The sequence below is a fragment of the Pecten maximus genome, chromosome 1, assembly GCF_902652985.1.
Source record: "Pecten maximus chromosome 1, xPecMax1.1, whole genome shotgun sequence".
Taxonomy (NCBI): Eukaryota; Metazoa; Mollusca; class Bivalvia; order Pectinida; family Pectinidae; genus Pecten; species Pecten maximus.
The window spans coordinates 10,061,003-10,205,181 of NC_047015.1; the positions used below are offsets into that span (position 1 = coordinate 10,061,003).

The window sequence follows — 144,179 nt, forward strand, 5'->3', positions numbered from 1 at the left end:
CCATCTGTACCACAGTATGTCATGCTCCATCTGTATCAGTTTGTCATACTCCATCTGAATCACAGTATGTCATACTCCATCTGTATCACAGTATGTCATACTCTATCTATACCATAGTGTGTCATACTCCATCTATACCACAGTATGTCATACTCAATATAGATCACAGTATGTCATACTCCATATAGAACACAGTATGTCATATCCATCTGTACCACAGTATGCCATACTCCATCTGTACCACAGTATGTCATACTCCATATAGATCACAGCATGTCATACTCCATATAGAAAACAGTATGTCATATCCATCTGTACCACAGTATGCCATACTCCATCTATACCACAGTATGTCATACTCCATCTATACCACAGTATGCCATACTCCATCTGTATCACAGTATGTCATACTCCATCTATACCACAGTATGTCATACTCCATCTGAATCACAGTATGTCATACTCCATCTATACCACAGTATGTCATACTCCATCTATACCACAATATGTCATACTCTATCTATACTACAGTATGTCATACTCCATCTATACCACAGTATGTCATACTCCATCTGTATCACAGTATGTCATACTCCATCTGTACCACAGTATGTCATACTCCATCTGTATCACAGTATGTCATACTCCATCTGTATCACAGTATGTCATACTTCATCTATACCACAGTATGTCATACTCCATCTGTATCACACTATGTCATACTCCATCTGTACCACAGTATGTCATACTCCATATAGATCTCAACATGTCATACTCCATCTGTACCATATTATGTCATACTCCATATAGAACACAGTATGTCATACTCCATCTGTACCACAGTATGTCATACTCCATATAGAACACAGTATGTCATACTCCATCTGTATCACAGTATGTCATACTCCATCTATATCACAGTATGCCATACTCCATTTATATCACAGTATGCCATACTCCATCTGTATCACAGTATGTCATACTCCATCTATACCACAGTATGTCATACTCCATCTATACCACAGTATGTCATACTCCATCTGTATCACAGTATGCCATACTCCATCTATATCACAGTATGTCATACTCCATCTATACCACAGTATGTCATACTCCATCTATAACACAGTATGTCATACTCCATCTGTACCAGAGTATGTCATACTCCATCTGTACTACAGTATGTCATACTCCATCTATACCACAGTATGTCATACTCCATCTGTACCACAGTATGTCATACTCCATCTGTACTACAGTATGTCATACTCCATCTATACCACAGTATGTCATACTCCATCTGTACCATATTATGTCATAATCCATTTGTATCACAGTATGTCATATCCATCTGTACCACAGTATGTCGTACTCCATCTGTATCACAGTATGTCATACTCTATCTATACTACAGTATGTCATACTCCATCTGTACCACAGTATGTCATACTCCATCTGTACCACAGTATGTCATAATCTATTTGTATCACAGTATGTCATACTCCATCTGTACCACAGTATGCTCTACTCCATCTGTATCACAGTATGTCATACTCCATCTGAATCACAGTATGTCATACTCCATATAGATCGCAGTATGTCATATCCATCTATACCACAGTATGTCATACTCCATCTATACAACAGTATGTCATACTCCATCTATACCACAGTATGTCATACTCCATCTATACAACAGTATGTCATACTCCATCTGTACCACAGTATGTCATACTCCATCTATACCACAGTATGTCATACTCTATCTATACTACAGTATGTCATACACCATCTGTATCACAGTATGTCATACTCCATATAGAACACAGTATGTCATACTCAATCTATACCAACTTTTGTCATACTCCATATATAGCACAGTATGTCATACTCCATCTATATCACCGTATGTCATACTCCATCTGTACCACAGTATGTCATACTCGATCTGTATCACAGTATGCCATACTCCATCTGTACCACAGTATGGCATACTCCATCTATACCACAGTATGTCATACTCCATATGTATCACAGTATGTCATACTCCATATAGAACACAGTATGTCATACTCCATCTGTATCACAGTATGCCATATTCCATCTGTACCACAGTATGTCATACTCCATCTGTATCACAGTATGTCATACTCCATCTGTATCACAGTATGCCATACTCCATCTGTACCACAGTATGTCATACTCCATCTATACCACAGTATGTCATACTCCATCTATACATCAGTATGTCACACTCCATCTGTACCACAGTATGTCATGCTCCATCTGTATCAGTTTGTCATACTCCATCTGAATCACAGTATGTCATAATCCATCTGTATCACAGTATGTCATACTCTATCTATACCATAGTGTGTCATACTCCATCTATACCACAGTATGTCATACTCAATATAGATCACAGTATGTCATACTCCATATAGAACACAGTATGTCATATCCATCTGTACCACAGTATGCCATACTCCATCTGTACCACAGTATGTCATACTCCATATAGATCACAGCATGTCATACTCCATATAGAAAACAGTATGTCATATCCATCTGTACCACAGTATGCCATACTCCATCTATACCACAGTATGTCATACTCCATCTGTACCACAGTATGCCATACTCCATCTATACCACAGTATGTCATACTCCATCTGTATCACAGTATGTCATACTCCATCTATACCACAGTATGTCATACTCCATCTGAATCACAGTATGTCATACTCCATCTATACCACAGTATGTCATACTCCATCTATACCACAGTATGTCATACTCCATCTGTATCACAGTATGTCATACTCCATTTATACCACAGTATGTCATACTCCATCTGTATCACAGTATGTCATACTCCATCTGTACCACAGTATGTCATACTCCATCTGTACCACAATATGTCATACTCCATATAGATCTCAACATGTCATACTCCATCTGTACCATATTATGTCATACTCCATATAGAACACAGTATGTCATACTCCATCTGTATCACAGTATGTCATACTCCATCTATATCACAGTATGCCATACTCCATTTATATCACAGTATGCCATACTCCATCTGTATCACAGTATGTCATACTCCATCTATACCACAGTATGTCATACTCCATCTATACCACAGTATGTCATACTCCATCTATACCACAGTATGTCATACTCCATCTATACCACAGTATGTCACACTCCATCTGTACCACAGTATGTCATGCTCCATCTGTATCAGTTTGTCATACTCCATCTGAATCACAGTATGTCATACTCCATCTGTATCACAGTATGTCATACTCTATCTATACCACAGTATGTCATACTCAATCTATACCACAGTATGTCATACTCCATCTGTATCACAGTATGTCATACTCCATCTGTACCACAGTATGTCATGCTCCATCTGTATCAGTTTGTCATACTCCATCTGAATCACAGTATGTCATACTCCATCTGTATCACAGTATGTCATACTCTATCTATACCATAGTGTGTCATACTCCATCTATACCACAGTATGTCATACTCAATATAGATCACAGTATGTCATACTCCATATAGAACACAGTATGTCATATCCATCTGTACCACAGTATGCCATACTCCATCTGTACCACAGTATGTCATACTCTATATAGATCACAGCATGTCATACTCCATATAGAAAACAGTATGTCATATCCATCTGTACCACAGTATGCCATACTCCATCTATACCACAGTATGTCATACTCCATCTATACCACAGTATGTCATACTCCATCTGAATCACAGTATGTCATACTCCATCTATACCACAGTATGTCATACTCCATCTATACCACAGTATGTCATACTCCATCTGAATCACAGTATGTCATACTCCATCTGTACCACAGTATGTCATACTCCATATAGATCTCAACATGTCATACTCCATCTGTACCATATTATGTCATACTCCATATAGAACACAGTATGTCATACTCCATCTGTACCACAGTATGTCATACTCCATATAGAACACAGTATGTCATACTCCATCTGTATCACAGTATGTCATACTCCATCTATATCACAGTATGCCATACTCCATTTATATCACAGTATGCCATACTCCATCTGTATCACAGTATGTCATACTCCATCTATACCACAGTATGTCATACTCCATCTATACCACAGTATGTCATACTCCATCTGTATCACAGTATGCCATACTCCATTTATATCACAGTATGTCATACTCCATCTATACCACAGTATGTCATACTCCATCTATAACACAGTATGTCATACTCCATCTGTACCAGAGTATGTCATACCCCATCTATACTACAGTATGTCATACTCCATCTATATCACAGTTTATTATACCTCAGACTTGTATCACAGCTTCTGATTAGTGAAAACCATGTCACGTGATTAAAAACATTCGTTATGTCACCCTCTCGTGAGCCCTCCAAAATCGTTATGTCACCCTCTCGTGAGCCCCAACTCGGAACTCTCTTCCGTAACGTCTTCAAAAGTAGTCGAATCAGAGAAGTTCCGAGTATTCTGCTTGACAACAACAATGGCTGCCGGCGGACGCTATCGTCTGCCAACAGAGGAGGAATTGGCGAAATTATTGCAAGAAAAGGATTCTAAAAACACCAAAAGGGTCATCAATGTGGCCGTGGATTCCTTTAGACATTTCCTATCTGCAACAGGTAGGCCTAGACCAAAGGATTGTGAAAACTTCGACGTCCATACATTGAAAGTTCAACTGGGAGAATTTTATACCGGGTCCAGAAAGACGATGGGGTACCTCTTAAAAACTTTTCTTAAAAACTGTTGATAGTAATAAATAAACTTATTGATACCAAAATTAATTCACTTATGTTTTTTTCGGTATAATAAAACAATTACTGCCCTTGTTCCGAGTTGACATGAATATTTGCCCACATGACATGACACCTCTCGGGTGGTCAAATATTCATGTCAACCCGGAACAAGGGCAATAATTGTATAATGTCATACTCCATCTATACCACAGTATGTCATACTCTATCTGTACCACAGTACATCATACTCCATCTGTATCACAGTATGCCATACTCCATTTATATCACAGTATGTCATACTCCATCTGTAACACAGTATGTCATACTCCATCTATATCACAGTATGTCATACTCCATCTGTACCACAGTATGTCATACTCCATCTATATCACAGTATGTCATACTCTATCTATATCACAGTATGTCAAACTCCATCTATACCACAATATGTCATACTCCATCTATACCACAGTATGTCATACTCCATCTATACCACAGTATGTCATACTCCATCTGTATCACAGTATGCCATACTCCATTTATATCACAGTATGTCATACTCAATCTATATCACTGTATGTCATACTTCATCTATACCACAGTATGTCATACTCCATCTGTATCACAGTATGTTACACTCCATCTGTATCACAGTATGCCATACTCCATTTATATCACAGTATGTCATACTCCATCTGTAACACAGTATGTCATACTACATCTGTACCACAGTATGTCATACTCCATCTGTATCACAGTATATCATACTCCATCTGTACCACAGTATGTCATACTCCATCTATATCACGGTATGTCATACTCCATCTGTACCACAGTATGTCATACTCCATCTGTACCACAGTGTGTCATACTCCATATAGATCACAGCATGTAATACTCCATCTGTATCATAGTATGTCATACTCCATCTATACCACAGTATGTCATATTCCATCTGTACCACAGTATCTCATACTCCATCTATACCACCGTATGTCATACTCCATATAGTTCACAGTATGTCATACTCCATCTATACCACAGTATGTCATACTTCATCTATACCACAGTATGTCATATTCCATCTGTATCACAGTATGTCATACTCCATATAGATCTCAGCATGTCATACTCCATATAGAACACAGTATATCATACTCTATCTGTACCACAGTATGTCATGCTCCATATAGAACACAGTATTTCATTCTCCATCTATACCACAGTACGTCATACTCCATCTATACCAAATTATGTCATACTACATCTGTACCACAGTATGTTACACTCCATCTGTACCACAGTATGTCATACTCCATCTGTACCACAGTATGTCATACTCCATCTGTATCACAGTATGCCATACTCCATCTATACCACAGTATGTCGTACTCCATCTATACCACAGTATGTCGTACTCCATCTGTACCACAGTATGTCGTACTCCATCTATACCACAGTATGTAATACTCCATCTGTATCACAGTATGTCATACTTCATCTATACCACAGTATGTCATACTCCATCTGTATCACAGTATGTTACACTCCATCTGTATCACAGTATGCCATACTCCATTTATATCACAGTATGTCATACTCCATCTGTAACACAGTATGTCATACTACATCTGTACCACAGTATGTCATACTCCATCTGTATCACAGTATATCATACTCCATCTGTACCACAGTATGTCATACTCCATCTATATCACGGTATGTCATACTCCATCTGTACCACAGTATGTCATACTCCATCTGTACCACAGTGTGTCATACTCCATATAGATCACAGCATGTAATACTCCATCTGTATCATTGTATGTCATACTCCATCTATACCACAGTATGTCATATTCCATCTGTACCACAGTATCTCATACTCCATCTATACCACCGTATGTCATACTCCATATAGTTCACAGTATGTCATACTCCATCTATACCACAGTATGTCATACTTCATCTATACCACAGTATGTCATATTCCATCTGTATCACAGTATGTCATACTCCATATAGATCTCAGCATGTCATGCTCCATATAGAACACAGTATATCATACTCTATCTGTACCATAGTATGTCATGCTCCATATAGAACACAGTATTTCATTCTCCATCTATACCACAGTACGTCATACTCCATCTATACCAAATTATGTCATACTACATCTGTACCACAGTATGTTACACTCCATCTGTACCACAGTATGTCATACTCCATCTGTACCACAGTATGTCATACTCCATCTGTACCACAGTATGTCATGCTCCATCTGTATCACAGTATGTTATACTCCATATATACAACAGTATGTCATACTCCATATATACCACAGTACGTAATACTCCATCTGTATCACAGTATGTCATACTCCATCTATACCACAGTATGTAATACTCCATCTGTATCACAGTATGTTACACTCCATCTGTACCACAGTATGTCATACTCCATCTGTACCACAGTATGCCATACTCCATCTATACCACAGTATGTCGTACTCCATCTATACCACAGTATGTCGTACTCCATCTGTACCACAGTATGTCGTACTCCATCTATACCACAGTATGTCGTACTCCATCTGTAACACAGTATGTCATACTTCAGCTGTACCACAGTATGTCATACTCCATCTGTAACACAGTATGTCATACTTCAGCTGTACTACAGTATGTCATACTCCATCTGTATCACAGTATGTCATACTCCATCTGTACCACAGTGTGTCATACTCCATCTATACCACAGTATGTCACACTCCATCTGTACCACAGTATGTCATGCTCCATCTGTATCACAGTATGTCATACTCCATATATATCACCTATAGAGGTTATTGAATGCTTTCCCCTTTAGTATAACACTTGGGTTGTATTGTCTCTTGATGAAAGTAGCGAAACCCAATGTATGTAACTATCGGTGGTTATGCCAGGTGATTAAGCTTGGGGAAGAATACCACCGAAAATGTAAACGGAACTAAATCATTTTGCTTACAATTATGAGCGATCGGAAAAATAATTAAAAAGAAAGGTCATTTTAAAATCTAAAAGAGCTTAAAGGTTTAAGTGAAATAGTAATAAACAATTTTGTCAGTAATGAAAATAAAAGTAATTTAAAAGAAAAAATGAAAATTACCTTATTCCAATCATAATATTATGGGTAACCATGTTGTTTATTCTTTGGTTAAACGCTATAACTGGTGAGGTATAATGTTAATTAAAGACGAAGAAATCCAATACACAAAAAGCAAAGAATTAAATATATCCTTTTGTCGATGAAAAAAGATTTGACGTATCGGTTTTTAAATTACTTCTGGCAAACAATATTCAAAATGACGCATGTTGCCTTAGCGGAAGTAATGTCTCCATGATGACGTAATGTACAATAATGATGCGCACATCCTGGAGAAGGAATTCCTACTCAATTGGTTACTCGCTACCGGTCCACTGTGTGGTGTACGCGAGGATGTTACCAGTCTTTGCTTCAGGGTATAGCGCCGGTACGCAGTTGTGACTACGATGTATGTACTATCCGCAAAAAAATGAAATAAGTCATTTCTTCAATTGTTTTCTCTTCATTATCCCATTTACTGTTTTGGTTATTGAGAACCCCAGCAGCGTCACCTAGTACTGTAATTTCCTTTGAAATGTTTGATGAAGTTAACAAATAATTGTTTTCATTTACCTGCATCAAAGTTACTTTGGGATAACTTAAGCCCACCAAGCAATTTGACGTTACCCCAATGCAAATAAAAAAAAATCTTGAAACATCCGTTTAAACATAATGTTAGCATCCATATATCTACATTCTGAGTTTTGATCGTTTACTCATTTGACCAGGAAAACACTTTGAATGCAGTCTGAAAACTTCGTTTCAAGTGCTGATTTTCCACAAAGTACATTAGTTAAATATTAATACGCCTGAAAAGTAGCCCCGTTTCTTTTCCGTAAATTGTGTTGTTCTAGCCATCTATTCACATAAAATAAGTCTGATTTAATATTGATGATTGACGTAAACATCCGTATAAACACAACGTAAATATCCCTATAGACATAATGTAAATACTCGTATAAACATAACGTGAATACCCCTATTGACATAACGTAAATACCCATATTGACATAACGTAAATATCCGTATAGACATAACGTAAATATCCGTATAGACATAACGTAAATAGAGAATAATACATACCTTTTTCCATATCGGACCCAATATTGGCCCCGAGACCCCAATATTGGCCCAAGGGCTTCGGCCCTTGGGCCAATATTGGGGTCTCGGGGCCAATATTGGGTCCGATATGGAAAAAGGTATGTTTTATTCAATTTATTGTATTCTTAGTAATAAATCACAGAACATTAATCAAAACAACAATTATAACTTGACAAGAAAAATCAGATTCAAATTTTTAATGTATTGAATTATAAACACTTTATAATATTGACAAACTGAGTTTTTTTTACGGTGTTATTGTTTCTCATCCGAGCCACAAACTCACGTGTTCCGTCGGTATCGATCTTGTCCTGGGGCTGGGGTTCCACTGTTTCCGTGTCAAATATGAATTCCGTGATGTCGTCTGCCAGTCCCGCTTCATCATGGAACGATTGGTTAACATCGGCTTGTACGACCTCTCCTATTGTAAAGTTTAAGTTATCAATTTCCTCGGTTACCATGTGTTCCTTCTCGGCGAGATATTCTAGCTCTGCAATTCGTGCTGCAAGCGAATTTAAAATCTTCTCTCCCATGTCCTCATTCCTTCGTCTACTCGACGCCATGTTGATTGTTTTGGTTTCGCTGACAACACAGCACCTACGTCAAAACCCGAGAGACCCGAATAGTTTGATGAGACGCAAAATTTAGAGGTGTTCCGCGAAGAGGGCCAATACAGGGATTGGGGTGCATTACTGAATCAATAATGCATGGGTAAGGATTACGGATCGGGAGATTTGGCGCCATAATGCATATGCAAAAAAAACTGTATTTATTACTAAGTATACAATAAATACCCATATTGACATAACGTAAATATCCGTATTGACATAACGTAAATATCCGTATAGACATAACGTAAATATCCGTATAGACATAACGTAAATACCCATATTGACATAACGTAAATATCCGTATAGACATAACGTAAATATCCGTATAGAGATAACGTAAATATCCCTATAGACATAACGTAAATACCCGTATAGACATAACGTTAATATCCACATAGACATAACGTAAATACCCGTATAGACATAACGTAAATACCCCTATAGACATAACGTAAATACCCGTATAGACATAACGTAAATACCCCTATAGACATAACGTAAATACCGTATAGACATAACGTAAATATCCGTATAGACATAACGTAAATACCCCTATAGACATAACGTAAATACCCCTATAGACATAACGTAAATACCCCTATAGACATAACGTAAATATCCACATAGACATAACGTAAATATCCGTATAGACATAACGTAAATATCCGTATAGACATAACGTAAATACCAGTATAGACATAACGTAAATACCCCTATAGACATAACGTAAATATCCGTATAGACATAACGTAAATACCAGTATAGACATAACGTAAATACCCCTATAGACATAACGTAAATACCAGTATAGACATAACGTAATACCCGTATAGACATTACGTAAATACCCGTATAGACATAACGTGAATACCCCTATAGACATAACGTAAATATCTGTATAGACATAACGTAATTACCCCTATAGACATAACGTAAATATCCACATAGACATAACGTAAATATCCGTATATACATAACGTAAATACCAGTATAGACATAACGTAAATACCAGTATAGACATAACGTAAATACCCCTATAGACATAACGTAAATACCCCTATAGACATAACGTAAATACCCCTATAGACATAACGTAAATACCAGTATAGACATAACGTAATACCCGTATAGACATAACGTAAATATCCGTATAGACATAACATAAATTCCCCTATAGACATAACGTAAATACCCGTATAGACATAACGTAAATACCAGTATAGACATAACGTAAATATCCGTATAGACATAACGTAAATACCAGTATAGACATAACGTAAATACCCCTATAGACATAACGTAAATATCCGTATAGACATAACGTAAATACACCTATAGACATAACGTAAATATGCAAGACAACACTCGTTTATTGCGCGGACGTATATATTCACTCGTGCGCTCCGCGCACTCGTGAATATATTCGTCCGCGCAATAAACTCACAAGTGTGTGGTCTTGCTTTTATCACATACCTTTAGTATTTTGTAGAGGTCAAACTTTAAAATTGATTAACACTTGTGGTTTTCACAAATATCGGGAACTTTTCAGTTCGCCTCGTCTTTCAGAAACCGGTTTGAACTTGTTTTAGCAACACCCGTCACCGGTACTTCACCCGCAAGTCATGTAGAGAGAAAAAACAGAGCAGATTTTTGTCATATACTTTCTCTGTGATATTTAACTGGTAAAACATATAATCCACAAGATACACACACATTTCTAATACATTTTGTGGTAACAATTACTATTTTAAACGATTGGCAACAATAAATGGTTAAATAAGAAACGTTCACAAAAGTATAAGTAAATTCTCCCAACTCGCGATATCGCTGCATTACGTCACTGACACACAAAAACTCAAAATTTCCCACGGTGTAACTTCAGTCATCAGAATCGGAGTCGGGCAGCTGTGCTATGCGTCTGTACTTACGAGGAAGTGACATGCTGTGCAATGTGGTATTTTTTGACTGGGATGATATTTGAAAGGAGATATTGAAAGTTCCTCCACGGATATTTGCACCAGCAAACATTCCCGTCGCAAGATTTTGCACCTCTTTCTCACGGGGGCAAGTTGTGACGGCTGGTAGGTTTTGACTGTGTGATGTTTCCGCCATTGGCCTACGTGATACTATGGATGTTACACTGGAAGATAAAGCAGACTTCTTCACGTTTTGAAGAGTTTCGCACATTTCACGTTGTTGGTTAAAGGAAGCTACAGCATAGTTATTTACACTATTTACGTTTTTGTGACCAGACAATTGCATAATAGTCGTAGGAGCAACGCCGGAATGGAGGAGTTTTGTACACAGTGTTTTTCTCAAGGATTGGTTTGTTTTTTTCCCAGTAAGACCGGCGTTACTTGCCATTGTTTTCATCATTACACCGAGTTTGTTTCTTCCAACTGGCTGGTTTTTGAACCACTTTCCACCAGTGCTGTTCTGATTGACAGCGATATAAAATGGAGACTCCGGTGTATTCATGGCCTGAGGACGGTGCTTGGCGTACAATTTGTAGCCTTCGATTGGACCACAGGTGCCTGACTCGTTTTATAAAATAACAAGTTGCTGTCCTTCAAAAAAGGACAACAATACGTGAACTGACAAATTTTGCATAGCTTCATAATGAATTTGTTATGATGTACAAAATAATTCTTTACTGAGTGTTGTTAGATGAAGGAATATATATATAAAAAAAAAACACTGTCTGAATACAAAAGATACATGTTAATGGTTATTTCATACATGTAAGTAGTTATATTGATAGCATGATGTTCAAGTTTGATAGATGTTCAAATCTGCCTTTATATCTTCTTAAAAGATATTATACATTTTCTGAAATCATTGATGTATAATAAAGCTACTTTATTTTTCTTACCCCGTTTTACCAGTGCTGTATGAAATGATTTGATGTAAGTGACATTCAGAACATGTAATGTCACCATTCTAACAAAACTACATGTTATAGAATGTATTTGCCATTTAAGTCAATCACTACTTCCAACGTTAAAAACAAAGAAATTGCATTGGGCTATATTGTAAAAATACAATTAAATGTTCAGTCTGCCAGTAGACTTTAAAAGACTTGATGCAGAAAATTATAGGTTTTCCACATCCTTGGTTTCAGATGAAAATTGTATCATCGCTTAGTTACTCCTTGCGATTTCTACACAGACCAAGGCTGAATTTTATAGTCTTTCTTTAGTAGAGTTATCAAAGGTAGTATAATTTATGACACTTAAGCTGTTTTACAATTCCTACAAATGTGTATAAAGTGAATAAGAGACTACTACTGAATTGAAAACTTCAACAATATTTAATGTATACTGAGCATCAAGTACAAAACTAAGGCACCTAATGAAGAATTAACTTCAACACTAAATCAAATGCCCAGAAGGGAAGAATTTGCATTTTGAATATGTGATTATGCATGAATCTCCAAACTAGTTGGGATTCATTCGGAAATTACCCTTTTGCACACAATGTTTTTGACTGTGTTGTTCATAATGGTGCAGCGAATTTCCTTTAGTAAAATGTTAACAATTGTTTCTATCAACACTTTTTTTTATAATTTGGTTCGGTTGTAATGCCATTGGCAATCAGAATCTTGTCCAGTTCAGGTTTGAATAATGTGACTTTCGTTGCAGTTGGGAAAGATGATGCTCCTTGGACTGATTCAAACATGCATGGTTACTCGTAAATAATGATTGCAACTGCTGGCTGTGTATGTAACTTTGCATGAGCAACAGAACATTTTGTATTGGTCATCACATTTTACTGTGGATTGTTTCTTGTTGTTGCACCCTGGGTAGGGGCAAGAAAGATAAGGATCAATATCGTATACAGCACAGAGGGATCCGTTTTACAATTTGCCACCAGAACTGCTCAGATTCGCATCATCATTGTCATCTTCGGATGAGATATTTCTGCAGGGTTCCATAATGGTTGTATTTCTGTGGTGAAAAGGATAACATTACATTTATGCATGCTTTGTGTGTTTTATATGTTATCGTCCATCATTATTGGTATTTCTATCCATTAATTTATGGCGCAACTGATGGTTATTTAATTTTATAGACAGGACAATTTATGTATTAATATCTGCAAGTACATAAACAGAATAAATATATTTCAAACCAGTTGAAAAAAGGATATATTGTAAAGTTTACCCAAAGCGTTTGTATTCTTTACCTCACAAAGTGATCCACGAGTAGTAGTCAGGCGCTTCTCGTCATTAAACAGTCGAACTTTACACTTGGTTAACTGCAAAATTTGCCCCTTTTCTATGGTGTTTACCATGTCTTCCCATATTGCCAGTTGTTTTGTCATCCTTGTCCTTGAGGACCATTCCTTGAAAGGCCACCATATTTCCATCTACTGACTTTGTTGTAGCTGGTGAAAGCTGAAATGTATGAATATCATGTATTAGTAATTTAATTTCTATTTCAGCTACGATTGTTAGTAAATCAGAAGATGAATCCATAACATTATATAATTTACATGATTAACTAACTGATCTTAGTTAACTTATTAAATAATGCTTAGTATTAAGATATATATCATCTTAACAGCTAGGCCTACAAACATCGCACCTGGAACTTGGAAGCTATTGTTTAAATGCTTTTAGCGTAAGTTTACTTGAAAACGTACAAATCAACACCATGAAAAATTGATTCAAATAACATAAATGGAAAATTTAAACATATTTGTTAATTGTGTCACGTTAAATCAACTCACCTTGCACTTGATATCACCTGTCTGTCAGCAGACGTTCTCAGCAGACGATCGACCACGAGGAGTCAGGACAGGATGCTGGAGAGTGGGTTGAGTAAACCGCTAACGTTATGATGCGCTGTTAAGTCCCGAGAGCAACCGAACGTAATTGATAACGACTTCTAGCTGGTTAAACAATAGACACTATTGAAGCCCGAGGAGAACCGAGCAGACTCAAATTAATCATTGACCGGCGCGGTATCTCGTAGGTAAACAGTCAGCAGTCTCCATTATTAAAAGATAATAACAGGGTTTGTGGCTGCTGTTGATAGTGACTAACGCAGGCAAGCGTCACATGAATATACGTAAACCATTTGCCTAACCAGCGGTCCCCTCGCCAATTAAAAGATAACGTTTCTATACAGTAACATCAATTAGTAATCACAGACACACTGTAACGTAATGCTGCTGATGATAGCGACTGGGCTGTCAGGCGGTCAAGCAAGCAAGTACGTAAACCATTCACATGAATGTCACATGCGCAAACAACATCTTCCCCATAGCATCCGGAATCTTGCATCTGATATTGTTACTGCGTCAGGGTCCACGCAATAACATATAAGAGTACATATAAATGAGAAAGGTTCTGAACTCCCCCAGGCTTGAAATCTCATGTATTTATTTCTAAGTACCGTAGCTTCGGTTGTATTGGATTGATTTTTTCGAAGTAGGCCTTAAATTGAAGAGAAATGGTCAATCTTTAAAATAAACCATAAGATGTTGTCGATTTCTCGACATTAGTTAACGAAATCTGGCGTGAAACTTCAAAATTCTCTCGATTTTGTTTACTCGGACAAGTTGACGTATCGGGGTCACCACACTTTGACTCTATTGGACATAGCTTTAAATACGAAGTCCACGGGTTAGTCAAGAGGTACGCTGCATCAGATCACCGAATACAACTATTACATACACTTACTTTATATATTCGAGCACCCTATCGACGGCCCGGGACTTTTTATGCATACTGATAGCAGATTTCCCCCTTGAGTAGCCATGTTGTGCCAGCCGCGGTAAATTTAAACAAGCATTCTGATTGGTTATAGAAATGTGTTTAACCAATCAGAATCTACCCAATACAACAGAAGCTACGGTACTTAGAAATAAATACATCAGATTTCAAGCCTGGGGGAGTTCAGAACCTTTCTCATTTATATGTACTCTTATATGTTATTATTTTATAAAACGAGTCAGGCGCCTGTGATTGGACATCGCCACTTAATTTCAGGATTTTGAAACTGTTTCGGATTAAATGATCTTACGTGAGTACTGTTTCCGCCTCTTGTTTTGGTTGTTCTTTCGTTAAATTCTAGGTATTCTGACCCATTTTCATCTCTTTTTTATTCGATGTCTCCCCATTTCAATTGTCTGTTCTCATCACATCCCCTGAACACCAAAGGTTTAGTGTTGTTGAACCATACTGTGTTCAGCAAAGCATGTGGGTTGTCGTGACCAAGCTGACCGCATTCCCACAACATTTCCTCCTCATTTTCACTGACAGGTTGCGCTTTATTGGGTCGGTTCCCAAGCCCTTTCTGTTTTAACTCTTTCCGTCGAGATTGAAGTACCTGTCGACTTGTGCTGAATAAATCTGAGGTTAGAATGTTGACAAGATAACCATTTTCCCTCAGATAGCGGTCGATGCCCCTGTGAAAGCTGGTTAGGGTATCAGGTTCATAATAAGAACCATCATTCTTCTGAAGAGAAAGGAAAAAACCACCAATGTATGTATCTAGTTCAAATGGCAGAATCTGAAGAACGTCACTGCTGTCATACCTAGGAGCATCTTCGCTAGCCAAGGCTTCTGATTACGTTACACTCCACGAACCCTTGGCAGATATAGGCGTCAGTTCTGGCCCTCTAGCGGTGATTCGAAATTACCACCCTTCACGCATGAAATTTTCGACCAATCAAAACAAGCGTTACCGATTTACTTCATCGGTGATGTTTACAAACACACATCGAGGTTTGGTGTCATTTCGATGAGATATGTGATCAATGACTTATATGAATTGATCAAACACTGCGAATGTTCCCCCAAAGATTGTGATTTTTGTATTTAGGTAAAATGCCATGACATAGTCGGCAATGTAGCTCTGTACTGAGTGCCGCATTTTTTGTTTACTGCGAAACCAAGCCAGAATGTAAAACGCGATTTGATTGGATGCCCTGGGATTCCAGGGCGCGACGGTTTGAACACGACTATATCCGCCAAGGGTTCGTGGAGTGTAACGTAATCAGAAGCCTTGGCTAGCGAAGATGACCTAGGAGGAGACTGAATCCACTCTTGAAATCTTTTAATGCATCCCTCAGTTTTCTTAACAGTATTTTCATTTCTTTTATTCATTATAAAATTTCTCAAACGGAGACACCGGAAGTATACGTACAGGATGGAATCACGTCCGCGTCGTCTATTTCAGATGAAACATGGGGTTCAGCCACAGGGATGGGGTCAGAGGGAGGGGGAGCGCACGGTGCGATGGTTGATGAATGTGAAATGGGCCCCATTCCATTCCCGGATATTGCCATTTCATTACACATACCTCCAGCTTCATGAATACTGGATTCATCACTTATGTCTGAATCCATCAGCAGATCATGCAAGATGTCATAATTGCCAGCAAATGCTATTGTAAATTAACCCTCTCAGGCTTCCGTAGCAGACGACAACTTGCTTCAATATTTACTGCCAACTTTATTTCTCTTTCTCAAATGTTTATTTAGAAAGCCTAAGTAACGTCCATAACTCCGGAATTTTAATTAAACAATATTTTTATGCTTCATATTTTTTTTTAAATCTCAAACTTTAAAAACTATCCAAAAATATTAACCAATGCAATACCCGGATATGTGATAAATCTCCGTATAGACATAACGTAAATATCCGTATAGACATAACGTAAATACCAGTATAGACATAACGTAAATACCCCTATAGACATAACGTAAATACCCCTATAGACATAACGTAAATATCCGTATAGACATAACGTAAATACCAGTATAGACATAACGTAAATACCCCTATAGACATAACGTAAATACCCCTATAGACATAACGTAAATATCCATATAGACATAACGTAAATACCCCTATAGACATAACGTAAATACCCGTATAGACATAACATAAATTCCCCTATAGACATAACGTAAATACCCCTATAGACATAACGTAAATACCAGTATAGACATAACGTAAATATCCGTATAGACATAACGTAAATACCCCTATAGACATAACGTAAATATCCCTATAGACATAACGTAAATATCCATATAGACATAACGTAAATACCCCTATAGACATAACGTAAATACCCGTATAAACAAAATGTTAACATCCACAGAGACATAACGTTATTATCCTAATAAAACATGACGTTAAGATACAAAGTATGAATAACTCTGTATGATCATTATGTTCGACCTTCATTACAATAACTATTGCTAGGTTGTACGGTTTTATTATCTGAATTTTTCATAAAAGGTTGATGTGATGTGAAGTTACATTACAATAATAACCACAGTAGTCAAGAGCCGCAACATGTATATTTGAGAGATAGTAACTCTCGCCATGTCAATTACCACAATGATAAATATATATTGCATATAATGAAAATGTCTTCCAAATTAACTTGGCGCAAGATAAATGGATTTTATAGGAAAGTTACGCGGAAGTCGGAGATAATGCCGATATTGCGCAAGGCAGACCTCACGAAATGACCAATAAATATGTTCCCTTGCGCAGCTTTTCAATGCATTGTACAGCACGTGATGCACGTGCGTAACGTGTGATATTAACCAGAACACCGAAGTTTGGCCACAGATTTGTATGTGATATCCCTACGCACCGACAGATCCAGCCGTATCTGATATGAACCACTAAGAATTATGAATGACTTTTATAATTTAAAGAGACGTAGGTTTCATATGTACCGTTTTTCCTGACTGTGTTGAGTAGTAAATGTGCTCTAGAAACGGTAATAAACTTAATTTACGTACATTTCTTCACGGACAGGCGTTCCAAGACTATGAATGGGAGATGATCTCGATATAATCGGACGTGAAATTGACCCCCCCCCCCAAAGGCAAATATAAAACAAATGATCTAATGCTACCTATACATTTTCATTGATTACGAATATTTGCACATTCTATTTAAAACATCATTATGATTTTTCTGATATCTTTATATAGATTTTGTCGCCGTTTACAAAACCCGCCCATTCAAAACATTTTTATCAAGAAACAGATTATAATTATAGTGTTAGACAAAAACAAAAAGTTCACATGGAATATCACGACATGCCATACACTTAATGCAGTTCGTTTTATCGAAATATAAAACGAATTATTATGTCGATATAACGAGGTAGAATAAGTGTGTGGCATGTTAAAGGGCTCCGTACATTACAAGTGAAGCAACACTTATCTTAATGTTTTAACTAAATATTCTGAAGATCACTCTAGGATATTTTTCTTTAAGATTTTTTATGTATTTTTCCGAGTCGTATTAAAGCTATCCAACAAATTTTGTTCAGTAAGGAACATGTGACCTTTAGGAAAATCTCGACCACATAAAGCTTAGCAGAAATTATCTTCTGTATAAGGGTCACTAAAGCTCAATACATGTATGTGTTTGTACGTGAATAAGTTGATAGACATCAGACGTGTGGTTATATTGTTGAAAGCGAAAAATAATTAGATATTTTCCGTCTTTATTGATGCACAAAGACAGTAAGCTGCTAGACAGGGAAAAAAGCCAAAAAACAAAAAACAAAAACAAAAACAAAAAAACAAAACAAACAAACAAACGCGGCAGCGACAGAAACCGTCTGGATAATGGAGGCGTGGTGGTCTAGTGGTACATATGTTTTATTCCTGGAATAATAACGTTAATATTTTTCCTTTTTGATTTTGTTACTCAATACTCTCAACTTCTGTATCAAAGATTTATTATTAAATATACAATATACTTAATATATTAACGTATATTTTTATCAATACAGCAATATACAAAATTGATATTGAAATATTGTCAGTGAGTATACTTGATTATGCAATTCTAAAACTGAACACGTACTGAATACAGACGAAAACACTATTTACTTTTTATGTATCCTTTCTCTAAATACGAAATGGAAACATTTTTTTTAAAAGCAGTTAGTGCCGAAATGGCAGCTCCGCCTGCATGCTTCTATGTACAGTATGAATAGTATGTACAGTATGTTCGGTATGACAGTATGTACAGTATGACTGTACAGTCAGGATTATAATGTCTTCATTGTCATCACAATATAACATATATCACATTATGTAAAACTATCGACAGAATTATAGTATCTCTATTGTCATCACAATATAACATATATCACATTATGTAAAACTATCGTCAGAATTATAGTATCTCTATTGTCATCACAATATAACATATATCACATTATGTAAAACTATCATCAGAATTATAGTATCTCTATTGTCATCACAATATAACATATATCACATTATGTAAAACTATCGTCAGAATTATAGTATCTCTATTGTCATCACAATATAACATATATCACATTATGTAAAACTATCATCAGAATTATAGTATCTCTATTGTCATCACAATATAACATATATCACATTATGTAAAACTATCGTCAGAACTATAGTATCTCTATTGTCATCACTTTATAATGTGATTATGTAAAACTATCGGCAGTACTATATTGTCTCCACTGTCACCACTATATATCGTATATTATGTAAAACCACAGTCAGAAGGGGATCTATCGGACATTTCGAGTAAATACAAATATAATATAACATATTTTTATCATCACATAATTAATAGTTGAGTAATATTCACATACCACATGATGGCATGCTAATACACTGGCATACACATTAAGTCCTAAAGTCCTAAATGTTCACACAACCATTTAGCATGTTCAAAAATCTGGCTAAAAATTCACAACATTTTGGCATACAACCTTACTATTTTTAGTATAGTATGATAAAGTTAAAATGGAACTAATAGACTATAAGCAGTTGCAGTCTTCTTTCTATGTTCAGTGTTCTTAATAGTATTTGATAAGAGCATTATTGATAATAGAAATACAATGTATATCTATATGTTCTGTGTTTGTGCGATATTATTCACAACGACCATTGCATTTCAAGGTCAAAATAGAATCAATTTTCGTATACTTTTTAGTTATATCCGGTCCAATAAATGCCCTATTGTATCTTATAGACACTTGTGAGCATAATGGAATGGCTGTTTTGTGCAACATATGTGATCTACATTCGCTGCAAAGGTTTCTCAGAAAACGTGATTTTGTTTGCATGTCTTGCCCAAATTGACAAACAGCTTAGCAGATAACATGTCAAAAAAGGCAGATTGTTAGCCTGATACATACAAACAATTGATCAAAATACTTTTCAAATTGTTAAATTACACCAGAGGACTGATATTCATTGTAAATACTTGTCAGAATATCACTGGAGTAGCAACTGTGAGGTTACTGAGGATATAGATAACAGTATCATCTTCACATAGCAAGAAAGAAATCTGCTTAAAACAACATTAAGAAGTAGACAAAATCTGCTTAGTAAAAACTAATTGAACTCTGTTTGTGTTATTTAAAGGAAACTCGAATGAAATAGCATTATACTAGGTTTTGTACATGAAGTTTTTGCCAGTAATTATCACACATGTTTTTTGTTAGTGTTCTGGACAAAACAAACATATGTTAATTCAATACAGCCTGGCATTAAGATAGCTGACATCACCTCTATTGTCTCAAACCTATCGCATGTAATAATTAGATTGACAAGATAAAGGGAACGTTAACACACTTTACCAAAGGAAACTAAGAAGAGAACTTGAATATTGTTGGTTTTCATTGATTAGTGTCACTGATCGACAATCGAAGTCAGGAGGTGTGTGGATGAATATTAACTAAATAAAACTGAGAAAGATCCTACTGTGTGGCCATACTAACTTACTATGACGGTATAGTGACGTGCATGGTCTGATTCATCGTCTTATCTTATAATGAAGTTTTTAATCAACACTTAACGTTTGAAGACTTTACCATTCATTTGCATTATATTCCTTGTTTACTTCTCGTTGATAAAAATTCAGGATATATAACTCGCTTCTACTGTATCACAATATGTTAGCTTACTGAGAGGGTAAGGTAGTGCCAATCACAAATTACATCATTATGATTTATATCAACACATTCTGGGAAGGTAAATACATGATTATGTTTTATGTTAACACATTCTGGGAAGGTAAATACATGATTATGTTTTATATTAACACATTCTGGGAAGGTAAATACATGATTATGTTTTATGTTAACACATTCTGGGAAGGTAAATACATGATTATGTTTTATATTAACACATTCTGGGAAGGTAAATACATGATTATGATTTATATCAACAAATTCTGGGAAGGTAAATACATGATTATGTTTTATGTTAACACATTCTGGGGAGGTAAATACATGAGTATGTTTTATATCAACACATTCTGGGAAGGTAAATACATGATTATGATTTATATCAACAAATTCTGGGAAGGTAAATACATGATTATGTTTTATACTAACACATTCTGGGAAGGTAAATACATGATTATGTTTTATGTTAACACATTCTGGGAAGGTAAATACATGATTATGATTTATATCAACAAATTCTGGGAAGGTAAATACATGATTATGTTTTATATCAACACATTCTGGGAAGGTAAATACATGATTATGTTTTATGTTAACACATTCTGGGAAGGTAAATACATGATTATGTTTTATGTTAACAAACGCCAGGACAGTAAAATGTCACAAAAGACATTATCTTATGTTGTGTTAAAAAGGAAATCGTTAGGCACTGCGGTTCTTTTTCTGGATGTCGCTACCATCGCTAGCAGGGTTATTTCTGCATCAGCACTTTGTATAGGGTTATTGACATGAATTCGTCATTATTAAGGAATAATTCATCATGTTAATACACGGGATTTAAATGTCATATAAGTAATGTATCTATAATATATAATCAACACCGTTATTCTATAATTATGTCCTGTTGTAGAACTGATATTTCAATAGAATATGATACAACAATTGTAGATATAAACTCGGACGGAGTGAGGGCGTCAGAACTGACATAGATATAAACTCGGACGGAGTGATGGAGTCAGAACTGTCAAAGATATAAACTCGGACGGAGTGAGGGCGTCAGAACTGACATAGATATAAACTCGGACGGAGTGACGGAGTCAGAACTGTCATAGATATAAACTCGGACGGAGAGGGGCGTCAGAACTGTCATAGATATAAACTCGGACGGTGGTGCGGCGTCAGAACTGTCATAGATATTAACTCGGACGGAGTGAGGGCGTCAGAACTGACATAGATATAAACTCGGACGGAGTGAGGGCGTCAGAACTGACATAGATATAAACTCGGACAGAGTGAGGGCGTCAGAACTGACATAGACATTAACTCGGACGGAGGGTGGCGTCAGAACTGACATAGAAATAAACTCGGACGGAGTGAGGGCGTCAGAACTGTCATAGATATTAACTCGGACGGAGGGGTGGCGTCAGAACTGACATAGATATAAACTCGGACGGAGTGAGGGCGTCAGAACTGACATAGATATAAACTCGGACGGAGTGACGGAGTCAGAACTGTCAAAGATATAAACTCGGACAGAGAGGCGGCGTCAGAACTGTCATAGATATAAACTCGAACGGAGGGGTGGCGTCAGAACTGTCATAGATATAAACTCAGACGGAGGGTCGGCGTCAGAACTGTCATAGATATAAACTCGGACGGAGTGACGGCGTCAGAACTTATAGATATAAACTCGGACGGAGGGGCGGCATCAGAACTGTCATAGATATAAACTCGGACGGAGTGACGGCGTCTGAACTGTTATAGATATAAACTCGGACGGAGGGGCGGCGTCAGAACTGTTATAGATATAAACGCGGACGGAGGGGCGGCATCAGAACTGTCATAGATATAAACTCGGACGGAGGGGCGGCATCAGAACTGTCATAGATATAAACTCGGACGGAGTGACGGCGTCAGAACTGTCATAGATATAAACTCGAACGGAGGGCGGCGTCAGAACTGTCATATATATAAACTCGAACGGAGGGGTGGCGTCAGAACTGTCATAGATATAAACTCAGACGGAGGGGCGGCGTCAGAACTGTCATAGATATAAACTCGGACGGAGTGACGGCGTCAGAACTTATAGATATAAACTCGGACGGAGGGGCGGCATCAGAACTGTCATAGATATAAACTCGGACGGAGTGACGGCGTCAGAACTTATAGATATAAACTCGGACAGAGGGGCGGCGTCAGAACTGTCATATATATAAACTCGGACGGAGAGGTGGCGTCAGAACTGTCATAGATGTAAACTCGGACGGAGGGCGGCGTCAGAACTGTCATAGATATAAACTCGGACGGAGTGACGGCGTCAGAACTGTCATAGATATAAACTCGGACGGAGGGCGGCGTCAGAACTGTCATAGTTATAAACTCGGACGGAGTGACGGCGTCAGAACTGTCATAGATATAAACTCGGACGGAGTGACGGCGTCTGAACTGTTATAGATATAAACTCGAACGGGGAGGGGGAGGGTGTCATTATAACTATATTTATGAATTCGGACGGGGAGGGGGATTTAGGTGTTAGAACTAACATATACTTGAATTCGGACGGGGAGTCAAAACGTCAAAACTATCTAGCGGACAAAAGTAACATAGAAATGACAAACAACAATTTTTTTGTAAAAAAAAATGTTTAATTCCTCAATATCTGCACATTTATCTGTAGCATTTGAATAATACATGATGATTGTAAAGGTACACATGTAAAAAATCTCAATATTGTACTGTAGCATATGTATCTATTCTTTGCACTATTACATATACATTATACTTGAACATTGTACTGTTAAATATGTATATCATCTAAACATTGTATTGTTACATATATGTATTATCACAACATTGTATTGTTACATATGTATTTTATCTGAAAATTGAATAATCTCAACATAATATTGTTACAAATGTATATTATCTAAACATTGTATTGTTACATATATATATTATCTAAACATTGTATAGCTACATATGTATATTATCTTAACATTTTATTGTTACATATGTATGTCATCTAGAAATGTTATTGTTAAATATGTATATTATCCCAACATTGATTTGTTACATACGTACATTGTATCACCATTGTTTTGTTACATATGTATATTATATCAGGATTGTATTGTTACAAATAAATATCTCTACATTGTATTGTTACTCATCTGTTATGTACCTTTGGTGAGATCAATATGTCCCGATGTCAATATTTGATTATATTAGGTTGGTAAAACACCATATTAACCGAATCAATAGTCCTGAATTTTTTTATGTTAGATATAAAACTTGTTAGCAACAGGATGGAATTGCAGTATATTAACATTAAGGTATTGTAACATCACAATGGTTATGATGTCATAAATGCAATATTGACTCGTTTTTTTAAAGAATCAACGTATTGACCTCTGTGTGACCATGTTTCAGCCAATGGGCATTAAGGCAAATCGGAAAATATCTAATAATATACAATTTTAGCCTTTCTATAAGGCCGATACATCGTCCTCGGTCGATATGTTTTCCAGGTTATTAAAAATCATGTTATGACCGAAATCAGAAGGCTACAATAGTTTTATTACAAAAGTACTGTTTTGATTTTTGCGAGTAGTACTTGTACATGAAATGATAGACTGGTGTACGAAGCATTTATAAATATTTCATTATATCTCTTAAACACCAGACAATCAAAAGTTCACTAATGCGTTAAGATGCATTCAGTATTTATGTTAGATGATTTAACATTTTAACAATCTATTTTTAGAAACACCAAGTCAATCAGCATGCATTACTATTTTTTCACTGCTGGTTAATATGACTTTTTCATCGGGAATCATATTACACAATTTTAGCGAATCAGAAAATGTGAAAAATATCATTGTATGATAAATAGTTTATGTATATTATCTCAACATCACTACCTTTACTATTTGAACAGTGTAGTACTACAAATACCCCACAAAATACACCGACATGTCATTCAATGATGCTTACAACTTTAATCCAAATATACATGTACAGATAATCCTACAAGTGATGAACGGTGTTTAAACAAGTTACCGTAGAACCGTGTATCACAATATAAACGAATATCACAACGAAGCACTATGCTACACAATCATAAGATTGTTCTTCGGGCACTGTAAATGTGAAATTAATGTGTAAGCATAACATGATCGTAACAAAAAAAACTAAATGCATGTTTATCTTTTGTCATCTTCTATCATATTAACGCCACACCACGTGTAGTTTATGAAACTAAACGATAAAAGCGTGTACCAAAATAATCTCAGACGGATATGGTGACCTGAAACATTACCCTGATCAAAACAGGAAAGTAATGTCCGGGATATATCAATCATACTCCTACTGCTAAGTATGCACGTAATAGTACCGGCCATCCATGTAGGATAGGAAACAAAAGCTATTTCTCTTCATCAAAATATGATAGGTTTGTAACGCTATGCTAGCGGAATGTGTTCCGGTTAATTTGCCCCTGCCTTGTGATCCTCTGCACGCTACCAGGTGGCCCGCCTAACCTCTGAGTTGGGACCGTCAGTGCTATTCCAGCAAAGCAAGGGCGTTCAAACTTACAAAAAAGTTGGCATTTTTCTAAAAATTCAAAGTGACATATCTAGTTGGTATCTAGGGAAGGTATGATTATCTGGAGGCCGATAGTCAATGTTGGGTGGGTCGCCTGATAACGATTCCTGTGGACGGCCTGTGTGCGGACTACACCCCCTAGAGCTTTGGTTATTTGTGGCAGTAAACGCCTTGCGCGTGTTGCTACAGGTGCGTGTGACGAAAATTGTCCTGCACTAGAGCACTTCTGAACAATTACATAAGGTCAATGGTAGTGTTAAAGCGAAGATGAATGTGCACAGCTTCTACACATCAGTCAGTTGCGATAACTGTCCGTGTTTTTTGCAAGAGTAATCGGTTTGGATTTATCACAAATGCTTCTTACGTGCAATTTAGCGCGTGTGTAATGGCAGAATAACAATTGATGAATGGAGATACCTGTCCGTAGTTACAATACTTTGCTTGTTTTTATGTCTCTTATCTCAGACTCCGAATCTATTTCTGCTGATCAACTGCCTTAGTTTCATACAAACAATACCAACATCTCTTTGTGTTTGCTGCAGTTTCATGAATAAAATGTTTCTAAACGTTTGTATTCAGCTACGAGGATGGTTACTGTGTTCAAAACACATTTCTGGATAATGCAGCAATGTAATACATCAATTCTATCCCTGTAAAAGTAGTAAATATGTTTGTTTGTTTGTTTGTCACAGACTTATCGGTAACAAACATCCAGGAAATAACCCTTACTCTTTTAAATCATTTGGTATCAATGGAAAACATACATTTATGTACTTAAAAGAGTAGCATGTTAATATTTGAAATGACACTTTCTCATGTAATCCTTTCATTTTCATACTTAATTTATCGTTTTGGGATTTTTTGATTTTCTGATATCGATTATATCATGGTAGAAAATTCTGACACGGCAAAATTGTTCGGTCATGCTTGGACATTCTGCAATTGTTTACGTATGTGATCTACAAACTATAGAACCAAGGATAATGTTAATATAAGTTCATCCGTTTGACGGGAAATTAGAATGAAATTATTTCCTTCTTATGTTTACGCCAATACGTAGCGATGTGTACATTTGCACGTGCAAAAACAGGTGAGCCTGTAGCGAGATACATGGCCTCGTCACAGGTAAAATTATTTTAGTTATTGATACATTTCTTTTGTGAGTGTTTATTGGTTTGGGAGAGATACATTAAATGGGATCAATCGATAATATAATTTTGAAATTTGAATGCTTTTATAGTTCACTCTGCTGGTAAAATGTAAAAATTATGAAATATTCATATAATGTCTATGTTAAATCGCTGACATTTTTTGCGGCAATTTGAATACATAATGCCGTGCTTCTATCGTGGTTTAAACATATTAATGTTTTGTCTATTTTTCCTATTGGATAATGTAAATGAGAAGTTACCTTATTTTGTTGGGTGTTGTGATGGTGATGACCCATTTAACTCCACTTAGCCATTATCTAGAGTACAAAACACGGTTGAGGCACGAGCGTATAGATACAGTAGACACAATACGTTAAATGTACGTTAAGATATAGCAGACACAATACGTTAATGTACGTTAAGATATAGCAGACACAATAAGTTAATGTCATGACCCAATGGTATAAATGTAATAACAGAACATTCTATCGACAACCATAGACACAAAAATCACAATTAAATATAATAATTCATCAGATTTACCATCTAGAAATCGTCGTTTTGTATCGCCTTGTAGCCGCCGAAAGGGGGTGGTTTAATCTTAATATTTTTTCTATATACATATATTCATATTTTGATCAGTATTTCAATCTACTGTTATTTGATTATATTTCATTTCGTTGAAAATGAAAGGCCGGCTAGTTAACTGTCGTTTGATGTTATAATATTTTCCCTATCAGGTATGCCTTGAGAAAGCGACCTCTGCATTGACCCAATTGTAAATTATCATTTAATCAGCATAAGAATTTGACTGTGCTGAAATGAAAATTTACCATCACGCCAGAAAATTGCGAAATCTAGATGGTTTAAAATGATACCTTGGTATGAAAGAGTAAAACAAGTATTAATTCCGTAAACAAGTATTAATTCCGTAAACAAGTATTAATTCCGTAAACAAGTATTAGATCTGAAGTATTGACGATAAACAACCTATTTCATTCAACAATTATATCAAATCGAGCGCATGCTAGGAATGCTGTTCCCGCATGATATAAATACGTCTCGTAGTAGCACTATCAGCTGTCAGGATAAAATACGTCATCGATAGCCATACACAAAATAAGGAATTATTAGTAATAAATAAACACGAATCACGTACGTCGAGGATATTTCCGTTGAAAATTTCCAGAAACTAATACAAACTAATATACAGATATGGACGGACGAGGTGAAGTTTACTAGGCACGAAACAATTCATCAGATATGTGTGAACAACATTAAAACACAAAATCAAGATTAAAATGATAAAAATATTTAAACGATTGTAGTGAGGTAGAATACATCTTCTGCAATATGCCAACCATCCTCTAAAAGTTACTATAGATGACAGCATTTAGTGGTATATTTACGTGTAAAGTACCATAAATAAGACAACATTGAGGTGGCCAGGCAGGATACAACCTACGAGGCTTATTTTAGTGCTAACGATATTCATCATTTTTGTTCTGTAAGATCCTTAGTTCAGGCGTTCTCTATTGAATATTGTACTTCTTAACAAAAGGTATAGATAATGACCTCTTTTTCAATACAAAAAATATACGAAAGACGCACGGATAATGCACGTGATTGCTCAGTTATGCAACATCTAAATATAAATACACTTTATTCGAACACCTGTGGTTTTTGCCTTCTAAAATAGCATCGCAATTTGTATACAACTTAAACCTATTAGAAAGATGTGTTTTGTAAATAAAATGATTTTATGGATAAAACCAATTGATAAGATAACCACGTGCACTTTCCCGTCTCCCAACACTACATGGATATATAACGAAACTGGTCTGTTCGTTGTAATTTAAGTGTGATTGTTAGTTTTAGCCGCTATTGTGTGGAGCTAAGTGATACTTCCTGTCGCAAAAAAAAGTGATAAAATAAAACAAAAGGTCGAGGAACTTAATATTGTAGAATGTCATGAAGGCACAAACGAGACAAACAAGGATATATAGGGCTGTACACATTGATTATCTTTAATAAGTGTTCACTTTATATGAACCTGGCCTAAGCCACGTACAGCGAAAGTCTGAAAATACAGGTGAAATATCACGGGACCCAAGTGAATACCACAGTACCAAAATATATCGTCATGGTCCATTAGCGCTGTGCGTCGTGAACGGATATAAAGTCTATCAATACCATTTGATTTAAAGTAGAATCGACAAAAAATAGGAATTTTACACTACCATCCATGTATGTCTGCTGTCGACGCTGCAGTTAATTTACATTTAACTTTGAATGAATACAGTGTATATCGGTTATTTTACTATTTATTTTTGTCCATGTGAAAATTGTCGATCTCAACTCTTTTATCGTTATTCTAAATGCTTTATATTAAATACGCTTCTGATGTTGAAAATATATTACAAAGACGATCAGGAAAAATTAATGGTTTAAACAAACATAACAAAATATGAAAAAATACATTTTGGTGATTCCAACTCCGAACCTGCGGATGGCTTGGCAGTGGTTCTACTATCGGGGCTATGTGGACTTATAGAAATGGAACATTTTAGTTATATTTATTAACTTCCTTTTTCTTCAATTTTTCGATACAAGCACATCGGAGGATCACCTTTTAAGAACAGATTTTAGTTTTAGTCTTTCGGTACATAGAATAAAATTAGACATTGTATCAGTTGGGTCTTCCTTCCGAGGCGCTCTGTGGCAAAAACATCATTTGAACGCGAGAAAACACCTCTCAAAAGTTGCCAATAGCCCGATGATTCAACTTTACGGTTCTTTAATGAAATATCCATTTCAAACACATATTTCGCAAATTAGCATATTTATATGTTATATATTTAGGTTTCTTTTCAAATACTTAGTTTTTTTACATTGATTCATGATTCTTGAAAACGCTCACCGTTGGATCAAAACAGGCCAATGTGTGCCATACCTTTATGGAACGAGTCGTAGGAGGAGTAGTTGTTTTTACGAGCCATAGCGAGTAAAAATATTACTTTAAGACGTGTTTCATAAAGTCGCATATAAAGTGAAAACAATAGATACCTTTTATGATTTACATGTTACGCAGAAAACAGACATTTTGACAGTTTCTAAAGTCAAAATTATGAAGACAAAACTAAACGATGGTAGCCATTTTGTCAATTCCACAATGGATTTCTGACTGGCTAAACTAATTAACAATGCTCCATGGTATATTACACTAGATACACATAACAAATGTTACAAGGGGGAATTCAAGGATAACAGCCCGATTATGTGGTAAAACATGATAATTTACAATGATGGAGAACAACGTCTGGCCTGGGCTGTAGGCACAGTGTCTATACACACAATAAAGGCATTGTCAGCACAGAGCGCTTTATAACATCTTATACAGACCCGCTTTCCTCATGATTAACACACAGTTTCACCAATATTAAGAATCTGTATCCTTTACTAGTTTATTTGTTAAGATCGAAGAAGTAGTTCGCAGTTTCTCATGTACACACTTCTTTAAATATATTGATTGGAAAATAATAAACTTGCTTTTTATTTGTTATGATTTGTACTAAATTGTTATAATACTTTTTCTATACATTTCCGAAATTGCCAGATTTCAATATTGATTAGCAGCATTTCAATTTAAGTCATATCCAAAAAAACACGTCTGATATTGTTAACAGAATACACGTCGACACGAAACAGGTCAATTTATCCTCAGAATAGATTTTCGATTTGGATAGAAACAGGTCACAGACTCGTGGTTGTTGTCGATGGTATTTCTTTCACTCTCGTTGTTTTTTTTCTCAAAATTACAAAAAAAGCTCCTGTGGCTTTTTTTTTAACTTTTGAAAAATGAATAACTCTAGTGGAAGAAATACCATAAACAACAACCAATCGTTGTGTGACCTCTATTTATCCATCTTCATTATCTCGTTTGTACATCATCATTTTTTTTTTATTTCCTATAAAACTGACACTGATAAGCTGCTGTAAAAACGTATTGAGATGACCAAAACTGATTAAAACTTTATTTTTTAATCTAGGATATGCCTCTGAGGAACCATATACCCTTTACAACCACAATACAAAACTATCTTGAGCTATCTACAGATATCTACAATTGGTTTAACGGTTGTTAATTAACGACCTGAACCTGAGAGCGGAAGTTACTATCTAAACACGTGTTGTTTGGTACTATCTGCGATCGCACTACCTGTTCTTGTGTTACTTACAAACACACTCTTTGATAACATCTGCAGTCGGTCATACTCCTTAAGCTTCCTTAATATTCATTATTGAAACTTGTCATCATTTCTTGTTGCTACTTCTGGCCACACTTATTATTAACTGCTACGACACTCAAGCACTACCGTTTGATGCTGTTACTTGCAGCCACACTCCATCACTACCGTTTGGTAATGTTACCTGCAGCCACACTCCATCACTACCGTTTGGTAATGTTACCTGCGGCCACACTCCATCACTACCGTTTGATGATGTTACCTGCGGCCACACTCCATCACTACCGTTTGATGATTTTACCTGCAGCCACACTCCATCACTACCGTTTGATGATTTTACCTGCAGCCACATTCCATCACTACCGTTTGATGATTTTACCTGCAGCCACACTCCATCACTACCGTTTGGTAATGTTACCTGCGGCCACACTCCATCACTACCGTTTGATGATGTTACCTGCGGCCACACTCCATCACTACCGTTTGATTATTTTACCTGCAGTCACACTCCATCACTACCGTTTGATGATTTTACCTGCAGCCACACTCCATCACTACCGTTTGATGATTTTACCTGCGGCCACACTCCATCACTACCGTTTGATGCTGTTACCTGCAGCCACACTCCATCACAACCGTTTGATGATGTTACCTGCAGCCAAATTGCTGTACTACCGTTTGATGATGTTACCTGCAACCACACTCCTTTACTACCATTCCATCATATTTGTATTTAAAGGTAACAATTCCAAGTTCGTCCACGTAAAGGATAGATATAGGGTCCAGTTTTGTTGGTACACAACACGCTCTACTGGCCTTTTTAGGACTTTTAGAGCTGAGGAGGGTCTGTATTATAGAGTGCTTTGTAGGTGATAAGTAGTCGCTGAAGGGGAAATAGCACTTGCCGACACACTGGTAGGCCTACAACAAAATATATCATCATTTAAAATAACGACACACTGGTAGGCCTACAACAAAAAATATCATTTAAAGTAACGACACACTGGTAGGCCTACAATAAAAAATATAATTTAAAGTAACGACACACTGGTAGGCATACAACAAAAAATATCATCATTTAAAGTAACGACACAGTGGTAGGCCTACAACAAAAATTATCATCATTTAAAGTAACGACACACTGGTAGGCCTACAACAAAAAATATCATTTAAAGTAACGACACACCGGTAGGCATACAACAAAAATATCATCATTTAAAGTAACGTAACGACACAGTGGTAGAACTTGAATGGAAAATGATATTATTTAAGATAACGACACACAGACAAGGTCTGAAACAAAACTGTCATCACTTATCGTAATGAATCGAAAACAAGTAATGGGTTAGTTTCAATTGATTAAACTATTTTGTTTTTACTGCGAATGAAAATATTGAAAAAAGTATTATTATAACGGTCTGTGCCATGCGCAGACAAATTTTCATTAGTTATAAGGCCATTTTATTTTTCATTATATCTATTTAATTTTTGATACTTTGTTTATTTGTTTGTTTTTTTGTTTTTTGTTTTTTGTTTTTTGCTATAGTAATTGTAAAATACAACTTATTTGTTACAATAGCTACATAAGCAGTATGTGTTATCGTATGTCATTGTAACACAGATGGATTTTTTTAGCAGGACTAGAAAAATTACCATAACACTTTTGGAAACAGTCAAAGAACTTCCCATGAATTAACCAGAATTAGCTGTACAGGGAAGGTTGTGTCTCAGTGGGAAATAACGTGAATCTACACTTATCCATATCCCAGTAAACTTTGACATGTTATTATGCTATTGGTACTGCGGCAACTCGATAATGACCAGTTAAGTTGTATGACTTTTTCATACGTTATTACATGTATGATACATATTGGAGTAAAACCCTTAACTTCAAACTCATATCTGCCGCCATTAAATGTTTCATGTCAATGCTAATTGAGGGTCGTCACTTTTTTTGATACCCCCAAGATAGGTAAAGCTATCTATTTTACTACATTTCTGTATAAGGGTTCAATTGGCTGTATTAAGAATAATAGCAAGTAGTTGCCAGCTTAGAACTGGCTTTTTAACAGTTCCCAGGAAAACGACTCTCAACTCGAATAAACAAATGAATAATTACCTTGTTTTTTGTGTTGAGTTGTAATCGTAATTGAGGAAATGTTAAAGATTGTATTTGGAATAAATACTACCCAGGTATGTGTAAAAAATACTACCCAGGTATGTGTAATAAATACTACCCGGGTATGTAGAATAGACAATACCCCGTTATGTAGATTAGATAATACCCCGTTATGTAGAATAGATAATACCCCGTTATGTAGATTAGATAATACCCCGTTATGTAGAATAGATAATACCCCGTTATGTAGATTAGATAATACCCCGTTATGTAGAATAGATAATACCCCGTTATGTAGATTAGATAATACCCCGTTATGTAGATTAGATAATACCCCGTTATGTAGAATAGATAATACCCCGTTATGTAGATTAGATAATACCCCGTTATGTAGATTAGATAATACCCCGTTATGTAGATTAGATAATACCCCGTTATGTAGATTAGATAATACCCATGTTTGTAGAATAGATAATACCCCGTTATGTAGAATAGATAATACCCCGTTATGTAGATTAGATAATACCCATGTGTGTAGTATAGATAATATTGAAGAAATGATACCCCGGTATTTGGGATAGACAATACCCCGGTATGTAGAATGAATAATTCTCGTTCATATTTACCATCTAAAATACCGTTGATGTAGTACTATATTTTTCGTGTGTGATTCATTAGAACAAAGTTTGTTTAGGTCGTTACTTTAATATGACATACGTGTTTGTATCGGAAAGAGATAAGTAACGTGTGTATACAAAGCTATAACCGTGAAACCAGGATCCCAGAGCGTATATCAAATACAAAATCTGTGCTAGTGAAATGGATAATTCTCTAAGAATTATTAATTACTTGTGATACGTTTCCCTTTTCCTGTAACTTTTAAATATAAAACGATAACTACCGCCGCTTGGTCCTTGGGAACGCAACATTTAATGTTGATTCTAATCATTTTAAACTCGTTTGGTATTATCCAGACGTAAAAAATAATATTTTTGGGGGGGAATTGCTCCTAGCAATGGAATTGATTTGGAATACATAAGCAACTATCAGAGCAATCAAGTCATTGTTGCGACAGACGAATGAAAAAGAAAGATGCATAGGTATTTAGAGGTCCATAACGAATAAACTGGGTGAAAATGCAGTACGAGAGATTCAATACTGCGGTGGTGTCGTGAGATGATTTGGGTAGGTGGAAACTCAATGTACACCAGAACATCAGGGGTAAAATACTAACATAATAATCATTGTAGAATCACCGAGATTTATTACGGAGAAGTTTGGTGGTAACAGTTGCAACAGTGCTTGGAGACAAGAGGCAGGGCTCGTTAGTTAAACCACCAGCTTCGGTCATTATTGATAAATACAAATATCTTAGCCCTTCCTGCGGGGAAAAGAAATATGTTTTCTATAGGAAGATAATGTTGAATATTTATTTCCTAGAGATATGGAAATTGTCTCGGCTGGTGAGTGGAGAGGGATTCCAGAGTTGGGTGTGAGGTAGTCGCTATACCGATAGCCTCGAAACACATCATTTATACCTTGATAGGCAAGATCATCTCGCTAGATAGACTCTCCATAAATTATAAAATTATGGCAGAGAGAGAATTTGTGTTATTTTTCTACTGGTGTTTTCCTAGATGATTACCGTTATATGTAAGTGAATGTTTGCCCGCCGTTCCTGTCCAATCTCCCCCGTAGGGAGGACGTGAGTCTCTACACAGGGTGGGCACACAATGTCCGCACGTCAGCTATATATCTCAACTGTTTCTATATAGGACATACGTCAATAAGATTCCTGCTGTTCGCAGATACCGTGAACTTTAAGGAAATTGATTAAGATGATGATACGAGTTAAAACACGGCATATCAACCGTATCAAATTTGGCAACTAAATATAGAAAAAACGGAATAAAAAAATTGATATGACAGCTATTCCAATGGGCCAATATCATGTCTATCAAGGAGTTAATAAGTACATTATTTATTACATACAAGTGCATATTTGCACGTCTCCCTCCTCCTTTGAAGAATATAGGTAGTGGTAGTGTTGTGAAGGGCGTACGTTAATGTTTTATCTACTCTAGACCACTAATTGATTGGGTATTTTCCTGAAGCTTTACGTTCGACAGGATGTGCTGTCGGAATTTGGCAAGGTATTTGTAACACTGTTGATTCACCAAATGATTTTATCAATTTGTGTTACATCACGGTATTTCTGATAGTTACAGAAACGTAGTCGCCTTCGATTTCGACTGTCTGAAATGTAGATATAGTTTGTCACTTCCTCGTGTAAAAGTAGTGAAGGTTTTCATGTAGTAAGAATTAAATGGTGATTTAAAATATACCACATATTCGTCAGCCTTACACATTGAGTTGACAAATGACTACTTGGATATTATCCCCATTGGTATCATGATATTTGTATACCACGTCAAAGTTGTTATATTTGAAGCCCATGCCAAAGTCGTTATGCTATATTAGTTCACACAATGTTTAACCTCCAAGGTACTATTTCCTTTTACACATACTTTAATTACGGGTCAGGTATGTGTCGTGATAAAAGACACCAGAAGATATCAAGTATCAATTATCATAACATAGTTTTTGGTAATTCAAAGGACAAAATATTCAAAAGGAATTTTACAATAATTTCGTGTTATGACCTTGCATTGACTACACCGTAAAGACGTGTACTTGATCATATAAACACACGCGTTGAGTTCCAAGTATAAATACCGGCATTGAACATTCTAAGGCATCACGTCAATGTTTTAAAGATTTGTTCACTTTAACTGATACGTTTGATGACAACAAATATGAAAAGATTTGAATTTGTGTGTGGTTGTAGAATATAACCTGTCTCCCGTCCTCATAGACTCTATGTCTCACGATAACTACAGGCAGAAATTAATGTGACTCACTGGAAACCAGACCCCACACCTCCAAATACCGCCAATACTTCTATATACAGTAAAACACCGCCTGTCGCTAAGGAACATACCAATATTAGAGATGCAATATCCGACATTATGTCAGATCATTAGGTGTACAACGAGATTTGTGTGAAATCCTATCACAACAATACAAACTTGGTTTTGACGAAACTTTTAGTCGGAACTTGATAACTTGATTCAAATGAAACAGTCATTACCGGGGTCTACAGAAGTGCAAAGTTTATACTGTAGTTCGGGGTTCGATTCCTCGATAAGACGTGAAAAGGTCAGGAGTCACCTGCCCGACCACGCAGGGTTTCCACAGGTATTCTAGTTTCCTCCCACAGTAAAACCCCTACCACAGTAAAACCCCTCCCACAGTTAAACCCCTCCCTCAGTAAAACCCCATACCACAGTAAAACCCCTACCATAGTAAAACCCCTACCATAGTAAAACCCCTACCACAGTAAAACCCCTCCCACAGTAAAACCCCTCCCACAGTAAAACCCCTCCCTCAGTAAAACCCCTACAATAGTAAACCCTCCCACAGTAAAACCCCTCCCACAGTAAAACCCCTCCCACAGTAAAACCCCTACCACAGTAAAACCCCTACCATAGTAAAACCCCTCCCACAGTAAAAACCCCTACCATAGTAAAACCCCTCCCACAGTAAAACCCCTCCCACAGTAAAACCTCTCCCACAGTAAAACCTCTCCCACAGTAAAACCCCTACCACAGTAAAACCTCTCCCACAGTAAAACTCCTACCACAGTAAAACCTCTCCCACAGTAAAACTCCTACCACAGTAAAACTCCTACCATAGTAAAACAACTATAACAGTAAAACCCCTCCCACAGTAAAACCTCCCCCATAGTAAAAACCTCTCCCACAGTAAAACCCCTCCCACAGATAAACTCCTACCACAGTAAAACCCCTCCCACAGTAAAACCTCTCCCACAGTAAAAACCTCTCCCACAGTAAAACCCCTCCCACAGTAAAACTCCTACCACAGTAAAACCTCTCCCACAGTAAAACAACTATAACAGTAAAACAACTATAACAGTCAAACCCCTACCACATTAAAACCCCATACCACATTAAAACCCCTACCACAGTAAAACCCTCCAACAGTAAAACCCTCACGTGTTCCAATTAGAACAAAAAAAGATGCCCCACATGTTGATATAAGTTGATATAAGTTCGTTAATATAATTTAACACAAATATCATGAATAAAATTTGAACATTAATACTATAACATACACGGTATTTTTTTCATGAATCAATATGCAAAGAATCGGGTTGATATCTGTAGAAACATGACATAGAGCTTTTTACCTGTAGAAACATAACATAGAGCTTCATACCTGTAGATACATAACATAGAGCTTCATACCTGTAGATACATAACATAGGGCTTCATACCTGTAGATACATAACATAGAGCTTCATACCTGTAGATACATAACACAGAGCTTTATAACTGTAGAAACACAACATAGAGCTTCATACCTGTAGATACATAATATAGAGCTTCATACTTGTAGATACATAGCATAGAGTTTTATAACTGTAGAAACATAACATAGAGCTTTATAACTGTAGAAACATAACATAGAGCTTTATAACTGTAGAAACATAACATAGAGCTTTATACCTGTATAAACATAACATAGAGCTTCATACCTGTAAATACATAACATAGAGCTTCATACCTGTAGATACATAACATAGAATTTTATACCTGTAGAAACATAACATAGAGTTTTATACCTGTAGAAACATAACATAGAGCTTTATACCTGTAGAAACATAACATAGAGCTTCATACATGTAGATACATAACATAGAGCTTTATAACTGTAGAAACATAACATAGAACTTCATACCTGTAGAAACATAACTTAGAGCTTTATAACTGTAGAAACATAACTTAGAGCTTTATACCTGTAGTCACATAACATAGAGCTTCATAACTGTAGAAACATAACATAGAACTTCATACCTGTAGAAACATAACTTAGAGCTTTATAACTGTAGAAACATAACTTAGAGCTTTATACCTGTAGTCACATAACATAGAGCTTTATACCTGTAGAAACATAACATAGAGCTTCATACATGTAGATACATAACTTAGAGCTTTATACCTGTAGTCACATAACATAGAGCTTTATACCTGTAGAAACATAACATAGAGCTTCATACATGTAGATACATAACTTAGAGCTTTATACCTGTAGTCACATAACATAGAGCTTTATAACTGTAGAAATATAACGTAGATGAATACAAACCATATCAAATTGCTATGGTATAGGTACCCTGGAGTTTGGTGTGTTTGTTTACTGTCTATAAGGTTTTTTATAGGCCGGTGTGTTGACTTACTATCACAGATATAATAAGACAGTTACGCCTATACGTATTACGAATACTTTACTCAAAGTAAACACGTAACGCTGCCAAACTAAATTACACGCTGGTCGGAGTAAACTTTTTAATTTGTTACCATTTTTAGAACAGCTTCATTTTGTAATTGAACACGCTCTTTTCAGTATTTTGTTTCTATTGAAAGCGAAATAACACAACATCAAGAAGCCGTAAGTGTCGCTAACAGTTGTGCAATACAGGTGCATGAAGTTGAGTGTACACCGTACACGTGCCAAATTACTGAAAGGTCGGCAGCAGTAAAATTTCAAATAACTTTTGTAAATTTTTACAAGCTTCTTGGAGTTCATGCAATTGTTGCCTGGGCACTAGATTTTATGAAGGGCAGTTGACATTTTGTGACGATGTAGTTGACATTTTATGATGATGTAGTTGACATATTGTGACGATGTAGTTGACATTTTGTGACGGCTTTGTCATATTACATTGTCATATATAGAATGATTAAATAACTCCTAGCTTTTTAAATATTATCACAGTACCATTCTATTACAGCTAATAAAAGGATAATGTTAGTGAATAAGATACCCCAACAACAAAAAAAGAATAATTGATGCAATTATATTTTAGCGTACGAATTATTGACATGCAGTTATTAATTTTTACTAATTGATTTATCTATTTTTAATTACTTTCTGGAAACTCACCTTCCATGCATTAATTACCAGAACACCAGAACAAATCTAACTGTAAAAATCTTAAGTGTTTGACTTTAATAAATCCTTAAAATATTCTTATTGGTGAATTATATCATTTTCTTAATAGATCAAGAACATATGTACATATTGTTTTATGATTAAATCTAGATCAACAAGAATTATCCAGCCGCTTACTCAGCATGTGTTTAATTACGTCCTTAAGTTTCAACAGTGGATTTTGTCATATCATGAAACATGCCCTACCTTATATCGTTAACCACTATCCTAAATGTCCTACCTAATATCATTTACCTCTGTCCTGAATGTCTTTCAAAATATCGTTACCTGCAGTCCTGAATGTCCAACCATTATATCGTTAACTGTTGTCCTGAATGTCCTACCTGATATCGTTAACCTGGACTCAGGTACCTAAATGTCCAACCTTATATCGTTAACCTGGACTCAGGTACCTAAATGTCCTACCTGATATCGTTAACCTGGACTCAGGTACCTAAATGTCCTACCTGATATCGTTAACTGTTGTCCTGAATGTCCTACCTGATATCGTTAACCTGGACTCAGGTACCTAAATGTCCTACCTTATATCGTTAACCTGGACTCCGGTACCTAAATGCCCTACCTTATATCGTTAACCTGGACTCAGGTACCTAAATGTCCTACCTTATATCGTTAACCTGGACTCAGGTGCCTAAATGTCCAACCTTATATCTGTTCTGAATGTCCTAGCATATCAAATGTTCAAACAACAAGAAAGAATTACTACAATATAATATCAAATGTTAAAACAACAAGAACGAATTACTGCAATAGCATATCAAATGTTCAAACAACAAGAAATAATTACTACAATATAATATCAAATGTTAAAACAACAAGAACGAATTACTGCAATAGCATATCAAATGTTCAAACAACAAAAAAGAATAACTACAATATCATATCAAATGTTCAAACAACAAGAAAGAATAACTACAATATCATATCAAACGTTCAAACAACAAAAAAGAAATACTGCAACATCATATCAAATGTTCAAACAACAAAAAAGAAATACTGCAACATCATATCAAATGTTCAAACAACAAGAGAGAATTACTGCAATAGTATATTAAAGGATCAAACAACAAAAGAGAATAACTACAATATCATATCAAAGGATCAAACAACAAGAGAGAATTACTGCAATAGCAAACAACAGGAGGGGATTACTGCAACCAAAAAGCAATCTGCCATCTGAAAAAGACATTTACTGTAATACGAAACATTCGTCAAGTCAACAAGTAAGTTGTTAAAAAACAACAACACAAGAACTCCACAAGCGGGCGTGATACGCTCGTCAATGGGAAAGCTACCACAGGAAAATTTAGCGTCGTTGATTGGCATACATAAACCTCTTATATATGTTCAACACAATTGCTTCTTGTTGTAGTGAACAGAATCTTAGATGAATTGAACAAGAAATAGAAAACGTCTTGCATTTTCTACACAATGCCCATATTTGGCAACAAAAGTAGCATTACTCTGCTAAAAATAATTGCAAAATGTCTTAACACGAACGCGCTTGAGCTTGTGCTATGGAATATTTGTAGGAAGTTTCATAAAAAATTCCGTTGAAAAATAAAGGCTGGAGAGCGCTAAGAAGGAAAAGTTAACGGACGGACGTATGGACGGACGGACGGAACCCATTTGTATACTTCCCTCCAACTTCGTTTGGCGTGGGATAAATATATGATATGACAGAATAAGGAAAGTTACTTCTCGTCCAAACCTTTCAAGATTTTGATATTACAACTATCAGCAACTTTCGTTTGAAATATTGCCAATAAACATATTGATCATATTTAAAATATCACATCATTTAATGTTCTTCTTTTTAGGGTTGTCTTCCAATTGCTTCTCAGATTTAACGAGATGGTTGTAGGCATGATGGTTGCCAACATAGATTGAAATAACAAATGTGTTGATTTAGATCTCGTAAGACACGTATGGAAGAGTAAGAAAGAGTAAGAAAGAGTTTAACAAACGATTCCCTATGAAATCTTATAGACTTCTTTTTTATTAGATTTGACCTTCACTCTGCTTTACTTAATGCCTCGCTAAAATTTGACACAGACCCAGCTGATCTATAGAGCGCTAGTGTCGAGTTGTGTGGGCTGTGCTATTTATAGAAGTTATGTATTCAATGTATGGTTCAAAGAAACTGAAGCTAATACTGTAAAATACACAATATTAGTTGTACCAAGACTTATCAAACTATCCTGATACAACGAAAAAAAACACATCACGGTTTTGTGTTATACCGAATCAATCTTGCCTTGTATGAGGAAATTCTAGCTTACCTGATAGCCCTGAGGGGCGATAATCCATCTATCCCAATCTATGTCACTGAACTGTATGTACAGAGGGCGCCGTCGGCACACTGTCCCCTTCTTGTGGGCCCTCCGTTTATAACGTTGCTGTAGTGTATTTGATTCTGATTGGTTAGAGTGTGTACCGTTCATGTCCCCCACGAAGTCATACGAGTCCATTTCATGTGTGACCATTTCGTGTCTCTCCTTCATGTGAAGTTTAGTCTTACTGTATTCACTAGAGAATACCACTAACAATGGTTCCGTCCTAGTTTTAGGCCGAGCATCAATATCCATTTCCCCGTAACTAACACTGTGGAAAACGTTTTCTATTCTTATTTCTAATATCTGCACTGAACTGATATCCTCAACCCACCGTTTTACAGCGGAAGTGACGTCGAACGTCTCCCAGTTGCTGTTTCGTCCGTATATATGTTTTGAGTTAATAAGTTTATACGGCTGGTCATTCACAGGGATAACCTCGAACACGGAGACCTTTCTGTCCACACCTATGTATGCATTACGGTCCTTTTCAACCAAGGTGAAAAGTCTTAGTTCTGCCAGATCTATCACCTCATCGAGAGCTATACTGGTGATATTGAAAATCATGGTATGTACTCTGGACTGACGCTCCGTAAATGAAGTACCTCCAGATGTCTCTGGAATAAACAAACAACAATTTTGTAAATAAATATAACATAAAGGTTTTACTACATACATGTACATCGATAGATGTCTTATTTAAAGATATAATGTTCCTATAAAAGAAGTATTTGCTATATAATTGACGGGAGTGCCGAAACACAAGTCGACTTAATGAGGATTCACAGAGATTAACGTAAACTCAGGACATTGATGACATACATAGAGGTTCCACAAACAACAGTTTTAACAGTTAACAATATACAGACAAGTACACATGCAAAGGATTCCACCATCTACCCATGTCCTCAGAGACTATAGCTGATGGTATCTGTCATGTCAATGTAGGCCTAAGCCCTGGTCATAATCACAATGACAATATTCCCTCCAAACGTGTAATAGAAGTTGTTCGATACTCGTGCCTAAACGTTCTGTCCCCAAATCCATGCTGTCCTTTTGAGGTTTTGAGGGCGTGACATTGCAGAGATTTTACCTAGATTGACATGTGACCCCTTCCCTGATCATAAGTAACATTATTACACATGTACTTACATTGATATATGTCCCCTCTCTGATCATAAGTAACATTATTACACGTGTACTTCCATTGATATGTCCCCTCTCTGATCATAAGTAGCATTATTATACATGTACTTACATTGATATATGACCCCTCTCTGATCATAAGTAACATTATTACACGTGTACTTCCATTGATATATGGCCCCTCTCTGATCATAAGTAACGATATATGTCCCCTCTCTGATCATTAGTAACATTATTACAAGTGTATTTCCATTGATATATGTCCCCTCTCTGATCATAAGTAGCATTATTATACATGTACTTACATTGATATATGACCCCTCTCTGATCATAAGTAACATTATTACAAGTGTACTTCCATTGATATATGTCCCCTCTGATCATTAGTAACATTATTACACGTGTACTTCCATTGATATATGTCCCCTCTCTGATCATTAGTAACATTATTACACGTGTACTTCCATTGATATATGTCCCCTCTCTGATCATAAGTAACATTATTACACGTGTACTTCCATTGATATATGTCCCCTCTCTGATCATTAGTAACATTATTACACGTGTACTTCCATTGATATATGTCCCCCCTCTGATCATAAGTAACATTATTACACGTGTACTTCCATTGATATATGTCCCCTCCCTGATCATAAGTAACGATATATGTCCCCTCCCTGATCATAAGTAACGATATATGGCCCCTCTCTGATCATAAGTAACGATATATGGGCCCTCTCTGATCATAAGTAACGATATATGGCCCCTCTCTGATCAAAAGTAACGATATATGTCCCCTCCCTGATCATAAGTAACGATATATGGCCCCTCTCTGATCATAAGTAACGATATATGTCCCCTCCCTGATCATAAGTAACGATATATGGCCCCTCTCTGATCATAAGTAACGATATATGTCCCCTCCCTGATCATAAGTAACGATATATGGCCCCTCTCTGATCATAAGTAACGATATATGTCCCCTCCCTGATCATAAGTAACGATATATGGCCCCTCCCTGATCATAAGTAACGATATATGGCCCCTCTCTGATCATAAGTAACTATATATGGCCCCTCTCTGATCATAAGTAACGATATATGTCCCCTCCCTGATCATAAGTAACGATATATGGCCCCTCTCTGATCATAAGTAACGATATATGTCCCCTCTCTGATCATAAGTAACGATATATGTCCCCTCCCTGATCATTAGTAACATTATTACACGTGTACTTCCATTGATATATGTCCCCTCTCTGATCATAAGTAACATTATTACACGTGTACTTCCATTGATATATGTCCCCCCTCTGATCATTAGTAACATTATTACAAGTGTATTTCCATTGATATATGTCCCCTCTCTGATCATAAGTAACATTATTACACGTGTACTTCCATTGATATATGTCCCCCCTCTGATCATTAGTAACATTATTACAAGTGTATTTCCATTGATATATGTCCCCTCTCTGATCATAAGTAACATTATTAGTGCAGATTCAACAATTAAATCATAAATCTATACCTATCTAAATAATATCAGAAAATGAAGTGAAGACAACGCACTGCTAAATTTCTGAAATATATTAATTTCTCTCAATATCACCTTAACATTGATACAGTCCTGAGATCCCTTGTCATGTATCATGCTCTTGCTACCACGTTCAATAATCACTTAAGTATGACGACAATCGCCATACAAATCTAGGTCATGACGACACTCGTCATACCAATCTAGGTCACGACGACACTCGCCATACCAATCTAGGTCACGACGACACTCGCCATTCATATCTAGGTCACGAGAACACTCGCCATTCATATCTAGGTCAGGACAACAATCGCCATACAAATCTAGGTCACGACGACACTCGCCATACAAATCGAGGTTAAATCCAGCAGAAGAGATATTCTCACAATGAGAGTTAGGGTGTTGACCAATGGACATATCAACAAGGATCAAGCAATGTCTGGCTTCACTTTGTACAAGGAATATTTCCAAATGAGATAAACCATAAGACCACTGTCGTACGAGATTATACTGTCGACCATAAGACCACTGTCGTACGAGATTATACTATCGACCATAAGACCACTGTCGTACGAGATTATACTATCGACCATAAGACCACTGTCGTACGAGATTATACTGTCGACCATAAGACCACCGTCGTACGAGATTATACTATCGACCATAAGACCACTGTCCAACGAGATTATACTGTCGACCATAAGACCACTGTCGTACGAGATTATACTATCGACCATAAGACCACTGCCGTACGAGATTATACTGTCGACCATAAGACCACTGCCGTACGAGATTATACTATCGACCATAAGACCACTGTCGTACGAGATTATACTGTCGACCATAAGACCACTGTCGTACGAGATTATACTATCGACCATAAGACCACTGTCGTACGAGATTATACTATCGACCATAAGACCACTGTCGTACGAGATTATACTGTCGACCATAAGACCACCGTCGTACGAGATTATACTATCGACCATAAGACCACTGTCGTACGAGATTATACTGTCGACCATAAGACCACTGTCGTACGAGATTATACTATCGACCATAAGACCACTGTCGTACGAGATTATACTGTCGACCATAAGACCACTGTCGTACGAGATTATACTATCGACCATAAGACCACTGTCGTACGAGATTATACTAGTCGACCATAAGACCACTGTCGTACGAGATTATACTATCGACCATAAGACCACTGTCGTACGAGATTATACTATCGACCATAAGACCACTGTCGTACGAGATTATACTATCGACCATAAGACCACTGTCGTACGAGATTATACTATCGACCATAAGACCACTGTCGTACGAGATTATACTATCGACCATAAGACCACTGTCGTACGAGATTATACTATCGACCATAAGACCACTGTCGTACGAGATTATACTGTCGACCATAAGACCACTGTCGTACGAGATTATACTATCGACCATAAGACCACTGTCGTACGAGATTATACTATCGACCATAAGACCACTGTCGTACGAGATTATACTATCGACCATAAGACCACTGTCGTACGAGATTATACTATCGACCATAAGACCACTGCCGTACGAGATTATACTATCGACCATAAGACCACTGTCGTACGAGATTATACTGTCGACCATAAGACCACTGTCGTACGAGATTATACTATCGACCATAAGACCACTGTCGTACGAGATTATACTATCGACCATAAGACCACTGTCGTACGAGATTATACTATCGACCATAAGACCACTGTCGTACGAGATTATACTATCGACCATAAGACCACTGTCCAACGAGATTATACTATCGACCATAAGACCACTGTCGTACGAGATTATACTATCGACCATAAGACCACTGTCGTACGAGATTATACTATCGACCATAAGACCACTGTCGTACGAGATTATACTATCGACCATAAGACCACTGTCGTACGATATTATATTATCGACCATAAGACCACTGTCGTAAGAGATTATACTATCGACCATAAGACCACTGTCGTACGAGATTATACTATCGACCATAAGACCACTGTCGTACGAGATTATACTATCGACCATAAGACCACTGTCGTACGTAGTCCAATAATAAAAGCCTAACAGAGTCTGCCACCTCGTCACAGGTTTATAATTTAAGTTTAAAGTTTGATCAGTAAAACAGAACAAAAATACAACAGAAATACAATGCAAAATACTGTATAGAGAATGAATCTCGTATAACATACAATATACAATGTTATCAAATCAAAAGATATTCAAGCAGTTCTTAGCTTATTTGATTCGGAAATATACATTACATGTTATTTGAAGATCAAACGTTATTACAGGATATATTTAGATATAAAAGAAAAATGTCTCTATTTTCTATGTTATCGTTTGATAAAGGTTACGTATTTAATACCGATAACACCCGCAGTATCTTAGATTACATCAGTACTTATATCTCAAAGTAACCTAGATTTCAGATTATTAATACATCAGAGTTAATCTTTATGAATCTGGCACACAATCAATAGTCAAATACAACTCTCGTGTCATCCATTTATTCTGTTCAAAATGTGATAAATGAAATATTATTTCCGTGATTGATATTAAGTAAAATAAAGTTATTCCATAATCCCCTAGGTTAATTCATATGGTATTTTCCGGTATTGTAACCGAATAAATATCTCATTAATGTATATATGGTTTGTAAACACAGACAAAAGGAAATGAAGTTTTACAGACATTATCCAAACTATATAAAAAAAATTCTTTATATTTTTCTTCATTGCTGTAACTGTCCATGCCGCGTCTTTTCTTATGAATGAGGGTTAAGCATTTTTCAATGCGTTTTTTAAATTGTCCGATAACCAAATTTTACCAATCTGTTTAACATAACGGATTTCTTACGTCGTTTTAAATTGGATACACACTTGTGTGTGTTTTGTTCAGTCCTGGAACAGGGCTATATATTTAAACATTAGGACTATGTATGTCGTCAAACTGATGACGTGTTGTCTACCTGACCTATGAAACACGAGTTGGCAATTAAGTTTTGACGTTACTGGATAATTTGTCTCTTACAACCTGGGCTTACTATCAGGATTCTATCGTTCCAATGCCAGTCTTCCACGTCAATAACGGTCTACACTGTTTATAGTGTCGGGGGGTCGACTGGCGCTATCGGAAGGGTCATCACACTCCTATACTATTCTGTCAGATGTAAAACTACAAAAGAGATAAGCCCGGATTTTTACCATAATTCTACGTAATTACTACATATTTTGTGTTTTATTGTCCACTCCACCGATACAAGACATATAAAAAGGAGACGATGTGGGACGGCTGAGCATTTAGGAATCGCCAGATATTTGTTTTAGATCTGACAGCCGTCCCGAGCGTCCTGGCTTATCGGCGACTGAAGAGCGAGTTCGTGGCGGCCTAACATAGTGCAATCAGCCCTAGTACGATTCATCTGTTGTGCTGCAAACGAGCAGATGCATTTACATAAACAGGAGACACTGTTTCTTAATTTGTCTTAACACCATAGCAGCTAGCATTGACCGTACCTCCCATGTTTCTACTTTTGATCTGGACCTCACCGATTCAAAATCTGATAGATAGATCAGTCAACAGCGAGCAGCATATCACACCCAGTCTCTACATAACTACAGCCATGTGACACCTGATGGATACGCATCGGCTTGCTTTTTAATTACCTCTCTTTCAATACGGCTAATTATGTAAATAAAATTTACAGAATATAATGAACTGCCTGTTCATACCGTGATACGATTATACGATAACCCTGTTATCTAAGAGAGATGAGCTGTGCGTTTTACTCGACACTGTAAATACGTTACGTAACGAAAATGTGTTGAGACCTACCGACGAGGACATTCACAGATCCATGCCCTTTCTCAGTCTTCCACTGGGCAAAATTCCATAGATATGTTGCGTTCATTTTGAAAGATTGATTATCAAATTCGTAAAACCTAAAACGGAGTCCTGTTAGATGGGAAATACTAACCTAAAACGGAGTATTGTGTCACAGTACATATTAGATGAGAAATACTTTTAAAACACAAGTTTAAATGGTCTATCTAATCTAGAATTGTTCCATTCCACAGCCTTCCATGCTATCATTTTCAATGAACTACGAAAACGATAACTTTCATTAATATTGTTGTGTTGTGACACCAAAAGGATAGTTACAGCAGACTTTCGATCATAGCGATATTTAATTTGAAAACAAATGAATTCCGTTTCGAGGTTCAAATCCTTCGCCATCTCTGATGGTCTATTTATAAAGTAAAAAGCAAAAAATAACGTTATTGATTGACTTTTCTCTTACAAATCATGATGCAGCTCACATCAATCAAAGCGACGATTTAAACGTCGATGTCAATGTTTACGTTATTGACTGATAACATACATTTCTAAGATAATGTAAATACTTGTTACAAACAAGATTTAAGGTGGGATCAACGCCTATGGAGATTTAATATTAGCGCCGGCCTCATTCCTGTTATTTTTGTTTGTTCACCATATGTATATGCATTGTACATGAAAATAAATCTTAATTGCATAAATGATTAATAATTATATCAACCGATAGTCGTAGTGGACCTCCTTCCATAACACGAAAATGAGTGAAAGGAATACTCTAACAAAATGGTTAATGATTTTAGAAGTAGAAATAGAAAATATAGACTGTGATTACAACATACTTATTCAACTTCACAAGATTGCATACATCTGAAATTTCGTGAAAATTTTGCATTTGATTCGATTCGAATTAAATGTATCACTACCCTTACTTCATGCATGTCAATATGACATATTTGATATCAAAATAACAGTAAATTTATACACTGTTAACTGCTATAGTTGATTTTCGAATTTAGATTAGCATATGAAAATTATTTAGCTAAATATGTTCATCATTGGCTACTATATATATATTTCTCTGTGTGTGTGTGGGGGGGGGGGGGGGGGGGGGGGGGGGGGGTGCGTGCGTGCATGTGCTTGAGAAATATTTTGTACGAATCTAACTAATATTATGATTGTGTATCTATCTTATTTTCTTCAATGATTGATGGTCTGCTCTGATTCCATATCACTCTGATGTTCTTCTTTCAAATCATTTTTTCTGTTTTATTTTCTGTTTTTCTTTTCCTTTTACCAGCTCTCTACTCTGTTGTTTACTATACCATTGCCATCGTGCTGATGTACCAGTTCCTGTACATTGTCCTTATTTATTTATTGTTTGCTTTGGCATAACATAATGCCTATTAGTTTAGCGATACATCGTGCTGATAAATGGCAAATTCTCTTCAATCCTAATAAAACAATATCTATGAATTTCAGTCGTAGGTTGAACATTGACCACCCTCATCTTTTTTTAACAATAATCCAATTGTACAAAATGATAATCACAACCACTTAGGTCTAACCTTTAATAGTAAAGGTACGTGGGCGGATCATATTTCAAATATTTATCATAAAGCTAACTCTAGGCTAAGTATACTTCGTGTTCTAAAAAAATTAGTTGATAGGAAAACTTTAAAAACTGTATATACTTCATATATACGACCAGTTTTAGAATACTCTGATGTTGTGTGGGACAATTGTTCTCAAACTGAATCTGACCTTCTTGAATCTGTCCAACTTGAAGCTATGCGCATTATAAAGGGTCTCAGAAGAGGTACTTCCCATCACATTCTATACAATGAAACGCAACTTTCAGTCTTTAAGTACAAGACGAAACCATAAACTAATGCTTCTATTTAAAATTATTAATAATTACAATCCATCACAACTTTTCAATCTAATACAACCATTTCTAAATGTAAACAATATATATACCTTCAGAAATAACAGAGTCTTTAATACACCTCAAGCACGAACTAATAGCTATATGAAAAGCTTCTTTCCTGTAACTATGACTATGTGGAATGCACTTGATAGTTCCCTAAGGGACCCTGTCTCAATTTCTTCTTTTAAACGTAAACTAAAAACAACTATTGATATAACTGTATCTGATTTTTTTTTATTAATTCCGTTCCGAGGAAACTTCATATAATCTTATGCCAGCTTAGACATTTTAAAAGTGATCTTAATTATGATAGGTTCCAAGATCACCTGATTGATTATGCTTCCTGTCCATGTGGTGCTCCTAGACAGGCTACAGTGCTTTTTTTTTTTTTCCCCCAATGTTCTTTATATTCCAATTCAAGACATCATATTACATCCATTTATAATTTGTTAGGTTATGTAAATCTTCACTGTTTAGTATCTGGTATCCTCAATGCACCTGATCATTTAAATAATTCTATTCTTTATCATGTTAATCTATATATTAAATCTTCAAAGCGTTTTCTATGTAAATACAGTCATTATGCATGTAATATTTGCAGCAAGTTTCTTATCCTTAATACTGTTACATTATACCATTCTAGTACAAATGTGTGAATGAATGTGTGAGTGAGTTCTTAGTGTTTACATATATGTATCTATTACATACTAGTTTTCATTTTTGGGTCTGGCATTGATATGTTATGTTTTCACTCAACTATTGACCAATTCTATTTTGGAGAATTATTCCATTGATTGAAATTATTTCTATTTTTGATATAACTAATACTATACTACCGTCTATTCAGTAACCAACATTGCTTTTTTAGCAATATATCATTAATTTAGTATCTAAATATGGAACATAAGATCTTTCTGCCAGGTCCAATCGGAATATCTTCAGAAGAAGACTTATATAGGCTTAGCCTGTTGTCTCATTCTTTTGACAATACTGTATTTTATACGTGTATTGTTAATAAAATATTTTGAAATATAAAATATACATCGTGCTCGAACTGGTGCCTATAACAACTATGTACAGTCTGCAAACTATTCGATTTCTGTGACCGTCCTTGACATACTATGTGTAAGGCTATTGCTATTATTTATATACTTGTTTATATGTCATGTCAGTCTTTGCATCTCTTCATTACATAAATGTTGCAATTATAAATCATCTTATCACATGTTCTATTGTTCAGTAGACGTTATAAGTGTTATTTCTACATATTTTGTTCTGATTCACTGGCTCTTATCATTATCTGGTGACATTGAATCAAATCCTGGTCCTTATTCCATTCAGTAATCAGATTCATCCTTGATTTCAAATATTAGTGACCTGTCAGTTTCTGACAGTAACTATTCATTTGTCCATCTTAATGTTCAAAGTCTCAAACAAAAGCTTGATGTAGTGTACACTGAACTTAGTAAATTTACTATATTATCCTTCACCGAGACTTGGCTAAATGAAAATGATATTTCTCCGGAACTTAACATGCCTGGTTATTCTGACCCATTCTGTTATTGCAGGCCCGATCGTATTGGTGGTGGTATATCTGTATATGTTAAAGATTACATATCTGCGAAGAGACGGCATGGCCTAGAGCTGCCAACCATAGAATGTATATGGTTAGAAATAGTTCTTGGTTCAGAGAAATATTTATATGGCACTTTCTACAGGCCTCCAATTTCTCCTGATATCACTTGTTCCCATATCTCTCTATTGAATATGCTTTTAACACAGGTTTATCTAATTTTGTAACTACAGGTGGGTGATTTTAATGCTAACTTACTAGCTTGTCACAACTAGTCGAATCCCAAACATTTTATACTGAAGCTTCTTCACTGTTAGATAGAGTTTGTGCTAGTGATATCAATGTTATCAATAAGTGCATAGTTGGAGAAAGCTTTCTTGACATGATAGCATTGTCCTACCTACGGTACTTTTAACGTCATAAAGCCGGTGAAGCACACTTTTAAGCGTAACGTTTGGCTCTTTGATCATGGTAATTACAACGTATTTAAAGATAAACTGAAATCTATTAACTGGAACTCATTGATTAATGTTGACAATATAAATGTTTCGGTTAAGAATTTTACAGACACATTACTTGACATCGCAAAAACTTGTATTCACAATAAAAATATCACTGTTAAATCTAAGGAACCTCCATGGATGTCTAATGAAATTCAAAGACTAATTAGAAAACGGAAACGTGCACACAAAAGAGCCAAACGTACACTTATCAATGATCGTTGGGCTAAATTCCGTCAAATTCGTAATTAACCAGAAACCATCTCATCTCAATATGAAGAAGTGGTGGAAAATTGTATACTCATTATTACTAAATTATAGAAAATCCCTGATACCACCACTTCTTCACAATGACACTGTAGTTTCAGATGATTTCGAAAAAACTACCCTGTTCAACTATTTTTTTTTTGTGCCCAGTCATCTATTGATGACTCAAACTCTGAACTTCCAAACATCAATTACGAATGTAACCACACTCTTTCTAATATACATATCACTGATGCTGATGTAAACGACGCTATACTAAATCTCGACTGTTCTAAAGCCATCGGTCCCGACCTTGTGAATCCTCGATTGACCTATCTCTAACATCTGGTGTTTTCCCAACAGAATGGAAAACTGCTAATGTAACACCTGTACATAAAAAAGAAAGAAAGTCTATATTGACAAACTATAGACCGATCTCCTTATTATCTAGTGTTGGAAAATTAATGGAACGATGCATTTTTAAATATGTTTACAATTTTTTGCATGCCCACTCCCTACTATCTCTCCAACAATCTGGATTTAGACACGGCGACTCCCCCGTTAATCAACTTCTTGCTATCACGATATTTGCTCTGCTTAACACCATGTAAAGAAATACGAATGGTCTTCTGTGATATAACGAAAGCCCCCTTTTGTTTCTCTTATCTATACATGATATTGTGAAAGACATACGAGCTAATGTAAAATCATTTGCTGATGACACCTCTTTGTATGTCATTATCGACTCACCTAGGATTAGTACAGTCGATTTGAATTTAGACCTTGGTAAAATTCATGAATGGTCAGCGAATTGGTTGGTTAAATTCAATCCTACTAAAACGGAAACCATATTAATATCTAAAAAGACTGATTCCCTAATTCATCCTCCTCTATACATGAACAATATTTTGCTTACTAAGGTAAGTTCACATAGGTACCAAAATTAAATATTTTACGCAGATTCAAATTCACTTTAGATCGTACTTCCCTTCAAACTCTGTATTTTACTCTTATCCGACCTATTTTTTTAACATGGAAACATTGACTGGGATAACCTAAACAAAAACTCAGTCTGACATGTTAGAAGATCTCCAATTAGAAGTAGCGCGTGTAGTTACTGGCGGAACTAAACTCACAAGTAGAGTAAAACTTTATCTTGAAACATGCTGGCTTCCCTTAGAACAAAGACGTAAACACCACAAAATTATACATTTCCATAAAATGGTTCACGGTCTCCTTCCTCAGTATCTACAAGAAATTCTTCCTCAGCGTAATAATAGAATCCATGATCACAATACTCGTGTTGGAAATAACTTTCGCCCTCCTCCTTGTCGCACAAGTCTTTACATGAAATCCTTTCTACCGTCTGTTATTACTTTGTGGAATTCTTTGCCAGATGCACTAAAAATTGATCCGCTCATAACAAAATTGAAAAATCATTTAAATAAACCACGCCACAAAGTTCCACATTATTTCCTTAGTGGTAGTAGACTGGGTCAGATTCACCATGCTAGATTAAGGATGGAGTGCAGTCCTCTAAAATTTTATCTTTTCCATACAAATCTTATAGATAGTCCTCTATGTTCGTGTAATCAAGAAGATGAAACCAATAGAAATTTCTTACTACGATGTCCGCTTTTCCCGCAGTTTCGCTAATTACATTGTTTTAGTGCTCTAAACTATCCCTTATCAACTGAAATACTACTCTTCGGTGATAACGAACTCAAGTAAGATGAAAATCTTATTTTTTTCCAGTGTTCAAGAATTTATAATTATTTCTAAAAGATTTGAATGATTGTTTTTTTTTCTTGTCCAGTACATAGCTGTTACAGCAGGTTGTATATCTCATGTCATGGCATAAATTTCCTCTCTTATTTCTTCTAATCTTTTCATCTCTCCTCTTTTCTGAATTTCCCCTTTTTTCATCTATACAAGTATTACATTGCTCATTTATGTATTCTCCCACTTGCTGCCGTTTACTTAATGTGTCATAAAAGTAGACGGATTAATATACGTTTCATACTTGTTTCCAAATCCCATTCAAATTATGATTGTATATGTATGAATTGAATGAATAAAATCAAGTTTATATTAAAATTATTTATCATTTTGTTAGGGTACCCCATTCACGTAATTTTGTGTAATACAAGGTGGTCCATTATGACTCCTAGAAGTAATGATGACTAATTATTTATGTGGTTACGGTTCATTTACCTGCCTCTACAAACTGTGAAAACCCCTCATTCCACCTGTAAAATGTATTATCAAATGGAAATCTCCCTAGTTAATACTGATATTGTGAAACTTTTCCGCTAGGTAGGTAAGTTCTCCAGAAATAAAGCTAGCATAGCTTCTAACCATTCATAAAATCAACTCAAGGGAGCCTAGTGCATCAAGGAATTGTACTTTAACATCCAACACCAAGTCTAATGTCGGGACGTCAACACCAAGTCTAATGTCGGGACGTCAACACCAAGTCTCGTGTCGGGACGTCAACACCAAGTCTCATGTCGTGACGTCAACACCAAGACTCGTGTCGGGACGTAAACACCAAGTCTCGTGTCGTGACGTCAACACCAAGTCTAATGTCGGGACATCAACACCAAGTCTCGTGTCGGGACGTCAACACCAAGTCTCGTGTCGGGACGTCAACACCAACTTTCGTGTCGGGACGTCAACACTAAGTCTCGTGTCGGGACGTCAACACCAAGTCTCGTGTCGGGACGTCAACACCAAGTCTATTGTCGGGACGTCAACACCAAGTCTCGTGTCGGGACGTCAACACCAAGTCTCGTGTCGGGACGTCAACACTAAGTCTAATGTCGGGACGCCAACACCAAGTCTAATGTCGGGACGTCAACACCAAGTCTAATGTCGGGACGTCAACACCAAGTCTAATGTCGGGACGTCAACGCCAAGCCTCATATCGGGACGTTAACACCAAGTCTAATGTCGGGACGTCAACACCAAGTCTCGTGTCGGGACGTCAACACCAAGTCTCGTGTCGGGACGTCAACACCAACTTTCGTGTCGGGACGTCAACACTAAGTCTCGTGTCAGGACGTCAACACCAAGTCTCGTGTCGGGACGTCAACACCAAGTCTAATGTCGGGACGTCAACACCAAGTCTCGTGTCGGGACGTCAACACCAAGTCTCGTGTCGGGACGTCAACACTAAGTCTAATGTCGGGACGCCAACACCAAGTCTCATGTCTGGACGCCAACACCAAGTCTCGTGTCGGGACGTCAACACTAATTCTAATGTCGGGACGTAAACACCAAGTCTAATGTCGGGACGTCAACACTAATTCTAATGTCGGGACGTAAACACCAAGTCTAATGTCGGGACGTCAACACCAAGTCTAATGTCGGGACGTCAACATCAAGTCTCATGTCGGGACGTTAACACCAAGTCTCGTGTCGGGACGTCAACACCAAGTCTAATGTCGGGACGTCAACATCAAGTCTCATGTCGGGATGTCATATAAGGAGGATACCGACATGATAACAAAACTATAAATAAAACTCGATAAAATAAAGGCAAAATATTATCAAAAGATATTTTCGCATATAGACCATAGGAACACGTCATACAAATGTACGTCACATCCGAGCTACGTCACACTCTCAAAATGCGAACTACGGTGGTAACAAAGAACCACCAGGTATATCAACAGGAATGGAGTGTATGTGACGTCATATCGCACAAGGGAAATACAATATGTCTGACGTCATATCGCACAGGGAAATACAATACGTCTGACGTCATATCGCACAGGGAAATACAATATGTCTGACGTCATATCGCACAGGGAAATACAATATGTCTGACGTCATATCGCACAAGGAAAATACAATACGTCTGACGTCATATTGCACAGTTTGTTTGTTTTTGTTTAACGTCCTTTTAACATCCAGGGTCATTTAAGGACGTGCCAGGTTTTAGAGGTGGAGGAAAGCCGGAGTACCCGGAGAAAAACCACCGGCCTACGGTCAGTACCTGGCAACTGCCCCACGTAGGTTTCGAACTCGCAACCCAGTGGTGGAGGGCTAGTGATAAAGTGTCGGTACACCTTAACCACTTGGCCACCATATTACACAGGGAAATACAATATGTCTGACGTCATATCGCACCAGGTGAAATGTCCCAATGAGATCAAGATGCCAATCATAAATTCAACTTCTCGAATGTTTTTTTTTTTTTTTTTTTGCCACCATTTGTCGCATAATGGAATTTGTAGCCAGGCAAATCACGACCTATATGTATATCATAAGCCCGAAAAGCCCCGCAGATATCTGAAACAGTATCTGTTTCTGTTGAACCCTCTATACGGGGTGTAGTTCTCTCTTCACAATGAACAGTTACATAGACTAGTTATATAATTAGGTAATCCTTCCGAAAGTTTCCTTTAAACTTTTAAATACACGTCTGATTTGTTTATATAACAAGGCCTACTTATCTACTGGTATATCTGTGTATACACTTACAGCGTAGGGAAGAGAAGTCCTTTGTTACTCGGTTATCAAACCGGGATTTATCAAAATAATAAGTAACAAGACGCAGCCTAAAATAAATTATGGCTTCTCCTTCTGGAAATTTTGCATGACATTGATTTACTGGTGTGGTATTGTATTGTCCGGGTGTGTATCCCACAGGTACTTGTCGCGAATGTCCAACCAAAGGTCTATATATATATATATATATATATATATATATATATATATATATATATATATATATATATATATACATACATGTTTTGTAGTATGAAGGATAGTATATAAAACAGGACAAGGATTTTTAGAATTTTATTTTTCTATATATCACGGGTCGTAAATCCAATTTTATTATATATCGATGTGTATGTATTGGTATGATTTATTTGTGTGTTTGTATATTGTCCGGGTCTGTATTGGTATGATTTATTTGTATATTTGTATATTGTCCGGGGTCTGTATTGGTATGATTTATTTGTATAGTGTCCGGGTCTGTATTGGTATGATTTATTTGTATATTGTCCGGGTCTGTACTGGTATCCTTTATTTGTATATTGTCCGGGTCTGTATTGGTATGATTTATTTGTATATTGTCCGGGTCTGTATTGGTATGGTTTATTTGTATATTTGTATATTGTCCGGGTCTGTATTGGTATGATTTATTTGTATATTTGTATATTGTCCGGGTCTGTATTGGTATGATTTATTTGTATATTGTCCGGGGTCTGTATTGGTATGATTTATTTGTATATTGTCCGGGGTCTGTATTGGTATGATTTATTTGTATATTGTACGGGGTCTGTATTGGTATGATTTATTTGTATATTTGTATATTGTCCGGGTCTGTATTGGTATGATTTATTTGTATATTGTCCGGGGTCTGTATTGGTATGATTTATTTGTATATTGTCCGGGTCTGTATTGGTATGATTTATTTGTATGTTTGTATATTGTCCGGGTCTGTATTGGTATGATTTATTTGTATATTGTCCGGGTCTGTATTGGTATGATTTATTTGTATATTGTCCAGGTCTGTATTGGTATGATTTATTTGTATATTTGTATATTGTCCGGGTCTGTATTGGTATGATTTATTTGTATATTGTCCGGGGTCTGTATTGGTATGATTTATTTGTATATTGTCCGGGTCTGTATTGGTATGATTTATTTGTATGTTTGTATATTGTCCGGGTCTGTATTGGTATGATTTATTTGTGTATTTGGATATTGTCCGGGTCTGTATTGGTATGATTTATTTGTATATTGTCCTGGTCTGTATTGGTATGATTTATTTGTATATTGTCCGGGTCTGTATTGGTATGATTTATTTGTATGTTTGTGTATTGTCCGGGTCTGTATTGGTATGATTTATTTGTATATTGTCCGGGTCTGTATTGGTATGATTTATTTGTATGTTTGTATATTGTCCGGATCTGTATCGGTATGATTTATTTGTATGTTTGTATATTGTCCGGGTCTGTATTGGTATGATTTATTTGTATGTTTGTATATTGTCCGGGTCTGTATTGGTATGATTTATTGTATATTGTTCGGGCCTGTATTGGTATGATTTATTTGTATGTTTGTATATTGTCCGGATCTGTATCGGTATGATTTATTTGTATGTTTGTATATTGTCCGGGTCTGTATTGGTATGATTATTTGTATGTTTGTATATTGTCCGGGTCTGTATTGGTATGATTTATTTGTGTATTTGTATATTGTCCGGGTCTGTATTGTTATGATTTATTTGTGTGTTTGTATATTGTCCGGGTCTGTATTGGTATGATTTATTCGTGTGTTTGTATATTGTCCGGGTCTGTATTGGTATGATTTATTTGTGTATTTGTATATTGTCCGGGTCTGTATTGGTATGATTTATTTGTGTGTTTGTATATTGTCCGGGTCTGTATTGGTATGATTTATTTGTATATTGTCCGGGTCTGTATTGGTATGATAAATTTGTGTATTTGTATCTTGTCCGTTGTATATTGTCCGGGTCTGTATTGGTATGATTTATTGTATATTGTTCGGGTCTGTATTGGTATGATTTATTTGTGTGTTTGTATATTGTCCGGGTCTGTATTGGTATGATTTATTTATATATTGTATTATTGTCCGGGTCTGTAGTTGGTATGATTTATTGTATGTTTGTATATTGTCCGGGTCTGTATTGGTATGATTTATTTGTGTATTTGGATATTGTCGGGTCTGTATTGGTATGATTTATTTGTATATTGTCCGGGTCCTGTAGTTGGGTATGATAAATTTGGTGTATTGTGTATATTTACCGGGTCCTGTATGGGTGGTATGATATTGTGGTATATTGGGGATCGTATTGGTATGTAGAGGTGGAGGAAAGCCGGAGTACCCGGAGAAAAACCACCGGCCTACGGTCAGTACCTGGCAACTGCCCCACGTAGGTTTCGAACTCGCAACCCAGTGGTGGAGGGCTAGTGATAAAGTGTCGGTACACCTTAACCACTTGGCCACCATATTACACAGGGAAATACAATATGTCTGACGTCATATCGCACCAGGTGAAATGTCCCAATGAGATCAAGATGCCAATCATAAATTCAACTTCTCGAATGTTTTTTTTTTTTTTTTTTTTGCCACCATTTGTCGCATAATGGAATTTGTAGCCAGGCAAATCACGACCTATATGTATATCATAAGCCCGAAAAGCCCCGCAGATATCTGAAACAGTATCTGTTTCTGTTGAACCCTCTATACGGGGTGTAGTTCTCTCTTCACAATGAACAGTTACATAGACTAGTTATATAATTAGGTAATCCTTCCGAAAGTTTCCTTTAAACTTTTAAATACACGTCTGATTTGTTTATATAACAAGGCCTACTTATCTACTGGTATATCTGTGTATACACTTACAGCGTAGGGAAGAGAAGTCCTTTGTTACTCGGTTATCAAACCGGGATTTATCAAAATAATAAGTAACAAGACGCAGCCTAAAATAAATTATGGCTGCTCCTTCTGGAAATTTTGCATGACATTGATTTACTGGTGTGGTATTGTATTGTCCGGGTGTGTATCCCACAGGTACTTGTCGCGAATGTCCAACCAAAGGTCTATATATATTTTATTTTTCTATATATCACGGGTCGTAAATCCAATTTTATTATATATCGATGTGTATGTATTGGTATGATTTATTTGTGTGTTTGTATATTGTCCGGGTCTGTATTGGTATGATTTATTTGTATATTTGTATATTGTCCGGGGTCTGTATTGGTATGATTTATTTGTATAGTGTCCGGGTCTGTATTGGTATGATTTATTTGTATATTGTCCGGGTCTGTACTGGTATCCTTTATTTGTATATTGTCCGGGTCTGTATTGGTATGATTTATTTGTATATTGTCCGGGTCTGTATTGGTATGATTTATTTGTATATTTGTATATTGTCCGGGTCTGTATTGGTATGATTTATTTGTATATTTGTATATTGTCCGGGGTCTGTATTGGTATGATTTATTTGTATAGTGTCCGGGTCTGTATTGGTATGATTTATTTGTATATTGTCCGGGTCTGTACTGGTATCCTTTATTTGTATATTGTCCGGGTCTGTATTGGTATGATTTATTTGTATATTGTCCGGGTCTGTATTGGTATGATTTATTTGTATATTTGTATATTGTCCGGGTCTGTATTGGTATGATTTATTTGTATATTTGTATATTGTCCGGGTCTGTATTGGTATGATTTATTTGTATATTGTCCGGGGTCTGTATTGGTATGATTTATTTGTATATTGTCCGGGGTCTGTATTGGTATGATTTATTTGTATATTGTCCGGGGTCTGTATTGGTATGATTTATTTGTATATTTGTATATTGTCCGGGTCTGTATTGGTATGATTTATTTGTATATTGTCCGGGGTCTGTATTGGTATGATTTATTTGTATATTGTCCGGGTCTGTATTGGTATGATTTATTTGTATGTTTGTATATTGTCCGGGTCTGTATTGGTATGATTTATTTGTATATTGTCCGGGTCTGTATTGGTATGATTTATTTGTATATTGTCCAGGTCTGTATTGGTATGATTTATTTGTATATTTGTATATTGTCCGGGTCTGTATTGGTATGATTTATTTGTATATTGTCCGGGGTCTGTATTGGTATGAGTTATTTGTATATTGTCCGGGTCTGTATTGGTATGATTTATTTGTATGTTTGTATATTGTCCGGGTCTGTATTGGTATGATTTATTTGTGTATTTGGATATTGTCCGGGTCTGTATTGGTATGATTTATTTGTATATTGTCCTGGTCTGTATTGGTATGATTTATTTGTATATTGTCCGGGTCTGTATTGGTATGATTTATTTGTATGTTTGTGTATTGTCCGGGTCTGTATTGGTATGATTTATTTGTATATTGTCCGGGTCTGTATTGGTATGATTTATTTGTATGTTTGTATATTGTCCGGATCTGTATCGGTATGATTTATTTGTATGTTTGTATATTGTCCGGGTCTGTATTGGTATGATTTATTTGTATGTTTGTATATTGTCCGGGTCTGTATTGGTATGATTTATTGTATATTGTTCGGGCCTGTATTGGTATGATTTATTTGTATGTTTGTATATTGTCCGGATCTGTATCGGTATGATTTATTTGTATGTTTGTATATTGTCCGGGTCTGTATTGGTATGATTATTTGTATGTTTGTATATTGTCCGGGTCTGTATTGGTATGATTTATTTGTGTATTTGTATATTGTCCGGGGTCTGTATTGTTATGATTTTTTTTGTGTGTTTGTATATTGTCCGGGTCTGTATTGGTATGATTTATTTGTATGTTTGTATATTGTCCGGGTCTGTATTGGTTTGATTTATTAGTGTATTTGTATATTGTCCGGGTCTGTATTGGTATGATTTATTTGTGTGTTTGTATATTGTCCGGGTCTGTATTGGTATGATTTATTTGTATATTGTCCGGGTCTGTATTGGTATGATAAATTTGTGTATTTGTATCTTGTCCGTTGTATATTGTCCGGGTCTGTATTGGTATGATTTATTGTATATTGTTCGGGTCTGTATTGGTATGATTTATTTGTACGTTTGTATATTGTCCGGGTCTGTATTGGTATGATTTATTTATATGTTTGTATATTGTCCGGGTCTGTATTGGTATGATTTATTTGTATGTTTGTATATTGTCCGGGTCTGTATTGGTATGATTTATTTGTGTATTTGTATATTGTCCGGGTCTGTATTGATATGATTTATTTGTATATTGTCCGGGTCTGTATTGGTATGATAAATTTGTGTATTTGTATATTTACCGGGTCTGTATTGGTATGATTTATTTGTGTGTTTGTATATTGTCCGGATCTGTATTGGTATGATTTATTTGTGTGTTTGTATATTGTCCGGGTCTGTATTGGTATGATTTATTTGTGTGTTTGTATATTGTCCGGATCTGTATTGGTATGATTTATTTGTGTATTTGTATATTTACCGGGTCTGTATTGGTATGATTTATTTGTGTGTTTGTATATTGTCCGGATCTGTATTGGTATGATTTATTTGTGTATTTGTATATTTACCGGGTCTGTATTGGTATGATTTATTTGTGTGTTTGTATATTGTCCGGATCTGTATTGGTATGATTTATTTGTGTGTTTGTATATTGTCCGGGTCTGTATTGGTATGATTTATTTGTATATTGTCCGGGTCTGTATTGGTATCATAAATTTGTGTATTTGTATCTTGTCCGTTGTATATTGTCCGGGTCTGTATTGGTATGATTTATTGTATATTGTTCGGGCCTGTATTGGTATGATTTATTTGTACGTTTGTGTATTGTCCGGGTCTGTATTGGTATGATTTATTTATATGTTTGTATATTGTCCGGGGGTCTGTATTGGTATGATTTATTTGTATGTTTGTATATTGTCCGGGTCTGTATTGGTATGATTTATTTGTATGTTTGTATATTGTCCGGGTCTGTATTGGTATGATTTATTTGTATATTTGTATATTGTCCGGGTCTGTATTAGAATGATTTATTTGTATGTTTGTATATTGTCCGGGTCTGTATTGGTATGATTTATTTGTATATTGTCCGGGTCTGTATTGGTATGATTTATTTGTATGTTTGTATATTGTCCGGGGTCTGTATTGTTATGATTTTTTTTGTATATTGTCCGGGTCTGTATTGGTATGATTTATTTGTATATTTGTATATTGTCCGGGGTCTGTATTGGTATGATTTTTTTTGTATATTGCCCGGGTCTGTATTGGTATGATTTATTTGTATATTGTCCGGGTCTGCATTGGTATGATTTATTTGTATAGTGTCCGGGTCTGCATTGGTATGATTTATTTGTATATTGTTCGGGTCTGTATTGGTATGATTTATTGGTATATTGTCCGAGTCTGTATTGGTATGATTTATTTGTATATTGTCCGGGTCTGTATTGGTATGATTTATTTGTATATTGTCCGGGTCTGTATTGGTATGATTTATTTGTATATTGTCCGGGTCTGTATTGGTATGATTTATTTGTATATTGTCCGGGTCTGTATTGGTATGATTTATTTGTATATTGTCCGGGTCTGTATTGGTATGATTTATTTGTACGTTTGTATATTGTCCGGGTCTGTATTGGTATGATTTATTTGTATATTGTCCGGGTCTGTATTGGTATGATTTATTTGTATATTGTCCGGGTCTGTATTGGTATGATTTATTCATATGTTTGTATATTGTCCGGGTCTGTATTGGTATGATTTATTTGTATGTTTGTATATTGTCCGGGTCTGTATTGGTATGATTTATTTGTATATTGTCCGGGTCTGTATTGGTATGATTTATTTGTATATTGTCCGGGTCTGTATTGGTATGATTTATTTGTACGTTTGTATATTGTCCGGGTCTGTATTGGTATGATTTATTTGTATGTTTGTATGTTGTCCGGGTCTGTATTGGTATGATTTATTTGTATATTGTCCGGGTCTGTATTGGTATGATTTATTTGTACGTTTGTATATTGTCCGGGTCTGTATTGGTATGATTTATTTGTGTGTTTGTATATTGTCCGGTCTGTATTGGTATGATTTATTTGTATGTTTGTATATTGTCCGGGTCTGTATTGGTATGATTTATTTGTGTGTTTGTATATTGTCCTGGTCTGTATTGGTATGATTTATTTGTGTGTTTGTATATTGTCCGGGTCTGTATTGGTATGATTTATTTGTATATTGTTCGGGTCTGTATTGGTATGATTTATTTGTATGTTTGTATATTGTCCGGGTCTCTATTGGTATGATTTATTTGTATATTGTCCGGGTCTGTATTAGTATGATTTATTTGTATGTTTGTATATTGTCCGGGTCTGTATTGGTATGATTTATTTGTGTGTTTGTATATTGTCCTGGTCTGTATTGGTATGATTTATTTGTGTGTTTGTATATTGTCCGGGTCTGTATTGGTATGATTTATTTGTATATTGTTCGGGTCTGTATTGGTATGATTTATTTGTATGTTTGTATATTGTCCGGGTCTCTATTGGTATGATTTATTTGTATATTGTCCGGGTCTGTATTAGTATGATTTATTTGTATGTTTGTATATTGTCCGGGTCTGTATTGGTATGATTTATTTGTGTGTTTGTATATTGTCCTGGTCTGTATTGGTATGATTTATTTGTGTGTTTGTATATTGTCCGGGTCTGTATTGGTATGATTTATTTGTATATTGTTCGGGTCTGTATTGGTATGATTTATTTGTATGTTTGTATATTGTCAGGGTCTCTATTGGTATGATTTATTTGTATATTGTCCGGGTCTGTATTGGTATGATTTATTTGTATGTTTGTATATTGTCCGGGTCTGTATTGGTATGATTTATTTGTATGTTGTCCGGGTCTGTATTGGTATGATTTATTTGTATATTGTCCGGGTCTGTATTGGTATGATTTATTTGTGTATTTGTATATTGTCCGGGTCTGTATTGGTATGATTGATTTGTATGTTTGTATATTGTCCGGGTCTGTATTGGTATGATTTATTTGTGTATTTGTATATTGTCCGGGTCTGTATTGGTATGATTTATTTGTATGTTTGTATATTGTCCGGGTCTGTATTGGTATGATTTATTTGTATGTTTGTATATTGTCCGGGTCTGTACTGTGACCTTTCCAGTAATCATCTTCATGGTTTCTTAGTATTTTTTTTCTACTACATGTAAAAACGTTACACGCTTCACAGTGTGAATTACACGTGTCGTTGAGTTAGGACAGATATGTAGGTGTTGTACGGAAATCACTCCGGCTCGTTTACAATTATAGTGCGCTACGTGCAGGAAGGGGCTATTTACATGTCACAGCTAATTACTATCGTCACTTCTCATGTAAATGTTTGGAGAATCTCGTCCCTCACCTGTTCCATACAAACTGACAAAACGAAAGATAATTGCTGGCTTAAGAAAACTGTAAAACTTCTTTCAGATACGTAACTTTTCTTCATTCATCACTTCTTTAAAAGTGGCGGGGCGAATGTGTTCCGGGTGCGTTTAAACTTAAATATAAACCCAGAAACACTTAATGACAGTCAAACGTTAGGAAGATGCAGTTTATGTTGCTATGACTTCAGACCCAATTACACCTCCTTGGTGGAGAACGTTTTTTACCCTGTAAACCCTCATTCATGTTCAATGTTTTTTTACGACGCTGCCGCCTCCAAGTAAGAAAGCTTCCTTCGTTTGATGTGTGGACGTTCGAGGGTACACCACTTGTACCCTCTAATAGAGCACTTGTGTTCCAACACCAGTCCCATTCCATCTACATTAAGGTAACTAGTAGATTTCACTATCATTAGAATGAAACAGGGATTTAAACTGTGAATGTTGATGGAAATAACCCGTCCGAAATATCATCTCTCCGTAGATATAACGCTACTGTGAGAGGCATCGTTGTCTCAAGTTATGAATTTTAGAAATACGGTTAAATATATAGTGCATGTGTAAAATCGAGGTTGTTGTTTATATTAACGAATATCAATTTCATCGGCTTGCTGAGTAATAAACAATTAAATCAATGTTAAAGTCCACCGGCAATGCCTTGTTTTATACGCGATTAATGGCATATTCGCGTGCTGTTCCTTTTAGTCCAGATTAACAGATATACCAGAAATCAGTTTAACACGTGCTATGTCATTTTCTTCACAACGACATGTTTTGATTTCAGGATTACTTTACACTGAACACATCTATCACGCCAACCAGTCAATCAAACACGCGTCTAAAATAAGCAATGGCAGAAAACGCTCACATGCCGACGGTTGACAAGAAATTAAAAAAAAAATCAGTTGAAGTCCGCTATCCAAGAGCTTTTTATCGGCAATGATCAGCGAGTTATCTATTAGGTGAAGGAAACATGACCGGGAACTCAATTCTATAAGACTGATAACATGTGATTTTAGACAAATGATACAACACAGAGTTTCCCATGTACAAATCTAAACACAATAAAATGTTATTTTCAGTATTATACGTACCAGTATAAAAAGGTGGATATAATAAAGTCAGCTTACCCTCTCCCTGATTTATGTTGGTGAAGCTCCGGACTATAGACGATTCTGGACTGGCCAGTCGCTTGGATGAGTATTGTTTATACAACTCCATCATATATTCCGGAGCTTGGTTGGACTGATCCGGGAGCTGGATTGATTCCTCTGTTTCCTGTGACAATGGTAAGCTAGCTGGTAAAATAAACTGATGCATATCGTCTGCACTTAACGGTGTTGACATGATATCCATATAGCTCACATCGTCGTACTCCTCGTAATCATCGTCGACATCGTCACGCCGTGTCCTCGCCAGTTGCTCCGAACCTCGGGGCGGGTCTACAGACAGCAGAGATCGGCACTCTACTGCCTTAAGTAGCAAAATATGCACAAGAATGAATGGAGGAATAACTACATTGGTCTTCATCGTCTGCTCAGATAGGGTGGCGCCAGCCTTATTTATACCACTTGTATATCCTAATAACACTATGCAAGACAATGATAATTACAACAGCTTTTATCGGCAAACCGCACAGACAAACGCTGTCATCCATCTTCTGTGAACATGGTCTGTAGCACACCCAGTATTGCCGTGGAGTATGACATTGTAAAACTAGATTGTATATATATACCATTGTAGACCATTTCTTCGATGTGTCACACTATTCCAGAATTAACGAATAGCACATTGCTGGTGCTCGGACAAACCCACGTCATCCTGTGATGGTAACCATATGACACCAATGTCTTCTTAACACACAGTTCAATTAAAATTTGTATTTTATTGCGTTTTTTATGACTACCAATGAAATCCATATTGGCCAAGCGGCACGTGGCAAGAGGGATAGTCCGTGCTCCACTCGTATCTGACAGGATACTGTTCCACCCCGCTTATCTCGCAGCCCATTTCTTTTCTTCCTCAGAAACAAGTTGTTGGCATCTACTCGCACACCTTTTTGAATGCTTCCTGAGATTGCCCACGTTTGGTGCACACTGTATACAACTTGCCCTTACCTGTCTCTCTGAACGTCACGCTTGATAAACGGCCACATGCTTGACATTTCCACACGTTCAACTTTCACCCAGTAGTTTATCGGTGTATCGGGCTTAGGAATTATAACACTGTTTAACAGAATTTCACGAATTGTTCCGAATTCCGCAATAATGTTAATGCTACAAACGTCACGTGCTAATTAGTGACGTTCCCCGGCTTGAATTACTGCGATCTAAAAGTTAACACAATACCAGGTATAACCCAATCTCCCGGAAATACACTTTCCGAGGAACACGATAGCTCAACACCACCTCCACAAATAACCCTCTCTCGGAAAAGGGACAGCGTCCAAGTATCGGTGCAACTTGATATCTCAGCGCTAGTTTCTACTTGTGTTCTGCACAATTTGAGAGGAAACACGAGCTTGCCAGTAGTTTAAAACACTTGTATTCAATTTAACATCTACGTGAACAATTTGTAGGGAGCGTGGAAATTTACTCGTCACAAAGGTCATATATACAGATCCTCATTTCTGGGTGTTGTCATGGCGTGTAATTCTGGTACGTCCCAGAACAACGCCTGCTGTTCCGGAATGAATCATGACTAATAATCAAGAGAAATGTAACAATTATTTTAACTGTAATTACATTTATTTGATACTTATTGAAGTCTAGGGGTAATGGCTATGTTGACACCTGTGGAAAGACTACAAATAGCCATACACGCTTTGTTACCTTAACACTTCATTACAGTTTAACTGACCTTAGGATAACTGCACGTTTCGACAGTATTCCTATCCATGGGTACGCCCTCAAGGTTCCTCGTTTCTGTTGCCAATTTGTGTTGAACATGGCTGCACGAATTTCTATCTTTTGATAATTTATATACCTCGTTCTATTAAAAATGGAACTACGTGTAATTATAGAAAGATATATCTCTTAAAATTTATAGTAAATTTCATGTCTTCGGTTACTTTGATGTATCATCGTTAGATTATCTTTTCTTCTAGGTAACCGTACTATTCGTATATATAAGCATTAATAAAAACAAACAAAAAACGGCGAATCGTAATATACAAATGCGTGTCAAACTAATGAAAGGAAGAGGAAGAACACAAATCAGGGACCGACATCAGATGGAGTGAGATGTTATAATTATACCTCCAAACAAATCACATTTATACTCTAAATCAACACGATATCAAAGACAAACGTTATATATCAATACTACATCATAGACAAACGTTATATATCAACACTACATCATAGACCAACGTTATATATCAACACTACATCATAGACAAACGTTATATATCAACACTACATCATATACAAACGTTATATATCAACACTCCATCATAGACAAACGTTATATATCAACACTCCATCATAGACCAACGTTATATATCAACACGACATCATAGACAAACGTTATATATCAACACTCCATCATATACAAACGTTATATATCAACACTCCATCATAGACAAACGTTATATATCAACACTACATCATAGACAAACGTTAGATATCAACACTACATCATAGACAAACGTTATATATCAACACTCCATCATAGACAAACGTTATATATCAACACTACATCATAGACAAACGTTAGATATCAACACTACATCATAGACAAACGTTAGGTATCAACACTACATCATAGACAAACGTTATATATCAACACTCCATCATAGACAAACGTTATATATCAACACTCCATCATAGACAAACGTTATATATCAACACTCCATCATAGACAAACGTTATATATCAACACTACATCATAGACAAACGTTAGATATCAACACTACATCATAGACAAACGTTAGGTATCAACACTACATCATAGACAAACGTTATATATCAACACTCCATCATAGACAAACGTTATATATCAACACTCCATCATAGACAAACGTTAGATATCAACACTACATCATAGACAAACGTTAGGTATCAACACTACATCATAGACAAACGTTATATATCAACACTCCATCATAGACAAACGTTATATATCAACACTACATCATATACAAATGTTAGGTATCAACACTACATCATAGACAAACGTTAGGTATCAACACTCCATCATAGACAAACGTTAGATATCAACACTACATTATAGACAAACGTTAGGTATCAACACTACATCATAGACAAACGTTAGGTATCAACACTCCATCATAGACAAACGTTATATATCAACACTACATCATAGACAAACGTTATATATCAACACTACATCATAGACAAACGTTATATATCAACACTCCATCATAGACAAACGTTAGGTATCAACACTACATCATAGACAAACGTTAGGTATCAACACTACATCATAGACAAACGTTATATATCAACACTCCATCATAGACAAACGTTAGGTATCAACACTACATCATAGACAAACGTTAGGTATCAACACTACATCATAGACAAACGTTAGATATCAACACTCCATCATAGACAAACGTTAGGTATCAACACTCCATCATAGACAAACGTTAGGTATCAACACTCCATCATAGACAAACGTTATATATCAACACTCCATCATAGACAAACGTTAGGTATCAACACTACATCATAGACAAACGTTAGGTATCAACACTCCATCATAGACAAACGTTAGATATCAACACTACATTATAGACAAACGTTATATATCAACACTCCATCATAGACAAACGTTAGGTATCAACACTCCATCACAGACAAACGTTATATATCAACACTACATCATAGACAAACGTTAGGTATCAACGCTACATCATAGACAAACGTTATATATCAACACTACATCATAGACAAACGTTAGGTATCAACACTACATCATAGACAAACGTTATATATCAACACTCCATCATAGACAAACGTTATATATCAACACTACATCAAAGACAAATGTTAGATATCAACACTCCATCATAGACAAACGTTATATATCAACACTCCATCATAGACAAACGTTATATATCAACACTACATCATAGACAAACGTTAGGTATCAACGCTACATCATAGACAAACGTTATATATCAACACTACATCATAGACAAACGTTAGGTATCAACACTACATCATAGACAAACGTTATATATCAACACTACATCATAGACAAACGTTAGGTATCAACTCTACATCATAGACAAACGTTATATATCAACACGACATCATAGACAAACGTTAGGTATCAACACTCCATCACAGACAAACGTTAAATAGGAACACTATATCATAGACAAACGTTAGGTATCAACACTACATCACAGACAAACGTTAAATACCAACACTACATTATAGACAAACGTTAGGTATCAACACTACATCATAGACAAACGTTAAATAGGACCACTACATCATAGACAAACCTTAGGTATCATTTTGTTTGTTTGTTTGTTATTGTTTAACGTGTTCTTAACAGCCAGGGTCATTTAAGGACGTGCCTGGTTTTGGAGGCGGAGGAAAGCCGGAGGACCCGGAGAAAAACCACCGGCTTACAGTCAGTACCTGGCAACTGCCCCACGTAGGTTTCGAACTCTCAACCCAGAGGTGGAGGGCTAGTGATAAAGTGTCGGGACACCTTAACCACTCGGCCAGCGCGGCCCCTTAATTAGGTATCAACACTATATCATAGACAAACGTTAGAAATCAACACTACATCATAGACAAACGTTAGATATCAACACTACATTATAGACAAACGTTATATATCAACACTCCATCATAGACAAACGTTAAATATCAACACTACATCATAGACAAACGTTAGATATCAACACTACATTAAAGACAAACGTTAGGTATCAACACTACATCCTAGACAAACGTTTGTCTAGGATGGAGTGTTGATATATAACGTTTGTCTTTAATGTAGTGTTGATACCTAACGTTTGTCTATGATGTAGCGTTGATACCTAACGTTTGTCTATGATGTAGCGTTGATATTTAACGTTTGTCTATGATGGAGTGTTGATATATAACGTTTGTCTATAATGTAGTGTTGATATCTAACGTTTGTCTATGATGGAGTGTTGATATATAACGTTTGTATATGATGTAGAGTTGATACCTAACGTTTGTCTATGATGTAGTGTTGATATATAACGTTTGTCTATGATGTAGCGTTGATACCTAACGTTTGTCTATGATGTAGTGTTGATATATAACGTTTGTATATGATGTAGAGTTGATACCTAACGTTTGTCTATGATGTAGTGTTGATATATAACGTTTGTATATGATGTAGAGTTGATACCTAACGTTTGTCTATGATGTAGTGTTGATATATAACGTTTGTCTATGATGTAGTGTTGATATATAACGTTTGTCTATGATGTAGTGTTGATATATAACGTTTGTCTATGATGTAGTGTTGATACCTAACGTTTGTCTATGATGGAGTGTTGATACCTAACGTTTGTCTATGATGTAGTGTTGATACCTAACGTTTGTCTATGATGTAGTGTTGATATATAACGTTTGTCTATGATGTAGTGTTGATACCTAACGTTTGTCTATGATGTAGCGTTGATACCTAACGTTTGTCTATGATGTAGTGTTGATATATAACGTTTGTCTATGATGGAGTGTTGATATATAACGTTTGTCTATGATGGAGTGTTGATATATAACGTTTGTCTATGATGGAGTGTTGATATATAACGTTTGTCTATGATGTAGTGTTGATATATAACGTTTGTCTATAATGTAGTGTTGATATATAACGTTTGTCTATGATGGAGTGTTGATATATAACGTTTGTCTATAATGTAGTGTTGATATATAACGTTTGTCTATAATGCAGTGTTGATATATAACGTTTGTCTATGATGGAGTGTTGATATATAACGTTTGTATATGATGTAGAGTTGATACCTAACGTTTGTCTATGATGTAGAGTTGATACCTAACGTTTGTCTATGATGGAGTGTTGATATATAACGTTTGTCTATGATGGAGTGTTGATATATAACGTTTGTCTATGATGTAGTGTTGATACCTAACGTTTGTCTATGATGGAGTGTTGATATATAACGTTTGTCTATGATGTAGTGTTGATATATAACGTTTGTATATGATGTAGAGTTGATACCTAACGTTTGTCTATGATGTAGTGTTGATATATAACGTTTGTCTATGATGTAGCGTTGATACCTAACGTTTGTCTATGATGTAGCGTTGATACCTAACGTTTGTCTATGATGTAGCGTTGATATATAACGTTTGTCTATGATGTAGTGTTGATATCTAACGTTTGTCTATGATGGAGTGTTGATATATAACGTTTGTATATGATGTAGAGTTGATACCTAACGTTTGTCTATGATGGAGTGTTGATATATAACGTTTGTCTATGATGTAGTGTTGATACCTAACGTTTGTCTATGATGGAGTGTTGATATCTAACGTTTGTCTATGATGGAGTGTTGATATATAACGTTTGTCTATGATGTAGTGTTGATACCTAACGTTTGTCTATGATGGAGTGTTGATATATAACGTTTGTATATGATGTAGAGTTGATACCTAACGTTTGTCTATGATGTAGTGTTGATATATAACGTTTGTCTATGATGGAGTGTTGATACCTAACGTTTGTCTATGATGGAGTGTTGATACCTAACGCTTGCCTATGATGTGGTGTTGATAACTAACATTTGTCTTTCAGCTGACCCTGTACGACTGGCCAATGAGCTGTCATAAGGCTCACCCTCTGCCACTGGCCAGAGAGCTGTCATTAAGCTCACCCTGTACGACTGGCCAATGAGTTGTCATTTAGCTCGCCCTGTACGACTGGCCAATGAGCTGTCAAGTGCCTGTGTTTCCTGTGCGTCCGGGTGCAGCTGCAATTCGTGTTATGATGATGTATATCTTAAACACTCATACTACTGTCTGAACTGCTCATGTCCAAATAAACTGTTTATAAATATAAAGGGAAATGTTTAAAGGTTTTCCTGAAATACAAGTAATACTAGAGATATCCCTGAGCAGTATTACCTCTGTGTGTTTAAAAAAAAGTGTAGTAAACAAATGTCACCATTCTCCGACCGTCAATACAACATAGGGCGTGTCACTGTTAATGCCACCCTGGCGTTATCTACGTAGTAATATCATACAGGATATTTGTATGTTTTTGTATGTGCCTTACTATAAACACTGATGAACATATGACTTGATAGATTTACTGTGATGTTTCTTTGTACCGGTACGTTCTTGGAACGTCGTCCATGATGATGTGATGTGGCTTCTCCAGACTTCACAGTCAGTGCTGTAATACAATCAGTGTGGACTGATTAGTAATGACACGGCAAATTAATAAAACAACATTAAATTGTAAACTAATTACGTTAACTAACAGTCCGAATCCCTCCATATTTGAGCCTAAACAAAAATAGTCTATTACGAAATAAAGAAAGGAATCAGTATCATAACGACCCACTGGGTATTTAAAACGTATAGTTAAAGAACAATCGCCGAAAACCAAATTAATATACATGTAGTTTAATATCACATACGCGTTTAGAATATCAAAATTGGCGATGATCCCACTTTCCTTTCACTATACAAAATACTAGTTGGTAAAGGCTCACAAGAGCCAATTTAATATATTTTACAAATGCGATACTTTGTTTCTACCGGTGTTTTTTTTTTTTAATAGTACCAATCTGACATGGTTTACGCTGTAGTAACGGAGGACGAACGTGTTATCTTTATACAGGTTTCGGTCTTACAATGTAGGTTAAAACACCGATATAACAAACATCACGTGTGAATTCCCTAATGACGTCGTCACTATCTGGTAGGTGTGCGATGCGGATATGACGCGAAGATATGTATAACTTAATTACATTAAGTCTTTACTGAGAATACATGACTCTACTCGTCACACCCGAGATAATTGTAATCGTCACACACAAGATGGCTGTACTCATTAAATTCGAGATGACAGAGGTAACATACATGCCTTTCTCCTTTGCGGGCAAGGTTCGACTTCGGGCATGAAAAGGTATGGGACCCTATAAGGTCTCAATCTTACAAAAAGATATATATTTTTTTTTAAATAGTACCTATCTGACATGGTTTACGCTGTAGTAACGGAGGACGCACGTGTTATCTCTATACAGGTTTCGGTCTTAGGTTAAAACACCGATATAACAAACATCACGTGTGAATTCCCTAATGACGTCACTATCTGGGAGGTGTGCGATGCGGATATGACGCGAAGATATGTATAACTTAATTACATTAGTCTTTACTGAGAATACATGACTCTACTCGTCACACCCGAGATAATTGTAATCGTCACACACAAGATGGCTGTACTCATTAAATTCGAGATGACAGAGGTAACATACATGCCTTTCTCCTTTGCGGGCAAGGTTCGACTTCGGGCATGAAAAGGTATGGGATCATCTTAGTCCCAAAGTAAGACTCCTCGTTCCCTTTAATCCGGGCAAACAAAGGTGATTAAATATCAGTTAATATCACATCTTTCGAAATTGTTGAAAAAGGAAAAAAAAGGAAAAAAAAAAGAAAAAAAAAGAAGGTTTTACTGTATAATCACACCCGAGATGACTGTACTAATAACACCCCCCGTGATGACTGTACTAAAACACCCTTGATCACTGTACTAATAACACCCGTGATGACTGTACTAATAACACCCTTGATGACTGTACTAATCACACCCGTGATGACTGTACTAATAACACCCGTGATGACTATACTAATAACACATGTGATGTCTGTACTAATAACACCCGTGATGACTGTACTAATCACACCCGTGATAACTGTACTAATCACACCCGTGATGACTGTACTAATAACACCCGTGATGACTGTACTAATAACACCCGTGATGACTGTACTATTAACACCCGTGATGACTGTACTAATAACACCCGTGATGACTGTACTAATAACACCCGTGATGACTGTACTAATAACACCCGTGATGACTGTACTAATAACACCCGTGATGACTGTACTAATAACACCCGTGATGACTGTACTAATAACACCCGTGATGACTATACTAATAACACCCGTGATGACTGTACTAATAACACCCGTGATGACTGTACTAATAACACTCGTGATGTCTGTACTAATAACACCCGTGATGTCTGTACTAATAACACCCTTGATGTCTGTACTAATAACACCCATGATGACTGTACTAATCACACCCGTGATGACTGTACTAATAACACCCGTGATGACTGTACTAATAACACCCGTGATGACTGTACTAATAACACTCGTGATGTCTGTACTAATAACACCCGTGATGTCTGTACTAATAACACCCTTGATGTTTGTACTAATAACACCCATGATGACTGTACTAACCACACCCGTGATGTCTGTACTAATAACACATGTGATGTCTGTACTAATAACACCCGTGATGACTGTACTAATAACACCCGTGATGACTGTACTAATCACACCCGTGATGACTGTACTAATAACACCCGTGATGACTGTACTAATAACACCCGTGATGACTGTACTAATCACACCCGTGATGACTGTACTAATAACACCCGTGATGACTGTACTAATAACACCCGTGATGACTGTACTAATAACACCCGTGATGACTGTACTAATAACACCCGTGATGTCTGTACTAATAACACCCGTGATGACTGTACTAATAACACCCTTGATGTCTGTACTAATAACACCCGTGATGACTGTACTAATAACACCCGTGATGACTGTACTAATAACACCCGTGATGACTGTACTAATCACAACCTTGATGACTGTACTAATAACACCCGTGATGACTGTACTAATAACACCCGTGATGACTGTACTAATAACACCCGTGATGACTGTACTAATAACACCCGTGATGTCTGTACTAATAACACCCTTGATGACTGTACTAATAACACCCGTGATGTCTGTACTAATAACACCCGTGATGACTGTACTAGTAACCCGTGATGACTGTACTAATCACAACCTTGATGACTGTACTAATAACACCCATGATGTCTGAACTAATAACACCCGAGATGTCTGTACTAATAACACCCGTGATGACTGTACTAATAACACCCGTGATGTCTGTACTAATAACACCCGTGATGTCTGTACTAATAACACCCTTGATGACTGTACTAATAACACCCGTGATGACTGTACTAACCACACCCGTGATGTCTGTACTAATAACACCCGTGATGACTGTACTAGTAAGCCGTGATGACTGTACTAATCACAACCTTGATGACTGTACTAATAACACCCGTGATGTCTGAACTAATAACACCCGAGATGTCTGTACTAATAACACCCATGATGTCTGTACTAATAACACCCGTGATGTCTGTACTAATAACATCCGTGATGTCTGTACTAAAAACACTCGTGATGACTGTACTAATCACACCCGTGATAACTGTACTAATAACATCCTTGTTGACTGTACTAATAACACCCGTGATGACAGGAAAAAAAGGGAAAAAAAGGGGGGGGTTTACTGTATAATCACACCCGAGATGACTGTACTAATAACACCCCCGTGATGACTGTACTAAAACACCCTTGATCACTGTACTAATAACACCCGTGATGACTGTACTAAAAACACCCGTGATAACCGTACTAATAACATCCTTGTTGACTGTACTAATAACACCCGTGATGACAGGAAAAAAAGGGGAAAAAAAAAAAAAAAAAAGGTTTTACTGTATAATCACACCCAAGATGACTGTACTAATAACACCCGTGATGACTGTACTAATAACACCCGTGATGACTGTACTGATAACACCCGTGATGACTGTACTAATAACACCCGTGATGTCTACTAATAACACCTGTGATGTCTACTAATCACACCCGTGATGACTGTACTAATAACACCCGTGATGACTGTACTAACCACACCCGTGATGACTGTACTAATAACACCCGTGATGACTGTACTAACCACACCCGTGATGACTGTACTAATAACACCCGTGATGTCTACTAATAACACCTGTGATGTCTACTAATCACACCCGTGATGACTGTACTAATAACACCCGTGATGACTGTACTAATAACACCCGTGATGTCTACTAATAACATCCGTGATGACTGTACTAATAACACCCGTGATAACTGTACTAATAACACCCGTGATGACTGTACTAATAACACCAGTGACGACTGTACTAATAACACCCGTGATGTCTACTAATAACACCCATGATGTCTGTACTAATAACACCCATGATGTCTGTACTAATAACATCCTTGATGTCTGTACTAATAACATCCATGATGTCTGTACTAATAACATCCTTGATGTCTGTACTAATAACATCCTTGATGTCTGTACTAATAACATCCTTGATGTCTGTACTAATAACACCCGTGATGTCTGTACTAATAACACCCGTGATGTCTGTACTAATAACACCCGTGGTGACTGTACTAATAACACCCGAGATGTCTGTACTAATCACACCCGTGATGACTGTACTAATAACACCCGTGATGACTGTACTAATAACACCCGTGATGTCTGTACTAATCACACCTGTGATGACTGTACTAATAACACCCGTGATGACTATACTAATAACACCCGTGATGACTGTACTAATAACACCCGTGATGACTATACTAATAACATCCATGATGTCTGTACTAATAACACCCGAGATGACTGTACTAATAACATCCATGATGTCTGTACTAATAACACCTGTGATGTCTACTAATAACACCCGTGATGACAGTACTAATCACACCCGTGATGACTGTACTAATCACACCCGTGATGACTATACTAATAACACCCGTGATGACTGTACTAATAACACCCGTGATGACTATACTAATAACATCCATGATGTCTGTACTAATAACACCCGTGATGACTGTACTAATAACACCCGTGATGTCTGTACTAATAACACCCGTGATGACTGTACTAATAACACCCGTGATGATTGCACTAATCACAACCTTGATGACTGTACTAATAACAACCGTGATGACTGTACTAATAACACCCGTGATGACTATACTAATAACACTCGTGGCGACTGTACTAATAACACCCGTGATGACTGTACTAATAACACCTGTGATGTCTACTAATAACACCCGTGATGACTGTACTAATCACACCCGTGATGACTATACTAATAACACCCGTGATGTATGTACTAATAACACCCGTGATGACTGTACTAATAACACCCGTGATGACTATACTAATAACACCCATGATGTCTGTACTAATAACACCCGTGATGTCTGTACTAATAACATCCATGATGTCTGTACTAATAACAGCCGAGATGACTGCAGAGGGGTATTACAACGTACGTGTGTATGACTGTAGTGATGTATTATGTGTGTATGACTGTAGTGATGTATTACGTGTGTATCACTGTAGAGGGGTATTACGTGTATATGACTGTAGAGGTATTACGTGTATATCACTGTAGAGGTATTACGTGTGTATCTCTGTAGGGGGGTATTACGCGTATATCACTGTAGAGGGGTATTACGTGTATATCACTGTAAAGGGGTATTACGTGTGTATCACTGTAGAGGGGTATTACGTGTGTATCACTGTAGAGGGGTATTACGTGTGTATCACTGTAGAGGAGTATTACGTGTGTATCACTGTAGAGAGGTATTACGTGTGTATCACTGTAGGGGGGTATTACGTGTATATCACTGTAGAGAGGTATTACGTGTGTATCACTGTAGAGGGGTATTACGTGTGTATCACTGTAGAGGGGCATTGTGTATATCACTGTAGAGGGGTATTGTGTATATCACTGTAGAGAGGTATTACGTGTGTATCACTGTAGAGGGGTATTACGTGTGTATCACTGTAGAGGGGTATTACGTGTGTATCACTGTAGAGAGGTATTACGTGTGTATCACTGTAGAGGGGTATTACGTGTGTATCACTGTAGAGAGGTTTTACGTGTGTATCACTGTAGAGGGGTATTACCTGTATATCACTGTAGAGGGGTATTACGTGTGTACCACTGTAGAGAGGTATTACGTGTATCACTGTAGAGTGGTATTACGTGTGTATCACTGTAGAGGGGTATTACGTGTATATCACTGTAGAGGGGTATTGTGTACATCACTGTAGAGGGGTATTACGTGTACATCACTGCAGAGGGGTATTACGTGTGTATCACTGTAGAGGGGTATTACGTGTGTATCACTGTAGAGGGGTATTACGTGTGTATCACTGTAGAGGGGTATTACGTGTGTATCACAGTAGAGGGGTATTACGTGTGTATCACTGTAGAGGGGTATTACGTGTGTATCTCTGTAGAGGGGTATTACGTGTATATCACTGTAGAGGGGTATTGTGTACATCACTGTAGAGGGGTATTACGTGTACATCACTGCAGAGGGGTATTACGTGTGTATCACTGTAGAGGGGTATTACGTGTGTATCACTGTAGAGGGGTATTTCGTGTGTATCACTGTAGAGAGGTATTACGTGTATATCACTGTAAAGGGGTATTACGTGTGTATCACAGTAGAGGGGTATTACGTGTGTATCACTGTAGAGGGGTATTACGTGTGTATCACTGTAGAGGGGTATTACGTGTGTATCACTGTAGAGAGGTATTACGTGTGTATCACTGTAGGGGGGTATTACGTGTATATCACTGTAGAGGTATTACGTGTGTATCTCTGTAGAGAGGTATTACGTGTGTATCACTGTAGAGGGGTATTACGTGTGTATCACTGTAGAGAGGTATTACGTTTGTATCACTGTAGAGGGGTATTACGTGTGTATCACTGTAGAGGGGTATTGTGTATATCACTGTAGAGAGGTGTTACGTGTGTATCACTGTAGAGGGGTATTACGTGTGTATCACTGTAGAGGGGTATTGTTTATATCACTGTAGAGAGGTATTGTTTATATCACTGTAGAGAGGTATTACGTGTGTATCACTGTAGAGGGGTATTACGTGTGTATCACTGTAGGGGGGTTTTATGTGTATATCACTGTAGAGGGGTATTACGTGTGTATCACTGTAGAGGAGTATTACGTGTGTATCACTGTAGGGGGGTATTACGTGTATATCACTTTAGAGGGGTATTACGTGTGTATCATTGTAAAGAGGTATTCCGTGTGTATCTCTGTAGAGGGGTATTACGTGTATATCACTGTAGAGGGGTATTACGTGTGTATCACTGTAGAGGGGTATTACGTGTGTATCACTGTAGAGAGGTATTCCGTGTGTATCTCTGTAGGGGGGTATTACGTGTATATCACTGTAGAGGAGTATTACGTGTGTATCACTGTAGAGGAGTATTACGGGTGTATCACTGTAGAGGGGTATTACGTGTATATCACTGTAGAGGAGTATTACGTGTGTATCACTGTAGAGGAGTATTACGTGTGTATCACTGTAGGGGGGTATTACGTGTATATCACAGTAGAGGGGTATTACGTGTGTATCACTGTAGAGGAGTATTACGTGTGTATCACTGTAGGGGGGTATTACGTGTATATCACTGTAGAGGAGTATTACGTGTGTATCATTGTAAAGGGGTATTACGTGTGTATCTCTGTAGGGGGTATTACGTGTGTATCATTGTAGAGGGGTATTACGTGTATATCACTGTAGTGATGTATTATGTGTGTATCACTGTAGAGGAGTATTACGTGTATATCACTGTAGAGGGGTATTACGTGTATATCACTGTAGAGGGGTATTACGTGTGTATCACTGTAGAGAGGTATTCCGTGTGTATCTCTGTAGGGGGTATTACGTGTGTATCACTATAGATGGGTATTACGTGTGTATCACTGTAGAGGGGTATGACGTGTATATCACTGTAGAGATGTATTACGTGTGTATCACTGTAGAGAGGTATTCCGTGTGCATCTCTGTAGGGGGTATTACGTGTATATCACTGTAGAGAGGTATTACGTGTGTATCACTGTAGGGGGTATTACGTGTGTATCACTGTAGAGGGGTATTACGTGTGTATCATTGTAGAGAGGTATTCCGTGTGTATCTCTGTAGGGGGTATTACGTGTATATCACTGTAGAGGGGTATTACGTGTGTATCTCTGTAGGGGGGTATTACGTGTATATCACTGTAGAGGGGTATTACGTGTATATCACTGTAGAGGTATTACGTGTATATCACTGTAGAGGGGTATTACGTGTATATCACTGTAGAGGGGTATTACGTGTGTATCTCTGTAGGGGGGTATTACGTGTATATCACTGTAGATGGGTATTACGTGTGTATCACTTTAGAGGGGTATTACGTGTATATCACTGTAGAGGTATTACATGTGTATCTCTGTAGGGGGGTATTACGTGTGTATCATCCTTGTTGAGAAATGATCTGATAAGTGCAAGTGGTCTTACATATAGCTTTAATGATACGCAAGCAAGAAATGTTATTAAGATTAATGTATGTATTTGCGGGGGGTTTTTTTTATTATTATTTTTTTTTTTTTTTAAATAATTACTAGCATACAAAGAGATTTTTGTTTCCACTGTCAATATAATATCAGCGAGTCGCCCTGTTCTTGGTTTACACTGGTGTGGGCTCAAGTTTGTAACTTCTTAAATTCAAATTATTTTCGTATTATTCTGAAAAGCTGTTTTGATGTGAAAATTTAGTTTAATTTAATACTGGAATACTCATTTTCATTACAAGAAAAAATTTAGTTAGTGCATGATTTCCTCCAGCTAAGTTTGGCATTCTGTACAGGACGCACAAAATACATACATGTTCAACCTTGAGTGTACGACTACCACGTACTCAGCCACACAATCTACCGTTATCAGGGATACCTGGAGCAGTTTCTCTACCGAGTACTTTTAATGTTCTAGTTAGTATGAGGTTGGTGCACCATGTCTTCAACCAGCCTTCAGATTATTTTTTATTATTATTGAAATGTAGGGAGTTAGTTTAGAGCCATATCTCGGGACCTAATTTGAGTTTACGACACTTTGAACGGTATTATCTCTCTGGCTGTAGACATTAACAGTTGTAAAAACGGTTTTAAATCATCAGGCACGAAGACAGCAAAAAAACTAAATACACAAATAACTTGAGATCAACATAGCAATTTATTATATTTTTTTTTCAAACAAGAAAGAATACTATTATGCAAATTAAAACTATATGGTATGTCTGGTGTAACTCAAGCAGCCCCATTACTCTAGGCTTATGCCACCAACAGTCTTGGATAAGTAACCTGTGTTACAAGCCACCACATGTGTTTGGAAGCTTCACCTTGTCAGAGGATGTTAACATACAAAGTACTCCAGGTATACAGATAAATTCTTAATGCATGAGTCATGGATCAATACAAGTTGTAATTTCACTCCAGAATCTAATTAAATGACAATACTGATTATCTCAATTCATCAGATCTCACTTGATGTGAATTATGGATCTGTCTGTTTTTTTATTTTTTTAATGACATACTTATGTTACGGTTTACAAGTTGTTTATCCAAGATCAATGAAAATAAAGTTAGAAATCCATGTTATCTTGATAGCATAATGCCCAGGAAATTAAATCAATGTAAGGGCACTGTTATTGGACACATCTATAAAGTAGACAAAATTACTAAATCATACGAAGAATAAGGTGACTAGAATTATGATATATGTCACACAAGCTAGGACTATCACACTGTACAAATCAGAACATCTAAAGCATATTCTCTCACCCTGTGTTTGACACTTCAACCATACCTATTGCACACCACATTTACCCACTCTTTAATGTATTCAAGGCCCAAATATCACAAAATTATTTAAACTTCAAATTTCCAAATCTTAGTTTTCTCCCATTTTAGGACATTTTTTTCTGTTTAAATTGCATTTCCCACTATGATTGACATTCCCATTGATCACAAATCCTTAGAGAATAACTGCCCGTCAATGTTCTAGCACATCAAATATAAAGTATGTATCTTAAGTCACTTCTAAACTTTTCTGTGAACATGGAACAAGAGATGCTTGGAGCATCTTGAGATAGTGTCCTCTGACATCTGTAGCCATTCTCAGTGGAATGGTAGAACTACACAACTTTGTGTATAATAAGGTTATGTTAGCCTATAGTCAATTTCAATATCTGATCTAGGTGCAAACTAGACCTATTGTACAAACAGTTTGTCTACAATTCCTACAATAGATATAATTATATATAAGACACAACATGAAATAATTACAACAGACCACTAACAGGCTCACTGATATAGAGAGGCTGACAGTATACTACTGCGGTATATCAGTGGTAAATGCATGTCTCTAAGTTTTCAACTATAAACTTGTCCCCTGTTATGGAACCACAGGATTGTATATCACAATGATAAAGAAATACCTTCAGTAAAATATTCAACAAAATGGCACAAAACATGTTGTATTACTGTAAAACCACGATGGTAATACCTAAATGGAATTATTGTGTTGTATTACTGCCAATCCACATAAATAAAATCATTGTATTACTAGTAATCCACATAAAATCATTGTGCTGTATTACTGGTAAACCACACAAAATCATTGTGCTGTATTAATGGTAAACCACAAATAAAATCATTGTATTACTGGTAAACCACACAAAATCAGTGTGCTGTATTACTGGTAATCCACACAAAATCATTGTGCTGTATTACTGGTAATCCACACAAATTCATTGTGCTGTATTACTGGTAATCCACACAAAATCATTGTGCTGTATTACTGGTAATCCACACAAAATCATTGTGGTGTATTACTGGTAATCCACACAAAATCATTGTGCTGTATAACTGGTAGTCACACAAAATCATTGTGCTGTATTACTGGTAATCCACACAAAATCATTGTGCTGTATTACTGGTAATCCACACAAAATCATTGTGCTGTATTACTGGTAATCCACACAAAATCATTGTGCTGTATTACTGGTAATCCACACAAAACATTGAGCTGTATAACTGGTAATCCACACAAACTCATTGTGCTGTATTACTGGTAGTCACACAAAATCATTGTGCTGTATTACATTACTGGTAATCCACACAAAATCATTGTGGTGTATTACTGGTAATCCACACAAAATTATTGTGCTGTATTACTGGTAATCCACACAAAATCATTGTATTATGGTAAACCACACAAAATCATTGTGCTGTATTACTGGTAATCCACACAAAATCATTGTGCTGTATTACTGGTAATCCACACAAAATCATTGTGCTGTATTACTGGTATTCCACACAAACTCATTGTGCTGTATTACTGGTAGTCACACAAAATCATTGTGCTGTATTACATTACTGGTAATCCACACAAAATCATTGTGGTGTATTACTGGTAATCCACACAAAATTATTGTGCTGTATTACTGGTAATCCACACAAAATCATTGTATTATGGTAAACCACACAAAATCATTGTGCTGTATTACTGGTAATCCACACAAAATCATTGTGCTGTATTACTGGTAATCCACACAAAATCATTGTGCTGTATTACTGGTAATCCACAAAAAGTCATTGTGTCATATCTGTGGTATATCTACAAAATAAAGTTGATTGCAAAATACTTAGAGTAATCAACTTAACAAATGTGTTTTCAAACCAAACTTTGTAAGGCACTATCTCAGCAATAGTACCAGAACAACATCAGCTCACAAGGATCCACCTCACGTTTCCATCTCACGTTTCCATCTCTGTTACTGGACGTTACCCCCACAATCTGATTGGCAGAATGTTAATCAACATTTCAGTATTGAGATCTAAAGCTATAATAACTAGGAACATTTTTCATCAGGAATTATACATATCAAATCCTAAATTTAACTGAAAGCAGAATAATATGGAGTAGTCATTTTCTCTCGATTCTTTTTGTAAGATGTAATTAAGGTTTAGTTAATTTATATTGAAATTAGGCTGATATACCTCTCAGATAACTTAAGCGATGGACATCTTTTTATAATACCCAAGACAGTTAGAATTGTTACATTGTAAGAGAATGCCAAGTAAAGGAAGGTTGTCGCTATCATACATTCTACATCTGTACCTCTGTCTACTGTCTCCTACATTTGAGTAGTTTAAATACATATGTACAGAAAGGCACAACATTTAGGGCAGAACGGTCCCTCTACATGGCTGTACAAGAGAGTACTGGGACGATAGATGAAGGGAGGAGTCACACAACATCTTACCAAGTTTTGAGATTTGTTACATGCCACTTTTCATCTCTAAAATCATATATTACACCCCAAGTCCCTAACTGAAGCTATGTGCATATTGACAGGCTAAAAACATGCATTGCTCTACTTGTACAAAAACAACTTCCTCCTTTACATATACAGGTAAAATGGTAAAATCTGAGAAAAATAATAATAGAACTAATCAAATAAGTAAATAAAACACTGGTAACAGAAAAGCATAATTACTGTTATCTATGATTTCTGAGGGATACTGTTTATCTAGCTAGTGCCTTACAGTAGAAATGGCTAGTGAATCACTAGACCTAATTGCCATTGCGATCATTATATTATGTTACCTTAAATATTCTTTCTAAAAAGCTGAAAATCGATTGTGTTTATGTATATAATTACACACCTTTTCTGTGACTGAACATACACCCATTGTAAAAGAAAAATGTATACCCCTTATAGATATTTTCTGCTCACTAGTACTGTTGATGTCAACTTTATGGATGCCAATACTCCAATCTGAAGCTGGATATTCAGCTATTCCATTGGACTGACCTAAAGTATACAAGTGATTCTAGATATTTTTCTTCACAAATAGGTGTTAGGGTAATATTTATCCAGAATGTTTTTTTTTCCTAATTTCGAAATGTGTAGTACACTTGCACAATGGGTGAAACTGTTGTTTGTATCAGACAAAATGTGTATCTTTTAAGTGGTATGGATGAGATTCTTCATATATCAACAACATACACAGAATGTATATTCACTCGGAGCAGAAACACATCAACAGGTAAGCTTAAGGCAATTTACATATAACAATTATGTAACATATCATCAAATGAGAGAAAGTCAATGTTAAAAGAAATCAAAACTGGTCATAAATGAAGCATCTGTACAATCAACTGCCTAGGGTCTGTGGGAATTGATTGTATATATGGTATATGCATACCTAAACAATTAGCATCTTGCACAGGTGAAACATGGACCACTTTGTGACATCAAGATAGAAAATACCCATAAATACTCAGATCTTCAGATAGATGTACATACATTGCTTTCCAAATGACTGAAAAGATATAAAACAAAGGTAGTGATGTTGTCACTGATAATTTTTTGACCAATACATACTTTTTTGTGAGTAACTTCAATACATCATATCTTATTATCATTTATGTCTACTAGCAATCTGATACAGGAGTCAACTCTGACAACAACAGTCATGGCCATATGAGGATGGATGTCAACTCTGACAACAACAGTCATGGCCATATCGGGATGGATGTCAACTCAGACAACAACAGTCATGGCCATATGAGGATGGATGTCAACTCTGACAACAACAGCCATGGCCATATGAGGATGGATGTCCACCGAGACAACTGTGACTGCCATATGAAGAAGGGTGGCCACTGAGACAAAAAGCCACTGAGATAACAGCCACTGTCATATGAGGACAGGAGTTCACCGAGACAACAACAACAGCCACGGTCATATGAGGATGGGTGTCTACTGAGACAATATCAGCCAGGGTCATATGAGAAAGGGTGTCCACTGAGACAATAACAACAGCCACTGTCATATGAGAAAGGGTGTCTACGGAGACAATATCAGCCACGGTCATATGAGGACGGGTCGCCACTGAGACAATAACAGCCACGGTCATATGAGGAAGGGTGTTCACCGAGACAACAACAGCCACGGTCATAGGAAGATGGGTGTCCACTGAGACAATATCAGCCACTGTCATATAAGAAAGGGTGTCCACTGAGACAATATCAGCCACGGTCATATGAGGACGGGTGTCCACTGAGACAACAACAGCCACGGTCATAGGAAGATGGGTGTCCACTGAGACAATATCAGCCACGGTCATATGAGAAAGGGTGTCCACTGAGACAATAACAGCCACGGTCACGGTCATGTGAGGTCAGATGTCCATTCTGACAAAAGCCACAGTCAAGTGAAGACAGGACTGGACAACAACTATGGTTATATGATCAATCTTCAACTTTGGCAGGTAAAGGGAGACAACCTCAGTTTGTTTTAACAGTTACAGCACAGGAAACATGGAAACATAAAGCAAGACCTCAAAAGGAAGTTTTGGTTTAAAGGGTAAAGGAACTTGATTTTGTGTGGAAAGTAGGATTTATAACTGACTGATCTATAAATTGTTCGTGGACCTATATTTCTGATTTTGGTCATTATTTTTCAATGATTTTCCATAATATCAATTATTAACTGTGTCACCATGCCTTAAGTAGAAGAAAATTTGCAATAAAGACACTTGCTTGGATTTTTATCAACTTACTCTAATTACTTATCAACAAGAGGTGGCATCCAAGTCAACTTGTCCTAGTTGTGAAAAAACAGCTTTTAGATGGAAAAATAAACTCGCTTATCTTTATACGAAAACTCAAAAAGAAATGCAAAATGCAAATTTTGTGCAACAGTAGAATACTTAACAGTTTACTATTACTGTTCAATATCTTTCCAACACCAGCAGAAAGCTGACATTTTCAGGCTGTCATGTTAATTCGGGCCAAGAAGGCCTGAAGTGATCTGGCCCGAACCTTGCTACATGTATAAGCTAAGCATTGATATTCATTTGTTTTCATGTCATACAAACCTAATTACCTAACATTTTCTGTGACAGATGTCTATCTGTTTATTTCTATACAAAGTAATTAATATAATGGTACTAACAAAATGGCTAGTATGATATTGACCTCTAAATTTGTTACAAACTCTTATTTGTTAAGGAAACTTTCTGACCTAAAAATGTACGTCAAGATATATATTACTCCATTCAAAGTACCTACTTTAAAAAATATACTTGATGAATATGACATTTTCTGAAAAAATTATAGTAAAAATTTGAGTTTGATCCAGTCTGCATTTTTAACATTGAAACAACATTGTTCTGGAATTAGAATACTTTTGAAGAAATCGTTTAAAGAAAAAGTATTGATAGACAACTGATAAAGAAGAGTCCACAACATGAACTCACAAGAAACCCTGTGGTGAGTTTGATTTGTGCAAGGGAAGAATTTAAAATGCCTATGAAATACATGTAACAATTCGGGGGGGGGGGGGGGGGGGGGCAATTTACAGTTCCCCATCAGATGTAGGGTAAAGGTCAAAATTTAAGCCTGGGTGACATACTTTTGATACATAACACACGTACACTGCCTTACCTCAGTGAACTCATCCCCAAAGTATGAAATTCCAGTGACAAGCAGTTATATCTAGTGTCTGAGATACAGCCGGTCAAATTTCAGAATTTTTCAGAATTGGTTATATAATTACATTGTATCAGCAATATTGATATGGTATATATTATGTCTGTTGAAGTTTTCATAAGAATAATATCCAGATTTTACAAAATTATGTACATGTGAAAATAGAGTGATTTGCAATATCAGTATCCAAAATGCTATTACATGAACTAAATAAAAATAAATTTATTTTAAAAATGTAATCCTCAACTAAAATTGCACATTTGAAGCTGTTAATAATTAAGATTATGTGATTAAAGAGTTAAAAAGCAAACATTGCAAGGTAACATGTGTGTAGGCTTCAACGAAAGGCATCCCACTAAACCCTGACATGACTCAATATTACACAAAGTGATGGCAACATATTTATATGGAATGTTAAAACAGCGCCAATATACTAAAGTGTTTTTACATTTTGATTTTGTCTGTCATTTTCATTTTCTACAAAGTCATCAAAGAGACTAGGCCAGGCTTCAGTGTCATCATATGACCCTAGGTCATCACCAACCTGCTCAGTGAAATTGAGGAACATGTCCCAGGTATCCCGTGGGATGCCCTCGAATATTAGGATGGACATCTAGAAACTCTAGCCACCGCTGTACTATAGGTGGCTCTGTCTGCGAGAAGACCAGCTTCCAAAGACTAATTGTCATATCAATAGGAAGTGTCCTTTGTCCTGACTCTGCATCCAGCCCAAATTTGTATGTCCATCGATACAGTTCCTTGAACTTTTGCTTATCTTTGACTTCAGTCAGCAAGTCAGTAAACTTACCCTGGATACCTTTGATGGAGTCTGCTTTTATTGCTTTGCAACCATTAACAAACTCCTCTCTAGTAAACTTGCACATTGTCTTGGCCTGGAATTTCCATGCTAGCACCAACACTATAAATTCATCTGGATTTACATCTAAATCTGTACAGAATTTCTCTATACCTTCAGCTAATATTGCATCCTCTCCCGGGTCCTTATATTGCTCAAACAGTGCTTGTATCTTACTTTCCGAGTAGTCCCTCGATATAAAAGACAAACGTTTGTTATCACCGTTGCTGTGTTTTTTGATGGGTGGTAGTTTTGGGTAGGGTGTGAACATTTTTTTGTCTGATATTGGTTGAGGCTGCCTACTGGAGGTTAGATGACTGAGGACATCCCCGCCCCCAGGGTCTGAGTTGAGGACCTGAGGCTGGGAGCCTGCTCTGCCCCGGTAAGTCCCTGCAGTGGATGCTGACCGTGGTGTACTAGAGTACCTTGAGCTGGCCGAGGTTCCAGGCGTCTCACAACAAGATTGACACTTTCCCATTGGAAATTACTCCACTGACAATATTATACCTAGAAAAAAACAGAAATAGAGGATGTAAAAATAGTGGATATATATAATATACATATATATACCAGTATATATATTACATTAAACATATACATATTAATTTAGTATCCATCATATTTTTCCAGGAATATTATTGAATTTTGACATTTTTATACCCCTAAAGTGGATCAAGGGAGATTAATTTTTAGAAAATTCAGCAAAACTGTTCAAACATATACCATGTAAACTGTCATGCCTTCAAATTCATTATTAAATATAGCCCTACAATCATTTGATTTTTGGTATAGATTGCCAATATACTTCTTCTCGACTTTTCCCCCCGATTAAGCTTGCCAATAGCAACTGAAGAACAGACAAAATCAATAATATGAAGAAAAAGGATGCATTAATTATTCAATTGATGAGGAGATGAGATACATATCTAGGACAGCACTGTTGAGAGGTATCAGGCAATGTTCCAAACATGAGGATTACGGTCATCACAATCTCTACCCAAGGCCAGATATATTTCAATGTAGGCAATTGAGACCTTCCAATCCTAACTTAAAACCTTGGTGGATCTGTATACATATATGTACTATTTTCAATTTGTACAAGCTAAAGCAGTACATCATAACTAAGGAATTTTAGGGATGCCTTGTTTGCACTATCTGGGATAACAAATATTCTACATCACTGATCCAGTTAAGCTGCAGTTTTCCCTCACAAGGGAATATTCAATCTGAGCCCTGAAACAGATTATACATTTATCATACATTTCTTTACTCTTAGTGAATTGCGATGACATCACTTCAGAACTGTTCTTTTGACTTCTTTGTAATTCAATCAATGCATACAGACACAGGCTGTTTTCCACTAAATACAAAATTCATATTGGCTTTGTTTTCACATCCAGGAAATTCCTAAACATCTTACTTTTATAACAACATTTACACATATAGAACTAGCATATAATGGAAGGGTATCCCCACCAAAATATGTGTATCTTTCTTACATTCAAATTTGTCTTGCTTACATGTTGTCGTTATAGTATTTGTACTTCTATGTCACTTTATTACATTGTCAGCTTGTTTACCATTCAAAAATTCTTTTACAATTGTATGTTCTTTTCCTTCCCGTTTATCGTATTTTGTGAGTTTGTGTTACATTCAGATCTGCAAGCTTTCAATGTTGCTGGTACTCTGCAGCCTGCATTGGATTTAGGATGACACTTGCTTGTATTTTTACCATACAACATCAAAATGAGGAAGAATTTATAGCATCCATCTTTGAAACTATTGCTAATATTCAAGGACGTTGCACACAAAACAACTGCCTTATTTTCCGTAGCCAACTCAACACACCTCTATTGATTCCTGTCTTGTTTTTCTTTATTACAAAATGTTATAAATTGTTTTGTTTAGAAGATATGTCTAAGTAGCAAGATTGTAGCAAAACAAACAATTGTTCCTCAGATGTCACCCAAATCTGAACAAAAAGACTTAAAATTGTATCTTACAGAGACTAGGGGATGTACATGTTCCATTTGCAGTAAAATAACAAGGATCTCACAAAACTACTACTGGTAACTAGATGATATATATAAGGAAGCCATCTCTAAGGACCCAGGCATTGCACATTTAAATGCCCTCATTAAGAAACCCTGAAAGATTGTTGAATTATAGCTCAAAGCACAAGTACTGACGATGAATGACGAAGACAGATAGTGATCTTGACAGTAACATACTTACCGTACAGTCATGACTGTTATGGCAAGACTTGACTGATTTTAAAGTTATGGAGCAAACATAGTTTTCTGGAGTTCATATACCAGGTACAATGAGAGGCAATGATAGTTTGGGACCTTGATCTATGAAGGACAAAGTAATCAAGACAATTCCACAAATTACAGTCACTCATGATCACTGGATGTGAAATTATATGCAAAGAATGCACAGATAATGAATATGTATATAATCAACAGATAAGTAGTGTAGGAAATAGGGTCCAAGACAATCTTTTTTCTTTGATGTAGTATAGGCCAAAGGTCAAAATGTAGGTCACAGTGACCTACATTTGATACATGGCACTGCCTCACCAAGGTGAACCTATACCCTAAGTATGAACTCCCAGTGACAAGCTAAGCAGTATACTAGTGTAGCTAGGGAAAGAGCCTCATGGACAAACTTTTTCTTTGATGTTGGCCAAAGGTTAAACATGAAGGTCAGAGTGACCTACTTTTGATACATGACACATATGAGCACTGCCTCACAAAAGTGAAACCCATACCCCAAGTATGAAGTTCGATCCAGAGGCATGTAGTGACAAAGTTATGAAGCAGACAATAAAGATGTTAAGACAGACGAACACATGGACAAAGGGATCATTTTAGAGCATATGTCCATCCATAACTATTTGCTAGGCACGAATAATTCCCCCTTTCCATAAATGACATAATGTTGAGGAAGTAATTATGCTGTGGTTTGTACAGAAAATTTAACTTTGTTCTGATATCAATATAGCCAAATTTAGAAAATAATGGTTTTGTGGTTACACATAGGCAACATTTGCAAAAGCAGCAAAATGGCATTTTATCATCAACTGCATGATGAGTGAATATCTGTTACTAGTGTTAAATTCTAAGCAGTCTGATTTAATTAGCTCATATTCATATATGGAAGAATTCAAAGTGAAATAAAAATATCAGATTGCATAGAAACTCATTTTTTTGTTTATAGTAATTATATACATGTACTTGCATTGATTGTATGAAATAGTGAATGACTGTGCATATTCCAGTCAGAAAACTCACAATTTTTAGTGAAATCAAAGTCTTTTATAATGTATGGAAACTGACTTTCTATTGATAGTAAAACTTACATACTAAATACAGTAACCTTTACCTTTGTCTTTCAGGTCTGAAATACATATACATGCAATGCAAGCACTATAAAGGATAAGGCATTAAAGGAAGTTTAAGTCGAATAAGCCTAACAGAGCTTAACATACTGAGCAGAAACAGAAGTACAGGAAAGATGGACAGATCGACAAATGGAATAGTAGTTGGGCAGATATATAATACCCTTGACTGGACAAGAATAGGGCCATCACAATTTAAAGTTTACATACTGCTACCAGGAAGCTGAAAGTACAACTGAATCAAAAATAGTGCTTTGGTTATGACAAGGAAACCAGTCCTTGATAATAATATTGATAACACCATGACAACCACCACCTCTGAAAAGTAATTATCTCCAGCTGAGGGTCAATAACGTTAACTAGCACTATGGTGTAACGTGTCAATCCATGACAAACCAGATAAAAACAACAAAGGATATATAAACTAGTAGATTCTGAGACACCCATCCATTACAACTCACTTAGTAATTAACAATATACAATGTACCTGTAAGATATACCCTGGTACTTTATGTAATGTACCAAAGTATCAAAATAAACAACGTGAGCATGAGCTAGATCTCCTAGATTGATTCATACATCTTTATCATTTACCATACATCTTTATATTGATTGTCACTGCGTCTGGAAGCTTGCAGGTACTGTGCCCCATCTGACCAAATATATCATGACCCTCGGGCTTTTACAGGGAAATACAGATCTAGATCCTTGTGACATATGGTCTTCGTCATAATGAATGTAAATCAATCAAGTTATATAAAAAATGTTCAGTCATTTAACAAGCCTGGTTGATTGGTTATATAACTGTTCGACAACATTAATCTCATGGGCTATATATATATGTTGACTGCATCAGTGCTGTATCAACTAGGTAAACTGTAGTGTTTGAGGACTATAATTATTGTTAAACTGGTTGAGGACAGAATATCAACTTGGTCAGCTATCTGAAGACTACATTAACCAAATTTTAAAGCTATTTGAGAGCTGTATTAACAGGATAAACCATTTCAGGGCAATATTGACTGGATAAACTGTTTGATGGCTATATGATTACTGGATAAACTGTTTGATGACTATATGATTACTGGATAAACTGTTTGATGGTTATATGATTACTGGATAAACTGTTTGATGGTTATATGATTACTGGATAAACTGTTTGATGGTTATATGATTACTGGATAAACTGTTTGATGGTTATATGATTACTGGATAAACTGTTTGATGGTTATATGATTACTGGATAAACTGTTTGATGGCTATATATGAGTACTGGATAAACTGTTTGATGGCTATATATGAGTACTGGATAAACTGTTTGATGGCTATATGATTACTGGATAAACTGTTTGATGGTTATATGATTACTGGATAAACTGTTTGATGGTTATATGATTACTGGATAAACTGTTTGATGGCTATATATGAGTACTGGATAAACTGTTTGATGGCTATATAATTACTGGATAAACTGTTTGATGGCTATATGATTACTGGATAAACTGTTTGATGGCTATATATGAGTACTGGATAAACTGTTTGATGGCTATATGATTACTGGATAAACTGTTTGATGGTTATATGATTACTGGATAAACTGTTTGATGGTTATATGATTACTGGATAAACTGTTTGATGGCTATATATGAGTACTGGATAAACTGTTTGATGGCTATATAATTACTGGATAAACTGTTTGATGGCTATATGATTACGGGATAAACTGTTTGATGGCTATATGATTACTGGATAAACTGTTTGATGGCTATATGATTACTGGATAAACTGTTTGATGGCTATATAATTACTGGATAAACTGTTTGATGGTTATATGATTACTGGATAAACTGTTTGATGGCTATATGATTACTGGATAAACTGTTTGATGGCTATATGATTACTGGATAAACTGTTTGATGGCTATATGATTACTGGATAAACTGTTTGATGGCTATATGATTACTGGATAAACTGTTTGATGGCTATATGATTACTGGATAAACTGTTTGATGACTATATAATTCCTGGATAAACTGTTTGATGGCTATATGATTACTGGATAAACTGTTTGATGGCTATATGATTACTGGATAAACTGTTTGATGGCTATATGATTACTGGATAAACTGTTTGATGGCTATATGATTACTGGATAAACTGTTTGATGGCTATATATGAGTACTGGATAAACTGGTTGATGGCTATATGATTACTGGATAAACTGTTTGATGGTTATATGATTACTGGATAAACTGTTTGATGACTATATGATTACGGGATAAACTGTTTGATGGTTACATGATTACTGGATAAACTGTTTGATGGCTATATAATTCCTGGATAAACTGTTTGATGGCTATATGATTACTGGATAAACTGTTTGATGGCTATATGATTACTGGATAAACTGTTTGATGGTTATATGATTACTGGATAAACTGTTTGATGGCTATATGATTACTGGATAAACTGTTTGATGGCTATATATGAGCACTGGATAAACTGTTTGATGGCTATATGATTACTGGATAAACTGTTTGATGACTATATGATTACTGGATAAACTGTTGATGGTTATATGACTACTGGATAAACTGTTTGATGGCTATATAATTACTGGATAAACTGTTTGATGGCTATATGAGTACTGGATTAACTGTTTGATGGCTATATAATTACTGGATAAACTGTTTGATGGTTGTATGATTACTGGATAAACTGTTAGATGGCTATATGATTACTGGATAAACTGTTTGATGACTATATAATTACTGGATAAACTGTTTGATGGCTATATGAGTACTGGATTAACTGTTTGATGGCTATATAATTACTGGATAAACTGTTTGATGGCTATATGATTACTGGATAAACTGTTTGATGGCTATATAATTACTGGATAAACTGTTTGATGGCTATATGATTACTGGATAAACTGTTTGATGGCTATATGATTACTGGATAAACTGTTTGATGACTATATAATTACTGGATAAACTGTTTGATGGCTATATGATTACTGGATAAACTGTTTGATGGCTATATAATTACTGGATAAACTGTTTGATGGCTATATGATTACGGGATAAACTGTTTGATGGTTACATGATTACTGGATAAACTGTTTGATGGTTATATGATCATGATTACTGGATAAACTGTTTGATGACTATATGATTACTGGATAAACTGTTTGATGGTTATATGATTACTGGATAAACTGTTTGATGGTTATATGATTACTGGATAAACTGTTTGATGGTTATATGATTACTGGATAAACTGTTTGATGGTTATATGATTACTGGATAAACTGTTTGATGGTTATATGATTACTGGATAAACTGTTTGATGGTTACATGATTACTGGATAAACTGTTTGATGGTTACATGATTACTGGATAAACTGTTTGATGGTTATATGATTACTGGATAAACTGTTTGATGGCTATATGATTACTGGATAAACTGTTTGATGGCTATATGATTACGGGATAAACTGTTTGATGGCTATATAATTACTGGATAAACTGTTTGGAAGCTCCAATACAATAACCTACCTGGTAGTTAACTATATTTGGGGTCTATTTTAACCAGGTAAACTGTTTGGGGTCTATATTAGCAAGAGGCCCATATGCCTTAAACCCTGAATAGTCACACAAGTTTTGAAATATTTCAGTCAATTTGACTCTTTAAGACCTCACCCAACAGGCTCTGGGGGTCAGTCAGGCCAACAAGGGCATATACCATCAAATTGTCATCCTAACCTGCTAATTCAGATCAAGTTAAAATGAATTCAAATAGAAATTCAACAAATGATAGTCAACAATGTAATTTCCCTATATAAAGCTATAGTAAAGTTTACCCCCTCCCCGGAGGCAAATGTGAGACCGCACATATATACCATTAAACTGTCATCCAAACCTGCTAATTCAAGTAAGAATGAATTCCAACAGAAATTCAAAACAAGAATTACAGGTAATTACATGTGTCGCCTGTTACGCTTTGACAATATCATAAGCATTTTACATGGGTATTCAAGGATACTAATGAAATTTAGATGAATGAAATTCATTGATTTTCTTAGAGTCCCCTGAGAGGTGGAGACCACATAATTCACAATTTTGGTTGGCCTTTCTCCATGAAAAGTTTCTGCAAAGTTTCATTGAAATTGGTTAAAGGGATTTATGAGAAGAAGTCAAAAATGTAAATTGTTTACTGACAAACGATGCATGATGCACGACCACAGACAATTGCAAAAGGCCATTCGAATAGGTCACTTGAGACTTTGTCTAATTAAGGTGACCTAAAAAGGTCAACTATTTTGGGGGCTATATTAACTGGATAAGCTATTTGGCAGGGCAGTATTATCTAAAACTTTGTAAACTATTTGAGGGCATGTATTAACTAGATTAGTTGAACGCAGGATTTATATTTACTGAAAAAAAGTGTTTGGGGCTATATATATACTGGATAAAGTGTTTGGGGGATATATACTGGATAAAGTATTTGGGGGCTATATAACTGGATAAAGTGTTTGGGGGCTATATACTGGATAAAGTGTTTGGGGGCTATATACTGGATAAAGTGTTTGGGGGCTATATAACTGGATAAAGTGTTTGGGGGCTATATACTGGATAAAGTGTTTGAGGGATATATACTGGATAAAGAGTTTGGGGGCTATATGCTGGATAAAGTGTTTGGGGGATATATACTGGATAAAGTGTTTGGGGGATATATACTGGATAAAGTGTTTGGGGGATATATACTGGATAAAGAGTTTGGGGGCTATATAACTGGATAAAGAGTTTGAGGTCTATATACTGGATAAAGTGTTTGAGGGCTATATACTGGATAAAGTGTTTGGGGGCTATATACTGGATAAAGTGTTTGGGGGATATATACTGGATAAAGTGTTTGGGGGCTAAATACTGGATAAAGTGTTTGGGGGCTATATACTGGATAAAGTGTTTGGGGGCTATATAACTGGATAAAGTGTTTGGGGGCTATATACTGGATAAAGTGTTTGGGGCTATATAACTGGATAAAGAGTTTGAGGGCTATATATACTGGATAAAGTGTTTGGAGGCTATTTAACTGGATAAAGTGTTTGGGGGATATATACTGGATAAAGTGTTTTGGAAAAATATTTACTGGATTAAGTGTTTGGGACTTTATATATATATACATGTACTACATAATTGTAGTAGTTGTACTGATTTCTCTACACAATCAATACATACCAACAAAAGTAGCCAGGAACTGTGAAGAACGTTAACAGTACCATAAGTATGCATTCACACTAAATTAGCGTGATGGTGATTGATTTTAACAGATTCTAAAGCTGATGTTCTATTTGTAGCAAAGTGACCATAAAAATCAATAGCCATTGCCTTCAGTATAATGTAATTCTGATGAACATTTCAAAGATGTGAAGTATTTGTAAACCTTAGATAAATTGCTCGGAAACACCCAGTAGGTCACCATTTTTTTTTATATCATATTCATCTTTTTTTACAATAAGGCAATAGCTACAAAACATATTTTCAATATATAACTATGATAGTCGGAGAATGATGTGCAACAACCTGTTACCAACTGAAAACTAAAAGCAAATTTCAAGGCGATTGTCAAACAAGACAATTCAGCAAATTACAGTCCCCCATAATGAAACCATACACACCCACAGTATGAAGTTCTAGGCGATTGTCAAACAAGACAATTCAGCGAATTACAGTCCCCCAAAGTGAAACCATACACACCCCAAGTATGAAGTTCTAGCTATATATATAGCGACAAGGGGTGTAAAAGGTAATGTTGGGACTAATTTTTACTTTCATGTTGGCCAAAGGTCAAAATATAGGCCAGAATGACCTACTTTCGATAGAGAACACTCTGCTTCACAAAGGTGAACCAAAAGTCCATACCTCAATTCAATGCAAGTACATGTATGTGTCACAATATATTGTGTGTTGGAGATACAACCTGAACAAACTTTTTCTTATTTTATGGCCAAATGTCAAACTAGGTCATAGTGACCTACTTTTGATACATGACACAGATTCACCAAGGTGAACCTTTATCCAAACACAAGTGTGGATCGAGTTCCAGCTGTGACAACTAGTGTGGGGTATATAGGTTCACCTTGTGGATGTATCAAAAGCAGGTTACTCATACAAAGTGTTTGTCTGGGCTCGATCACCCAAGTACAGATATAAATCTCATGAAGATGCTGAAATTGAAAGCCAGCTATATGTAACAGAGGTTATCTATATTGCAATCCATTTCCTAGGGAACCATCCTGTATACCCTGGCCAAATAGTCAGACACTCTATTGAAAGCAGATGAGCTAAAGAAATTCTCCCTAATAACCCTGAAGATCATTATCAATTCAAACTTATTTCTTCCACTAAGAAAGGAACTCATGATGACCCTGGCTTATTATTTACTAGTCATTTCTACCAATTGAACCAAAGAGAAATTCTCCCTGGCTGAGTTGGTAGGAATATTACTGTATATGTTTAAATAAAATGTTAGGTTTACTTATTGCTAAATTTGTTTTATTAATATCAATGCAAGCATGCCATGTGAAAGTATCAGAAATATCTGAAAATGGTATAGATTATATCACAGCTACTCACCCAGCTACTTCTAGCCATCAGGTGGTTTTCAAATAATTAAAGATATTCAAGAATTTTAAGAACAAATTTATCTATATAATTTATCAACATAGAAATGCATTGCTCAGTCCCAAGTTGTCGAACATATATGTAATAGAAAGGAGAAATGAAAAATACCTGCCCACAGTGCCCGAACTAGCAACCTCTCTCTCTCAAGTCATACATCCTACCACTAGGCTAAAGGGAAATTTCCACTAGTCTATGGTAGTAGTTATAAGGCGACAATAATCACAATATACTCTCCACATTTTACACTACTCCCTCCTTCACAAAGACAACCACAACCCAGGTTGTATATCTCCAAAGAAACCTCTCAATCTCCTATACCTTTCACTTGGAGTGGTCAACAGCACCAAATCTGTAACAGGAAGTAGTAACAAAAAATACCCTGCCTGTGCCGGGCTTCAAACTAGCGACCTTTCGCTCTGAATGCAAACATTCTACCACTAGGCTAAAGGCAAATTCCCTCAAGTCTGAGCTAGTAAGCTGACCTTCGTCTTCGCTAGCCAAGGCTTCTGGTTATGTTACACTCAACAAACCCTTGGCAGATCTAGTCGCCACTTCTGGCCCTCTAGCAGAGATTTGAAATTATCACCCTTTATGCATGTAATTTTCGACCAATCAAAATGAGCATTACTGATGTACTTCATCATGATCAGTGATGTTTACAAACACACATGGAGGATTGTGTCATTTTGATGAGATATGTGATCAATGACTTCTATCAATTTATCAAATACTGTGATCTGATGAATGTTTCCTCAAAGATTGTACGTCTCTGTACATGTATTTAGGTAAAATGCCACGACAGTCCACAAGGTAGCTCTGTACTGGGCACCATCATTTTTTTTTACTGGTAAAACGCGATTTGATTAGATGCCCTGGGATTCCAGGGCACGACAGTTCAAACACGACTATATATCTGCCAAGGGTTGGTGGAGTGTAATGTGATCAGAAGCCTTGGCTAGCGAAGATGGCCGACCTTATGCTCTCCACTTTTACATGTCACCAGGTTGTCTATTATATTATCATAAACACAGTGTGAGGCACCGATGAATAGAATGCGCGTGTAGGGTATGTGTTGTGTTTAGTGACCTGTGTCTATATTAGTGTATGTTATGTACTTTCATAGTGCCCTGTTGCAGTGTCCTGACTTAGATGTAACTATGTCCAGGTAAAGGTGATGATTGCATGGGTATGATTGTATATTTGTCCTTAAAGGCAATGAGTTTTGATTGCTTGTCAGTGTGCATGCATGCATGCAACATGTTCTTTCCCCATCACTCGCAAACCTGGGATTGACTTATGCAGACGTATAAATTATCACGTTCAGCTTGCCGCCTGAATACATGTATATATGCTTACGCATCACAGGGTTATCCTGCTGTACTTGGGTTATCGTCGGAATGGAAGTGAATCAACAACAAATGTACTTGTCCAAAAGATTCAAGACTTTGTCGTGAATAATCCCCAGTGTCACATGACATACATAAATACCATTCTTTTTTATATTGACAGATTTATTATTTAGAGATTTAGCACCACTATTACAACCTTTTTGACGACAAAAGTAATAGACATGTGCACAAATCCACCAGATATGCAACTTCACAAAACACATCTGTACTATAGGCCCAACACTAAAACACATCTGTACTTAAGGCCCAACATTAATACACATTTGTACTAGGTCAACACTAAAACACATCTGTACTTAAGGCCCAACATTAATACACATTTGTACTAGGTCAACACTAAAACACATCTGTACTGTAGGCCCAACACTAAAACACATCTGTACTGTAGGCCCAACACTAAAACACATATGTACTGTAGGCCCAACACTAAAACACATCTGTACTGTAGGCCCAACACTAAAACACATCTGTACTGTAGGCCTAACATTAGCAAACAGAATATGAATCATACAATCGATCATCACAATAGCTGCAGGTATATTCAACTTTAATATGACATCAGTTTAAGAAATAAAATTTAATCGAGTTATTGTGAACTCATATGTCCTACAGATTACTCCATACAACAATGTTAATAAGACACGGAACATTAAGAAATCCATTAAATGATCATGCTCACTCCGGTATTGTTCGTGCATTGACAAATATTGACAAATCGGTTCAAATTTGACAGATTTAGAAGAACGAACGACATTATTGTCATATATGATGCTTAAATCTTTGTCAGTATCAATTCTAAGGAAAATAATTGCTTAATGATGTCATCAATGTGGAAAAAAAGAAGAAACCACCACCGACAACGCACAATAACACCACAACAATCCACACAACAATAACCTGTCTCTGACAGGTCACGGGAGTACGGTTTGTGTTTTTACAGAATATAGAAACAAAATTCACCGTAAAAATCTGCCTTTGTCCCGTAGGTAAGGCATGCCTCAATTTCAAGTTCCGTCTGGCCTCAACAGCGACGATTTGATGTCAGATTTTGTCGCAGACGGATACCGAATACCAACAGTGGTTCAGGCATTCTCATCGATCTATGAAAACATGGACGAATTTCCTGTGAAGAATGACGTCATCAAAACGTGTGGAACTACTCGTGCTTTCTTGTTGTGGCCTATTGCAGAAATCGATATTCTCTAGTTTTCAACGCCAAGCCGGATGAATCATTTTTAGCAAATTAAATATAATTTCCTGATACACATAAAGCCGCAGTGATATCTATTCTATCTATTTCATCTGTTTAGTGATCGTGTGAGTCAGCCCTGTTCAACTTTTTTTCTATGTTAAACAGTCTAATAAGGCCTTCATCACTGTTTAGTAGACTTGCATACAGCTAGTAGACATATATGTACAACCCAGATTTATGATCATTAAGGCTACTCCACATACGTTTGATTTAACCGTCAGTTAAGTAATTGACAACTTTTAATTATACATATAAACTCTTGAGCTTGTTTCCTATCCCATATTACCTTTCCTCAGTTAACTCCAAGAAGATTTTTTTAAATATTTTTGTGATGGTTGTTATAGTTTTCATCATTTACAGTGACCTAGCTTTAAGTCAACATTCATACTTCACAATATATATCATTTGAGACTTGATATAAATTTTGATAATGCTAAATATAAGCGTAGGCCTATAATTATGGAACGCCAAATTAACATATATTCAATTAATTGAATCTATCTTCAATTATTTGAAGATAGGTTCAATTTAATTGAAGATAGGTCCAATTATTTGTACCTATCTTTAATTATTTAAAGATAAGTACAATTAAATTGAACCTATCTTTAATTAAATTGAACCTATCTTCGATTGAATTGAACCTATCTCTAATTGAATTAAACCTATCTTCAAATACAACATATCCTTAATTAAATTAAACCTATCTTTAATTCAATTGAACCTCTCTTTAATTCGTCCCTTTTCCCTATTTTTTGGTAATTGAAGATAGGTTAAATTAAATTAGAGATAGGTACAATTCAATTAGAGAAAGGTTCAAATCAATTGAAGATAGGTTCAATTAGGCTTATTTAAACCTATCTTTAATAGAATTGTACCTACATGTATCTTCAATTGAATGAACCTATCTTTAATTGAATTGTACCTATCTCTTATCGAATTGAACCTATCTCTAATTCAATTGAACCTATCTCTAATTGAATTAAACCTATCTTCAATTATTTGAAGATAGGTTAAATTAATTGAATATATGTTAATTTGGCGTTCCATATATAATCTGTCAAATTAAAGGCGGGGTTTCCATCAATGTTAATCTCCCATAAGGGGCCGACCTTAAGATATTTTTATACTTAAAAAATAGAGACCACTCAACGAAACATTGCTTTGTGTCATCAAAGTTGGTTTCTTGGCTCATAGGAAGGTTTCAAGCGTAAACTAAATACCATATAAAACAGAAAGTATACCGCCGATAATAATTATTTTTTGACGTATTCTTTTGTGTGAAAATGGCATTTTGGACGTTTTCCATTATAAACAGTCCACAAAAAATAACCTACAGAAAGCTTTATCATTTACATTAATCCTGCTCAAAGATCAAAAATTTACCCGTGACTTCCGCAAATTGTTGATTTAAGTTGACTATGTGTATCACCGCGATGACTCATTGAACGATAATGGATATAACAGACCACCCTGTAACACTCTAAACCTTAATGCACACATGTGTCTTTCGTAACAAGTAATGCCAAGTATAGGCCACGTCCTTATGACCATCGCTGTTAATCATCATTAGGACGTTAAATACGATATATTGCATGATATTTCACGATAGTGACTAAACAAATCTTGCAACAATTTTCCCGTATACCCCAAACTTCTTTCGACTTCACTTTTTTTTTAAAAGTAAATAGCTCTGATGTCCATGATTGAAATATATTTAATCAAAGCGCTTCTATCCTATTTACAAAAACGCATCTGACGGAGCCATTGTAACACCTGATAAAGTACCGTTCTCACAATGAGGGGTAGGTGTGAAGCTGTGGGTTGTGAAGTTGTCTTCTGGAGAGAATTAAAACCAAGAAATCTACTAGAAATATATATAAGACTTCCCCAGCACAACAAGGTGCTTGCTGTTTTAAAAGCAGATGGCAATAACTTTACTGATGATCAAGAGATCGACTTGTGTTCGAAGTGTCTCAAGAATGATCGGAATCGAAAGCCCTAACCTGAAGATCAAAACGTTGGTGTTGATGATGATATATGTGGCGGAACATCCCATTATTTTTCATAGAAAATATATATGTTATGGCCAGTCTTCCTACGGCAAATGCAAACTATGTATGAATAATTCTAATAAAATCTCGATCACTTTGCCCAAGCGCACAGAAAACCACCTAATCCTTCGTCACAAACTGTGATGTCCTTGGTCCTCACGTATTTGTTCACATTATCTCTTGGGGAAAGATTTAACCCTAACATTGAAAGAGAAATTTTGACTTCTCGGCTACCTTCCAGATCAAAGGAAATCATCAATGATCTTTTAGAGATATGTTGACTTCTCTGCTACCTTCAGATCAAATGAAATCATCAAAGATCTTTTGGAGATATGTTGACTTCTCGGCTACCTTCCAGATCAAATGAAATCATCAATGATCTTTCGGAGAAATGTTGACTTCTCGGCTATCATCCAGATCAAAGGAAATCATCAATGATCTTTTGGAGATATGTTGTCTTCTCGGCTATCATCCAAATCGAACGAAATCATCAATGATCTTTTGGGGATATGCTGACTTCTCGGCTACCATCCAGATCAAATGAAATCATCAATGATCTTTTGGAGAAATGTTGACTTCTCGTCTGCCTTTCAGATCAAATGAAATCATCAATGATCTTTTGGAGATATGTTGACTTCTCGGCTGCCTTTCAGATCAAATGAAATCATCAATGATCTTTTGGAGATATGTTGACTTCTCGGCTACCTTTCAGATCAAATGAAATCATCAATGATCTTTTGGAGATATGTTGACTTCTCGGCTGCCTTTCAGATCAAATGAAATCATCAATGATCTTTTGGAGAAATGTTGACTTCTCGTCTGCCTTTCAGATCAAATGAAATCATCAATGATCTTTTGGAGAAATGTTGACTTCTCGGCTACTTTCCAGATCAAATGAAATCATCAATGATCTTTTGGAGAAATGTTGACTTCTCGGCTGCCTTCCAGATCAAATGAAATCATCAATGATCTTTTGGAGATATGTTGACTTCTCGGCTACCTTCCAGATCAAATGAAATCATCGATGATCTTTTGGAGAAATGTTGACTTCTCGGCTGCCTTCCAGATCAAATGAAATCATCAATGATCTTTTGGATATATCACATTATGCTATTGCTGCAGGAGTCTTCCTTTACTCTGCGTTTCTCCTCTCTGGATGATGCAGATTGTAAAGCCTGGTCAGACTGAACACAGTTTCTGGGTAAAAGTGAAGACGAACAAACATGTATCCTGGAAATAGTGTTCAACTCTCTTTAACTTGTCAGTTTCCAGTATATAGATACCATACTTCATTCCATGGTAATATCATTGGGCATAACAATTGTTCCAGTGTTCCTTGCACGTAAACATTTTAGAGAAAACATTCTGGAGCACAACATAGTGTTCCCCGAAACATTTTTTGGCAAGTGGGCGACTGTCATACAGTATGACCTTTTGAAGGAAGCGATAATGATGCGAAGATTTCAAAAGCCATCATGGACAGTCTCTCCTGACTAGAGAAAGATGACAATGTCGTTACTGATCGAGGGTTTAGTGATGTTTTACCAGATTTGTAATCACGTGGTTTGACAACAAAGATGCCGTCTTATCTAAAACCTGGGCAGACTCAATTTGACGACCTACATGCTAACCTTGATAGATCCAAGATGGGTAGTGGAGTCAAATAAGTAATGGCTGTTCTTCAAAACATAACTTAGTCATTGATGCCATGGAGGCACTCGTTAGAATAGGTCTAAAAGGAATCCAATAACCTATATATGTCAGAACGCAAAGCATAGGGTGCTGGCTGACAAAATGGCAGCGCCTTAGTGTTCATAACACCTTAGCTCAGCGTGTGAAAGATGGGTCAGATCTTACCAGAAGGGCCAAGTCGCCATTTGTCAAACTTGATGCGACTGCGGATAATTTTGGCTTTCCGAAGTTAGACATGGTATACCGTCGGACAATATCCTGTGGTACAATTGTACATGTATACCAAATATTACTGGCAACTGGCTACATCAGTTAGCACCTCAGTGATGATGGTGACTACGAGATCTGGACCTATCGGGACTCACGGGACATTGTACGGTGTCAGATCCACTCGAGGCATATAAGTGTTACAAAACAATGCAGAACAGATTTTCCCCTACTCTCATGTTATCTTAAAAATCACAAGCAATATTGTCAATCAATTTTAATTACTTTGCACAAAACTCTTAATTAAAGCGTTTGGACAATTTATCTGATAATGTTTGGAGATGTTTTAGCACATTGTTACGAATGGATAGACTGCAATAGGAAGTTGTATTTTTAACTGTCAGAAAATTTCGTAAAAAGAGCAAGTTCTTACTCAAAATCCATCACATTTTTATCCCCTGTTCCTAATGTATTCAAAATTCAAACTTGTCTTTTTTTGGCATATATGATATCTAACTTTTTATTTTCAGCATGCTCATGTTTAGTTTTTTTTTTCCAAAAAAATTAAATGATATTAGATCTATAGCATTAAACTATGTTTGGATTTAAATGCCTATTTGTAAACGTAGGACTACAGAGGCCACTGGTAGCACATACCAGATATCGTATTTCCTCTTAGGCCATTCCGCACACCACCGTTTACAGTTTGTCACATTGGTATATCCGTTTTTGACCTCGCATTGGTATATCAGTTTTTGACCGATCAGAGAGAACCTTTGTATTCACCTCATTGAAACTTGCCGATTTTTCCAAATCACCTGGGGAATTCCCGCCTTTTTACACCTGGAATCCACATCTTTCTACTATACCAAGAGTCTATATTTTTGATTTTCAAAATCTCAAGACCCTACTTTTTAATCTCGTATATAGAAAGTACCAAATTTCATGTATCATTTACTCAGGAAATAGCTACAAACCTATGAAACACATTTTATTCAGGGACTTGGTTCAGGTGAAACACCAGTTTGCTTCACTGAATTAATTGTGTTAGACCTTACACAGTGTTTAATACTGGAAACAAGTAAGAAAACAAGACAAAATATTAAATGCATTTAATGACATGTGGTATGGTTAAGTGACATTTCCAAACATTCTACATTACAGTGATCAAACCTCTCTGTTATAGCAACAGTTTTTTAATATAAAAATTAACCTCATCCTTAGTTACAACTACCTATATCAGTATCTCCCACACCTTATGTTAGTTACAGCTAACATATCTTTCTTACATTACAAATGTCAATAGTTTTATCATCCTTTAGTCAATTGATATCTTCCTTACCCCTTAGAACTATCATTCCTCACTCTTAGATACAACATGCAAGCATGCACGCACACGCACGTGCACACAGCACGCACACGCACGTGCACACAGCACGCACGCTCATACACCTGCATGCACAGCCACGCACAACGAAACATTTCTTTACCCTAGTTGACTGTATACATCATTAAAGTCCATAAATGTGCCCCAAGGGAGACAGCCTTTATGGACTGCATCTCAGCACTGACTTTCCTTTATCCAATTGATGGTTGGCCATCTTAGGCCATAAGAGAGTAGTTTTAAACATTAATTGAATGGATATACACTAAACCCATTGACTTCCAGAGGCAATAAATACAAATCGGCCCTAGGTGTGAAAGGTTTCATTGTCAGTATATAATATTGAATTCCTTTCTTCCAATTTCATAATTATGATCTCCCTCTACCTAATTATTACACCCATACCATTATTTTTTCTTCAGGGCTCCTTGTAATATTGTAGTAAACATAGTCAGGAGCAATCAGAGTGGTACTGTTGGCATGGTGGACATCTTGGATTTTGGACCGACTGCTACATCAGAAGTTTTTTACAGGGCCGAAAAATAACAACACTTTGCTGGCTTTCCTTAATTATTAACATCCCTACCAATTTTCAGCCAAATGACAAATATGTTTTTCAAGATGGCTGTAATGGGGGGCATCTTGAATTTTGGACCAACCAGAAAACTTGGTCAGGACCATCTTGGGATCATTCCAGGTAAGTTAGAGCTAAATCCCATATGTGAAACTTGAGAAGAAGTTGGAAATATGTAATGTTCAGGGAATCCATGATTGCACAATCATGTTACAAAATGGCTGCTGTGGCTGCCATGTCAAAGTTTTAATGAGGCCGAAAAATAACAACACTTTGTTGGTTTCCCTTCCTTAACATCCTTACCAATTTCCAGATTGATGGCACCAGTGGAACTAAAGGAGAAGTTTAAAATTTGTTTGTTCTAGATGGCAGCCATCTTGGATTTCAGACCAACCCGAAAAATAACAACATTTTAAGGATCATTTCAGGTAAGTTAGAGCTGGTGCAACTTGTGAAGGTGAAATGTGAAAAATGCATGCACAACGGATGATGAAGTACGAAGCATGCTGTCTAAAAATCAGTGTCAGACCAATAAGGCCTTGGTAAAACACCATCAGTTCCTTAAAATCACAAATGCTGTTGCTCTGTTCATCAACATCTAATGACTGGAACTCTTGCACCCATAAATCATACTCCATACCCTAGGTATTACATATATACACTGTTATACTACACTGATTTGTATAAAGTAACATATCACACTCAACTTACAAACCACTTTACACTGTCGTGTCACATTTATCTACAATAAACATTGCAAAAATACTCCATCTATTGAATATCAAAATACTTCAAGGGGCTCAGTTCTGTTTATGTATTATTAAGATAATTCAGATATACCAGGTAGCTTTGTTGTTGGGATAGGCTACATTCTATATCAATAATGTATATTTTTCACAAAATGATACAATGTAATAACGAATGCCAGCTGTAAAAATACTGGTATTTTGGACAGGTATATAAAAATGTGGTTGTGGGCCATGTAATGATATACACTTTTCTTTTTGTAATAGTTTTAGTTCACAGAATATCAAAGATATTTATTAGTACTTCATGTTGATTCTATACCATGCACTGCTTGTGTAGATTACAACTCGTGTAAATTCAGGTCTTTTAATGTCTACCATTTATTGGCCTTAACAATTTGTATTCCGGAAGTTAAGAATATAGCAATAATAGAGGTAATGTATTTTAATCTTCAAATAAGCCCTTTCCCCTTGTGTCAAAGTTTAGCACCGTATTTGTCCTCAAGTAAGCCCCCTCTCCTAGGGTCAAAGTTAAGTAACATATTTATCCTCAAATAAGCCCCTCTCCCCTAGTGTAAAAGTTTAGTACGATATTTATCCTGAACTAATTATAACCCCCTCCCCTTAAGTGTCAAAATTAAGTATTACACATTGAGGAAGGCTTACAATGTATGTGAACCACCTTAAACTTACCATTTTTAAGTGGACAATTCTGTAAAAATGAAGAAGGTGGCTTATTTCTAGACAGAGCCTTATTTGTAGACAAATAAATTACATTGTACCAGCATTGGTAGTCTAACGCACTTATGGAATCATCTCCCTTTACTGAAACTTATTTTCCATATTTTGTGGGTTTCATAGAAATTTATAATTGATGCATCTGCAAGCTTCAAGTAATTTACAGGATTTGTATCAAATACTGACTGTACATAAGCTTTGAGCTTTACATTGACATGGATGGACAGATGGGCGTGATGCACCTTTGCTCTTTCTCTTGGTTTTGATATCCACAAAAACAACAATTTTTACAATATCAAAGTTTTACTTCATACACAATGCTTTTATAAACAATAGATTTAACAGACTACACAACTTTCAGTGTTGGTATGAATTCTAATTTCCCAAGTACATGATGATTTTTAAGATATTAATAACTCATTCATGGTAATAATACACATCCCTTTCAATCAGACATAAATTCATGTATGCACACCATCAAGTAGCACTTGTGACAAGAGTATTGAGCATCTCATCCCTAACATATAAAAATATAATCATCTCTTATACAAATTGCAATATTGAATTATATCAAAGTCTTAGATTAAATTGCATAAGCAGATTCAGTTCACAAAATATTTACATGTATGTTGAACAGATTTTGCACAAATGTCATACATTCAAGCTTTGAAAATAAAACATGTACACACATCAATAAATAACTATATATGAAGACTTGATATCAGGTGACTTGGATTCTATACTGAGAGTATCCAGTAGATTAAGCCATTCACTTACAGAGAAAACCCAGCTTCAGTAATTTTAATCAATATAAAAATATTAGGGGCCATTGAATGCAGAATTAATGATTTTCAGTTCTGAAGGCCCCCCTCCAGGATTATCCCTGTAATCCTACAATCAATTAACGAGTGTTGGTAAAGTATTTCACACGATGGAGCATTTCACGTATTAAACAACTCAGTTCTCAGGTACAAATGACTCGGATTCCTCAGTAATGGGTTCATATGCTGATTTGGGTTTTGTCTCTGCATTGAGTGATTCTCTCTGTGCTTCTGTCAGTTCATCAATAGCTCGATAAAATTCAGAGAAATCTATATATGCCCCTATTTTACCATCTGCATCCAAGTCTAGCTTGGTAGTCTGATAGTAACGGCTGGGAAATCGTGTTTCCCCACTACTCTGGGTGGAGTTAGTACTAGTTGAGTTAGTGCTGGCGTAGGTGTTCAGTGTGGACTGACCACTTTCACTTCGGCTCGACTCTGAAGTCAGAGTGTCTTTACCTGGGGTGACCGAGGCAGTGGGCGTCTGCGGTGATGTCAGAGATATCAGGTCTGAATCAGAAGTGGGTGTTGTTGCAACAGGAAGATAGTTTGGGACTGACACAGGGGGCTGGCTGTTTGCTCGCCCGTGGTAAAAGTGTAGGGACACAGGATGATAGGTAGCACTCCCTGCTGGACTTCCTGCATTGGCTAGAGGATAATTGAAATTTCTAACCAACAATGTAATGTCTCCACGTTTTTGACACAACTGTTTTTTTTCTGGAGTAGTCAGATAGGTGTCATGGTGTATGCGTGCCACTTTATCCACTACTGCCTGAGCCACACCATTTAATGTAGACTGGACAGAAAACTCTGCTGCCACCATTCGAGCCACTTCCACATTGACCCGATCACACCCAGTGGCATCTTGTAATGCTTGGTACAGACCATCAGACATGAGGATGAGGAAACAACTAGAGCTATCAATACTGATGCCTCCATGGACATATGGATCAGCTATCACAGGCTCTCTTATGGCACTCCTGTCAAAACAATCATCTATAAAGGTTAACTATTTCACAGCATTGTATGTACATGACAAAGTGCTGACAATATCTTTTTTATAAATTCAACCTTTGAACCATAAAACATTAATTCATTTTAGGTATTGTCATTCTTGACTATGATATGAAGTTTGATCAAAATCCTTATAGTCAAAGTGTCGAGCCCCTCATAGGTGCTGTGCATGAGGGATCGAAATACAGGAGAACAGCAAATATTATTAAAATGGGAGGAAATAGGAAGACATTTTTGTTGTTGTTTTTTATAAGTGCATTCCTAGATGTTTTACTGATGATTATCCTATGTCATTTTAAGAAATTTTATTTACTTTAAAAGGGCAGTGGTTGCGTTAAAAGTTAAGATGAAGTATCACTCTTTTAAACCTCACTTGAATTGGCATACATGTACTATGATTATGTGTAATTCTTAGAAATAAATCTGTGATGTTCCGTCATGTTTCTTGATAAACCACATCAACATTCACCTTTAAACCACATTGCCATTTCCTATGTATAAGATTACTGTAAATTACTCTCCCAGTATATTATGGCTCCTTTGTTTTTAAATTGTACTCAATTTACTGCTTTAATTTTCTGTGTATTAAATGATCTGTATCATGATTAGATATTTGACAACTTTCTTTAAAAGAAACTCATCTCAGAAATTTGATTTATTCGTGATGAATTGGTCTAACTTATCTGTTCCATTGACTTGTTCGAATCGCACTTAAATGTTAAATACTTTGTATTAGCATTTCACTATTGACTTATCAAAAACATGCAACCTCTTTATTGCTATCAGAATCTGTTGCTGAAAAAAGCTAAAATGTTATCAAAGTGCTGTGCAAGAGGGATTGAAATACAAGTAAAGCCAGGGTTGCCAACTCACTCACGTGAGACAAAAAACTCACGTAAGTACGTCCCTAAAATATCCCTTCACACGTTGAAGCAATCCTCACGTGACATCAGGTACAAATCTCACACATCGATAAAGTTTTCTCAAGTTGCCTCACGCGAAGCCATGAAATTGGCGACTAGCTTGGGACTGTTCAAAGGGGAATAACTCTTACGGTACCTAAGCATAGAGCTACATGTATATACGATGTACTTTATCTACTAGAAATTAAATCCAAAAATCTCAAACGCCTACATAATATAAATAAATAGAACATTTATCCATTACCTCAAAACATTTTATAATCTTAACCCTAAACTATTGAATAAAACTATTAATAATCATCTTACAAAAAACTATTGGAAACTTATTTGGTTCTTTTAGTTCTACAACTGGCAGCTAGATTACATGTAATGTCACCAAGGATGAGGAGAAGGATTCACTTGAGGAGGAAATTATTGACTATCAGCTTGCTCCAAAGGAGGAGATTTCAAAGCAAGAAGATATACCGTATTGAATAAATGGCTTAAATATCTGTTAATGTCTGATATTTTTTCTACAACATTAAATAAATTAATAAAACGCCATGAGATCTCCCACATTGGGCTACTTACAGATTGGCAACCCTACAAAACGCAAATATTATATGAATATAAAAAAAATGGCATGCAATAAGAAGACATTTTTATAATTGATTTTTTTTTAAATGCATTCCTGAATGTTTTACTGATGACTATCCTATGTCATTTTAAGGAATTTTATTTACTTCTAAAAAGGCTGTGGTTGTGTTAAAGTTGTGATGAACAGTGAGGAATTGCGTTTCAAACCTCACTTAAACTGGCATACCATGATTAAGTTTAAATTCCAAGATCGAATAATCCATGATGTCCATCATGTTTCTTGATAAATCACATCGCGATTCCCTACATCATCTTTTGAGAGCTAGGGACCAAGGGAAACTTTCTTATGAAATTTGAGAAAGATCCCTTCAGCACTTTCTGGGAAATACTGATAAAAAACTTTAATTGTCAAAATCCAAGATGGCTGCACGTTGGCTAGGTTGTTTTCTGATTTGTTCCAAAATGCAATATGCATAACTAGGGACCAAGGGGAACCTACATATGAAATTTGAGAAAGATCCCTTCAGTACTTCCTGAGAAATAGCGATAACAAGAATTGTTTACGGAGGAACGGACGGACAACGGACACTGCAGGGTAGTTTGAATAGCCCACAATCTGATGATGGTGGGCTAAAAACACGACATTTTGATTCCCTTGAGAGTTCCGAATGACTTGTTGTAGCAAAATTTGGCAAAGATCGCTTAAGGTGGCTGTTTCATAGTACCCAAAAATGATGTTACAAGAGCCCTCTCTATTCTGCAGGATATAGTATATACCAGACTTAGTACAAGTGCTTCTACATCATGCAAACAAAAGAGCATCCATATCCCTACCTCACACCCTGCTCACCCTTCATATCCCTACTCTACAGCCTCAATGTCCCTACCCCACACCCTATATCCCTGCAGTACCTCACACCCTGCCTACCCTCTATATCCCTACTCAACAGCCTCAATGTCCCTACCTCAGACCCTACCTCAGACCCTACCAACCCTCCCTATCCCTATCTCACACTCTGCCCACCCTTCATATCCTTACTCTACAGCCTCAATGTCCGTACCCTACAACATTCCCACCCTCCATGTCTCTACTCAACACCCTACCCAACATCTATATATCCCTACAGTACCTCACACCTGCCTACCCTTTATATCCCTACAGTACCTCACACCTGTCTACCTCTATATCCCTACAGCACCTCACACCTGCCTACCCTCTATATCCCTACAGTACCTCACACATGTCTACCCTCTATATCCCTACAGTACCTCACACCCTGCCTACCCTCTATATCCCTACAGTACCTCACACCTGCCTAACCTCTATATCCCTACAGTACCTCACACCTGTCTACCCTCTATATCCCTACAGTACCTCACACCTGCCTACCCTCTATATCCCTACAGTACCTCACACCTGCCTACCCTCTATATCCCTACAGTACCTCACACCTGCCTACCCTCTATATCCCTACAGTACCTCACACCTGCCTACCCTCTATATCCCTACAGTACCTCACACCTGCCTACCCTCTATATCCCTACAGTACCTCACACCTGCCTACCCTCTATATCCCTACAGTACCTCACACCTGTCTAACCTCTATATCCCTACAGTACCTCACACCTGTCTACCCTCTATATCCCTACAGTACCTCACACCTGCCTACCCTCTACATCCCTACAGTACCTCACACCTGTCTACCCTCTATATCCCTACAGTACCTCACACCTGCCTACCCTCTATATCCCTACAGTACCTCACACCTGCCTACCCTCTATATCCCTACAGTACCTCACACCTGTCTACCTCTATATCCCTACAGTACCTCACACCTGTCTACCTCTATATCCCTACAGTACCTCACACCTGCCTACCCTCTATATCCCTACAGTACCTCACACCCTGCCTACCCTCTATATCCCTACAGTACCTCACACCTGCCTAACCTCTATATCCCTACAGTACCTCACACCTGCCTACCCTCTATATCCCTACAGTACCTCACACCTGTCTAACCTCTATATCCCTACAGTACCTCACACCTGCCTACCCTCTATATCCCTACAGTACCTCACACCTGCCTACCCTCTATATCCCTACAGTACCTCACACCTGTCTAACCTCTATATCCCTACAGTACCTCACACCTGTCTAACCTCTATATCCCTACAGTACCTCACACCTGCCTACCCTCTATATCCCTACAGTACCTCACACCTGCCTACCCTCTATATCCCTACAGTACCTCACACCCTGCCTACCCTCTATATCCCTACAGTACCTCACACCTGCCTACCCTCTATATCCCTACAGTACCTCACACCTGCCTAACCTCTATATCCCTACAGTACCTCACACCCTGCCTACCCTCTATATCCCTACAGCACCTCACAACTGCCTACCCTCTATATCCCTACAGTACCTCACACCCTGCCTACCCTCTATATCCCTACAGTACCTCACACCTGCCTACCCTCTATATCCCTACAGTACCTCACACCTGTCTACCCTCCATATCCCTACAGTACCTCACACCTGCCTACCCTCTATATCCCTACAGTACCTCACACCCTGCCTACCCTCTATATCCCTACAGTACCTCACACCCTGCCTACCCTCTATATCCCTACAGTACCTCACACCTGTCTAACCTCTATATCCCTACAGTACCTCACACCTGCCTACCCTCTATATCCCTACAGCACCTCACACCCTGCCTACCCTCTATATCCCTACAGTACCTCACACCCTGCCTACCCTCTATATCCCTACAGTACCTCACACCTGTCTAACCTCTATATCCCTACAGTACCTCACACCTGCCTACCCTCTATATCCCTACAGCACCTCACAACTGCCTACCCTCTATATCCCTACAGTACCTCACACCTGCCTAACCTCTATATCCCTACAGTACCTCACACCCTGCCTACCCTCTATATCCCTACAGCACCTCACAACTGCCTACCCTCTATATCCCTACAGTACCTCACACCTGCTTAACCTCTATATCCCTACAGCACCTCACACCCTGCCTACCCTCTATATCCCTGCAGTACCTCACACCTGTCTAACCTCTATATCCCTACAGTACCTCACACCTGCCTAACCTCTATATCCCTACAGTACCTCACACCTGCCTACCCTCTATATCCCTACAGTACCTCACACCTGCCTACCCTCTATATCCCTGCAGTACCTCACACCTGCCTACCCTCTATATCCCTACAGTACCTCACACCTGCCTACCCTCTATATCCCTACAGTACCTCACACCTGCCTAACCTCTATATCCCTACAGCACCTCACACCTGCTTAACCTCTATATCCCTACAGCACCTCACACCCTGCCTACCCTCTATATCCCTACAGTACCTCACACCCTGCCTACCCTCTATATCCTCACAGTACCTCACACCTGCCTACCCTCTATATCCCTACAGTACCTCAAACCTGCCTACCCTCTATATCCCTACAGTACCTCACACCTGCCTACCCTCTATATCCCTACAGTACCTCACACCTGCCTACCCTCTATATCCCTACAGTACCTCACACCTGCCTAACCTCTATTTCCCTACAGTACCTCACACCTGCCTACCCTCTATATCCCTACAGTACCTCACACCTGCCTACCCTCTATATCCCTACAGTACCTCACACCTGTCTACCCTCTATATCCCTACAGTACCTCACACCTGCCTAACCTCTATATCCCTACAGTACCTCACACCTGCCTACCCTCTATATCCCTACAGTACCTCACACCTGTCTACCTCTATATCCCTACAGTACCTCACACCTGCCTACCCTCTATATCCCTACAGTACCTCACACCTGCCTTCCCTCTATATCCCTACAGTACCTCACACCTGCCTAACCTCTATATCCCTACAGTACCTCACACCTGCCTACCCTCTACATCCCTACAGTACCTCACACCTGCCTACCCTCTATATCCCTACAGTACCTCACACCTGCCTACCCTCTATATCCCTACAGTACCTCACACCTGCCTACCCTCTATATCCCTACAGCACCTCACACCCTGCCTACCCTCTATATCCCTACAGTACCTCACACCTGCCTACCCTCTATATCCCTGCAGTACCTCACACCTGCCTACCCTCTATATCCCTACAGTACCTCACACCTGCCTAACCTCTATATCCCTACATTACCTCACACCTGTCTAACCTCTATATCCCTACAGTACCTCACACCTGCCTACCCTCTATATCCCTACAGTACCTCACACCTGTCTACCTCTATATCCCTACAGCACCTCACACCCTGCCTACCCTCTATATCCCTACAGTACCTCACACCTGCCTACCCTCTATATCCCTGCAGTACCTCACACCTGCCTACCCTCTATATCCCTGCAGTACCTCACACCTGTCTAACCTCTATATCCCTACAGTACCTCACACCTGCCTACCCTCTATATCCCTACAGTACCTCACACCTGCCTACCCTCTATATCCCTACAGTACCTCACACCTGTCTACCCTCCATATCCCTACAGTACCTCACACCTGCCTACCCTCTATATCCCTACAGTACCTCACACCCTGCCTACCCTCTATATCCCTACAGTACCTCACACCCTGCCTACCCTCTATATCCCTACAGTACCTCACACCTGTCTAACCTCTATATCCCTACAGTACCTCACACCTGCCTACCCTCTATATCCCTACAGCACCTCACACCCTGCCTACCCTCTATATCCCTACAGTACCTCACACCCTGCCTACCCTCTATATCCCTACAGTACCTCACACCTGTCTAACCTCTATATCCCTACAGTACCTCACACCTGCCTACCCTCTATATCCCTACAGCACCTCACAACTGCCTACCCTCTATATCCCTACAGTACCTCACACCTGCCTAACCTCTATTTCCCTACAGTACCTCACACCTGCCTACCCTCTATATCCCTACAGTACCTCACACCTGCCTACCCTCTATATCCCTACAGTACCTCACACCTGTCTACCCTCTATATCCCTACAGTACCTCACACCTGCCTAACCTCTATATCCCTACAGTACCTCACACCTGCCTACCCTCTATATCCCTACAGTACCTCACACCTGTCTACCTCTATATCCCTACAGTACCTCACACCTGCCTACCCTCTATATCCCTACAGTACCTCACACCTGCCTTCCCTCTATATCCCTACAGTACCTCACACCTGCCTAACCTCTATATCCCTACAGTACCTCACACCTGCCTACCCTCTACATCCCTACAGTACCTCACACCTGCCTACCCTCTATATCCCTACAGTACCTCACACCTGCCTACCCTCTATATCCCTACAGTACCTCACACCTGCCTACCCTCTATATCCCTACAGCACCTCACACCCTGCCTACCCTCTATATCCCTACAGTACCTCACACCTGCCTACCCTCTATATCCCTGCAGTACCTCACACCTGCCTACCCTCTATATCCCTACAGTACCTCACACCTGCCTAACCTCTATATCCCTACAGTACCTCACACCTGTCTAACCTCTATATCCCTACAGTACCTCACACCTGCCTACCCTCTATATCCCTACAGTACCTCACACCTGTCTACCTCTATATCCCTACAGCACCTCACACCCTGCCTACCCTCTATATCCCTACAGTACCTCACACCTGCCTACCCTCTATATCCCTGCAGTACCTCACACCTGCCTACCCTCTATATCCCTGCAGTACCTCACACCTGTCTAACCTCTATATCCCTACAGTACCTCACACCTGCCTACCCTCTATATCCCTACAGTACCTCACACCTGCCTACCCTCTATATCCCTACAGTACCTCACACCTGTCTACCCTCCATATCCCTACAGTACCTCACACCTGCCTACCCTCTATATCCCTACAGTACCTCACACCCTGCCTACCCTCTATATCCCTACAGTACCTCACACCCTGCCTACCCTCTATATCCCTACAGTACCTCACACCTGTCTAACCTCTATATCCCTACAGTACCTCACACCTGCCTACCCTCTATATCCCTACAGCACCTCACACCCTGCCTACCCTCTATATCCCTACAGTACCTCACACCCTGCCTACCCTCTATATCCCTACAGTACCTCACACCTGTCTAACCTCTATATCCCTACAGTACCTCACACCTGCCTACCCTCTATATCCCTACAGCACCTCACAACTGCCTACCCTCTATATCCCTACAGTACCTCACACCTGCCTAACCTCTATATCCCTACAGTACCTCACACCCTGCCTACCCTCTATATCCCTACAGCACCTCACACCTGCCTACCCTCTATATCCCTACAGTACCTCACACCTGCTTAACCTCTATATCCCTACAGCACCTCACACCTGCCTACCCTCTATATCCCTACAGCACCTCACACCTGCCTACCCTCTATATCCCTACAGTACCTCACACCTGCCTACCCTCTATATCCCTACAGTACCTCACACCTGTCTAACCTCTATATCCCTACAGTACCTCACACCTGCCTACCCTCTATATCCCTACAGTACCTCACACCTGCCTACCCTCTATATCCCTACAGTACCTCACACCTGCCTACCCTCTATATCCCTACAGCACCTCACACCTGCCTACCCTCTATATCCCTACAGTACCTCACACCTGCCTACCCTCTATATCCCTACAGCACCTCACACCTGCCTACCCTCTATATCCCTACAGTACCTCAAACCTGTCTACCTCTACATCCCTACAGTACCTCACACCTGCCTACCCTCTATATCCCTACAGTACCTCACACCTGCCTACCCTCTATATCCCTACAGTACCTCACACCTGTCTAACCTCTATATCCCTACAGTACCTCACACCCTGCCTACCCTCTATATCCCTACAGTACCTCACACCTGCCTACCCTCTATATCCCTACAGTACCTCACACCTGTCTAACCTCTATATCCCTACAGTACCTCACACCTGCCTACCCTATATATCCCTACAGTACCTCACACCTGTCTAACCTCTATATCCCTACAGTACCTCACACCTGCCTACCCTCTATATCCCTACAGTACCTCACACCTGTCTACCCTCTATATCCCTACAGTACCTCACACCTGTCTACCCTCTATATCCCTACAGTACCTCACACCTGCCTACCCTCTATATCCCTACAGTACCTCACACCTGTCTAACCTCTATATCCCTACAGTACCTCACACCTGCCTACCCTCTATATCACTACAGTACCTCACACCTGCCTACCCTCTATATCCCTACAGTACCTCACACCTGTCTACCTCTATATCCCTACAGTACCTCACACCTGTCTAACCTCTATATCCCTACAGTACCTCACACCTGCCTACCCTCTATATCCCTACAGTACCTCACACCTGCCTACCCTCTATATCCCTACAGTACCTCACACCTGCCTACCCTCTATATCCCTACAGTACCTCACACCTGCCTAACCTCTATATCCCTACAGTACCTCACACCTGTCTAACCTCTATATCCCTACAGTACCTCACACCTGTCTACCTCTATATCCCTACAGTACCTCACACCTGCCTACCCTCCATATCCCTACAGCACCTCACACCTGTCTACCTCTATATCCCTACAGTACCTCACACCTGCCTACCCTCTATATCCCTACAGCACCTCACACCTGTCTACCTCTATATCCCTACAGTACCTCACACCTGCCTACCCTCTATATCCCTACAGTACCTCACACCTGCCTACCCTCTATATCCCTACAGTACCTCACACCTGTCTACCCTCTATATCCCTACAGTACCTCACACCTGCCTACCCTCTATATCCCTACAGTACCTCACACCTGCCTAACCTCTATATCCCTACAGTACCTCACACCTGCCTAATCTCTATATCCCTACAGTACCTCACACCTGCCTACCCTCTATATCCCTACAGTACCTCACACCTGTCTACCCTCTATATCCCTACAGTACCTCACACCTGTCTAACCTCTATATCCCTACAGTACCTCACACCTGTCTAACCTCTATATCCCTACAGTACCTCACACCTGTCTACCTCTATATCCCTACAGTACCTCACACCTGCCTAACCTCTATATCCCTACAGTACCTCACACCTGTCTAACCTCTATATCCCTACAGTACCTCACACCTGTCTAACCTCTATATCCCTACTCACAGCCTCAACGTTCCTACCCCACACCCTGCCCACCCTTCATATCCCTACTCAACAGCATCAATGTCCCTACTTCACAACATTCCCACCCTCCATGTCTCTATCCAACACCATACCTGCCCTCTATATCCTTACTCAACAGCATCAATGTCCTTTCCCCACATCCTACCCACCCACTTACTCCTTATCTCACACCTTGCCCACCCTCCATATCCCTACTCCAAAGCCTCAATTACCCTAAAACCACACAACCTCCATATCCCTATACAACACCCTGTCCGCCCTCCATATTCCTACCCCACATGCCTACCGAAGTATATCTATGTCTTCACATCCGTCCACCCTCCATATCCCTTATCCACACCTGTCTACCTCCATATCCCTTATCCACACCCGTCCGCCTTCCATATCCCTTACCCACACCCGTCCGCCCTCCATATCCCTTACCCACACCCGTCCGCCCTCCATATCCCTTACTCACACCCGTCCGCCCTCCATATCCCTTACCCATACCCGCCCGCCCTCCATATTCCTACCCACAATGCCTACCTGAGTATATCTATGTCTTTGTAGCCTCCCTTAACGTGATAGTCTCCTATACACCGTGTACTGTCAGAGCTGCCAATATGTCTGCACTGCTTCAGTTGTTCTGTGTCTAGGCCGAGTTGGGCAAGACGGTTTAACTCTTCCTCATTCATCAGGGAGTGATCAACAGAAAGCTGCATTACCCTCAGCATGCCTTCATCATCCGTTGTACACAGCAGTGCACGAGAGTCACCTATCAAAGTTATTATAGAATTCATATTTGATACATTTCAAGCATAAAATGAAAGAGATATTTGAGAAAAAATCTTGAGAGCAAACATGACACACAGGAAGAAATTAGTAAATACCGATCACCTCATGTACAAATTTCCTTCTGAAGTTATCAAATTCTTTAATCATCTAAACAGCCAGAAAATACTTATCTAAAGTTGTAATAGATACATCTCAAAGCATCATCTCTGTGGACGCCTCTACACATTATATAATAACATTAAATGATATAAAAATACATTACATGTACACAGCAAAATATGACATGTTATTCCAAAAAGGTCAGTGTCTTAACTTCTACTTCACTGACAACACTTACCATTTCAACTTATTTCATATGTTGATAAACTTATCGTATAACTCAGCGTGTACATACCAACATTTGCCACATAGAGTTTGTTATGACAGATGAGGGCCACAGTGGCTGTAGTACCACCAGTTATATTTTTTTCTAGCTCATCAAGTTTACTCATGATGTCTGGGTACTGTCGACAGGCATCATAGTGATCAAGCCCCTGAAACACACCAACACACTCTTACTGGATATCACCAACATTTATACATACCATATTAACTGTTTTCACACATAAGACCCTCCTCCAGACAGTTTCCTGCACATCGGCCAATGTAGTATACCTTATTACCAGTTACATATGCCAAATATATGTAACAGTATGTAAGGGAGACCAAAACACCACCTAATCTGAGGATCAACAACCGCCTTTGTTCCATCAAGTAGAAACGCCAGGAACTGCCAGTGGCGAGCAACATATACCTAACCATACATAGCATGACATGCAGGTGATCTCAATTATTTACTGCAGGAGTTTGGTTGATCAGTAACACCTAAATAAGGAATGACATTGAATAAACCAACTCCAAACCGACTTTCTACTCGGCATGAATGAAAGATAATCTGTCACATGTAACACACCTGACTATATGTCATGAATAGAGACTTCACAGCGATCAGTCATTCATTTGTAGTTCTAGTGATGGGATATTTACTTCAAATTATAGCCTGAAGTTTTTACCACCCATACCATATAATGTTTTACTCTGGTTTATTGCATATAAGAGCACAGTGGACAGGGGAACCACCAGCAGGGAAATTCCCGCCTTTTTTTACTTTTAATTTATTAGTCCTATGCTATTCTGTTTTTAGGAGTGTATATGTTTGTTTTTCAAACCTTAAACCATTATTTTTTATCCTTGTACATAGGAAGTACAAATGTACCCACTCCATATGTTTATTAATCAGAACAATCCCTACAAACCCCAGAAACACACTTTCTTCAGGGACTTGGTTCATCCAAAACAGCAGCAGATTGGCTGAATTACTTGTGTAAGTACTTGTGCAGGTAATGAGTTTTGGTTGATTCATCCAGGTATTGTGACCTTTATATAAAATAAGAATTTTCGACCACCCTTTCAATTGATTTTTAATGCTCATATTACACTTATATGAATACCTGTGAATAACTTCGATATTTATTCAATTTACATTAAAAACAAACAATTTTTAGTCAGTAATATGGGATTTGCTACCCGAAATTGCCATTGCTACCCGCTGCCCTCAGGTTTGGCAGAGTTTTGTGGGACACAATGAACCAACTGTGGAGATAAACAAAAACATTTACTACATAACATGCACTGTCATCACATTGATTTAACTTGCACTGTTATTTTCTAAACCTTTTATTTTGATTATTTATTTAAACCATCTTATCTACACACCACATAAAGATGCTTTCTAATAAATTACAATAGGCCTTCAGCAAATCAATCATCGACCGAGGCAATCATTAACACAAATATAACGATATTGTTCATCTACTAAACTGTTCCATGTCTATATGTGATCATTTGTAATTTACTTAAGTCTTGATTAATGGACAGATTGCCTCGAAAATTTGACAATTTACTTGTCTGTACCGTCGTTCTTACTACATGACCAACAGTGTATCATCAGCAACATTGTTTATATACACTAATTACAGTGTATCATCAGTAACGTTGTTTATATACACTAATTACAGTGTATCATCAGGAACATTGTTTATATACACTAATTACAGTGTATCATCAGGAACATTGTTTATATACACTAATTACAGTGTATCATCAGTAACATTGTTTATATACACTAATTACAGTGTATCATCAGTAACGTTGTTTGTATACACTAATTACAGTGTATCATCCGTAACATTGTTTATATACACTAATTACAGTGTATCATCAGTAACATTGTTTATATACACTAATTACAGAGTATCATCAGTAACATTGTTTATATACACTAATTACAGTGTATCATCAGGAACATTGTTTATGTACACTAATTACAGTGTACCATCAGGAACATTGTTTATATACACTAATTACAATGTATCATCAGTAACATTGTTTATATACACTAATTACAGTGTATCATCAGTAACGTTGTTTATATACACTAATTACAGTGTATCATCAGGAACATTGTTTATATACAATGATTACAGTGTATCATCAGTAACATTGTTTATATAAATTGTTTAACATTATCATTTAAAAAGGTTTATGGTCTTTTTAGAAAGAGAGACTGTAACAATACAAGTAACATCATTTCATTAATAGAAATTTATGACATTATGACATTGAATTCAACAGAAGTGGATGTGTTTGTTGCCTGCATCCATGGCCACTTACTGTAATGGAAAGGGTGACATTTTGAAAAATTTATGATCTCCACATGAAAAAGCATCATGCTTTCTGCTTTCAATTTGATGTGGCAAGCGGTAGTGAAAAAAGACAGTAAAAATGGTTAATTCTGCAAGTTCGCAATGTGCAAAGGTCCATAACTCCAACAAAATTGGAATTTTGACACAGGGGTCAAACTCCATCGGTTATTTTATACGATAAAGCCACATACATGGTAACAAATTTATGCAGCAAGTGGTAGTGAATACAAGTCCACAAAACAGGTAATTACGAGAATTTCCTATGTGCAAAGGGCAATAACTCCAGCAAAAACTGGAAAATAAACTTCAGGGTTTATTGAATTCAATCTATAATTTTAAGCCAGGGAAATTAAAGTGTAACTGATGATGAAAAGGACGAGTGATGGCAAAGTAGGGACACAATAGGCCTAAAGGTAATGAATAATAATCAAACTGGATTGATTGGATAAAGAAGTTAAATTGAGCATAGGATTTGGTGCAAAATATTGCAGAATCTTGTTACAATGTGTATTCGATGTACATTTATGATAGCCAACTTGCATTGAGTTCAGAAAAACTAAAACAACAATACACTCCCATGGGAGTTTGTTCATTTAATTTCCTTCATTTTCATTGCTCAATTTTAATTACTTTTACGGTATAAACAAATTTTAGTGACAAAACACTAAAACTAAACACTGTACCTTATTGGTTTTCAGAATGAGGGGTCAAAGGTCAAGGTCAATGGATCATTTAAGTTTCAGAAATATCATATTACTCTTACTCAATTATGAATTTACAGGGCAATAAGATAATTGGGGGAACCTTACCTCTGGAAGTTGAAGTTGAATAGTAGTTTTCTCAGCAAAGACATGGTCAATTGATTCAAAAAAACTTTTTTCTACAGCTATAAATGCCTGAAACAACAAAAAAGAGTTGAGTCTTAGAATGATCTTTGAACCATTGGAGGATGTTTATTGGTTTTGTATTTTTGATATTTTTGTACTTTTTTCTTCTTTCCTCTTAATAATTATCTGTTCTATTGACATGTAGTATTTATGAAGTATTACTGCACAACTAGTGAAAAAAACCCAGAGAAATTGTGATAACATACTTCAACTGTCAAAGTTCAAAATGGCTATCTGTCAGCCAGTTTGTTTTCTGATCAACATATAATTCAACGTACATATGGTAACTAGGAAGCATGGGGAACATTTATAAGATATTTAAGAAAGATCTCTGAAATACTTCTTGAGAAACACTGATAAACATTTCATTTTTCATATTTCAAGATGATAATCTGATGATTATTTCATTTTTGTGGACAGTATTAAAAAATGTTCATATACTTTCTGAGAAATATCAATATTAAACTTTAACTATCAAATAAAGATTTGATTTGTCAACCATTTTGTTAATTTGGGACAACAGGAAACCTATGAACGAAATCTGACAGATTCATTTAACACTTTCAGAGAAATAGAAGCAACAAATCAGTCAAAATCCAAGATGGAAGTCTGCCGGCCAGTTTCATTTAATTTCTTACCAGTCTAAAATTTGATGTTGTAAACCTAAGGACCCAGAGGAACCTTCATGTGAAATTTGAGAAAGATTGATGCAGTACGTTCTGAGAAAGTGCAATAACAAACTTCAACTGGCAAAATTCAAAATGGCTGGCTCAGCCATCTCATTTTCAAAATTGATCATGCACAACTTACTACATAAGACCTTGGAGAACCTACATATGGAATTTAAGAAAATAATCCTTCTAGTACATGTCAAGAAAAAGTGATTAAGAATTGTTAATCTGAACAGTCCACCATCTCATGACAGTGACAAAAAATATGACTGATACATCTTTTCACATTTACCAGTGGAAGTTAAACTTAAAAACTATACTTGTGTATCTAATATAAGGTAGAAAATACCTGGTTTAAAACCTCTTTTATTTCATCATCAGAGGTTGTTTCACCCAGCTGCCCCAGGAGTAACTCTGCTGGCATCCTTTGAGATGTAAAGTTGGATGCTTTACTGCCATCGTGGCCGTCAAATACTCCATACAAATAGCAGTCATCATCAAGTCTGAAAGGATGTACAAACATAATCTCTATAAGTGTGTTTGTTCATTTCTCAATCTGTCCCTCTTTTAGCCATGCTTGATATATAGAAAGTAAATTTCACAACATGAAATACTGGTAAATGTTATACATAGAGCATGTGCCAATTTGTGTACCTTTTACAGGAAAAGACCAGGACTGTTTCCCCTAAGTATACTATTCCTGCCAGCCTCAGACATTCCAAACTAATTCTCAGTAAATGTATTACAGTGTTCATTTATTAGGATTTATTAGGATAATTAATGGATGCAGACTGGAAGCCTCTATATCCATATCAACAATATATGTACATAAAATAAATAAATGATTGATTTCCAGTACAGTGTATATCAATTGCTATGTTTCCTCAATATATCTAAAATGTTAAACTTTAAAATGTTATTGAATATTTTTCCAGTGTTTATCTAGCATTACTTCAAAGTTGTATACAGAATCTGCATCTATAATATGTTGCGGCAAATTATTCCATACATCTATTATTCTGTTACTGAAGAAATTCTTTCTTAATTCTAGATTACAACGTTTCTTTAAAATTTTCTCAGAGTGACCTCTCGTCCTACTAGAACTGTCCATTTGGAAAATCTCAGTTACTCTATAATCATAAAGTTTTTTAACTATTTTAAAAACATTGATAATGTCCCCTCTAGTTCTCCGATGTTGTAGAGTTGGAAGATTTAGTCTCTCTAGACGTTCCTCATATGTAAGGTTTTTGAGTCCCGGAATAAGTTTTGATGCCCTTCTTTGAACGTTCTCGATCAGGTCGATATCTGCTACTCGATATGGGTTCCATACACTTGCCGCGTATTCCAGGTGTGGTCTGACGAGAGCTTTAAATAACAACTTGAACATTGACTCATCAAGATATACAAACAATTTTCGTATTAGTCCAACTATGCTGTTCGCTTTGTTTACAATGTTATGCAGGTGAGTTTTGAAATTCAGGTCCTCATCGATGGTAACCCCAATGTCCTTTTCGTGTGTGATGTTTTCCAGCTGAATCCTCTCTCCTTCCTGTCCATTCATATAGTAATGTCTTTTCTTGGAAGCTTTTATTGATATTACTTTACATTTGTTGGGGTGGAATTTGAGTAACCATTTGTTCGACCAAATTTGGAGTTTATCCAGGTCCTCCTGGAGGATTCTCACATCTTCCTCGTTCCTAATCCGTCTGCATAACTTTGTGTCATCTGCAAATAGCGGCGACGAAGATGTTGGTATTTCAGGGAGATCGTTTATATATACTACAAATAAGATTGGGTCCAGTACACTGCCTTGCGGGATGCCGCTGATTACGGGGTATGTTTCTGACATCTCACCATTAACAATAACATGCTGACATCTATTACTCAGGAAATCCTCTATCCAATTTACTACTTTTTGGCTTACGCCATATCCTATCAATTTCTTTAAGAGGCGTTTATGCGGGACTTTATCACATGCCTTCATAAAATCCATATAAATTACATCTATTTCTCCTCCATTATCTATAATTGCAGTCCAATCTTCTAAAACATTCAGCAACTGAAGTTGGGTTGATCGTCCCGAGATAAATCCAAATTGTTTAGAGCTTAAAAGATTATTCTTATCCATGTGATTAACTATACTGTTTCTAACTAACTTCTCTAGGGTCTTTACAACAATACTTGTGAGGCTGACAGGTCTATAATTTCCTGGGTCTGACTTTGATCCTTTCTTGTATATGGCAGTGATGTTAGCTTCTTTCCATTCTTGAGGTAGTTTTCCATCTTCCAATGACCGGTTGAAAATCTCGGCTAAGGGTGTACTGATAAAATGTTTCAATTCCTTAAGAACTTTCGGGTGAATTTTGTCTGGCCCCTGCGATTTATTTTCATTTAAATTTGCTAAAATCTTTTCAACGACTAATGGATTACAAATTATCTCCTCAAAAGGGTGATTTACAGTTCTAGTATTAAATTCTGGTAGGTCTCCAGATGGTTCCTTCGTAAAAACACTGCTGAAAAACTTAGCTAAGACCTCGGCTTTATCGCTGTCCTTGACTGCCATTTGCTGATCATCTCCGTTTAGTCCCATGAGGTCGGATATCCCTGTTCTCACTTTTCTCGTTGAGTTAACATAATTCCAAAATCGTTTTGGGTTTGATTTGATATTCTCTGCTATGCTTCGTTCAATTTCCCTCCTAGTCTTTCTTATTTCCCATTTAAGTTGATTTCTTATTTTTGCATATTCTTTGTGTTTGCTTTCACTTCTGGTTTCCATAAACCGTTGCCATGCCCGATGTTTCTTGTTGATTTTCTGAAGAATGGATTTATTCAATGGTACTTTATGTTTCTGATCTCCAGACGATTTACTCTTTGGTATGTAGGAATCTACCTTATCTTTGATGACATCTGTAAAGCTTTTATACATATCTGTAACACTGCCATTCAGAAGTTCACTCCAGTCCCTAGGGATAGTTTCCCTCATCTTTTCATAATCCCCTTTGCCGTAATTCAGACGTGGCTCCTTCCTGGTAGTTAGTACCGTCTCGCAGTAGAAATTAAAGTTCAGGACCAAATGGTCACTACTACCGATAGGTTCATTGTAGTTTATTTCTTTTACCATTTCTTCTTCATTAGTTATCAAGAGATCTAGTACATTTGGTTCATTTCCTTTCCTACATCTAGTGAACTTATTCACATGTTGGTATAAATAATTATCCTGAAGACATTCGATGAACATTCCACTTTCTCTATCATTTCCTGTAGACCAAGAATCCCAATCAATTGTATCATTGTATTTCTTTACATCATGAAGTCCACGCTAAAGCTTTTATCCATTATCTATATGCATTTTCAGCAAAGCTATACAAGATTGGCATGCAATGCAGTTAAATATATCATTGGTCAGAACTTGTTCATCTTCAATTATATGGTAAGGCTGGTTCAATAAGTAATGTTACGATTGGTCAGAACTTGTTCATCTTCAATTATATGGTAAGGCTGGTTCAATAAGACTGCAAAATCTACGTCAAACTGCATCAAAATAAATTATCTTTATCTGCCAAACAGATTGAATTAGACATATAACTGATTTCTTTCTCTGATGGTTTTTATATCAGTTGACATTCCACATTTATGTTACAAGCGTCATTCTAGGCAAAACAAAATGGTCTTGCTTATAAATTTATTATCCTTAGCCTTTTTATTGTTCAATTTCATCATTTCATTTTTAAAAATATAACGAAAATGAAAGTGAGAGATTGTGACGTCACAACTCGTAGGTGATTGTAATATGGCAGGCGTAAACGCCTCCATAAAAATTCAAAATGTACAATATTGTCAACTTTATCAGTTACCTTTTCTTACAGATATTTCTTGTTAAATTTACACTTTAAGTAACAATTATAAAATATCAAACAGTCTTCTTAGTATAAAAAATATCAGTTATATTTATATTATTATTTTATACTAATGTGAAAAAGTGATTTTAAACCTACTTGAAGTGGAAGCTTCTGTCCTCAAACTCGTGAAGTTCTCGTCGAAGACCGTCCTCCCGATAGGCCTGATTAGTGGAGAATCCTATCCCAGACAGCTGACATACTGGGAGGTCATCTGTCCAACTCAGAGCATGATCCTAATACAGACACAGACTGTGAGACACTGTTACTCAACAGGACACATATATACATAGTCAGAATGTTGATTGATATCAACTGCTTTAAAGGGTCTGGGGTCCAATAGCTAGCTGCTATTGAAGAAATGGTGCAAAATCCTGTATTCTGAGAATGACAAAGCGACCTACTTATGACACATATTGCATCTAAATTGAATTGGCACAACTAAGGACCAAGGACCTACACATGAAGTTTGAGGAATATCTTTCCAGTACTTTTCAAGAAATAGCGAAAACAATTTTCAATTATCAAAATCCAAGATGGCAGTCTGGTGGCCATTTTGTTTTTCCTGATAAAATATCTAAATTCTTTTTTTTTCTTTTTTTTTTCCCAACAAATCAATTTTAATCCCTCATCTATTAAAAAGCTGCCGAGGTTGGGTAGCCCCGGGGTCAGCTCTTTGACAATAATGTGTCCTCATGCAAGAGGGCTCTCATTTTTTTCATCTTTCTTTCTTTCTTTTAAAGTCTTTCTTTCTTTCTTTCTAATTATCTTTTGTTTTATTATTAATACAATAATTATAAGGTAACATAAATTGTAAAACATAATACTATAACGTTTGAGTAGCTATGAAAAAATAGTAATTGACGAGAGTAAAGGACAAAAATGCGCTTCTTCAGTCTGTTATGTAATTTCAAGACAGCTTCTTTTTATTCTAGCAAGGCTATATTTATATATACATATATTTAATTATATGTCCGATGAGCGTGTGTTAATAATAGAAGTGATTATTTTTATTTTTTTCAAAAATAAAGGGGAAAAAATAGCAATAGGTAGTATAGTGTTAATTTCCCTTTATGGAGCCTCACGCATTCCGCGGCGTACCGGAAGTATCGATATGACTAGACTAGAACTGTCGTGTGCTAACAGAAGCGTGTTCAAAAGTAAGCAAACAGCGACAGTCGTTGATTGAGGAGGAAGAGAAGGATTGCAAAGATCTTTTTTGTTAAACAAACACATATATTAATTCGAGTAATTTAATCTCATCGAGTCCGAAAACACACAGGATTATGCTATACTCCATGTCAATTCAACTGGCACAACTAAGGAACAAAGGAAACCTACACATGAAGTTTGAGGAATATCTTTCAAGAACTTTTCAAGAAATAGTGATAACAATCTTCAATTTTCAAAACTCAAGATGGCAGTCTGGTGGCCATTTTGTTTTTCCTGATAAAAAATCTAAATTCAACTGGCACAACTAAGGAACAAAGGAAACCTACACATTAAGTTTGAGGAATATCCCTGTAGTACTTTTTATGAATTATTAATAAAAAAACTTCAATTATCAAAATCAAAGATGGCTGCATGTTGGCCATTTTGTTTTTCTAATCAAAAATAAAAATCCAAATGGCACAACCAGGGACCAAGGGGAACCTACATATGAAGTTTGAGAAATTATCCCACCTGTATTCTTCAAGAAATCGTGATAACAGCGACAGACAGACTACGGATGCAGGTCAATTTGAATAGTCAACCATCATCAGATGGTGATAATAATGCCATTGATACCATTACTATTTCAATGCCTAACTACTGGTTTATATATCTGGTGCTCTGCTGGCTTAAAGCCTTAAGATAAATTTTCCCTAGCAAAATCAACAGAAAATGACCTGTAGAAATTGACTAGGGTGTGTGTGGTTGCATGGGCAGTTGTTTAGAATGTCTGTCAAGAATTTGGAGGTAATAGGTGCAATTCCCACTCTGTTTTTTTTTTATTTTCCATTACGTTTGACATTCAATTTAATGTACCCCACAGTACCATACTATTTTGCTGTACCTGTTCTCTTCCCCCAGATGGAATAGAACATCGATATGAGACAAAATTGGTGTTGGGGGTAAATAAATACCTCGTTTATCAGTATACATGTAAGGTATAAGGTGTTATGTCACGCACGATTTTATTTTATCTGCACCAAAATCTTAGTGACACAAATGTGTCGGAAAATTCCACGTTTTCGAATAGTAGTGCCCTCTGGCCATACACAAGACATGGTGTCAGGCCCAGAGAAAACTCGGGCTAATGCATATGATTCCGTTACAATATTATAAAAATAACTAATATAAGTTAACAAATTTATTATAAATTGGCAGTAACCAAAATAATATCTAGTGCTGTTTAATATTCCTTTAGTGTAGCCACATAATAGTATATGTTTGTCAGCTATCGTGGTACAATTCACTAGCTATCTGACACCAAATGCACCCCTATATCATTATTTGTCGGAATGATCAGATCACCTCTCTTCCTCCTCATCCCTAATCGTGATAAGTTAGGTATAGTTACGTCTGAATGATTCCGTACTTGAAGTCCCAGTCTGGGAGGGGAGCCTACAGAACCGTTGGACAGCCTGCTATTGGCCATGGCACTTGGTGAATGTCAAAAACATCTGATTTTATACTTCTGGCAAAAACATTGCACTGACAGCTTCTGTAAAAGTTGGGAAACCACAAATTAAACGCATGCGCAACATTCTGCTTCCTCTCGAGTGTAAACTTCCGGTTCGATTACTCGCATGTTGTCCCACTCGCATGTGCTGCAGTTCCATGTATAGACTACGAAAGGACGTTTGAAGTAATAAGCACATTTACGATATATGTGGTGTTTTACAGACACGGCAGTTAAGGGTCGACAAAATAGGTTCATTTATGTTTTTGCGTACTTACCTACTCTTTCCGAAGAGAAGTATATTTATCAAGTTTGCGTTTGTTTATGTTGAAGGTTATATGAAGTTATCCCCCTTCTATTGTCAAACCTTGCCAAACATAACATACATTGTAATTAATAAATGACGTGATTTGACTATAAAAGTATACCATTTTGTAATATACAAAAAGGCACACGTCACCAAATAAATAATTTGATAACACTGAATGCAGAGAATGAGAGATGATAAGTTTACGTACAAATTCCGTTTTATAGTAGCCTTTAGATTATAGACTGGGTAATGAGCTAGAGAAACCAGGGACGTATACTATCTTATTATGTGTCCCTGGAGAAACAGAAACAAAATTTTTTTTAATCTATATTTTGAAATTTATTTTCATACATTTACACATTCAATTCATGTTAACTTTATAATTCAGAAAAAAAAATATGTAGAGTAGTCTACATGAAGTAGTTTTTGTGTATTGACATTTTGATAAAGGATGAAAAAGGGAAAATGTCCCTTGATGCACTGGTACAGTAGCTAGGTAAAATTGATGAAAATATTTTAATATACAGTATTGAGGTTATAATAACGCAATCTTATGACCTATAAGTCATCTATCAGGTGATGTAAAAGCATAAATTCGATCATACTAAGCTGTCTATAAACTGATCATTTTCTGTGTGTATTTTTTTTCATGTTCTGCATGTGTGTGTTTTTTTACTGATAGTAACACCAGATTTGGTCATATCTGCACCAGGTGCTGTAAAAGACAATTTCTATCAAGCTGAACAGTCCATGAACTCAATATCTGTGTTAAGTCTCCTGTATTTCTAAGTGTGACATACATTGTATAACACAATTAAGAATGTAATAGCAGTATGCATGCATTTATAATGTCTTATAGTCATGATCAGCAATAAGAAAAATAAAAAATTCTTAAATAATCAACATGAACACAACACTGTATTGAAGGATATGTTATCACATGGAACTAGTATTTAAACTTTTATTTAATAAGAACAGTTTATATAAATTCTTTCTAATGTACTCTTTACAATATGTCTAATTTTTGTACTTTTGATATTCACTATGAAAAATTGCATCAAATGTTTTTCTAAGGACTAAAGGTGGTTATAGTTCTACATAAAGGATTGTAATTTAAAGTGCATTTTTGCTCTAGAAAACAATGTTTTTGAAATATCTTCAGTACAAACAAAAACCAATATTTTAAAACTGTATGTGCAATCATTATATTATAGTGATTGGTTCAGTTGAAAATAAATTTCAAATGATACATTTTGATAATTTCAATAGGTTAACTAAAATAGATAACACATTTAAAGCATGACTACAGGTAATTGGGTCATTTCTTTGCCACCATGACCATGATGATCCTGGTGTGAATTAACATAAAGAACACAATTTTTCACAGTAAAAAAAAATGAAATTTTGTCTATCAGGTCTGTATAGATGGCAAATGATGGTAATTAATCATTCCCCCCCCCCCCCCCCCCCCCCCCAATATTCTGAAGTATTTTTTGTAATTTAAGGATGATAGATTCCTTATACTCAACTTATAATACCTCATTTTTAAATTATAAATAATTTCCCGTCCCTTTAACATATTTTTTAGGCCTAGTTCCTATCATAAGCTGTCAAAGTTGGCTACAAAAATGTAGAGATTGTAATTATTATAAGAGTGTATTGATATTGTTCAGCGTGGGTCACGTGATGCCCCTGAGGAGGGAAGTATTGGCAGTGTATAGACGTGCCCTAAGGCTAGCCAATGACTGGGGCAAGTATGCCTCTCAATCTGGAGATGTTCTTGCAGAAAAGGAGTATATCCGAAGTGAATCAAAAAAGATATTTAGGAAAAACAGATATGTAAGTTTTAATATTGTACATTTTTTTTATTGTTTTAAATATGATTTCAAAATGATATGAATATAATAATGGTTGTAAATTTTGTGACATCAACAAGAATGTGAGTCTGTTTAAAAGCAGCTTTTTAAGCACAGGAATCTGACACCATGTAAAGGTTACATTTATAATTATCCCCTGACATTGAGGTCTGGGAGGGGATAGAGACTGTTCTGTTTGTATAAATTGCTTGTGTATGCGAGTGTGAATGTTCATCTTTTGTCACTGCTCTTACAACTTCATTTCAAACAGCTTTGATCAAACTTTATATAATGGTCAAGTATGAGAATACCTCAAACAAGATTATGTTTCAGGGTGCCAAGGTCAAGGAAAAGGTCTCTATTACTATTTACTGAGGGTATATATGGCTTACAGCAGGATATCTCAGTGGACACACTTGGCATGCTTAGAAATTTACAAATTGATATGATACTTGTTTTAGCGCTCGATAAAACTTCATATAATGGTCTTGAGAATACCTAAAAGATGTCCCATGTTTCAGGGTGCAAAAGTCAAGGACATGGTCACTTACTATTTAAAGAAAATCTTTCGTCACCCATAAAGCCACTTAAATTTTAAACACTGATTTCAATGAATCTTCATATATTGGTCAAATTAATGAGAACACCTCAAACAATTCGATCTTGGGGGCCTTATTATAACAGGATATTTTGGCAGATACATGTATACTTGGTGAAGTTGGCATGCAAATCTAGGGATTTGTATTGCTTTTGACGCTTGTTCAGGGGTTACCTAAAATTGTCATATTTACCTAGTACATATATCCCCTTATTTTTTGTTGTGTAGATTTCAGATAACGAGACAATTCATGATCACATCAAAGAAGCTGAAACAAGGATAGAAATGGGTAAGTGTTTCATTTGTAATTGATGTGTCGATCACAAGCTTTGGTACAGGCTTTATATGGTCTGGCCAATTAATAACATTCTTGCTATCAGATTTACCAGCATTCCAAATTTGATCCTAAAAATATATAATTATCGATTTGAAAAATGATGGAAAAAAAATGCTTAAGTATCAAAATTTTGATTTCTCAAACCTTTTCTTTTTTCTTTTATACAGCCATTCATTACAAGACACCTTACCCTAGGCCTGTAAGTATAATTTGTTTATGGATCTATCCTCCTATTTTCAAGTGTTATTTCATGATCCATCATTAATTAACATACCAACTTAATGCAGGGAAAATATTGCAAAACAAAATAAGAAAATTCAAAGTACGAAAAGAGGGGTGCCAATTTGGACCTTTCTGCGGCCAATCCGTGATAAGGCTAATATTTTGCAGGAAGATGCTTTTGAGTCTGCTGGATGTGGTATGCTATTCAGGGGTCAAAGGTCACAGGGTGTAGATACAAATTCAGAATTGGAGTAAGAATTGTTTGATGCTAAAATGCACTCAGTAATATTAATCCCGACCGACACAGTCCTCAGGCCCTTGGGCCGGGTTTAACAAGCTTACCGGGTATATGCTCACAGAATAACCCGCCAAGGATCATTCCTACCTAGTTTGAATAAAATCAGACTTGTGGCGAAGTTCATTTAATCTGAAAATGCACTGGGTGACCCGTTAAGGGCCCCATCAATAGGCTACTAGGGGTCTGAACTGACAGAACTTGCAGCAGCCGAATGTGGGGCAGGGTTACTGTTGAAAAGTTGCTGCTGGGTGATTTATTGAAGTGTCTTGGTCATTTTTTTAAAAAGTATTTGCCACTAAAACTGACAAGACATAAAACTAGGTCCTATGACCTACTTTTTCAACTTGTGTTTCTTAACCTGACACCTGTTTAACAGAAACTTCAGAAATATCATTGGATTTGTATCAGACCAAACAATGAAACTTGCATTTTATAACCTGTGACATTTGACCACTGAAATTTCTATGAGCCCAGAAAAATCTGATGTTTTAAATAGCCTACCATATGCAGCTGACCTAAGAGTATATTCTTGCAAAATATTATCCTATTACTAACTTGCCACAGAAAGGCAGAAATTGGCACCCCTGCTTTAATATACAAATGGAATTTGGAATGGATTTTACTGTAACAGGTCTGGAAAGATCACACAGAGCCACAAAGTTGCCTTAGCTGTCTGGGATATTAACATTTTACAGCCAACAATCTTAGACAATACCTCATACATGGCCAAACAGTTAACATTCGTTTAAAGTCTTAATAGTCTAAGACAATAAGGTCATACAGGATCTCACAGTTTCTTAACTGTCCATCAAAACAATAAGGTCATACAGGATCACAGTTTCTTAACTGTCCATCAAAACAATAAGGTCATACAGGATCACAGTTTCTTAACTGTCCATCAAAACAATAGGGACATACAGGATCACAGTTTCTTAACAGTCCATCAAGATATTCAGGTCATACAGGATCACAGTTTCTTAACTATTCATTAAAACAATAAGGTATACAGTGCCATACAGTTGTCTTAATGGTCCAAAACATGCTATTCTTAAAAGCCTACCAATAAATGAGGTGTTATGGGAAATGATACATAGGTCTCATTGCAGATCAACACACAGCAAAGTCCTACAAGCCAGGTCACATGGTACAGAGTGATTGGTTTTTGTGCCAAGAGACAAACAACATTGTATTGAGAAAGGAATTAATTAGACATTGTACAATTTTATTAAATCAAATCGCCTTTTGTCTATGGTCCATTGTCCATCCATTGTACATATATGTTGTCATCTATAAACATCGCAATATCTCAGAATTTTCTTTATGGATCTTTCTTATATTTCATAGGTAGTTCCCTTTGATCCCTAACAGGCAGCCATTTTGAATTTTGACAGTTGAAGATTGTTGTCACTATTTCTCAGAAAGTTCTTTATTGACATTTCTTATTTTTTACCTGTTTGTTCCCCTTAGTACCAAGCTGTGCATGTTCCATTTTGTGACTGATCTGAAAACAAGATGTCAGTCAAGTTGTCATTTGAATTTTGACAGTTTAACAGTTGAAGTTTGTAAACTATTCCTTGTAGAGTTCTTGATGGGTCTTTCTCATTGGGTCCGAGTTGTGTATTTTTCCTTTTGAGATCAATTGGAAAATAAGATGGCAAAGAGCAGAGGTGGCCATCTTTAATTTTGTGAGTTAAAAGTTTGTTATCGCTTTTTCTCAGAGAGGAGTTCTTCATCGATATTTCATGAATTTCATTTGGATTCTTCTTGTAAATAGTTGAAGTTTGTTAACCCTATTTCTTGGAGTGTTCTTGATAGATCTTTCTCAGGTTCAGCTTGATTTCAAATGATTAAAATGAAGAAAAGTAGGGAAAAGATGGCCTGACAGATCAAATAAAGGTCATTAGATGGTGGGCACCAAGATCCCACTGGGATCTCTGGTCATAAATCAAATTGTTCTTTTTTTGGCAGGTTAACATACCTCAGAGTGTCCTACCACCTTTAAGTGCCAAATTAAAGAAAGGCCAGAGGAGAGCAATCAAACAGTCCAAACCTATTTACCTGAAGTCCTACGACGACAGTGACACATGATCATATGATGCATGTTAGGCCATTAACCTTGACATGAAGGGATTCAGCTTTGATATCTGAATATAACAACACATGGAGTAAATTCACAAAACTTGCAGTACCAGTTTGTTAAAACTGATGGTGAAATGCCATGTCTGTGAAAACTGCTGGTGAATTGCTGTCTGTTAGAACTGTTGGTGAATTACATGGGGGGTGTGATGCAATCTGCTGTACATATATTCGTTGCTAAAATTGTATCAACAGTATATTTAACAGAATGTAGCACCTAGTAAATCCATATTTATGAAACTTTTTGTTTGTCATTTTGCATTGATTGATATCATATTTAATGTGGTATGTTATAAGCTAGGATTCTGTGTAGATTTTATGAGTACATGGCACTGTAGGAAGGTCCTGCTTGGTGTATCTGTAAATAGAATGATAACTTTGCAGTACATTTATATATGGATGTGTTATAAGTTATACTTGGCAAAATGAAGGCATATAACTTTTGCCAATTATTTCTCAAATGTAAAAGTCGTCAGTTTTGTATTTTGAAGTTAATATGTGTATTCACACAATAGGTATTTTCAATTACTTATATAATTGACAAAAGTTAAAACTAGAGACAAACAAAAGACAGGTCTTTTCCATTTTCCTTACTATGCATATTTTTTCTCACTCCACTGACATTTGACCTATAGGCCAAAAACGCACAGCACTTTGTCAGTATACATCAACTTTCATTAGAATATCTTTAACATTTAAATGTAATTGCCGGATAAGAAATTATTAGAAAAATATGCAATTTCACCTTTGAACCTTAGTTTCAGGTCAAAGTGACTTTCCAGTAGTTTATTGCAGCTTCAGGATTATGCAAGTTTTGTCAAGATATCTTCAATGGTTAAACATGTATGGACAGATCTCGTACTTACTTGACCTAGAGGTCAAGGTCACAATTATCACAAGTTTCATCAACATATCTTCGTAGAAAGTTTGTTGTTTTGGTAGAAAAATTGCTGAAGATTTGCATTTGTTGACCTTTTAGTCATGGTGACAGCACTAGTGTGACGTGAATACAGTGGAATGACATCAGCTTTAGATGATGCAAGTATGCTTTACACAGCAAGTTTCATCAAATATTGTTAGCTTCAAAGTTATGGCCCCGACAAGAAATTATTTGAAGATTTGCCTTTATTTGACTATGACCTTGAGGTCAAGGTCACTGTGATCTAAAGGCCATGCACTGAATATTGTCTTTAGGTTATGCAACTATGCTGCATGTTTCATTACCATTATCTTCAACAGCTAAAAGTTTTGGCCCAGACAACAAATTTCTGTAAAATTTGCACTTATTTGACCTTTGACTTGAGGTCCATGTCACAATAACCATACGGCAGTGCACTTCCGTTGGCTAATGATGATACAAGTACCATCCATGATTAACCTATCAGCAAATAGTTACCCATCAGTAATGATTTACATTGTCAGAAAAGAGTTACACTTTCGGTAATAATTTACCCCATGAGTAAAGTGTTACATTATCTGTGATTATTTACCCCATGATTTACCCTATGAGTAAAGTGTTACATTATCGGTGATAATTTACCCTATGAGTAAAGTGTTACATTATCGGTGATAATTTACCCCATGAGTAAAGTACGTGTTACATTTTTGGTAAGGATTTATCCTTTCGGTAAAGAGTTACACTATCAGTAAAGAGTTACATTATCTGTAAAGAGTTTTACTATCAGTAAATAGTTACACTATCAGTAAAGTGTTATTTTTTTCATTTCAACATATTTTATTGGAAAATCAAATGGATTGAACATCAGGCTAGGCCTATATTAAAGTTCTCTCCATAACATATTACATTTATTTCAAATAATTAGTATCCGGTTATTAGTCAAGAATGGAAATTATAGTACATATATAGAAAGAGTATTTTATGAATAACATATAATGATAATCTTATGTATTTTCTTTTTCTTTATAATAATTTACAAATCATTGTTAAATATGTATTAGAACTCGTTTACTACGCAGGAGAGAGACAAGTGCCTGATCAACAACAGAGTTTCAGACTATAAAGTGTTACACTATCAGGAAAGTGCTACACTATCGGTAAAGAATTACACTATCGGTAAAGATGGACAGAGACAACAACTATATGGCGATTCTTAGATATCGACGACGGTGGCCTATTCAGGATACTGGTTTTTGCAACATCAGTGGACCTAGCTGACCTTGCGATCGCTGATCGCATCTATTGCGATGGCACCTTCTACACCTGCCCCACACCATTCCATAGGATATACACCATCCACATCGAGATAGAAGGGTCCATATATACAGTTGTCTACGCCCTACTACCCGGGAAAAGTCAGCTCATCTACACAAGATTCTTCACACTACTAAGGACGTTCATGACAGACAACAACTTACCCATGATGCCAACAACAGTGTTCGTCGACTTTGAAATTGCTGTCCACAACGCACTCTGCACCGCCTTCCCAGGGACCAACATCGATGCTTTTTCCATTTCACCCAATGCATTTGGTTAAAGGCGCAGATGACTGTACTGCAACATCCCTACCGATGACACTAGGACTACTACACCAAGTAGAAGATGTACGGTTCCGAGAGCACATCGTCATCGATGATGCTGAAATACCTGTTGACGTTACGCCATTCACAGACTTCGTTGTTGGCCAGTGGATAGAGGGAGACAGAACCGTTTGGAACCACTACGACAACGATGGACCAAGGACGACCAACCACGTAGAGGCCCGGCACGGGAAACTCTAGAAGATTGTACACCACGCACATTCCAACATATTTACCATTATACAGGAAATACTGAAACATCGACACTCGCCTTGCCCTTCTGAAACAGAGACTGGAGAACCAAACTATGGATATAGTATCCTACATCGACGCAGCCTCCGAACTTAATTAATTGTGTGTACTAATGTAACATGGACAGTGCTTCTTTGTGTATGTGTCAAAGACGTTGTAAACAATATACAATTTTCATGCACATCTCTCGGCAAGTAAATTTTGCTATTGGAACAATGTGTATTACATTTTATTACACTGTGATAATATACTTGTAAATTTGTTCCCACTGTGTATATATTTGCATGCCTGTTACAGTTTCTGTGTATATTTAATTCCAATTTTATCCGTCGTGTTACAATTATATAAACATTAAGATTCTAATTGTGTTATTCCTATCAAAATATGTCATGTCACATTTACATGTAATATTCTAAGATCATAAAAGTGATGTAATATATTCCAAAATGTGTAATTTAATTAGCATACATGTACATGTCTAGTGGTCTATATATGATTGAGATACTAATGGTGTTATTCCTATCAAAATGTGTAAATTTACATTAACCAATATAATTGTAGTTCTCAATATATAGTTAAGATTCTGATAGTATTATCATTGTCAAATATGAAAAGTTATATTACAGGTGCGTAGCTGCCTGTACGCAAGTACGCAGGTGAATCCACTTAAGTTTTCATTAAAAAAATTGTATCAACATGAAGTCAAATGCATCTTGCATACATAGTAGAACCATATAGTGACACTGACACATCGGGAACAGAAATGAAAATTAAAGTTTACTTGGGGGGAAAGCCGGACCATCGACTTTGTTTGAACTCCATTTTAATATTTTCAAAACTTTCCAAAACTTTCGGACTCGATCCACTTAATCAAGGGCCCAGCTACGCCCCTGTATTAACTTACAGAAATCTTATGTCCAATAACTTACCCTTATCAATGTGATTAATATTATACTATGCAATTCACAATTCTATCTAAATCAAGATGTTGAAATTTATATAGCGTCTTGGTTTTCTTTAGTTGTCAAATGATTTCTACAGGTAAAATATCTCGTGTAAATACAGAACATGTATGAAACAGACTATAATTACCCTCCCTTTGATATCTCTGCCTATTGTTCTAAATAGGTAGGCGTTCGGGGAACACATCGACAAAGGTGGGGTTTCAAAATGGCCTAAGAAGCAAATACAATAACTTGTAAGTGCTGTTGTTAGCCTCCGTAGTCCTACATTTAAAAATAGACATTTAATGTAAAACATGTACATACGTAAGAATATAGTGCCCTTTTTGTGTAAAAACAAATTTTAAAAATGTATGTTTTTTGGGGGAAATGCTACAATATCAACTCTTCATTTTGTTTGTGAAAAATAAACATGTTAGATAGGTATGCAAGGCAAGAAGGTACTACGGTATGTTGAATACATTAGATACCGGTATAAAAATGTGATGGATTTTGAGAAAGAACTTGCTCTTTTTACATTAAGCGAAATTTTCTAAAGGTCAAAATACAACTTCAGTCCATTCGTAATTATGTGCTTAAAAACATCTCTAAACAGTATAAATTGCCCCTAAAAATAGTAATTGTGGGTTCTTAAAAGAAAAGCGAGCATAGGGGAAAATATGTTTTGCATTGAAATATAGTAAAGTGAACTGAAATAAAATATTTATGCTTAGTTTCACTAAAACACAGAGACTGACACATACACTTATAACCAACTAAAGTGAAATTTCAATTTCTGACAAGAACTCTACATGATGATTTATGTTGGTTTACACAATAAGCCACTTGGCCTGGAATCCAATATGGCTTCCTCGTCCCAAAATCTGATTGGCCATGTCAGTGTCGATCTACATCGTAGTTCTTATTGTCCAAGTCGACCATAACTAATACCCGGAAGATTACGGTTGATGGCGAAGTCTACATTACTTAAGGTTGTCTTGAACCTTTTGACTTTTGGATGCAAAGGTTTACTGGTTTCCAAATACATGAAGTATCCTACATAGTATATGATACTG

The 144,179-nt window shown here is 36.8% G+C and overlaps 4 protein-coding genes and 1 long non-coding RNA gene across 7 annotated transcripts; 1 reads left to right on the forward strand and 4 right to left on the reverse strand.

Moving 5' to 3' along the window:
• Nucleotides 1–13,365: 13,365 nt before the first annotated feature.
• LOC117324423 lies at nt 13,366–14,917 on the reverse strand. The gene is made up of 3 exons (XR_004531989.1): nt 14,390–14,917; nt 13,844–14,054; nt 13,366–13,605 (listed from the first exon to the last, which is right to left on the reverse strand). It is a non-coding gene; the product is annotated as an uncharacterized LOC117324423 (long non-coding RNA).
• A 17,032-nt stretch (nt 14,918–31,949) lies between these two features.
• On the reverse strand, nt 31,950–67,526 carry LOC117321530 (bone morphogenetic protein 10-like). Its single transcript, XM_033876005.1, has 3 exons — nt 67,030–67,526; nt 42,110–42,777; nt 31,950–32,533 (listed from the first exon to the last, which is right to left on the reverse strand). The coding sequence occupies exons 1-3, from the start codon at nt 67,427–67,429 to the stop codon at nt 32,300–32,302; spliced, it is 1,302 nt and encodes a 433-aa protein (XP_033731896.1). The 5' UTR covers nt 67,430–67,526; the 3' UTR covers nt 31,950–32,299.
• A 15,569-nt stretch (nt 67,527–83,095) lies between these two features.
• On the reverse strand, nt 83,096–102,939 carry LOC117324429 (DCN1-like protein 3). The gene is given in 3 exon segments (XM_033880283.1): nt 83,096–90,036; nt 90,038–90,807; nt 102,762–102,939. Coding segments are annotated over 2 exon segments (900 nt in total). The 5' UTR covers nt 90,779–90,807; nt 102,762–102,939; the 3' UTR covers nt 83,096–89,877.
• Nucleotides 102,940–108,100: 5,161 nt separating this feature from the next.
• Nucleotides 108,101–133,690, reverse strand: LOC117324437 (TGF-beta-activated kinase 1 and MAP3K7-binding protein 1-like). 2 transcript variants are annotated; one of them, XM_033880293.1, is made up of 7 exons: nt 133,514–133,690; nt 131,050–131,186; nt 127,404–127,557; nt 126,306–126,392; nt 123,147–123,285; nt 122,504–122,732; nt 108,101–112,246 (listed from the first exon to the last, which is right to left on the reverse strand). In XM_033880293.1, the coding sequence occupies exons 1-7, from the start codon at nt 133,589–133,591 to the stop codon at nt 111,403–111,405; spliced, it is 1,668 nt and encodes a 555-aa protein (XP_033736184.1). In that variant the 5' UTR covers nt 133,592–133,690; the 3' UTR covers nt 108,101–111,402. The 2 variants fall into 2 exon arrangements, with proteins under 2 accessions (XP_033736184.1, XP_033736192.1); XM_033880301.1 differs by having other exon boundaries at nt 111,403–112,246; nt 133,532–133,690.
• A 14-nt stretch (nt 133,691–133,704) lies between these two features.
• On the forward strand, nt 133,705–139,615 carry LOC117324452 (LYR motif-containing protein 1-like). Of its 2 annotated transcripts, none has more exons than XM_033880322.1 (5): nt 133,705–133,801; nt 135,599–135,764; nt 136,608–136,668; nt 136,884–136,915; nt 139,205–139,615. In XM_033880322.1, exons 2-5 carry the CDS (start codon nt 135,612–135,614, stop codon nt 139,322–139,324), a joined length of 366 nt encoding a protein of 121 aa, XP_033736213.1. In that variant the 5' UTR covers nt 133,705–133,801; nt 135,599–135,611; the 3' UTR covers nt 139,325–139,615. The 2 variants fall into 2 exon arrangements, with proteins under 2 accessions (XP_033736213.1, XP_033736203.1); XM_033880312.1 differs by having other exon boundaries at nt 133,728–133,867.
• The last annotated feature ends 4,564 nt before the right edge of the window (nt 139,616–144,179 follow it).

Bases quoted from the DNA above. Each gene is read 5' to 3' on its own strand.
- LOC117321530 (XM_033876005.1), bottom strand. From the start codon at position 67,429: ATGAAGACCAATGTAGTTATTCCTCCATTCATTCTTGTGCATATTTTG. The intron at 42,778-67,029 runs GTAAGCTGACTT...TGTTTATTCCAG, and splicing joins CAACATAAATCAGGGAGAGG to AGACATCTGGAGGTACTTCA. The intron at 32,534-42,109 runs GTAAGCTAGAAT...ATTTTGTTGTAG, and splicing joins TCGCCCCTCAGGGCTATCAG to GCCTACCAGTGTGTCGGCAA.
- LOC117324437 (XM_033880293.1), bottom strand. From the start codon at position 133,591: ATGGCCAATAGCAGGCTGTCCAACGGTTCTGTAGGCTCCCCTCCCAGA. The intron at 127,558-131,049 runs GTAGGTTTAAAA...ACATCCTTTCAG, and splicing joins GACAGAAGCTTCCACTTCAA to ACTTGATGATGACTGCTATT. The intron at 126,393-127,403 runs GTATTTTCTACC...TTGTTGTTTCAG, and splicing joins TAAAAGAGGTTTTAAACCAG to GCATTTATAGCTGTAGAAAA.
- LOC117324452 (XM_033880312.1), top strand. From the start codon at position 133,824: ATGTGGTGTTTTACAGACACGGCAGTTAAGGGTCGACAAAATAG. The intron at 135,765-136,607 runs GTAAGTTTTAAT...TTTGTTGTGTAG, and splicing joins TATTTAGGAAAAACAGATAT to ATTTCAGATAACGAGACAAT. The intron at 136,669-136,883 runs GTAAGTGTTTCA...TCTTTTATACAG, and splicing joins TGAAACAAGGATAGAAATGG to CCATTCATTACAAGACACCT.